At 55.5% G+C, this 115,648-nt stretch overlaps 4 protein-coding genes and 1 pseudogene across 14 annotated transcripts; 4 read left to right on the top strand and 1 right to left on the bottom strand.

The window, feature by feature from the left end:
• Nucleotides 1–22,472: 22,472 nt before the first annotated feature.
• On the bottom strand, nucleotides 22,473–23,314 carry LOC307106550 (annotated as a pseudogene). The gene has a single exon. The product of its transcript is annotated as an uncharacterized misc_RNA (transcript).
• Nucleotides 23,315–25,694: 2,380 nt separating this feature from the next.
• Nucleotides 25,695–34,002, top strand: DES (desmin). The gene is made up of 9 exons (XM_079783069.1): nucleotides 25,695–26,372; nucleotides 27,312–27,372; nucleotides 27,494–27,589; nucleotides 27,728–27,889; nucleotides 28,051–28,176; nucleotides 28,580–28,800; nucleotides 30,220–30,263; nucleotides 32,354–32,436; nucleotides 32,647–34,002. The coding sequence occupies exons 1-9, from the start codon at nucleotides 25,795–25,797 to the stop codon at nucleotides 32,686–32,688; spliced, it is 1,413 nt and encodes a 470-aa protein (XP_079639195.1). The 5' UTR covers nucleotides 25,695–25,794; the 3' UTR covers nucleotides 32,689–34,002.
• Nucleotides 34,003–47,064: 13,062 nt separating this feature from the next.
• SPEG (striated muscle enriched protein kinase) lies at nucleotides 47,065–96,991 on the top strand (the record flags this gene model as incomplete). 9 transcript variants are annotated; one of them, XM_079781950.1, is made up of 43 exons in its annotated part: nucleotides 47,065–47,097; nucleotides 48,174–48,216; nucleotides 49,010–49,039; nucleotides 49,612–49,701; nucleotides 49,787–50,123; nucleotides 52,857–54,160; nucleotides 55,993–56,136; nucleotides 56,426–56,608; nucleotides 67,203–67,378; nucleotides 67,597–67,685; nucleotides 68,581–68,756; nucleotides 71,213–71,473; nucleotides 72,515–72,673; nucleotides 72,774–72,963; nucleotides 73,071–73,294; nucleotides 75,628–75,747; nucleotides 75,972–76,076; nucleotides 76,673–76,879; nucleotides 77,267–77,390; nucleotides 77,505–77,680; nucleotides 80,082–80,194; nucleotides 80,515–80,683; nucleotides 80,921–81,017; nucleotides 81,143–81,343; nucleotides 82,425–82,482; nucleotides 83,059–83,136; nucleotides 83,242–83,420; nucleotides 84,000–84,026; nucleotides 84,671–84,823; nucleotides 85,008–85,050; nucleotides 86,062–86,130; nucleotides 86,400–88,386; nucleotides 88,769–88,900; nucleotides 91,562–91,678; nucleotides 91,821–91,988; nucleotides 92,113–92,235; nucleotides 92,409–92,576; nucleotides 92,712–93,327; nucleotides 93,789–94,028; nucleotides 94,112–94,335; nucleotides 95,148–95,223; nucleotides 95,404–95,553; nucleotides 95,890–96,991. In XM_079781950.1, the coding sequence occupies 43 exons, from the start codon at nucleotides 47,065–47,067 to the stop codon at nucleotides 96,080–96,082; spliced, it is 9,552 nt and encodes a 3,183-aa protein (XP_079638076.1). In that variant the 3' UTR covers nucleotides 96,083–96,991. The 9 variants fall into 9 exon arrangements, 7 of the variants coding, with proteins under 7 accessions (XP_079638076.1, XP_079638075.1, XP_079638080.1 ...); XM_079781949.1 differs by lacking the exons at nucleotides 47,065–47,097; nucleotides 48,174–48,216; nucleotides 49,010–49,039 and having other exon boundaries at nucleotides 49,411–49,701; XR_013814069.1 differs by lacking the exons at nucleotides 47,065–47,097; nucleotides 48,174–48,216; nucleotides 49,010–49,039; nucleotides 95,890–96,991 and having other exon boundaries at nucleotides 49,411–49,701; nucleotides 95,113–95,223; nucleotides 95,404–95,542.
• Nucleotides 96,992–99,318: 2,327 nt separating this feature from the next.
• SPEGNB (SPEG neighbor) lies at nucleotides 99,319–101,455 on the top strand (the record flags this gene model as incomplete). Its single annotated transcript, XM_079783144.1, has 4 exons — nucleotides 99,319–99,446; nucleotides 99,750–100,057; nucleotides 100,681–100,822; nucleotides 101,005–101,455. 4 exons carry the CDS (start codon nucleotides 99,319–99,321, stop codon nucleotides 101,141–101,143), a joined length of 717 nt encoding a protein of 238 aa, XP_079639270.1. The 3' UTR covers nucleotides 101,144–101,455.
• A 374-nt stretch (nucleotides 101,456–101,829) lies between these two features.
• Nucleotides 101,830–109,125, top strand: GMPPA (GDP-mannose pyrophosphorylase A). Of its 2 annotated transcripts, XM_079782261.1 has the most exons (13): nucleotides 101,830–102,015; nucleotides 102,748–102,802; nucleotides 102,908–103,005; nucleotides 103,955–104,058; nucleotides 104,316–104,502; nucleotides 104,851–104,910; nucleotides 106,321–106,451; nucleotides 107,468–107,602; nucleotides 107,707–107,804; nucleotides 107,984–108,030; nucleotides 108,225–108,317; nucleotides 108,408–108,576; nucleotides 108,863–109,125. In XM_079782261.1, the coding sequence occupies exons 1-13, from the start codon at nucleotides 101,980–101,982 to the stop codon at nucleotides 108,961–108,963; spliced, it is 1,314 nt and encodes a 437-aa protein (XP_079638387.1). In that variant the 5' UTR covers nucleotides 101,830–101,979; the 3' UTR covers nucleotides 108,964–109,125. The 2 variants fall into 2 exon arrangements, with proteins under 2 accessions (XP_079638387.1, XP_079638388.1); XM_079782262.1 differs by lacking the exons at nucleotides 101,830–102,015; nucleotides 102,748–102,802 and having other exon boundaries at nucleotides 103,937–104,058.
• Nucleotides 109,126–115,648: the final 6,523 nt, after the last annotated feature.

A 115,648-nucleotide genomic window follows, 5' to 3' on the forward strand; every position in this document is an offset into this window, starting at 1 on the left:
AGGGACAGAGAACTTGCCCAAGATCACACAGCTGTTTGGAGACATCTGGGATTCGACTCTAATATATGTACTCTTCCCACAGCTTAAGACAGAAAAAAAAAAACCAAACTAGATCCATATGTTCTTGGAGGTATTTCTCATATTCCTGTGTCAAGAATGGTGAGTAGCAATTTAATAAAACCATTCACCTGCCTAACCATAGGCTCTGATCAGGACTCTTGGAGGCCTCTAAGTCCTGCTACCAGGGAGTGTTGTGAGCATCCCAGGTTTGACTGGTGGATGGAGCAATCTTCATGTATGTACTGGGGTGGGAATGTCCAAGGCTGGAAAGGTCCTGCAGTCCAAAGGAGTAGATATTGCAGGGGAATGTTCAGGAATATACATACTTGCCCAGCTGGTGTGGCTCAATGGTTGAGTGACAACCTATAAATCAGGAGGTCACAGTTCAATTCCCGGTCAGGGCACATGCCTGGAATGGGGGCTCAAGGCTCTATCCTCAGTGTGGGGCATAAAGGAGGCAGCCAATCAATGACTCTTTCTCATCATTGATGTTTCTATCTCTCTCCCTCTCTCTTCCTCTGTGAAATAAAAAAAAAAATTTTTTAGATTATACACACTAGGCCCTGACTGGTTTGGCTCAGTGGATAGAGCATCGGCCTGCGGACTGAAGGGTCCCAGGTTCGATTCCAGTCAAGGGCATGTACCTTGGTTGTGGGCACATCCCCAGTAGCTGGTGTGCAGGAGGCAGCTGATTGATGTTCCTCTCTCATTGATGTTTCTAACTCTCTATCCCTCTCCCTTCCTCTCTGTAAAAAATCAAGAAAATATATTTTTTTAAAAAGATTATACACACTAGGTGATAGGTTAAATTCATGGCATTCTCCAACCATTTATGGAAATGCCATTATGTATAAAGGTTCAGTGTTGATGTGACATGTGCCCTTGGGGAAGGGACACATTCGAAGACAGTGAAAAGAGCTGAAACAAGGGTACAATGTGTAAGGGAAGGAGACTTAAAAGAAAAATCTTTAATGTTCTTCTGATCACAAAAAAGAGTACATGTAAATGTGAGAAATTCAAATATCACCAAAATGCATAGCTTAGAAAGTTAAAGATAAACTGAACATCTGTTCTTTCTTTAAAATATATTTTTATTTCAGAGAGGAAGAGAGAAATAGAGCATCAATGATGAGAGAAAATCATTGATCAGCACATCCTCTACTGTGAATCAAGCCCACAACCTGGGCATGTGCCTTGACAGGGAATTGAACCGTGACCTCCTGGTTCATAGGTCAACACTCAACCACTGAGCCACACTGGCCTGGCTGAGCATCCATCCTATCTAATAAAAGAGCAATATGCAAATTGACTGTACCTCCGCTATACCCACCAGCCACGCCCACCAGCCATGCCCACCAGCCGATCAGGAGCAAATATGCAAATAAACCCAACCAAGATGGCTGCGGCCACAGAGAGCAGGAGGGAGGCTTGGGTTTCCCTGGCAATGGAGGAAGCCAAGCTTTCTGCCTGCCCTTGCCGGCCTAGGCCTCCACTCAATGCTACAAAGTTTCAATTATAGAAGATAAATAAATTTAAACAGAACTGGCGGCAGCCACGGAGCTGGAAAGAGCAGGAGGCTAGGGTTGCCCCCAGCAATGGAGGAAGCCAAGCTTCTGAAACCCTGGCCTGGCTTGGCCTCCACTCCAGGCTACAAAGTTTCAATGATAAAAGATACATAAATCCCAACAGAAATGGTGGTAGCCATGGAGCTGGAAAGAGCAGGAGGCTAGGGTTGCCCCCGGCAATGGAGGAAGCCAAGCTTCTGAAGCCCTGGCCTGGCTTGGCCTCCACTCCAGGCTACAAAGTTTCAATGATAGAAGATGCATAAATCCCAACAGAAATGGTGGCAACCCTAGCCTCCTGCTCTTTCCAGAAATGGTGGAGCTGGAAAGAGCAGGAGGCTAGGGTTGCCCCCAGCGATGGAGGAAGCCAAGCTTCTGCAGCCCAGGCAGCCTAGGCCTCCACTCCAGGCTACAAAGTTTTAATTATAGAAGGTAAATAAATCCCAACAGAAATGGCTGTGGCCATGGAGCAAGCAGAAGGCTTGGCTCTGCTCCAGGCTACAAAGTTTCAATTGTAGAAGATAAATAAATTCCAGATACCAGGGCCTCCGTTTGGGTCGCTGGGCGGGGGGTGGGGGGGGGGGGGAGAACCCCACCCTGATCTGGGACACCCTTCAGGGCAAACCAGCCGGCCCCCACCCATGCACCAGGCCTCTATCCTATCTAACAAAAGAGTAATATGCAGATTGACCATCACTCCAACACACAAGATGGCTGCCCCCATGTGGTCAAAGATCCTGCCCCCATGTGGACACAAGATGGCCACCACAAGATGACCAGCAGGGGAGGGCAGTTGGGAGGGACCAGGCCTGAAAGGGAGGGCAGTTGGGGGCGATCAAACCTGCAGGGGAGGGCAGTTAGGGGTGACCAGGCTGGCAGAGGAGGGAAGTTGGGGGTGACTGGGCCTTCAGGGAAGGGCAGTTGGTGGGGGGGGACCAGGCCTGCAGGGAAGGGCAGTTATGGGTGACCAGGCCTGCAGGGGAGGACAGTTGGGGGTGACCAGGCCTGAAGGGGAGGGCAGTTAGGGGCAAACAAGCTGGCAGGGGAGCAGTTAGGTGTCAATCAGGCTGGCAGGGGAGTGGTTAGGGGGTGATCAGGCTGGCAGGCAGAAGAAGTTAGGGGCAATCAGGAAGGCGGGCAGGCGAGCAGTTGGGAGCCAGCAGTCTTGGATTGTGAGAGCGGGCCTAAATGGGCAGTCGGACATCCCTCGAGGGGTCCCAGATTGGAGAGGGTGCAGACTGGGCTGAGGGACATCCCCCCTCCACGTGCACGAATTTCGTGCACCGGGCCTCTAGTTCTTTATAAAAAACAAAACAAAACCCTCTTAAGAAACCACAAAGAGAAAGGATAAAGGCTATTTGCCAGAAATTCATAGCAGACATTAGTGGGGAAGTACAGAACTGCTCCTATTCAAATCAGAAGACACAGGTGAGCTGTTACCACTGGTAGCAAATGTGGGCCTGCAGTCAGAGCCAGCACCACAGAACAAAATAAACAATTATACATGGGAAAGTAAATTTGTCATTATTTGTAGATTATTTGATTACTTAGAACCTCCAAGAAAATAAACTGACAAACTTTTAGAACTGGTGGAAGGGATGGCCTGATGTTAAAAATTATCAGCTTTCTTGTGCAAGAATCAGCTAGAATATGTAATAGTAAAAAATGTCCTATTTACAAAAAAATACTATTAAATTCCTAGGAATGAACATATGAGAGACCCAATTGCACTGTAACTAAGGAAATGCAAGTTAAAAATGAGATACCATTTTTTTGATTTGTCAGATTAGCAAAAATGAAAAAGATTGGTAATATCAAGTGTTGGAGAAGGCTGGGAAATACATGCCTTTATGCCCCATTTCTGTGGTACAACCACTCCCTGGGGTGATTCCAAGTTGCCAATGTGAACTGAACGAGGAATGGGGAAGAGATTTGCAAAAGCACAGCATTGTATAGATTCCTCCCACCATCTAAACTAATAAAAGCCTAGGTGGTCCTTGCGCCCTCGTGCGACACCCTCACGTCATCACAAGATGGCTGCCATAAGATGGCCGCCCTCACATTGTCACAAGATGGCCGCCACAAGATGGCCACCACTAGATGGCCAGCAGGAGAGGGCAGTTGTGGGCGAACAGGCTGGCTGGGGAGCAGTTAGGCGTCAATCAGGTCGGCAGGGGAGCGGTTAGGGGGCGATCAGGCTGGTAGGCAGAAGCAGTTAGGGACAATCAGGCAGGCAGGCAGGCGAGCGGTTAGGAGCCAGCAGTCCCGGATTGTGAGAGGGATGTCCGAGGGGTCCCAGATTGGAGCGGGTGCAGACTGGGCTGAGGGACACTCCCCGCCCCGTGCACAAATTTCTTGCACCAGGCCTCTAGTAGAGATATAATAGACATTAACCCCAAAAGCATAGATTTACAGTTAGGAAAATGATGATTTCTGAGTATATATTATTTCTGTTTGTAATGTAATTATGTAATTGTAAATTTATGTAATTGAAATTTTAAGTGATTGCTGTCTTTAACAATGGGATCACAAGTTCCTGGAAATTTGACAGTTTCTATGAGCTGGTCCAAGTTGGCTCTAGCACACAACTTTACCCATACTCTATCTATATCTTTGATCCTCAAAGTGTGATTTTTTTTTTACCTGGACACTTTTTAGAAATGCAAGACAAGATCTCTAGTGGATTTGAATGCATGTTAAAGTGTGAGACACAGTGTTTGAATACCATGTGGTAGTAAAAAATAATGTGAGGCCAATCTTTATGTATTGTAGAAAAAAACTCCAAATATATTGTTGAGTGAAAAAAAATCAATTTGCAAAATAATGTTTACAGGGCATTTAGGTAAAACTCACACAATGAGCTAATTTCTAGATTTTATAAAAATATACATGAAAAGGTTTGGGAAAGTGGTCGTGTCTGGACTGGGGGATGATATTGGATATGAGGTGGGAGGACCAAGGGGGAACTTTAGCTATCTGAAAAGAGTTTCTGAGAATCATGCTTGCCTCCAGCATCCTGAGAAAATCTTGCATTTATTTACCTTTTTGGTTTAACAAATGCCTGTGAGTTAACATTGCAATCGGTTATACACACTTCAGTGTGAGTTGATTTGATATGCCTGTCTCTTCTGACCCATCAGTTTATGAGAGAACTTTCTAAGTAGTAGTTTGTCACATAATTATTAAGGGTGATTTGGGATGTAGGAGACCAAAGCAGTGCTGTAAGGAAGAGTGGTGTGGTGTGGTGTGTGTGTGTGTGTGTGTGTGTGTGTGTGTGTGTGTGTGTCCTGCCTGTCCCTGTCTACTAAAATGGGTGCAGAGTGGGGCTGAATCAGATGATCTTGATTTCCTGATGCCAAGACAGCCCTGGGTGTCTCATTGCTGGTAGATATCTTGGTGGTTTAATGAATAAATAATTTGCTTTTGGGTAAAAGGATAGGAACTTGCATAAACTGTACAATTTGTCCTCTGACAGTGTTGTTCGAAGGGCACTTTAGTTTCCAACGTGTATCTTCTGCTCAAGTTCTGTTTTCCAAGCAAGACTAAATTGATCAAGAACTACAACTCCCAGGATGCCTTGAGGTGAGAGGCTCAGGCAAGATTATAATTTCCAACCAATTATGTTCTAGGAGGGAGGTTTAAAAAGCACTTTATATAGTAGTTACAAAGAATGAAACACCTCTATAGATATTAATAAGGAACAAATTCCAAGATAGACTATTAAGTGAAAAGAACAAGATGCAGAATAGCAGTTATGATATGGGGCCATTGGTATGTGTGTGTGAACATAGAGGCACACATATATATTCTTATATGTTTAAAATATGCCACAAGAAAATAGTAACTGGCTCTGGGAAGGAGAAATGGAAGGGCTCAGGGTCTAAGGTGAAAGGCACACTTCTTTTTTCCTATAAATCCTTTTGCACTTTAAATATATATATCCTACCTAATAATAGACAAATATGCAAATTGACCGTACCTTCGCTATGCCCATGATTGGCCAGGAGGTGCAGGGGGCGGGACTCGGGGTGGCCGGGGTAGCTGATTGGGCCGGCGGGACGCTGAGCTGCGTCGCCAGCAGCGGCACGAGCTCAGCGTCTGCGCCATGGCCTCTGGGGCAGCGAGCTGACGTCCCGCCGCGCGGACCATCAAAAGCGGGGGAGCTGAGTGCCTGTCCGCTCAGGCAGCAGGCCTTTCAGAAGCCTCCGCCACGCCTGAGGCTTCTGAAAGGCCTGGTGCACCAGCGATCGAAAGCAAAAGTGTGGGAGCTGGATGCCTTTCCACTCAGGCACCAGGCCTTTCAGAAGCCTCCGGCACCTGGTGCACCAGCGGACAGGCACCCAGCTCCCCGTGATCGAAAGGGAAAGCGTGTAGGGGACCCTACACGTGCATGAGTCAATCATGCACTGGGCCTCTAGTATATATATATATATATATATATATATATATATATATATATATATATATTGATTTCAGAGAGAAAGGGTGAGGGAGAGAGATAGAAACATCAATGTTGAGAGAGAATCATTGATTGGCTGTCTTCTGCACGCCCCACACGGGGGATCGAGCCTGCAACCCAGGCATGTGCCCTTGACCGGAATCGAACCAGGAACCCTTCAGTCCACAGACTGATGCTCTATCCACCGAGCCAAACCAGCTAGGGCTCCTTTTGCACTTTTTGATTTTTTTCTACATACATATATAACTTACTTTAAAAAACTAAATAAGTAAATTTTATTTACTTTTTAAAAAATATACATTTTTATTGATTTCAAAGAGGGAGAGGGAGAGGGAGAGGGAGAGAGATATCGAAACATCAATAATGAGAGAGAATCACTGATCGGCTGCCTCTTGCACGCCCCACACTTGGGATGGAGCCCACAACCCAGACATATACGTGCTCTGACTGGGAATTAAATTGTGACCTCCTGGTTCATATGTGGATGCTCAACCACTGAGCCATGCCGGCCAGGCAGTGTCCTATATTTTTATTTGCTAAATCTGGCAATTCTAAAAAAAAATGACATGGACCTACCAGTATACACACACCACTGTCACTTGCCTGGTTGTGAGATTGTACTGTAGTTATGTAAAATGAAACCATTGAGGGAAACTGGGTGAAGGGTACACAGAACCTCTCTGTACTATTTTTGCAACCATCTGTGAATGTATAATTCTTTCAAAATAAAAAGGTTTTTGAAATGGCCCTCAAAAGAAAACCCACTGCTCCTCTTGGTGATAAAAACAAAGAGATACAGGGAAGTGCTGATTATTAAACCTTGGAAGTTTTATGGAGCATTGTAAATTGGCATTTTGCAAAGGTCTGAGATGTATCCCGCTTGAATGTCAATGATCTTGTATAGTCATTGACAGTAAAACCAAGTGGTTATATGGTGGGCTCAGGATCAGACAGTGCGGGTTCAAATCTGGACTCCTCCATTGATTAGCTGCAGGCCATATGTGCAGGGGTGCGCTGGAGTCAGCACATACTCCATACTTGGTGACATCAGGCAGAAGTTATACTACCAAGAATGGCAAACATGACAAATCAGGGTTATTTATTTATTTATTTATTTTATTCAAGAGAGCTAGTTGTTCAGCATTTACCACCACACTATAGACCAGTGGTCGGCAAACTCATTAGTCAACAAAGCCAAATATCAACAGTACAACGATTGAAATTTCTTTTGAGAGCCAAATTTTTTAAACTTTAACTTCTTCTAACGCCACTTCTTTAAAATAGACTCACCCAGGCCATGGTATTTTGTGGAAGAGCCATACTCAAGGGGCCAAAGAGCCGCATGTGGCTCGCGAGCCGCAGTTTGCCGACCACTGCATAGACTTTGAGCTTCAGTTTCCTCATCCATAAAATGGGGGAAGATAACAGTAATAACCTCATAACGTTTTGTTTTTTTAAATTAAAATACATTTTTATTGATTTCAGAGAGGAAGGGAGAGGGAGAGAGAGAGAAACATCAACGATGAGAGAGAATCACCATTCGGCTGCCTCCCGCACACCCCCGACTGGGGATCAGGCCTGCAACCCAGGCATGTGCCCTTGAGTGGAATCGAACCCAGGACCCTTCAGTCCTCAGGCTGACGTTCTATCCACTGAGCCAAACCAGCCAGGGCACCTCATAATATTTTGAGGATTAAATGAGACCATGCCTGGAGGGTGCTATCATGAAGTCTGTCAAATAGTAAGTGAGCAATAAATGTTGGCTATTCTTATCTCTCACATCAGTATCTCTCATATTAAACTGTGAACTACTTGAGGCCAAGTTCATGCCTTACTCATCTCGATAGCTTTAGTGACTGGCACAGGGCCTGAAAGACAGCAAGGGCTAAATGAATGCTCTCTAAATTAATGAATAAATGACAATAGTGCCTTGAGGTCTTCAACCTCCAGGAAATTTGCATTTTATTAGAGACCTATTAGGGCACACTTTGATCTTTCATCATGAGATTTTCAGGCCCTGTGGCAGGCTGCCAGGGAGGTCTGAGCAGCACTCGCACTCGCCCCAAGGTAATGCCCAATGCCTTGCAGGCCTGGCCCTGGCCTCCCTAGGTGGCACTCTTGGAGTGCACCCCTATCGTTGGGGACAGGCCCGCACATCTCCGTCCTCAGGGAGCCAAGATGGGGCATATCTGGCTCCGAGCCTGGAGCCTGTCTGACTAGAGGTCACTTAATCCTCGCTGGATTTGTCCTGTTTGTTTTAGTGAACAGGGCTGTTTACTTTCATTTCTTACTTCTAGGGGCGCTTGCTCATTTTGCTTCCCTTTTATTTACTCTTTGCAAGCACTTGGGTTTGAGTAAATATATCTATAAAGTTCCAGGCACTAGGTTATTCTGTGTCTGGTATTTTAATGGCCTTTAAACAGTGTCTGCTCAGGTAAGCATTTTATAGACAGGTCGAAAAGATAAAGATTTCTGTACTCAGTGGCTGCTGATTCCTTCCAAGCTGTCAGCTGTCTACCAGCAGCATGTGAATCATCAGTAATAAAAAGATGAAAAGCTCACATCCATCCCGGACAGAGAAACCGACCCACCTTGGTCAGCCAGACATGGGATGTGGGTACTGTGGTAGGTGTTTCAACTCTAGGGCAGTGCTTGGGGTAAGAATGACCGAGCGTGATTTTTAAAATGAAGGTTCGTGAGCCCCACACTTGAAAATTCTGATTTGGAAGGTTTGGGCTGAGGCCCAGGGATATGCAGTTTTAACCCATGCTGCAAATAATGCTGCTATCCTTAGATTACTCATCTGTTATTTTGAAAACACTGATGCCAGGGGTGGTCTGCTGCATTGTAGGGCAACGTGGAGAGAAGCTCCAGGACCCAGAGAGGGCTGGCTGGAGTGGTTCCATCGGCATTGAGCGTACTGCACTTAGCCGGTGATGAGTACTGCGCTGGTAAACCCCTTGCTCAGGCTCTAACTTGACAGTAAGTTGAGGGCAGGGACCATGTCTCATTCATCTTTTATTCCCTGCAATCCAATCCCTAAGAGAGTGCACGGCTCACAGGTTGGTGCCCTGCACTGGCGGGGACATTCCCACGGAAGACAGACCTAGGCACAGGCCGGGTCCCCTCAGGGTAGCCTGGGAGCCAGTTGCTGGGAACAGATGTGGCGGAGAGGCTGAGCCTCATGGTCACCTGCTTGCTTCTTCTGGAGCTGGGCTGGGTCTTTCAGAGGCTGATGGACAACGCCTGGACCTACTGCCTTTTTTTTTTTTTTTTTTTTTTTGCCGGCCTCTCCCTCTGTCTCGGCCTCTCGGCTTTAACTTGCAGAACCCATTATGACATCATCGGTGTGATCTGATACAGTAATGTCCTCACAGCACCCAGGCCTCAGGTTAGCCTATGGTGGCCAATGTGTAAATGATGACCCTGAGCTGGTTGTGTTCCAGGAGGCTACAGATGTAGACTTGCTTTATTTGAAGACCTCCGCCCTCATTTCCCAGCTCAGCCCCTTTGCTACCTTCCCCAGTCAGTGTGCTAATGATCTTCTTTGTGTGTTTTCTTGTGTATCGTCTGTTTCCCCCACCAGAGGATGAGCCCCAGGAGGGCACAACCCACAGCTGCCTTGTTTGCTGCTGAATCCCCCAGGCCTAGCACAAGGCCTGGCACAGAGTAAGAGCTCAGTAAAGATGTTGTGGTTGCACTAACACAAGAAGGACAGTCTTTGCGGGCTCCAGCCATCCATTCATTTATTCATTCGGCAAGCATGTTTTGCACATCTGTTGTGGGTCAGGCTCTCGTCAACCTGAGTAACTCCTTCTCTGCCCCAGGAGCTCCCAGGCTGGCGGTGGAACGCTGGAGACACATCCTTTGTGTAATACCCCCTGACAAGAGCTATATATCCAAGGTTTAACAGAGATGGGGTTGCAGGGAGGAGCACAGGGTGGCAATGACAGGCTCTTAAGCCAGAGAAATGGTCTGTGGTCTGGCAGGATTTCCACCCAGGGGGCCCCCTCTGCCCCAAGGCCTCTGTCTCTGCTGACAGCCACGGCTGCTTGTTCCTGCTAATATTGCAGCAGGGTGCATCTTTAGAAGCAATCTATAAAACGCCATTTACAGCCATAACTAAACCACAAAAATCAATCCCCAACGCTCACTCCCATCAACAAACATGTGTGGAGGGCCTCCCGAGTGTGGTGTACAGTGTTGTTTTTTTAGGTGTACAGTGTTAAGGGGCTGTGGGAGAGGCAGGGGTGAATGAAATGAGGACTCTGAGCCTGGGGGCTGCTAGGGAGACAGGACGTGGGGGGAGGGGGAGATGAGACCGTCAACCACAGAGTGTGTATGCCAAGGAGAGAATGAAGGCCCTGGAACCGTGCTGTCCAGTCCAGTAGCCAGAAGCCACAAGTGGCAACTGAACACTGAGAGGTGCTGGACATGTAAAATAATGTACAAAAATATGTTTAATATACCTCACGTGTAAAATATTGATTACATTCTTGAAGTGATAATATTTTGGATACAATGTGTTAAATAGACATTATTAAAATTAGTCTGTCTCTTTTACCTTTTTGAAATGTGGCTAATAGGACATTTAAAATGGCATAGGTGTACAATTCTATACTACATCATCTGTATATTGTATTGTGTGTCCATCACCATTTATTCCCCCTTTATCCTAACCAATGTCACCAAAAAGAACCCCGAAACACAGCAAAACAAAGAACTAGCTAAGACAGTGATACTTCTAACTTTCAGTTTGTCATTTTATTTAAAAATTATTTATATCTGAAACTAATATAAAACATTGACTGTCAACTGTAATTGAAAAATAAACTAAAACAATAAAATTAATTATTTATGAAAAGAAATAAAATGGCATACGTGGCTTCCATTGTATTTCTGTTGGACAGCATTGGTCTGGGAGTTGAGGGGACCGACCCCGTGAGGGACCTGGGCTCCTGCAGCTGCGAAGAATTCTAAGGAAATGGCGAATGGGGGCAGCAGGGGGTGCCAAGGAAGGGGTAGAAGACTTTTGAGAAGTGTGATCGTGAATGGAAGGAGGGAGGATGGCAGCACAAAGAGGCAACAGAGTCCCAGGGACAATGGGCATTTGTAACAGACACTCACCCAGCTCTTCCTGCCGCGCAGGCATCTTCCAAAAATGGAAGCACTTCCAGCCACTCTTCACCCAGTGACTCTAGAGTAAGCCTCCTTCTCAATCCTGGACAACAGGGAGTTGGCCAGTGAGCTGGGGTTAGGTGCTAAATATTGAGCAAGTTAATCCAGGCCATTCATTGCAAGGTGGGTTAAAAACACACCACCCCTCCCTGACTCCCAGCCCTGGACCCTGGGCGAAGGGCAGTGCTGGGAAAGGGAGGGGAGGTCAGGGGCCCCAGTGCGGGTGGAGCTGGGAGTCTGATCAATGTTTGAGATGGGGAACATTTCTCAGAGGAGCGGTGTGGCCCAGGAGGAGGAAGTCAGCCCCCACACCTGGCCAGACAAAGCTTCCAGTATGGACACATGTCATCAGGGGCCTCAGGCAGCCTGGATCTGAGGTTCCCGCCTCGGCCCTCTCACTCAGCCACACAGAGAAAGAAGCTGTAAACACTCAGATGCAAGGATTAACTCTGCATGTGGTGTCTGGGACATTGTGAACAACGCTTGGCAGCAGTATTTGTGTCTGTATTAGATTGATCTTTTTAACCCCCAGTACCTAGGATGTGAGGCTTGGTACACAGCCAGTGTTCAATAAAATGGATGGAGGAAGGAAGGAAGGAAGGAAGGGAGGGAAGGAGGGAAGGTTGAACAAATGTCCAGAAGCAGATTCGTGAAGTGGGCTATACTTGTTCTATGCTGGATATTTGGATGTGGGCAGCAAGAGGGGTCTCCCACCAGCCAGATCCCACAGTGTCCAGGTCAGAGGAGAACTAATGTCCAGCACACAGCACTCCACCATCCTACCTCCCTGCCGCAGGGCCCTCCGCCCACAGCTATGAGAGACAGTTTATGTCCAGGCTGTAGCCTTCCTGGGCCAAAGCTCTGCCCCTGGTGTCTTGTCCTATTAAGTACTTTAGAAAGCCCCTTAAGGCCTCTGTAAAAGGAAAGATAAAGTGAAGAATTCCAGTTGGGTGAGATAAGCCTGGCCTGGGGGTGGGGTAGCTGAGTTAGTTCCTGGACCAGCAAAAGGACTCCCCAAGTGAATCAGGAAGCCTGCAGTTTCACAGTATGGCCACTGGAGGGCACTTCGACCATGAAATACCAGATCTTCACCTCCCAACCCAGTCTTTGAGAGTCCAGGTTCAACTCAACAAACACTTAAAAAGCATCACAATATTGATAGCTCTCCTGTATAATGAATATCCGATACACGCTAAACGCCTTAACATACATGATCTCATTTAATATTCACTACAATTGCTGTGAGTTATCTTGGCTGTTTAGGTAAAACTGAGGCTTAAAAAAGCCAAAGAACTTGCCTGAGGTGGCTCAACTAAGTATGATTTGGGAGTAAGGACTTGAATCCAAAACCTTGGGTACCAGCCTTCAACAATGAATGCACAGCCCAGTTGGTGTGGCTCAGTGGTTGAACATCAACCCATGAACCAAGAGGTTGCTGGTTCGATTCCTGGTCAGGGCACATGCCCAGGTTGCAGGCTTGATCCTCAGTAGGGGGTGTGCAGGAGGCAGCTGATTGATGTTTCTATCTCTCTCTCTCAAATTCCTCTCTTTCTAAAAATCAATAAAACAAAACAAAACAATGAATGCACAGAAGCTGAAAAAGGACTCTCTGGGTAGAAGCGGAGACCTCGGAGAGATGAGTATGCTACACGAATTTTGTTACTGAACAAATTACACATAAGAAATTGGAAGATGGCTCACAGATACTTTGTACATTTTATATGGCAATGTTGCTCCCCTCCCCCTGAAATGATGTTATTAAATAAATGAAGTGTTTCACAATTCATGGTATCTTAACTTGGAGGAAATAAACTCATTGTAATACAAGACTGGGAAAGAGAATTTTTGTTTAACACTTAAAAAGCACTTAGTATGTATCTGGAGCTATTCTAAGCACTTTACATAAAGTAACTCAGTTAATCCTCACAGCCTTCTCTGAGGTATGTGCTAATATGGTCCCCATTTACAGAAGAGAAGCAGAGACAAGGAGAAGGAAGCAACCTGCCCCAGGTCACGTGGCTGGTCAGAGGCAGAGCTGGGACTAGGAAGCCAGGTAGTCTGATTCCAGATTTTGTCCTCTGGAATTTGGGGAACCTCTCCTTGAGCAAAGGTGGAAAAGCAGGAGGTGAGGAGTCAGGATTGGCTCAGGCCTGGGTTTCCTTGGGGTTTCCTTGGCATGGGGGAAAGAGGAGGGGGTATAGCAGAAGGGCCCAGGAAGGGGGGCGGGCAGTGCTCCAGTCTAGGGAAGAGCTGAGGCCACCCTGGCCCTGCCCCTCTCCAGGGACTGGCAGTTTGGAAGTGCAGTGTGTGGCCAGGAAACGGCCGGATTGGATTACAGGGAAGATTAAAGGAGCTAAATTGGGCCTGGGGCTGAGGGAGATTTCCCAGAAGGGAACTGCAGAGGGCCAGCCGCTGGATGGCCGGAGAGGCTGCCGGAGCTAAGGGTGGGGGCAGGGATCTCCCAGGAGGCAGGAAGCCCTTGTGAGCTCTGCAAGGCTGGAATGTGGGGGTCACCAAGCAAGGGCATCCTCTTAGAAAGAGCTGGGGGAGAGGGCAGAGACCCTGACCCCAGAGAAGGGGAGGGAAGGGGCAGGGACCAGACTCGGGGAGGGGTGGAGGCCAGAGACTGAGAGGGAGAAGAAGTTGGGGCGGAGACTCAGCCTGAGCCCTGAGCGGGGGGCGGGGGGGGGGGCGGGGGGGTCTGGAGCTCCAAGCTTGTCCTGGCTGTTGTTTGCAGGGTGTTGGTGGAGAGCTCTTTGCACTACACAGAGGAGCAGCTGGAAACAGCCTGGGTCCCAGGAACGCCCTCCCACAATCCCAGCCTCCGCGCTCCTCTCTTCCCAACCCCACTCCCAGCCTGAGTGGCAGCACCGGCTGTGGTCCCTCCCAGTCCCAGGGCAGGTGGTCAGTGGTCTATTCTGGTGCGCAGGGTGGCCGGGAGCCTGGGACAGAAGAGGAAGAGAGCCTTGCCCCTCCCCTTGAGGCTGGATGGGGAGGGGCACCAGGGGGCTCTGTGGGACAGGAGGGATGAAAAAGCTTCAGGGCTCCATTTTCAACAAACTGTATCTCCGGGTCCTTAACATTGGGAAGGGGAATGCATCTGGGACTTTCTAGGTGGCTTTGGGGCCTGGTTGCTGGGCAGTGGAAATCCCCGGCAGCTGACAGTGGATTCCCCAGTGGCTTTTGAGCCCCGAGGCTGCAGGAGCAAGCCTCGCCCCCAGTGCCAGTCCTCCAGGCAGCCTCTCCAGGACGGGATTGTGCCTGCTGCTGCCCAGGCCCTCTCCCAGGCCGGTTGGGGGCAGTCTGGGGCCAGGGCACACTCAGGGGAGCCTCTCCAGCTTGCAGGGGAGCCCCAGTGGCCTCTTTATTCCCCACACAGGAGATGTCAGTGTCCCCGCCCGCCCCCCCCTCCCCCGCGGACTTGTGGGATAAAGGCCAGCCTCCTCCGCTGATGGGACCTGACCCCCTAACAACCCGCCCTCTCCAAGCCGGGGCCCTTTTCTGGAGAGCAGTGGGATTGGGGAGAAGAGCAGGGCAGAATGTTGGGAGGGGCTTGCCTTCTACTGGACAATGGGCTTTCCAGTGGAGGTCCCCCAATAAGGCCGTTAAAAAGAAGTACCTAGAAAGGAAACTGCTTGAGCCTGCCAAGTCAGTCTGTGGCGAGGCCTGAGAGACCACGCAGAGAAATGAGCCTGGCTTCCAAGAGCCATTATCTAAGATACAAATCCAGACGGTGTGTGTACTTGCTGTGCAACCTTAAAGAACTTACCTAACCTCTCTGAGCCGAGAATTTGTGATTGTAAAATGAGGATAATAGTTATTTCCCAGCATTGTGAGGATTGAAGATACAGTGATTTTTTTTTACATGACAGGTGTCCAGTATACAGTAGGTACTTAATACGTGGTATAACTGTTATTCTTAGAGGTAGCATAGCCTCTGATAGAGAGCTTTGGAGTTAGGCAGTCAGTCTTGGCTATTAGTCTTGGTCCTACACCTGCTGACCTGAAGCAAGGATTCAAACCCGTCCCTGGGTATCCGAGAACCAGCTCTTTATCAGTCAAAGGAGGCAAAATTCTAGCGGTAGTTGATACTTTTTGAATACTTACTGTGTGCCAGGTGTGCTTTGCAGACAATTTCCCATTTAATATTCCCAGAAAACCTAGGCTGTTATTATCGTTTTACCGATGAAGAAACTGAGGCTCCAAGAGGTAGTAACTTACCCAAGAGTGGTAGAGGAGTTAAGCCCAGGTGGCGATCCAGTGGCTGCTCCCCAAACCTCTCTCCTTGCTCACACCTCTGTGGAGTCAAATGGGATTTAGGCCATGGCTGGCTATCTGGCCAGGTATGAGAAGATAGAGGGATGAAGGACTGAGGCTATAAAAACACCGAGGGCCCAAGAAGGTCTTCTGGACCCAAGACTCACTTTCATTGCATACTTGGATGGTTTGGGGAATAAAAAACAGCTCAGGGTGTTGTGGTGGGCTGTGGTCTGGAGTGGCAGAGAAGGTCCTGGGGTCTGAGTGGACCCCAAGCTGACTGTGACTCAGCTGGTTGGAGGAAGAGGAGGATGATCCTATAAGGCTATATATAGCAACTGTGCATAGTGGCCCTGTGAGGTCATTGCCAGCCTGCTCAGGCCCTGTTTAAAGAACCCCACAGCCTCTAAGGGCGGTAGGAAACCTGGAAAGCGTCCAGGACAGCAGGGATCTGACCAAACTGGAGGGGCTGAAACCAAAAAAAGCCTATGAGGGAAGATGAAAGGAATGAATGAATCAGGCCGAAGAGAAGGCTGAATGACGGCACTAAGAACCTGACAGAATTCCAGGGGGGAAAGGAAACTGCTTTTCTCTATCTGGGTTAATGTCTGAAGAAAGAAGGGGCTCACAGTTCAGCAGAGAGCATAGGGTTCGAGTCCCAGCATAGGTGAACGAGACTGTGAAGTCTCCTTGGAGTGGGGCTGAGTACCATCCTGCACACCTCACCTGCCTCCGACTCACCCTGATCCCCACACCTCAGTTCTCACCCCCTTACCCTCTTCCGCCTACTCTGTTCAAAGAGCATTTGCTCCTGTTCTGCTAGGGGGTTTCAATGTGTGTGTGTGTGTGTGTGTGGGGGGGGGTGCATGTCTGTGTTGGGGCTCCTCTGCCTCCAGTCTCTGCTGCTTCAGGAAATGGTTCAGGCGGGGTGGATTTGGAGAAGGTCAAGGGTGGACTTCTGGGAATTGTGAGGAGGTGGCCAGATACGGTGAGGGGACAACGGAGAGGCCGAGAGCCCTAAGGGGGGCTGCCTTTGTTGTGCTGGGCGGGACCAGGTGCTCACACAGGGAAGATGGAAGCCTGGGGAGAGGGAGCAGAGGAGGAGGGTGAAGGAGGGAGGAACCTGGAAACAGGGAGAACATGTGCCTGAGGAAGCTGATTCCATTTCTGCTGGCAGGTGTAGCCACGCCCATCACCCTGCGGTGGGATTCGGGCTGTTCTGGGGACCTGCCAGTGATCTCGGTCCCACTTGGTGGATTCTGAAGAAAGGGACCTCTGTCACTCCTCTCCTTGGGGTCAGAATAGAGAGGGATATTTCACTTCAAGCAAGAGAAACTGAGCCCTGGCCGGTTTAGCTCAGTGGATAGAGCATCGGCCTGCGGATTGAAGGGTCCCAGGTTCCATTCCGGTGGAGGGCATGTGCCTTGGTTGCAGGCACATCCCCAGTGGGAGGTGTGCAGGGGGCAGCTGATCGATGTTTCTCTCTCATCGATGTTTCTAGCTCTCTATCCCTCTCCCTTCCTCTTTGTAAAAAATCAATAAAATATATTTAAAAAAGAAAAAGAAAAAAGAGAAACTGAGATCCAGAGAGGGCACGCAGCCAGTCCAATGTCACACAGCCTATCCCGACTCCCAGCCACAAGCTGCTCCCAACACATCAGAGTGCCTTCCAGGGGATCTTCCCTTAATGCTACCTGAGTCTCCTCCCCTTTCCTCGACTGGACCTCCGACCCCGTTCTCACCATCCTCCCATCCCCCCATCTCTGACTGATGCACATAACACCTGGAATTTATGGGGTGCTTTCACCTCCACCCTTCTCATTAGCTCCTCCCCTTGAGGCTCAGCTTCACCCCGCGCCCTCTCTTCTTCCCTCCACCTCCGCCTTCCCGCAGCCTGCCAGACGTCCTATTTGGTAGGATAGGTTGGGGGCTGGGAGGAGGTGAGATTAGCTCCAGACTTCTCCTACTTTGGCAGAAAACCCGCAGCGCTCCATGTCTGTAAAAGGAGCGCGGGGCAGGAGGGGGTTGGAGCCCGGAGAAGGAGCTGGGGTGTGGGGTGATGAGGGGGAGGCGGAGGAGGGGTTTGTGAGAACTGGGGTGGGTGTGCGGCGAAGGAAGGGGCTTAGGGAAGGGTCTAGGGTCAGGTGGAGAAAGCTGGGAGAGGAGGCTACCGCCTGAAGGTCTGAAACTAATGAGATGCGGAGGGTCACGGAGGAGAGGGGGTGGATCGCTGCCTGCGCCTGGGGAAGAGGGGCCAGTGCAGGAGGGAGAGATGCGTTTCAGCGAGAATCCTGCCTCCGCCACTGTCTGGCTGGGCCCCCCAACTCAACCTCCCCGCAGTGATATCAGGGAGAAACAATTGCCTCTGGACATTCCTTCCCTTTTACAGTCACTCGGGCTCCTCCGCAGCCTGTGGAGGTTAAGCAGCATCACAGCTGAGGGAAGGTGGATGGAGGGGGCAGCGTGAGGGAGGCTGCTGGGGGAGGGGCTCTGGGAGCAAGGAGGCAGGGAGGCTTCTGGGAGCAAGGGCTCTGCTGGGGACCTGTCCCACCCAGAGACTGGGCCCAGAGACTCAGGATGGGAGACACTAAGGGACTTCAGAGATGACCTTGCCTGGTCCCCTTTCACACCTGGGCCTGATTGGGGGGTGGAGGGGGGCGGGGGGGGGGGGGGAGGCAGGACTTACCCAGGTGGCACAGATGTTTAGTTGGTGAAACCCCAGGATGAGTGCTGTCTCTGTCTTAGCCTCTGGATCGTGGGCCACCCCCACAGCCCCAGGCTTGGGCCTCCTACCAAGTGCTAAAGCTGAGCCCAGAGCCAGGCTCCCCAAGTTCACACCAGCCACACTGTCCCCAATCCAGGCTAAGGATGGAAGCATGAGGTCCTCAGTTGGGAAACAAAAAGAAGAGGAGGAGGATAAGCCCTGGAGAAAGGGGCAAAGGACCCCCCCCCCCCCCCAGGTGGGTGTGAATCCTGGAGAGAGGTGTCAGCCCCCAGGGATTCTGGGGTGGACCTGGGGTAAAGTGAGGTGCTTTCAGACAGGGCACAGTGGAAGAGTCACTTCTATTTCTCTCCTTCTGGACCTCCTTCAGTTTTTCTCAATCTAAATGCTCTGTGCTGTCCTGGTCAGTGTCCCCATCACAGCCATCCACTCACATCAGCCACCTGCTCCCTATTCGTGCCATCCGCGGGGTCTGGGAGGTCCTATGGGTAGGCAGGGCCCTTGTCTGCCAGGGAGCCCTCTGTGAGGTTCGGAGACCTGCCTAGGCATCCATACGCCCTCCGGACACTCCGCAGAGGGGAAGGCAGGGAACAGGAAATGCAAAGAAGCCCGGAGGCTGGAAAGAGCTCCGCACTATGATTCAACAGGAAAGAGGGCCGTGTGCCCGAGGTGAGGTGGGCACCAAGGAGAGGTGAGTGAATTGAGAGGGCAAGGTGGGCAGGGCCAGTCCTGTGGGCACTTGGGGGCCATGATGAGCTTGGGTTTTGCTGGTGCAGTAGATCAGGGAAGGGAGAGAAAGTGGTGATGGTGAAACAGGCTGTCCCCAAAAGGTCTGAGCACTCCCCAGAAGTGACTGAGGAGCAGGTCTGTGAAAGGGGGTTCTTCGTGCTCTGTTTGGCTCTGAGGTTACAATAAGCGGCATAGCAGAGACACAGCACCTGGGTTCAAACACAAAGACGTATTTTCTAACAGCAGACCTGTCCTCTGTCCCGTGCCGGACATGGGTTAGGTACCCAATGACTCTGTATGGAATGGGCTGGGCTGCCTGGGGACGCCAAGTTCCCAGGCAGTGGAGGGATTCGAGCTGGAGCAGGCTTGCTGGAGTCACAATGAAGAAGATTTAAGCCTTAACTGAGAAGTGGGGCCATGAGACTGGTCAACCTCGTGATTTATAAAGTTACCTTCAACCTGAAGTTTCCAAGACTCTCCAAGGTCCGAGTAACTTGGGAAGATCTCAAGCAAAACTTCAGGACTGACTTGCTTTTTTGTTTGAGTCAACAAAATATATGGATAGCACCCACTGTACAAGGCACCGTATCACATACACAAATTTGTGAATTTCCCGCCCCCGCCCCCCCTCCCCCTGTCCCCCGCCCCTCTCTGTCTTCTCTGCACTGGGAGCAGCTCCCCTCATCCCCTGCAAATGTATACCTGCATCAAGTTTGTCTCCCCGCCCCGCCCCCCCCCCCCCCCTTTGGCCAGGAGCACCTCTCAGCTGAGCCGATCACTGTCTGCAGTGGTGCTGAAACCATCAGAGACACTGACAGATGAGAGCCTCAGCAGCTGGGCGGCCCCACGTCCCCTGACCTTGCTTATTTCCAGCCTTCTGGGCTTTGCCCTCTCAGAGGCCTTGGAGCTCTTCTGCCTGATGGTGGCCTTTCTCATCCCCTTCGCCATGTGAAGGAGCTGTCTCCACCTCCCATAGTTCTTTTTCCCGAGTCTTGTCTTCCCTGTATGTTCCTTTTCCTATACCTCCCCAGGCAGCCTGGGGAAAGTGGTTGGCTCAGGGTTTGACAGAAGGAAGACAAATAAATACTGTATTAATAAGAAAAAAAATATTTGTGAATTTTCTTTTTCTGATAAGTGCTGAATGAACTGGTCTGTCTTGGTGGAGCTTCCCATTTCCAATATCAATTAGCTTAAGAGGTGTGACCATAAAATATTGTAACTGCTAAATTTATATATTTAAAGCCGAAACCGGTTTGGCTCGGTGGATGGAGCGTCAGCCTGCGGACTGGAGGGTCCCGGGTTCGATTCCGGTCAAGGGCATGTGCCTTGGTTGCGGGCACATCCCCGGTGGGGGGTGTGCAGGAGGCAGCTGATTGATGTTTCTATCTCTCTCCCTTTCTCTCTGTAAAAAATCAATAAAATATTTTTTAAAAATTTATATATTTAAAGTGTGTCCCCCCCCCCAAAAAAAAAGTGTTCCGAGGATGTTCATAGCTGCATTGTTTATAATAGCAAAATACTAAAAATAATATAAATGTCTATCAATAAAAAACTGGCCAAATAAACTATTGCAAATTTATACAGTGAAATACAAACGAGGATAGTAAGAGGAATGACTGAAAACCTCCCATCAAAGAAAAAAGCTGGAACAGATGGCTTCACTGGTGAATTCTACCAAACATTTCAGAATTTACACCAATCTCTTCCAATAATTTGAAAATAAGGGACTTCTTTCCAGCTCATTCTGTCATCCCATCGTTACCCTGATATCAAAGCCAGACAAAGATACACAATAAAACTATAAGCCTTATGAATATTGCTATAAAAATTCTCAACAAAGTACTAGAAACCAAATTCAGCAGCATATTAAAGAAATTATATATGGAACCATCCTTCCATTCCAGGAATAAATCCCACTTGATAAAATCAGGAGGATTCATTCTTCCTGATTTTATCAAGTGGGATTTATTCCTGGAATGGAAGGATGGTTCAAGATATGAAAAATCAATTAGGATAATACACCACAATAACAGAATGCAGGAAAGCCCCCAAATGATCAATTTCATTTACAGTAGCATCAAAAATAATAAAATACTTTGGAATAAATTTAACCAAGCAGATATAAGACTTATACATTAAAAACTACAAACCATTGCTGAAATAAATTAAAAAAGACAGAAATAAATGGAAAGGAATTCCATGTTTACTAAAGGAAGATTTAATATTGTTAAACTATCAACACTACTCAAAGTGATCTACAGATTCAGTATAATCCCTGTCAAAAGCCCACCAATGTTTTTTGAAGAAATAGGAAAATGCATCCTAAAACTCATATGGAGTTTCAAGGGACCCTGAGTAGCCAAAGCATCTTGCAAAAGAAGAACAAAGTTGTAGGATTCATACTTCCTGATTTCAAAACTCACTGGAAACACACAGTAATCAAAACAATATGGTACTGTCATAAGGACAGGTATATAGATAGACCAATGGAATAGAATAGAGAGCCCTGAAATAAATCCTCACATATATGGCTAAATGATTTTCAACAGGGGTGTCCAGACCATTCAATGGGGAAAGACTGTCTTTTCAACAAATGCTGGAAAAATTGGATATTCATTTGTGAAAGAATGAAGTTGGACCCTTACCTTTACACGGCATACAAAAATGAACTCAAAATGGGTCAAAGATATAAAACTGTAAAGCTCTTAGAAGAAAGTACAGGGGGTAAAAGTCATGACATTGGATTTAGCAATGATTTCTTGAATATGAAACCAAAAGCACAGGCGATAAAAGAAAAAATAGATAAATTGGACTTCATAAAAATTGAAAACTTTCGTTCATCAAAGGATACTACCAACAGAATGAAAAAGCAACCCACAGAATGGGCCTCTTGCATTTTGTGATGAGTACATTAACCCTCCAAATAAGTTTTTATTTTTTTTAGTGTGTTCACTTCTAAGTGGTCCCTGGGGAGGCTACTAGTAAACCCAACCCAGCGGTACTGCTGCTTAAACAGAGCGCTCCTTTTTCACCTGTCGTCCAAGCCTCGGAGTGTTGTTTTGCTGCCCTCCATGGTAGCAAATCCTCAGGGGTGAAACTTAACTTTGGAAACAGACCCAAGTGGTTCAGAGCCAAGTCTGGTAGAGATGTTGATTTTTACTAGAGAATAGGTGGGTTTATTTATTTACTTATTTGCTTCCTGCCTCATTTCACAATTACACTGAGCTATTAGACTAGTCAGAAGGGCAATTTCATGTGTGTGTGTAAACTTTTTCCTTTATTGTTTTACAAAGTGCCATGAACATCTCTTCCATGCATATGGGTGAAAATCCCCTACTGATATAGAGCACTGTATAGTTGGATAAAAAGGCTGCTGGTAACAAGAATGACAGACACCTGAAGCAAACTATCAGCTTAAGGTGAAAACATATCTGGCAAATGCCCACCAGAGAAAACAGGGTTGGAATATTCTTATCAGAGAAATCAGAATTAAAGTCCAAGGGCTTTAAAGATATGGGATATCATGTAAGTCCCTTTGGCCCCTATCTCCACCCCATTAGCCCCTAGGTAGGAATGGATCCTGTACATCTCTTTGCATCCAATGAAAACATCTGTTTTCTTTTTATCCCTACTTAGCTCTTCCTGAGCCCTTGAGGTGTCTCCACATTTCCTCATCATCTCCTCACTGCCCAAATGCCTTTCCTGTAAGTCCTACTGATAGTCGTTGGGGGAATCATCTGTCCCCCTGTCCGTTTTTGGTTTTATTTTTCTGTGGCACACAATCTTCAGCTGGGCGCTCCTCAGCAGCCCCTGGCCTGGGTTCTGACTTGTCCTCACCTTGTGCTTTTCCCTCACCTTCCGACTTGCTCTGCTTTTTTTTGTTTCCCCTCATCATCGGGCTGTCCCTCGTACTGGTGCTCTTCCTCATGCTCTGGCTTCCCCTCCATTTCTGGCTTTTCTTCCTCATAGACTTTCCTTCACCTCGTGTATCTATATCATCTTCAGTCTTTCCCTCACTTTCCAGCTTTCCATCGTTTTCACTGTAGAGTTTTTCCTGCTGAGACAACCCTTCCTTTTCCTGTCCTGCAGGGATTCTGGATGGGTTCTTTCTCCTTTTCTAGCCTTGCAGAGGGCTGGGGACAGACATGCAGACCTGTGGACTGGGCCAGCCTGCACCTCCTCATACACATGAAGCTGGCTTGCCCCGCGCCTGCTGGGGCAGCTCAGGGGGTTGGTAGCACATGGGCAACAGGAGTGGACAGTGCGGGGTAGAAGGGCAATTTCCTTATGTGAACTGGAAACTGTTTTCAGAGAGGAGCCCCACAAATGTTTTGTCATCTCCAGCATGGTGGAAATAGGTGCGCAGTTTCCTACAGTAGATTAGTCAAGATTGTCTGACTACAAGTGACAGAAGCCAACACCAAGTTCCTTAACTGAAAAATAGGAAAAGTTTATTGGCCTCAAAGCAAGGAAGAACACTGAGAGAGCTCATGAAATTGAGTGAGAGCTGCAGAACCAGGGCCTAGAATTTGGGATTGCCTGCCTGGCAGTTCTCCTCCTCTCCAGGTGTCTTTGCCTCTCCTTGCGTGTTGACCTCTCTTTCCTCCAGAAAGACCTTTCCAGCAGGTAGGAAACATGGTTGCCCCAGGCTCCAATTTAGTAATCCCAGTTCCATCTATAAATCCCAGGGAAGGTCTCTGATTGGCCCTGCTCAGACCCAGCACCACCCTTTGAGCCAATCACTACAGTAAGAGGGATGCAGTTCTAAGACTGGCTGGGAGCTGAGTCACTTATCCACTCCTGATGTGTGTGTGTGTGTGTGTGTGAGAGAGAGAGAGAGAGAGAGAGAGAGAGAGAGAGAGAGAGAGAGAGAGAGAGATTTGTTACCAAAATAAGGAAATGAGAAAGGAAGCTCACAGGCTACTTTGAACTACAACAAGGACAGTGCTGCCTGCAATGTACTAAGAACCCACATGATCTCCAAAATTCTCCAGGAGTCTAGAATCTAGTTTGGGAGATGAGACACAAAAATAACCAGAACGCAACAGCTTGCAGTGACTCCAAGAGTGGATAAGAATAGCTGGAACTCCCCACCGACCTCATAAGCTTGTCTCTTGGGTGAAAATTAGACACATAATGTGAAAGGGCTTTGAAAAGACAGCAGTAACAAAGCTCTTTAAGATCACCTGGCACATTGACACCCACCCTGGGGACAAAGCATGAGCTCTGGAGTCAGACTGCTTCAGCAGAGTGGCATAGAGTAGGTGCTTCGTACATGTAAGGCGTTATTATTATTATTATTTTTGCATATTGTTACCTGAGGCTCTTCAAACATGTATAGGGTAAACATGGCAAGGCTAGTATTCTCTCTTTATAATGAGGACACCGAGAAGGAAAGGACTTGTCTGCCAGTAATTAGTTCTGCTGGTGATGGCAGAGCTAGGGAAGGACCAGAACTCTATTTCCGGGATTTGCATTCCCAAAGGGTCAGGCCTAAGAGAGGCCTGTGGAGTGCCAGGTGGAGGTGTGGAGAGACAGCAGTGTTCATGGAGAAGGTGGGCATGTCCTGTGGGGTCAGCCCGTGCCTTGCAGATGGGCAAGACCTCTGCAGGGCTCCATTCCTGCTGGGGGCTTAGAACATTATGGGGGTGGGAAGTGAGTGGGCCTTAGCACCCCAAGCCTTCCTCCACCATCTGACACTCATGCCTCCTCCTCAGGTATCTGGGCCCCACCCCCAGAGCTTCTCTTCTGTGCGCTTGTTTACCGGACCCATGCATTCTCCTCTATAAATACCGGCTCTGGTATTTCGGGTTGGCAGCTGTTGCTGTCAGGGAGACGGCTGGGTTGACATGCGGCTCGTGACAAAACACAAACCCCTGGTGTGTGTGGGCGTGGGTGATGTGGGTATGGGGTTGAGTCAGAGAGGGGTGGAGTGGACACAAGGGGGCAGAAGCCAGGTGAAGTTGGTGGTGTGGGGGTGAGAGTGCACGTAGCCATTGGAAACTGAAAGTACACCGGACCATTCTGGGAAGTCACTCTGTTGCTTACAAACTTGAGGCCATGTCCTCATCAGTAGGTGGGGAGGAAAAGGCCTACACTAGTCTAGGGGGAAACTGAGGCTCAGAGCTAGAACCCAGGTGCCAGTGGACAGCTCTGGCCATGATTGCTCTCTGACCCTAGGGCACGCTCACACGCTCGGGCTGCCTAGAGACCCTCCTCCTCTAGGTCTGGCTGGTGGACTCCTGGTCTTTGCCTGAGCCCTCCCAAACCTCTGCCACTTCCCGAGAATCTTTGGAAAAATGGTGACTGGGAGCCTTTCTTGAGAACAGGCCTTGTCCCTTCAGGAAATGACCCAAAGTCTCTTGGAGCAATGACCTTGGAGCAAAAAAGGAGACCCTCAAACTAAATGGAAGCCTCTCCCGGGCTCTCTCCCCTGACTACCGCCAGGATGAGGCCAGCACCCAAAGGCTGAAGGGGCCTGCCTGGGGGTTCCGGCGCGCCTGCTGCCCTGCTGAAGCTGTTGGCAGGCCGGCCGGCCGTTCTTCTGCCCTCCTAGGTGGATCAGCCTCTCTCACACCCCTTACAAGCCCCCCACAGGCCTCTTGCGGGGGAGCTGGGTTCCCCGCCCCCTCACCAGTGGCCGCCCTTTCCTGGCAGGACAGCCGGATCCTGCAGCTGTCAGGGGAGGGGCGGCGGGGGCTGATGTCAGGAGGGATACAAATAGTGCTGGCTGCTGGGGGCCCGGTGTCCCCTGCCGAATCCACTCTCCAGCCGGCCGCCTGCCCGCCGCCTCCTCTTCGCCTCCCAGCCTCGCCCGCGCCGCCACGATGAGCCAGGCCTACTCCTCCAGCCAGCGCGTGTCCTCCTACCGCCGCACCTTCGGCGGGGCCCCGGCCTTCTCGCTCGGCTCCCCGCTGAGCTCGCCCGTGTTCCCGCGCGCTGGCTTCGGCACCAAGGGCTCCTCGAGCTCGATGACATCCCGCGTGTACCAGATGTCGCGCACGGCGGGCGGGGCGGGGGGCCTGGGCGGGCTGCGGGCCAGCCGGCTGGGGACGGCCCGCGCGCCCTCCTCCTACGGCGCGGGCGAGCTGCTGGACTTCTCGCTGGCCGACGCCGTGAACCAGGAGTTCCTGACCACGCGCACCAACGAGAAGGTGGAGCTGCAGGAGCTCAACGACCGCTTCGCCAACTACATCGAGAAGGTGCGCTTCCTGGAGCAGCAGAACGCAGCGCTCGCCGCCGAGGTGAACCGGCTCAAGGGCCGCGAGCCCACGCGGGTCGCCGAGATCTACGAGGAGGAGCTGCGCGAGCTGCGGCGCCAGGTGGAGGTGCTCACCAACCAGCGCTCCCGCGTCGACCTGGAGCGCGACAACCTGCTGGACGACCTACAGCGGCTCAAGGCCAAGTGAGAACCCTGTGCTCCCAGGAACCCCTTCCCACGGGCTGGGCGCCTTGCAGGGAGAAGGTCATCTGCCTGTGTCCCCTGAGCGGGAGGGACTCCAGGTCTCTCTCCTGCGCTCCACGCTTGCAAAAGAGTTTTCTTGGAGACATCATGGGGCGGAAATGGGAAACCTCGGAAGGCCCTATAGACAGCCCCCTTAAAAAGCATCTTAAGATGATGGGGTGATGTGGCTGGCAGTCAGGCAGGCAGATGGGTGGAGGGAGGAGGGGCCCAGGTTCAGTCAGAGGGAAAGGGGGGTTGATAGGAGAGGAGGAAACTGGGGCCAGCTGGGAAGGGCAGGGGGGGGGGGTGGTGGGGAATCCAAGCAGTAGCTCTCAGCTCCTCTGTGATGAGACCCTGGGGAGGGGGGTAGAGTGGGGAGGTGGGCCCTGGGCCTAGCTGAGGCTGTGCCATTTCACAGGGGAACAGATAATCTAGAGGAAAGGGGAGAGTGGGTGGGGGCCCTCGAGGCAGCTGGGAGGCCCGGATGGTGGGCTCCACTGGGCTCCCGGTAGGAAAGGGCAACAAGTCCGAGCCAGTGCTCATGGGTCCTGCTTCTGACAGCTCAAGTGAGCAGAGTCACCACCCTGCCACCCAGGTCATAAACATTAATCGCACCCCTACACGGGCCAAGCTGGGGCTAGGAACCAGGGACATAGAGGTGGATAAAATAGACAGGCTTCCTAATCTCAGCGAGGTCACAATCTGATGGGGACATAGACTTCCAGGGTGTGGCTCTAGGGCAGAGATTGGGCCACACTTCCTGTCCCCTCCCCCATTGGGTGGGGCCTCTCCTGTTTCTACCCAGCAGCCAGGCCTCCTTTTCTGTTCTCAGCCCACTCTCTGGGCAGTTTTATCCCCACCAATTATCTATCTTTCTGTCTGTCTGTCTGTCCCCACCAGGCTGCAAGAGGAAATTCAACTGAAAGAAGAAGCAGAGAACAACTTGGCTGCCTTCCGATCGGTGAGCCCTCATTGGTCACCCGGGATCCGTACCTCTCTGTCCCCCCCTGTGTGGCCCCTGGTTTCCCTCGGCCCTGCCTGGGTGATCAGTGACCCTGTCCCTCTTGCTTGACCTCTCCCAGGATGTGGATGCCGCCACTCTAGCTCGAATTGACCTGGAGCGCAGGATCGAATCTCTCAACGAGGAAATCGCATTCCTTAAGAAAGTGCACGAAGAGGTATGCTCTGGGCCCTCCTCCTCAGGGTCCTTAGACACTGGTGAAAGCAGGTGGAAAGGGGGGACCGTGGTGCTGGGCTCTGGGAATTGGGGTGTGAGGGTGCCTGGTAGGGGACTGACGCCCAGATGCTCCCTGCAGGAGATCCGAGAGCTACAGGCCCAGCTTCAAGAACAGCAGGTCCATGTGGAGATGGACATGACCAAGCCGGACCTCACTGCTGCCCTCAGGGACATCCGGGCCCAGTATGAGACCATTGCAGCTAAGAACATCTCTGAAGCTGAGGAGTGGTACAAGTCGAAGGTAGGCAGCCTGACCCCTATGTCGCCCTCAAGTCCAGTTGGGAAGTGTTTCCTGTGGCTCCATCCATGGGGAGGAGGGTGAGCCAGGGCCTCTATGCTCCCTTGCCCACCCCCACCTGCATCCTGCATCCTCCTCATGTCAGGGCCCCTCTCTGCCCTTAGGTGTCCGACCTGACCCAGGCAGCCAACAAGAACAATGATGCACTGCGCCAGGCCAAGCAGGAGATGATGGAATACCGGCACCAGATCCAGTCCTATACCTGCGAGATCGATGCTCTCAAAGGCACTGTGAGTCCCTGCCCACCTTGCCTGGCCAGGCCCTTTCTACCTATAGCTCCCACCTTCACTCTGTGACTTTAGGCCCATCACAGGCCCTCTCTGGGCCTCTGTCCCCTCAAATCTACCACAGGGGTAAGAACAGGTGGATTGCCAGTTGGGCTCTCAGGAAATCATGAGGCTCCTGAGACGGGGTGCAGAGGCTGAACATCGATGCTGCCCTTTGTCAGTTCTATTGTCTGAGTTTCCACATAATTTGAGTTCAGGGTTCCCTGGCTCAGAAGAGTTTGACAACTCCTGGGCTTGACTATCTGGAGTGTCTCCCAGCCCCGAGGCTGTCTTTCCCCCATCCTGGACCCAAGGGTCCCCCCACTTAAAACAACCTGACCTTGACTTGGGCATCCCTCCCCTGCAGAATGATTCCCTGATGAGGCAGATGCGGGAGCTGGAGGATCGCTTTGCTAGTGAGGCCAGCGGCTACCAGGACAACATCGCTCGCTTAGAGGAAGAGATCCGTCACCTCAAGGATGAGATGGCCCGCCACCTCCGTGAATACCAAGACCTGCTCAATGTCAAGATGGCCCTGGATGTGGAGATCGCCACCTACCGGAAGCTGCTGGAGGGCGAGGAGAGCCGGTAAGGGGCAAGGCAGGGCTGGCAGTGGGGTCCTGGGGGATGCTAGGGCCCCCATTCCTGCCATGATGGGGGCTCAGGATCACCTCAACAAGACCTGGAAACAATTTTATACAAGAGGCCACCACTCCACTAATAGCAGAGAATTAACCAAGGCCACCTGAGTAAAAGTGATTTAATTAATAGCTTTGATAAAAAGAGAAATGTAACTATTCCCTCTTCTACCTTCAGAATTAAGAACCAGCAGCATAAAACCATGTTCAGCAAATGGTAATAAAATATTACTGCCAGTCAAGGGAGAGATGAGAGCAAAGTGGGGAATGATGAGGTAGGAAAGGGAGGGGCAGATAAAGGAGAGACAAGCTAGAAGAGAGGGTGCAGACTTGTACACTGAGGGCGCACATGTGCACACACACACACATACATACATACATGTGCTCATAGGAAAAGACCAGAATGACAAGCTCGGACATGTCAATTCACCTCTAGACACAGAAAACAGCACACAATTGGAAGGGAACATGAGGTCACCTGCTGGGGTGGAGGAAATGTTCTATATCTGTATTTAGACTTGCAGTTAAACACTGATCAAAACTCACTGGATTGCACACTAAAGATCTGCGCATTTCACTGTATGTAAACTTAACTTCAATTTAAAACAGGTCATTAACTCAAAAAAATGATGTCCATTGATACTCATAAAAACTATAATATTGGCAGTTTTTAGAAATCAGCAGACATGTTTAGATGGAGACTTACACATTTCAGGTTTCATAGAGTATCACCTATATATAATGACTTAAAAAATATATATAATTATTATTGGTTTCAGAGAGGAAGGGAGAGGGAGAGAGAGATAGAAACATCAATGATGAGAGAGAATCATTGATTGGCTGCCTCTTGCATGCCACTCACCGGAATTGAACCCGGGACCCGTCAGCCTGCAGGCCGACGTCCTATCCACTATGCCAAACGGGCTAGGGGCTATAATGACCTTTTAAGGTAGCTAAAAGGCATTTCCTGGAACTTGGCCTCACATGTGCATAGGCCAGAGGTTCCCACCCTGGCTGGAGGGCACACACAATGGATGTCCCCCAGAGCCGCTATCCATACTTCCTGCCGCGTCAGGAGCAAGAAGGGAATCCTGGTGAACTGGACAGTGCAGCAGGATTGGGGGTGTTGGTGTCATGCCAGCAGGTCAGAGATGGAATGGGTGATCCCTCCTAAAGGGACAGTTCCTGGGACAGCTAAAGTTGGCCTTTGCCCCTATGCCCTGAGCAGTATGGCAGTGGGAGTGCTGGGGTCCCTGGGACTGGGCCAGCTGAGGATGGTGTTTAGAGAGGACCAGGGCAAACTTCATAGGTGGTCACAGGGAGAGAGCGAGGGTCCTAACCCTTTGGGATTTGATCTTTCTCCTTCCAGGATCAACCTCCCTATCCAGACCTTCTCTGCCCTCAACTTTCGAGGTGAGTGTATGTTAGCAAGTGGAGGCCTGGGTGGTGGAGGGCAGGAATCCAGCATGGGCAGTGCTCAAGGCCAGCCAGGAGGGGAGGATGGAACTGTGGGGACAGGACTGGGGTTTGGAGAAGAGAAAGGGGGCTGCTGCCAGGGAGTAGAGGAGTGGGGGGGGGGCGGGGGGTTAGGTAGAGGAACTTCTGACAAAGAGATCGTTCTATTTTATTATCTCACTAGAGGCCCAGTGCACAGGATTCATGCACTAGTGGGGGGTGTGGCCTGCGGGAATCAGCCCACGGTGGGAGCACTGCTGCTCCTCCCGGTCAGTGGAGTGGCTGTGGACCCGCCCTCTGAGCGGCTGCTCCCTGGTCCAGCATCTTCCGTGGAGCCGGAGCACTTGCCTCTCCAGGGGACTCGGTCGGGGCGGGCCCGGGGACAATAGCACTGAGAGGCAGCAGAGTAGGCCTTAGTCCTGCAGCGGCCACGAACCTGCCTCCCAGCCTCCAGGGTCAGCTCTGAGAGGCCCGTGGACTGTGGGCATCTGGAGGAGGCGGCAGGGAGCGAGGAGGAGGCGATGATCACAGCCCGGGTTCCTGCCTGTGGGCCTGGGGTTCGCAAGTGGGAGCAGCAGCTCATCCTGGTCAGCCAAGTGGCGCTCCCATTGTGGTAGTGTACTGACCACCAGGGGTCAGCTCCGGCATTGAGCGTCTGCCCCCTGGTTGTCAGTGCGCGTTATAGCGACTGCTTGACCGGTCGGTCGTTTTAGTCGTTCCACCATTCGGTGGCTGGGCTTTTATTATATAGGATGATATTGTATTGACCATATCCCCTGAACCTTCTGGAAATATTGAGCATCAGCAAACAGCTTCTTTTTCCTGATATACCCAAACTCTGAAGGAACCAGGGGTGTCCTTAGGGGCCTGGCAGCAGAAGCATCTAGGACCATACTCCCTGGCTATAAGGCACCAACCACCCATTGTCTGGCAAATTGCCAAGTGCCACCTCTCCCACCCCACCCTCTCCGCTGCTTGTTGAACACCTCCAGTTTGCTGGAACAAGATGTTGGATTAGGTTTATAACAATGAAGCCAAACCGTAGCGAAGCCAAACAATGAGAAGAAGTAGCTGCTAGGGCATTGTGCCATTCTGCCATTAGTAATATGCAGATCACACGGCTTTCCAACCCTGGAGAACAGAAAAACACACTATAATGATACATTAGGAAAGGAAGTCAGAGTCCTTGGCAGCTTTGCCTTTCCTAGATCAAACCTTTTATATCTTCGATGTTCATTTCCATCAGGGAAAAATACATGCTGGCTCCACGGAGTTACAACGTTCATCACAGGCTGATTGCTTGCTAAGGAGATTCATGAACACCAGACTCTTAGTACCAAGGACCTAAACTTGACCCTTACTATGAAACTCAGAACCTCTCATTTTAGTTAGTCGTTTATACAGATACCAAGTGTGAGCCTTACATTTAAAACTGCTTCATGCTTTTTAAAATTAATAGTCCTGTGGCCATGATAGGGCAAGAATCATTGTTACCATTTCACAATGAGGAAACTGAGGCACAGAGAGCAAATCACTGGCCACCAACACCATGAATCAGTGACCGACTCCTGTCCGTTTCTCTTTCATTAAGACATCAAGTTACTCATCCGGAGCCTTAAAGGGGACTGGGTACCATGAGGTCCTCCAAGAGAATATCTTGGGACTGGGTTTTGGGTTCTAACTGTCAGGGTACAAATTCATGCAGGGCTCTCCTGCGGCCCAAGGGTAGAGAGGGAGCAAGATGTATGGGGGATGGAAGTGCTGGGTGGCCTGGGCCTCAGGGGTCCTGCCCTCCTGAACCAGTCCACATCTGGAGCAGATCTGTTGGTTCCCGATCTCATCTCAACCATGGAACTAACCCTGGGGTCCACAGAGCCACTCACTGGGCTCAAGGACAAGTGATAAAAGTCCTGCTGAAAAAGTACCAGGTCCATATAGAAGGGGTGGGAGTCTTCTCTCTGCCGCGTGGGACCAGGGGTGGACTCCCAGCCCCTGGAACAGCCTGGTCTGGACTCGGTCAGGCTGAGCATGTGGATGGTCTGTTACAGAAACAAGCCCTGAACAAAGGGGTTCCGAAGTCCATACCAAGAAGACAGTGATGATCAAGACCATTGAGACCCGGGACGGGGAGGTGAGCAGTCTGCCCGGTCCCTTTACTGGTGGGGGCCATGGGGTGTGTCTGGGAATCTGTCAGCCAGGCGCTTTCTGCCAGCTGTGCTTGTTTGAGTCCCTGTCTGAGGGGAGAGGGGGTCCTGCTGTTCTGGAATGGGGGCTGGGCGGCTTGCCGTGGCTCCATTCTCCTGCCAACACTGGATTGGACTGTCTTTCTCTTCCTCCCCAGGTCGTCAGCGAGGCCACACAGCAGCAGCACGAGGTGCTCTAAAGCCAGAGACCCCTCTGCCACCAGAGACCGTCCTCGCCCCTGTCCTCACTGCCTCCTGAAGCCAGCCGCCTTCCATCGAAGGGCACCACACCCAGCCACAGTCTCCCCTCACAGCCTCTGACCCTCGCTCACCTCCCCCCTCATGGTCCCCACAGGGGACATGGCCCATCCCTGCCCGGCACAGGGAGCCCCCAGCTGTGTGAGTCCTGGATGTTGGAAGTGAGCGAGCCTGGCTCTTGGCCGCCCATGAGTGTGCTGGGCAGGGCCTGAATGGAGCCAAGGCAGAGCGGTGACCCTGCCCCTCCCACCTCCATGACCTCAGGCTCTAGCCTCTGGCTTTGGAGAGGGCCCCTCACCCCAGCAGGGTGTTGGGACCCATGGGGTGGACCTCTCCACTCCCCAGCCCAGGTCAGAGAAAGAAAGGGCCTCCTCAGTAAGCCAGGCAGGCAACTGGGGGACTAGTCCCTGTGGAGACTGGGGGGCACTAAATTAGCCCCATAGTCCCTTATGTTCCCAGGGTAGGCTTAGCAAGCAGGGGCTGCAAGAGGGAACCCCCGAAGGTGCCAGATGTGGGAGCAGGAGACTCAGAAGGAGTGAGGGTGGGCGAGATGCTGAGAGGAAAGGAGAGGACAGAGGCAGAGCGGTCTCAGGCAAGGTGGCAGGGCGCCCACCTCCCGTGCCTGCCCCTCCCCCACTGCAGGGGCCGGACAGAAACAATAAAAAGAGAAGCACAAGCCTAGCACGTCCCCTGTTGTTTTGACTGCCAGGTCTCCTCTAGCAGCCCCCGGGCCCTGTCAAACTGCTTCTCCTGATGGACTGTGCTGCCTTCCTGCCCAGCCAGACTGTCCCCCGGGGCCTGGCAGCTCTTCTGCTCCCAGAGCCTCCCTGCCTTGTTGTTTGTGTGTAGCATATGGGGGCGGGAGCTGAGCGGGGCATTTGTTGGGGAACCACAAATACCTCCTATTAGGGCCCAATTCTGGGCCTCCTACCCGCTTCAGATCATCAGGGCCCAGGCACACCATGGCTGCTCTTTTTGAAGGTCACCATGGTTCCCCACAGACTGGCTCTGAAGTAGGGCTCCTCCCCAGTTCCTTCCCCAAAGAAACTCACATCTTTCCATGACACCTGCCTGAGCACCTTTATGCGCAAGGGCCAATTCAGGAAAAACAACCACGTTAAGGAAAATGAAAAGCTTGTTCTTGTTCTTGGAGAAGAAGACCCAATACTCTAAAGCTATCCATTCATCCTCCATTAACTTACCATTTTAGTGCCGTGCTATCTCAATTAAACACTAAAGGGAAATTTGGGGAGAATTTGGGAAGATGGGAGAGGAACGTAGGACATATAAAAAGAAAATTAGGAAATTGTGGAATAAAACATTTACACTGATGGGTAGCGCAGGGGCAATTGGGTAGCGGCAGAGGACAGGATGAAGGCTCTAACTCCGTTCATTCCTTCCAAAAAATAAACTCCAGGTGGATCAATGATTTAGGAAGCTTGATGGATCCATGTGGGTCTCAGCCTTCCTGACACTCCTCGCAGATTGAGAGATTAGCCTTTAGAGATGGGAAGAGGACAGCGATCACAAACAATAAACTCAGATGGTCTGTAGGGGAAATAAGCCTAATGGGGTTTTAGTCTTAAGGTGCCCAGTCTGATGTTCCTAAGTGGCGTTTCTCCCCGCTGCCCCCACCCCGAAACTTCCAAAAGCCTTTCTGGTGTCTTTCTCCCCTCTTACAAGGGGAGCACTCCTCCCTTACAAGTTGCTCCTTCCCCTCTAGGCTGTAGTCCCTCTCTCTATGAAGGTCCCCTTCCCCCCCCCCCCTTTTTAAATGTATTTTTATTGATTTCATAGAGGCAGGGAGAGGGAGAGAGACAGAAACATCAATGATGAGAGAGAATCATTGATCGCTGTCTCCTGCACACTCCCTCCTGGGGATCGAGCCTGCAACCCAGGCATGTGCCCTTGATGGGAATCGAACCCGGGAACCTTCAGTCTGCAGGCGGACGCTCTATTTACTAAGCCAAACCGGCTAGGGCTTTCTTTTCTTTTTTTTTTTTAACCTTCACCTGAGGACATGCTTAGAAAGAGGAAGGGAGAGAGAGGGAGAGAGATAAACATTGACATGAGAGAGAAACATTGATCGTCTGCCTTTCATATTCTCCCCAACCAGGGATGGAACTCAAAAGCTGGGTATGTGCCCTGATTGGCATCGGAACCGACTACCTTTCAGTGCACAGGGCTTCTTGGTGTTTCTTCACCTTTGCGCTAGGAACATCTGGGGCTGCACCCTGGCCACCACCCTCAGCCACTGTCCACTATCAACTCATGGTCACTGCTTTCCCTCAGTGCTCCAATGGGGCGAACCCTGCAGGCCCCAGAATTACCCCTATCAACCTGTAGCAGAGCTCCAAGTAAAATTAGAAATGGCATTTCTAGGGTCTTCACACTGGAATAAGGGAGGAGGGATCGGTGAGGGGTTTCTTATCCTTGAGCCTGCTGGGGACCCTGTACTCTAAGCTAGTCTCTGTGAGAGAAACACCTGGGGAGACTGGGCCCCGGTGGATAAGAGGTGATGTATGTATCTGTGAGTACTTTCTGCAGCCTCTAGGTGCCTTCTTTCCCTTGAATGAGTTATGTGCGTTCATCTACCCCTCAAAGCACAAAGGACCACACAGGTCAGGTCTGAGAGGCAGCCTCATCCTCCAAAGAAAAGCTTAGATGTGGACTAGTCACCATGGTGGACGGAGAGTAGGAATCCTAGACTCAGAGTCAGACCTCAAAGGCAATGATCCCCATTCTGATGAAATCCCTCCCCAGCCTTGCTCCGATGCCTTGATGAGCAATCATCCAGCTCTGCTTGGAAGTCTCTGTGTCAGAGAACTCCCTGCCTCCATGGTGGCCCTTCCAGCTGGGACGGCTCTGCACACATCCTTCTCAGCTCACATCTGTGTCCTGTGATGACCACACACTTGTCTTCAGAGAAGAAAGGAGACCCAGACCCACCCTGTGTCTCACAGTAGGGACGCATTCTCTGAGCAGAGCCCTCCTGGGACTAGTAGTTCCGGTTCTGAGTCCTTGGGAGCTGGACACTGACACAAGGAAGTTAGGGGTTGGGGAGACAGGTGCGGTGCTCCTAGAGAGTGGACAAAAGTAAACCAAAGAAGATCTGTGTCTCATGCTGGGGGCACTTAGCATCTTCTCCTTTAAGACTCTGAACACTGAGAAATAGGCTCTCACAGAAGACTGACAGCTTCCCACTAGAGACATGGGACCAGTTCCAGACCAACTGGAGGAGTAGGAAGGACTGTGGAGGCAAATATATCCCTAAGCCAGAAACTGAGGCCTCAGTGGGCACTCTCTGACCCTGTCTGTCCACTCTGGCTACCCTCCCAGCCCCTTGAGACAATGCATCACACCCATTCACCGCTTTCTCATCCTCCTCTCACCACAAGCTTGCTCAGGACACATATGCAAATACATCAGTGACCTTTGGTTCAATACCTAAAATGTCAGCTACCCAAGAGCAAGGTTTTTATTCACTAACTATATCCTTGGTGCCCATAAGAGTGCTTGGTCCATAGAAGGTGCTCATTAAATATTTAAGTACTTGTTGAATGAATACCCACTGGGCACTTTTATTTGCTTTTCTCTAAATTAAATATTTATCAGAAAGGCCCATGGCCCCCACTTCATTCACTGATTCAACCAACATTTACTGAGCTTTTACCATGTTCCGGGTACGTGGTGTATCATTATGAGTAAGAGGAAGCTCCCCACGGCCCAGAGAGGTGGGGTGAACTGCCCATATCCGTAGCAGAGGAGGACCGGGCCCCAGGTTCCTTGGCCTCCGGAGCCCAGATCTCTTTCCATGACACCATAGGCTTGTGATTGCTAGTCAGGGCAGACTGGCAGCACACACCCAGCCCGGCGCCAGGCCGCGGGGCACTGTGGGGCCCATTCTGAGGGACAGATGAGCACCTTGCAGACAGCTGCCCTGGGTGGCAGGCCTGGCCAGTATGATGGCTTCTTGCTGTCACAGCTAGTGCAGACTCCTCCAGGAGAGGGCGCCAGTGACTGGAACAGGTCAGTGCCTTCCCTACCCAGGCCCACACACTCCAGGTCCACACACCTCTGCCTGCGCATCAATGCATGCCCATATTGTGAATATTCGGCCAGGAGACACACAAGCCATGTGCCAGGCCCTTTTTAAATAGTTAATATTCATGTTAATATTTAATATAATAATGTAAAGCCATCACGACAACCTAAGTCAGATCATGTAATTCCTCAGCTCAAAATTCTCTGAGCTGACTTTCTGGTTCACTAGGAATAAAAGTGCCATGGCCTACAAGATGCTAGGCTGTCTGACCTCATGTCTCTGTCCAGCCCCACTGGTCTCCTGGCTCCTCTTGGAGGCCACCTCTGCAGGGAGCAGTCCTACCTGGACATCTGTGCCATTTGCTTCCTCACCCAGTGAAGCTCTAACCACCCTACCACATTCCTATCTCCATACCCTGTTCCATTTTTTCCACAGCACTTATCTTCTTCTAATAATAATAAAATATAATAATAATAAAAGCATAATATGCTAATTAGACCGGACAATGCCGGGGCTGCGAGGAAAGCCCAGGTCTGGGGTGCCAGAGGGAAGCCGGTGCCGGCAGCCGGGGGAAGGAAGGCTTACTCTTGTATGAATTTTGTGCATCAGGCCTCTAGTTTCTTTATAAAGAAGAAATAAGCAACAAATATAAGCAACACAGGGGCAGGAATCCTTGTCTGCTTTGTTCACTGCTATACTCCTAGTGCCTAGAACTGTGCCAGGCACATAGTAGGAACTCAAGAATTAGGTGAATGAATGAATAAACCCTGAGTTGGATCACCCCCATTTTATAGATGAGGGAACTGGGGCTTAGAAATGTCAAGACCACACAGTTCATAATTCAACCAACTAACCAACCAACCAACCAGCCAACATTTACAGACCATCTACTGCATTCTACACAAATCATTGAGGCACAGTGCTAGGTGGCTTTGGGTTATTGGTTTTAAAAAACAGTCTCTAGTCCTTTGTTCTTGATGTTCCATCTGCTTGCAATGGCTTGCCTCTACATTTTAACAATTCAATTTACAGCTAAAAATTCAGTTTATCATCAGTGGTTGCCAGGGGCTGGTGCAGAGGGCATGTTTGACTACAAAGGGGATGCTCAGGCAAATATTTAGGATGATCACTGTTTTGTAAGGTCCTGGCGTAGTGGATACATGATTCTCTGCGTTTTTCAAAACCTGAGAACTGCACAGTACCAAGAGTAAGCTTTAATGTATGCAAACAACAAAATTTTCATTCCTCAAGGCTTTTAATCTCTATGGACAAAATTCACTATTTAAATTGTTTCTTCTTTTCTCTCTCCATGAACACACACACGAGCACACTTTGACTTTGGTCTCCCGGAATGAAGAAGTGGGATAAGGGGGTGACATTGAGAGTACTTTTCTCTATTTGCAAATGACTCAGCGCTCCTCCTGTCGCTCCTCTCTGCCTTCCCAGGCTTATCCCTGGGCCTCCCACCTGGACTTTAAAAAAATTTTCATTTTGAGATAATTGTAAACTCACGTGTGGTTACAACACAGAAAAACAATACAGAGATAACCTGTATGCCCTTCATCTGGTTTCCCCCAATGGTACCATCTTGCATAACTATAATACATTATCAGAACCAGGAAATTGCCATTGATATAGTTCACCCACCTTCTTCAGATTTTGCCAGGTTTATATATATATGATTTGTGTGTATGTGTGTGTGTGTGTGTGCATGCACACAGGTGCATGCATTTAGTTCTATGCAATTTTATCATGTGTAGACCCATGTGACCACCACCACAGTCAAGATATAAAACTGTTCCAGCACAAAAGTCCCAGTTGGACTTTTAAAAGCAGTTATATCCCTCCCTGGCCAGTGTGGCTTAGTTTGAAGGGCATCATCCAGTGCACCAAGAGGTTGCAGGTTCGATTCCTGGTCAGGGGGCGTGTGGATTTTGGGCTAGATCTCAGGTAGGGGGTGTGTAGGAGTCAGACGATAGAACTCTCTCTTTCTCTTTCCTTCTCCCTTCCTCTCTCTCTCTCTAAAAAGAAATAATAAATATTTTAAAAAGAATTTGCCAGCAGGCATTTTAAAATAATAAATAAATAAATAAATAAATAAATAAATAAATAAATAAAAGTGGTTATGTCCTATCTTGATGTTTCTCAAAGTGCAACCCTTAGGTGCATCAGTCACCTGGGACACTAGTTAAATGCAGACTCCCAGACCTTCCTAGCACTGCCTACTGAACCCGCATCTCTGGGGGTGCAGCTTGATTCTCTACTTTTTACAGATGCCTATTTTGAGAACCACTGCTCTAACTGGCCTCCAACTCTCCCACCTCCAATCCACCCTCCACACTGTGGCTGCCAGAGGGATTCTTCTACAACACAGCTCTGACCATGCTATCCTGCTGTTTAGCACCCTGCAGTGGCACCAACTGTCATCAGGAGACTGACTTTAGCAAGCAAAGCTCCCTGGGTCAGGCCCCACTTCCCACCTCCACTCACCCTCCCCACTGCAGTTCAATCCTTCCAAACTCATCTGATTCCTAGAACACATCATCTGCTTTCATCATGTTCTGATTTCGGCCATGCCGTTCCTTCCACCTAGAATGTCCTTCCCTCTCTTCTCTGCCTATCACAAACATATTCATTAGGCTTGATGTCACCCAGCAAGCACAGGCAGGACCCGCTGGGAGCCAGAATCCACCCCACTCCCTGCTCCTGGTCTTGCTGTTTACCACACTGTCATGGAGGCTGCGGAGGCCTCTGGTCCCTCTTCTCTGGCTGTCTGCTCCCCTTCGCCCGGCCTCCCTTCCCATCTGCCGCTCAGACACTTCACCCAAGACCTCCTGTCCCTCTCCCAGCTGGGAATCAGGGGCCTGCGAGGAGGGAGGAAGGGAAATGGGATCGAGCCCAAGGGTAACCCGACTCCTCAGGAGTGGGCTTGCTCGCAGACACACCATGGGGGAAGGGGCTGGAACTCGGTTAAACTTGGTGGGGGTCTGGGGCCACCTGGAGCGAGGGAAGGAGCGGAGTGGAGCCCAAGTCCCCTCCTCTGCTGCCCCCTCCCTCCACAGCTCCCTCGAAACTGGAGCCGGGGGCCCTAAAAATAGCCCCCGAGGAGCAATTGCCAGCAGGCCGCCCTGGTGACCTTCTGGGTAGCGCAGGCTGAAGGCGGGCGGGCAGCAGAAAGGCAGGGCGCCGGCCCCCCAGGACTCATCTTCCAGGCACCATCCCCCGGGCGCCCCCCGTGGCCGACGGTTCCAGCACCCCCCAGCCCAGCTCGCAGAGGCCATGCAGAAATCGCGGGGCCTGCGAGGCGAGGAGGCGGGCACCAGGGCACCCCCCAGCCCCGGGGTGCCTCCGAAGAGGGCCAAGGTGGGGGCCGGCGGAGGGGCCGGGGCCGGCGGAGGGCCTGCGGCCGGGGCGCCAGTCTTCCTTCGGCCCCTGAAGGACGCCGCAGTGTTTGTGGGCTGCGACGTGCGGCTGCGGGTGGTGGTGAGCGGAGCGCCCCAGCCCAGCCTCAGCTGGTTCCGAGATGGGCAGCTCCTGCCTCCGCCAGCCCCGGAGCCCAGCTGCTTGTGGCTGCGGAACTGCGGGGCGCAGGACGCCGGCAAGTACAGCTGCAGGGCCCAGAACGAGCGGGGCCAGGCCTGCTGCGAGGCCCTGGTCACAGTGCTGGAGGTCGGAGGTAATGGGGAGGCAGGGGCTGGGTGGGTGACCAGAGGTAGAGGACGGCCAGGGCCACGTGGATTCATCCAGACTCCTTCCCCGGTGCTTTGGCGTCTCAGCTGCACTGACCCAGAAGTGCCCACCAAGAGGAAGGTGCAGGGAAAGGGGTGTCAAGGTAGAGAAGCTCCCCACAGGAAGGTCAGAGGTCATGGGTCAGCAGTGGGTAAACAAAGCCTGAGCCCCACTCAGGCCTCTCTGGGAATTCCATAGTGGACACCCTCTTAGTTTCCCGGTAGCGAGAGGCCACCTGCAGAAAATCATCTTCATCAGCTCCAGTAACTTAGACTGGAGACTCCTGATCAGCTCCTGACAGGTGTGTGCACCCCTGGTCCGACTGCAATGTTGAGGGGGTGGGTCAGAGCTCCTTGCAGCCTGTTGCTGGGGAGGTTGGTATGCTCAGCTCCAGGCTGGTCGGAAGAGGCCATTGGGTGGATGAGTATGAATAAGTGGGGTCCAGGGCAACAGGAGATAGGTCTGGGGGCTCCCAGGCATGTATGGAGGTGTGTGCCTGAGAACCTACATGTCAGCGTGTGCTTGTGTGCTTATGTGTGGGGGTTGTGGGCTGTGGAGGGGTCTGGTGGTACAAGCAGATGAGGGACAGAGGTTTGTGGAGTTGGGGTAGAAAGCCCATGGGCTGGACATATCTAGCGGAGGTTTGGAGAGCATGGAAAGGGAATGCTTAGGCGGGTGCCCGGGGCCCTGCCCATCTTGTGTAGAGTGCTAGTCTTGTGTGTGAAGGACCAATGATGGTTCCAGGCAGGAGAGTGTCTGAGGCTGGGCTTGGTGCTCAGGGTCCTGTGGGTGTGTGTGCCTGACCAGGGCCCATTCTCCTTAGGTCCTTCTTGGGACTTCCTTTTTGACCTTCTCTAGGCCAAAGGCAGAGCCTTAGGCTAGCTGAGCCTTAAGAAACAGAATTCTGAGGAAATAGGCTGCAGTTAGGGGAGATGGCAACGAGCTTGGGGGCGGGGGTCACTGAGTGTGTCTGGGCAGTTTCAAGAGGGAATTCTCACTCCAGCTGGCTGGTGTCATGTAGGGGTACATCCTTGGGGGCTGAGGAGGAGGCATAGGGATGAAGTGCCTTTGTAGCTGGAGGGGAAAGAAGGTGCTAGGGTGCAGCCATGGCAGGTGATGGAGCAGGGGCTCACCCTCCCTCTGTCAGCATCTTCTCTTTCCGTAGCGCCACCCTGCCCACCCTCGTACAGTCTTCAGTGACTGGTTCCTTGGAGTTTCCTGTGGCCAAGCGTGAGGCAGAGAGGACCAAGGCTGGCTTCTCTTGATTGGCCTTGTACTTGGCCAGGTACAAGCTTTCCCAGTCTGGAGTTAGAGAATGGGGCTCATCCTAGTGAACGAGCTGGGGAAGGAGCAGACTCCTTGGGGATCTTAGCTCTGGTCCCCTAAGGGGATTGGAAACAGAACATAAACCGAAGGGCACGGTAGATAGAGTGATGAGACTGCAGCTCAGGGAAAGGAAGTGCTGAGGAGCTTGGTGGTCACAAAGTTTGTTTAGAGCCGGAAAGAACCACAAGGAACTGAAGCTCCAGACGCCTCCTTTTACAGGTGAGGACACTGTGGTCCAGAGCGGAGGGAGATCTGCCCAAAGACATACAGCTAATTATGGCCGCCCTGAATTAAGAACCCAGGTTTTCTCTCTGGAAGCTTTTTACTGCTCCAGGAGTTCTAGAGGAGGGAGAGAGTAAGCGAAGGGGAGCTGTCCATTGTATAGAGAGTAGCTCAGGCCTGGTCTGGAAGACGAGAGCCTCCTAGCGTGCCCTGGTCCCCCAAAGTAGACAGAGTGATAGGGTACTAGAGCCCCTTTCCTTGAGGCAGGGTTGTATTCTCAACCCCTCTGTCATCTGGGTGGCATGGCCAGCAGAGTGAGCCCTGGCTGGCATATCTAGACGGAGGCCAGGGGGATGGTCTCCAGGCTGTTCTGTTGGAAGAGCATGTGGGAGAGAAAAGGACCCTGGGGGCAGTGGCACTGGCCTTGGGGCCTTTTGACAGTCATGTTAAACAGGAAGAGGGTTGGGCTGCAGCAAGTCACATTTGAGAACTTTTCCCAACTGTGAAAACTTTAGCCCAAGAGCAGCTTTATAATTAGTACTAATTTGTAATAATTCTTAGTAGTGACTTATAATAGTATGAATAGCTACTATGCTACTGTGTGGCAGGCAATATGCTGTCATATCCTTTGACATATCACTTAAATCCTATGTAGCCCTGGGGAAACTGAGGCACAGAGGGATTAAGTGGCATGTACTGCTGTACAGATAGCAGGTGGCAGAGCAGGGATGAAAGCCTTGGTTTGTTCCACTGAGAAGAAGAACCATGTGCTTAACTACTACACCCCTCCCACATGATTTGGGGGAGGGAGGGGCTTTGCTTTGGTGATGTTGAGGGCTGACTAGGTGAGTCTGGCTTCTTTCTCTTCCTATTGCCTGCCTCACCCCCACCAGTCCCTGCCCAATGGCAAGTTCTAGTCAGGGGTAGCTGGGCAAGCAGCTCAGCATTGTTCAGACTTACTCATGGAAAACGTTCTTGGTTAGGATCAATAGTGGGAGGACTTCAGGGATCTCGAGGAAGCCCAGCCAGGACCTGGATGCAGAGGGAAGGAGGCAGTTTCCTGGCTGGAACTGTTGTCTGGCTCAGCAAGATGGGGTTGATGCTGAGGTTCCTGGCACTCCTGAAGCCTGAGCTGTTAGCTCAAGAATGGAAGGACATTGCATGGCTTGGGGAGGCTGGGCCCTTGAGAAGACAAGTGAGCTGAAGGATGGAAAGTTTGAAAGATGAGAAACAGAAGGCTGGGATTTAGGGCATAGAAATGAGGAAAGAATAGGAACAGTGAAGATGGTAGAAATATAGACTCCTTAACATGTGTAAAACACCTTATCTCATTTCATTTTTTAATTCCTTAGCCTAGGTTACTGTTGTTATTACACATATAAGAAAATGGATTTTTATAGGGAATTTACCCAAGCTCACATGGCTAGTAAGGTGGCAGAGCCAGATCTGAAAGCCAGGTCTCTGGCTCTAGGTCCACATTTCCTGTCCTCAGAAAGAGAAGCATGGGAAGACTAAAGCAAGGATCTGTCATCATAACCATCCTTCTGTCAATATCCCAAAGTCATCTCCTGGCCCATCTCCAAGATAGGCAGGCAGTCTTCTCCTACAAAACATCAGGTTCCCACCTGCATGTGCAAATCAAGTGACCAGAGTAAGTGCCACCCTCAAAGCTTGGGGCATGTGGCTGGAAGGGAAGGCCTTCACTAAAGGGCAGCGGGTAAGGAGGATCTGGTGATGCTCACTGTCCAGCTGGAAGTTTCATAGCCAAGAAGCCAGTGTCAATCAGAAGGGCCAAAGGTCAACAGATGGTAGTAAACCATGCAAGAGGTGGGGGATTTGAAAGCATGGAAAGAGAGGTGAGGGACAGGGAGAAAGGGCCAGTTTACTTATTTTATTTTTTAAATATGATTTTTAAAAATTGAATTCAGAGAGAGGAAGGAGAGGGATAGAGAGCTAGAAACATCAATGATGAGAGATAATCATTGATTGGTTGCCTCCTGTACACCCCCCACTGCAGATTGAGCCCACAACCTGAGCATGTGCTCATAAAGATTTCAAGCTCATAGGGTTGTCGTGAATGAGGTAGCATGTATAAAGTGCCTGGCACTTAGTAGATGGTTAAGAAAGTTACAGTAATTGGGTGGAAAGTGGAGTTTTGTGTGGGCAAAGTGTGCATAATGCTATGGGAGAACAAAGAAAGTTTGGTGAGTATGCTCACCTGTGAGTGCAGTTGTCATCTTTTTCACCTGGAATTTGGAATGTCTGGATAAAAAGCCAGGAGGGAACTAGTATGGAGTTGGGGATAGGTATGGAGAGTGTCTCCATCCATTCATGCCAGGTCCTAATCAGGAGAGGAGGAGGGGCCAGAGAGGAGCTCCAGGAGAAGAAAGAGAAGAGCAGAGAGACCTGGAAACCAGCCTGAAGCAAGGCAGGTCCTCCCAAGCAGAACCTGAGTGGAATGTGAGATGGTAACTTCTCCAGCCATTTCTTGCAAAAGGCCTGGGTCAGGACAGAGAAGGGAGGAAGGCTGGATGAATGAGCTGCTGCAGGAAGATTTACTACCCCCGTCCCCACCACCTCTTGTCCTCTCCACCTCCATCCAGCTCTGCCATCCGCTCCCATGTTTATCCGGTGGCTACTGTGTGTCAGTTCCTGTTCTCAGGATACATGAGTGTGGGGAGGGGGTCAAGCCCCAAACTCCTGTCCTCCTAGAGATTAATAAGCAGTCAATACACATAACAAATCAGCAAAAATTATATAGTATGCTAGAAGTACAGAGCTCCTAAAGATTTCAAGCTCAGGGTAAGTGAAAGAAGGGAAAGGAGAAACTGAAGCTAGGCATGAAAGAGAGGAGGCAAAGAGGAGGGGAGTGAAGCAGGACAAGATGACAGGGGTTTTCTCTGGTAGGGGAAAAGCTGGCAGTGCAGAAATTAGAAGTCTGGGTTTGGGAAATGACAGGGGGAGGGGGGCACAGCAGTACAGCCATGGAGGAAAAATGGGGCAATATTGGATCTACCCTGCAAGCATGCCCCAGGTCAACCTTGTGGGGGTGAGCAGAGCAGGCCCAGAGCAGGAACACAGAATCCCACAGGCCTCTCTGCTCAGCCCAGCTGTCCCGTCACTCACGCCCGTTGCCCATTGGTTATTTTTGCTATGGAATGTGCCAGCCCCTCGGATTCTCCTGGAGAACAGGGGCTCAAGTTACTCCCTCTCCTCACTCAGCTCCCCCATCTGTAAGTGGGTGTGTTTGGGGGTGGCAGGGAAAGCGCCTGTGGGCGGTCAGGGACCTCTGGCTGGAAATGATATAGACACACATGTGTACCCTCTCAGCACATGTCCCTGTGCATGTGTCTGCATGTGCAACATTTGCCTCTGGGCATCTGGGGAACTGGACCACTTGCATGTACCCAGAATGTACCAGACATGACTTTAAAGCAAAGGGGCCACAAATAGCTTCAGGGGCCAAGTGGAAACTGATCATGAGCAAGGTCCTGTTGTCAGCGGCTGAACTTGAGCATGCTTGCCCCCCACCCCCCTAAAATATGTACTGTGCAGGCTGAACAAAACTCATCAGTTGGCTCTGGATTTATTTTGGACCCATGCTTTCAAGAAATAAAGTTAGGGAACCTACTGACCATTCATGTGTGAGTCTTTATGGCAGAGTGGTCACTAATTGCACCACAGTGTCTGGATTAGAATCCTGATTCTACCAATTATTGGCTGTGTGACTTTGGGCAGGTAACCAACCTCCCTGTGCCTCAGTCTTCCCCTTGTTGTGAGGATTTCATAAATTTATTCATAGAAAGTGCTTAACATGCTAAGGTGCATACTAAGCATACAATAAGTGTTGATGATAATGACTCTGTAGTCACATCTCAGAAACCAGGACTGGCACTACTTGTGTATGCTGGGATGGAAATTTGGGTCTGGGGGACACGTGGAGACACACAACCTGTGTGGCTTTGGCTAAGTGACAGGATTTTTCTGGGCCTTAGTCTTGTAGGTTAAATGAAGCCAGTTAATGCTCATAAAGATTTCCAGCTCATAGGGTTGTCGTGAATGAGGTAGCATGTATAAAGTGCCTGGCACTTAGTAGATGGTTAAGAAAGTTACAGTAATTGGGTGGAAAGTGGAGTTTTGTGTGGGCAAAGTGTGCATAATGCTATGGGAGAACAAAGAAAGTTTGGTGAGTATGTTCACCTGTGAGTGCGAAGATGGGTCTTATTTGTGAATAACAGGAGAGCCTCTTGGCACCTGAGCTTGTGTGTGTGTGTGTGTGTGTGTGTGTGTGTGTGTGTGTTCAGGGATAGAGTACCTACCATCTAGAAAATCAAGAGACCTCTCTGGGCTTTCCTGAGAAGCCTGGGGGTGTTTATAGTCTGGGGCCATGTCAGCACGTAGCCCCCAGCCACGAAGAGCCTCGTCCTGTGTACGACCCAGGCGCCCTCACCCAGCGCTGTGGCCTGCAGCACACTCAGCCACAAGCGAGTTGGGTACCGCCTGGCACAGGTCCGTGTGCGCATGTTTGTAGAGTGAGCAAGTCGAGATGCGCTGACCTTCCGGAGCCGTCCCGCGGGAAGCGGAAGGAGGTGGCGTGGAGGTTGCGTAGGGCTGCCAATGAGAGCGTGGCCCGATCTCTCGTGGGGGCCACTGCACCCCTTTCTGTGCCTCAGTTTCCCCATGTGTCCAGGGCCCGGGAGGCAGATTCGGGATGGGGGTGCGGGGACGCAGGTGATAGCCGTCCCAGGGGACGCAGGGGTGCAGGCCAGGGAAGGGGCGCCAGGTGGGGTGCGGGCCGGCGGGGGAGGGGCGGGCTCTGGGCGCGGCCGCCGCCTTCCCCGCGCCCGGGCTCCCGCGCCCCCGAGGCTGCTTCCGCCACCGGCGCTGGCTCCAGTCCGCTCCCCGGCCGCCCCCGGCCCCGCCTCCGACTCCGACTCCGCCTCGCCCCCGCCCGTCCCCTCCTCGCCCGGCCGCCCGCCCGGCCCCCTCCCCCGCCATGAAGAAGCTGTGGGTGAAGAAGCGTTTCCAGGTGAGGGCTCCGGGGGCGGGCGGCGCCGGGAGGGGGTAGGAAGGGCTGGGCACCCGGAGGGAGGGAGGGCGGGTCACCGCGGCTGGGCCCGGGGAAGGGGCGCTGGAGTCGCGCCTGTCCCACCCTGGCCGCTGAGGCCGCGAGGCCGGGCGCCCAGGGGGCTCCCGGATCTGCTGTCTGAGCGCACAGCCCCCCGCCCCTCCCCGCGCGGAGGCCCCCCATCCCCATCGCCTGCATTCCCCGCGACCACCCGGGGAGATCTCTGCGCCGCCTTTGGTGTGGAGCGCCCACTGGCTTCTTGGCCACCTTGTTCTCTTCTAGCCTCTGGCCAATCTGGGCCCGGGCCCTGCCCGCTCCCCCCAGCCCCCCACTCTGGAGCCTTCTTCCATCTTCCCGAGCTCCTGGAAGCCGGGTACAGGGATCCGGGCTGAGCTCTATAGATTCCCCAAGCCTGCCTTGTCCTCGCATACCCGGGCCTCCTGCCTGCATTCCTGAGAACCCCGGCCCTTTGGGGTACCTTGACTTCTGGCCCCCATCACCCTCCCTGCCCTCTTGACACCTATCCTTGGGATCTGTCTTCCTCCCGGCGGGAATTTGTGTCCTTATCTCTCCATCTCCCAATCATCCAAGCAGTACCCCCCACCCCCCACCGCAATCTCTTCCTTTATTTCATCTCCGAGTCATCCAAACAAACCCTGCCCTCCTCCCCACCCAATCTCTTCACCTCAGCCAGCCCCCTATCCTGTCTCCTAGCCTCTGTCTCTGGGGGTATCGCTCAGGTCCCCAGTGCTGAGAGATTATGAATTATGAGTCCCAGCATTTGACCCACAGCCTTGCTATCCTCTCTCTCCTTCCTCCCCTGCTCCTCCCCAGAGCCAAGCTGACCTCCCGCCGGGAGAGCTGACAGGCAAGGAAGAGTGGAGACACTCTCTGTGGGGGAAGTTGGCCACCTTGAGTCTCTGTCCACCTCCCCCGACCCCCCTGCCCCCTGGCCCCTGGAATGTTTGGACGGGAGGTACAGGGATGTCAGAGGCGAGCCTTCCCCTCAACAACTCATTCTGGCTTTTCTCTTTCAGAAAACCGGCCACTCCCGCCGGGCCTTTAGCCGCCTCACCCATGGTGTGTGGACTGTGGGCTTCCTGCTCTACCCCGTGCCCACTCCTTCTCTTGGTCCCAAGTCCCGAAGACAGCTCATGAGATGTGGGACCCCCCCCCCACACACACACATGCACCCATACTCACCCACCCACCACCCAAGAAGGCCCCTGTGCCCTGCTTCTGAGAGAGGACCTAGCAAAGCGGGGCGGGGGAGTCATACACATTCCGCCATAGGTTCACTGTTCTTCATCCATGGGGCAAAGTGAGGATGAGCTCATTGCCATACTTTGCCTACCGGTACATGGCTCCTGCTTCTCGTGGCGCTCATAGAGAAACTGAGGCTCAGAACTTGATCGAGTCTGGGGAAGTGAAACATGATGCAGAACAGATGAGGGGGTGGTTCTCAAGGAGGGGTCAAAGCACAGTACAAATATTGTAATAGCAGGTGAGCCTGACCCCTAATGCGGGGTGGCTGGGCTGAGCACCAGCAGGCGTGTGTGTGTATGTACGTGCGTGTGTGACCAGTGCGTGCACCAGTAAAAGTGCCAAAGATACAGGAATAACCAGCCAAAGCTCGTGGGCTTCCCAGCGCTGGGCACACTGGGAGCTTGCAGGCAGTCAAGAACTAGAGATGCTTTGCCCGCCCCAGGGGTCTCCCTTCCCGGCCCCGGCCCCGGCCCCGGCCCCACAGGGCATCTCTGGGCACTGGGTACCCTTGTGCCCTCTCTGCTGCCTGCCCACCATGCCCTACCCCACAAACGCTCTGATAACAGTCTGTCCATGTCTCTCTTCTGCTGCTCCTATGGAAGCGAAGTTTTCCGCTCCTGCAGAAAGCAAAGTTACGGTAGGAAACTGGCTCCTGCCCTAGCCCTCCACTCCCCCTCTTCCCTGCCCAACCCGCCTCTCCTCACCCTGCCTCAGCTGCACCCCGATGTGTTCCGGCTGGCTTGGGGTAGAGGACAGGCTGGTCCTGCGATTGGTCGAGTGCCTTGACAATACGACTCTGAGGTGACTCCCCTTTATTCCTGGGGTACTGGAACCCAGCATTGAGAGCCTTGGAACCTAGGACCTTGTGATTTGGGGGGCTGCATGGGAACTTAAGCTACCACTGGCAGGGGAGGAGGGACAGGGGCTGAGGCCCTGGTAATTCATTAGGTAGTTGAGGGGACTACAAGGAAGCAAGGGTGAGTACCCAGGGGCCCAGAGTTGGAGCCAGGGAATTGGCAGGGGCGGGGTTACCCTGAGCAGCCCAGGATGGGCAGGGGAATATGGGGAGTGGAAGCGAGGAGAAGATAGGTACCAGACGCCCTACAGTGGTAAGATGGAGCCTGCTGTGGGGGAGGGAGGAGGTGACACAGGGAAGAGTTGGAGTGAGAGCGAAGAGGGCCCTGCCCACACAGGCCCCTGTTTCTTCAGACTTGGAGACAGGTGAGGATGACATCAGCGATGTGCAAGGGACCCAGCGCCTGGAGCTTCGGGGTGACAGGACCTTCAGCACCCCCACAGGTGAGCTGTCTGGGGTGCTCCAAAAGCAGGTGTGGGTGGGCCTCCCACGAGAGGCATTTGGGCTTCACCACGCTCCTTTCTCCAGGGGGCTCCGGCACACTGGTGGGCACCTCCCTGGACACTCCCCCGACCTCCATGACAGGCACCTCCGAAGAGCAAGTGAGCTGGTGGGGCAGCGGGCAGACGGTCCTGGAGCAGGAAGTGGGCAGCAGGGCTGGCACCCGCCGCCTCCCGGGCAGCCCAAGGCAAGCACAGGCGGCCGGGGCCGGGCCACGGCACCTGGGGGTGGAGCCGCTGGTACGGGCATCTCGAGCTAATCTGGTGGGCGCAAGCTGGGGGTCAGAGGATAGCCTTTCGGTGGCCAGTGACCCGTATGGCAGCGCATTCAGTCTGTACAGAGGACGGGCGCTCTCGATCCACGTGTAAGTAATGCTTCACAGGGGCCTGCACTGTCCCACGTTACCATGCTGCCCTGCACTGCCCCTCCACCTCCATCTCCCGGGCACCATCCACCCCTCTGCGCACTTCTCCACCTTCCATTGCTTCCACTCCCGGCCCCAGCTATTCACTCATCTTCCCACACTGCTCCATCCGTCTCCTGTGCCATCACCACCCACATCCTCCCACACCTACTGTTTGGATCACCATGCCATCTCCATGGGCTCTGGACCCCTCTGTCCCTTCCTTGTCTCCTCCAAAATCTCCACTTTCCCTGGGGCCCTCTCTTGCCTCACCCATTCAGGCTCCAGTTGTCCCCAGGGTCCCCCCCCCCCTTGGGGCCCCCTCCGTGCCTGCTGTCTCTGCAGCTGCTGCCTTTTCATTCTCTGCACATTCCTGTTCCCTGTGGGCCTTTCTCTGGGAGGAACGGAACCACGGCAGCTCCCGGGAGAGCAGGAGAGAGCAAGGAAGCAAGAGCACACCAGGAGAGAGAAGAGAGCGAGGTGGTCAGGGGGCAGATGGGGTCAGGGGCCTGGGGAAGCAGGAGTGTGTGGAGGGTGGGGGAAGTAGGGACCAGGGCAGGGGGTGATGGAGACAGGAGGCTGGGGTAGAGGCAGAGGGGTTGGAATGCTGGAGGGGGGTGCCTGTGATGATCTTGTGGGAAACGCCCGAGGGTGGGGTTGAAGGTTGTCCTGGTAGGGGGTGTTGAAGTGAGACATTGGAGCCATTTTTGGAGATTTGGGGGTTGGCTGATACAGAAGAGAGTGCTATGGTAGAAGAGGGGAGTGGCTGGTGAAAGATGTATTGGGGGCATTTGGGGAGCTGACAGGGGGCCTGATTTGTGATGGGTGTGGGTGTGGAGGGGAGGGATCATCATGGAAGAGAAGGAAGGGGCCTGTTGTGGGTAAGGAGGTTGGAATGGCTAGTGGTGGGTAGGGGAGAGGTCGGGGCAGGGGCAGGGGCAGGAGAGGCTCCCTTGCTTTATCTGATTGGCATTAGCCAGGTGCTCCTGTGCCCTGGACTTGCCTTTTCCTTCCCTGCCTGTCTTTGCCAGGCTCCAGCCAGAGCCTGGAGTTGCTATGGCAACTTCGAGGAACCCATTTCCTTAGTGATGTCTGTGGTACAGAGGCTGGCCTGGAGCTAGAATCTGCCGGCAAGAGGCCTCCTCTGCTGTCCCAATTTCTCTCTTTGCCTCACCCAGTTCCCATGGGCCATTCCTCAGGGACTCTGCTGTTCCTCCCCTAGAGTAGATTCTGCTTCCCGTCAGGTGGCTGGCTGAGGTTCCACGCCCTCAGGGAACTATGTGTTGCCATCCCCATGTTCCCCATGCCCCCCCCCCCCCCACACACCCCTGTCTGAGGTGAGGTCTGCAGTGGAGGTTGCTGACCCAGGTAGTCTAAAACATCCTTAGAATTTATGCTTGTGGCTGGTACCCTATTTCTCCTCCCTTCTGTGCCCCCAGAATCCCAGACATTTTGAAGGGAGCAAGGGCTCAGAAGTCAGACTTCGCTGGCTTTCAATCCTAGCACCATTTCCTAGCAGTCTCACCCTGCTAAGGCACTTTTACCTCTATAAGCCTCAGTTTCTTCATCTGTAAGTGGACCTAACAGTTCCCATCTGAAAGGATTGTTGTGAGGATTAAATGACTCAGTGCATTTAAAGCATGTAGTACATGCCTGGCACACAATAAGTACTCAGTGAGTCATTTCATACTTTTTTATTAAGCGCTCTAATGTGTCAGGTATGATGCTAACATCTCAGATTCCTTTTCTTATTAATCTTTATGTTTAGCAAGGATCCAGATGGGGGAAACTGAGGCCCAGCTCTTGGACCTCAAAGCTCTGTAGGTGAGAGGTGTACTCTGGGCTGACCAGCTCCTTTCCGTCTCCTCTTCTCCCGCACTCCCAGCTCAGGCCCACGCAGTAGTTATTTCTGAACTGAGTTATTTCTGAGCATACCCCTTTGGGGAGCCTCTGTGCTTCTCCGGGGAGTTCCAAGGACTCAGGTAACTTTCCCAGGGGCAGGACAAAGTCAAAGGCCTGCACTGGGGGCAGATTGATGAAATGGAATGGGAACCTGGGTATCCTAGTCTCCTACCCTAGGGAACCCCAGCTACCACCTGCTGTGTCCTCTCAGTACTGGACTCAGGTCAGAGTTGGTGTTAGGTAACCCCAGGGATGGAGCTTTGCTCCTTCTCCTGGAAGGAAGGCTGAAAGGCTGGTGCCTGCACTTCTGGGGCTGCTGTGAAGGGCCCATGTCCTGCTGAGGATGGGCAAGACTGTGGGGGGCCAGCTGGGGGCAGGAATGGGTGGGAGGCTGCATTCCTGAGAGGGCCCCTCCCTGTGCACCCCTTCTGCCTTCCCTCACCACCTCATCCTTTGGGTCCTAAACCTCCTTCCTTTCTCTCCCACCGCTCCGTTTTGTTTCCGCTGTTCCCCAGCTTCCAGGGCTGGGGGGAGGGGCTGGTCCGAGCGCCTGGGGCTGAGTCCTACCTGGACCCCGTCACTAGCCCCATCTCCCGGTGCCAGAGCTGCCGCCTCTCCCCAGCACCGCACCTGCCCTGGCTGTGCCTTCCTCTTTGCGGGGAGGGGGTGGTGGTCTGGCCCTTGTCACCCCAAGCCTTCCCAGCATGCCCCACCGCCAACCCCTGTCCCGAGCTCAGGGTCTAGGAGGGGAGGCCGCCTGAATCCTCTACCCTCTTGGTCTCGGTTCCGCAGCAGCGTCCCTCAGAGCGGCCTGCACAGGGAGGAGCCCGACCTTCAGCCTCAGCCGGCCAGCGAAGCCCCTCGTCGCCCGGCCCTGCCGCCTCCCTCCAAATCGGCGCTGCTGCCCCCACCGTCCCCTCGGGTGGGTAAGCGGCCCCCGCCGGGGCCCAGCGCCCAGCCCCCGGCCACCCCCACGGCGCCCCACCGGCGCACTCAGGATCCTGTGCTGCTCGAAGACGCCACCGCCGAGGAGAAGCGAGGGAAGAAGGCCAAGTCGTCGGGGCCCTCGCTGGCGGGCACGGCCGAGTCCCGGCCTCAGACGCCCCTGAGCGAGGCCTCGGGCCGCCTGTCGGCGCTGGGCCGCTCGCCGCGGCTGGTGCGCGCCGGCTCCCGCATCCTGGACAAGTTGCAGTTCTTCGAGGAGCGACGGCGCAGCCTGGAGCGCAGCGACTCGCCGCCGGCACCCCTGCGGCCCTGGGTGCCCCTGCGCAAGGCCCGCTCGCTGGAGCACCCCAAGTCCCACGGCGATGCCTCGTGGGGTTCGCCCGGGGCCTCTCAGGAGGAACTGCGGGCGCCGGCGGGCAGCGTGGCCGAGCGGCGCCGCCTGTTCCAGCAGAAGGCCGCCTCGCTGGACGAGCGCACGCGGCAGCGCAGCCCGGCCTCCGACCTCGAGCTGCGCTTCGCCCAGGAGCTGGGCCGCATCCGCCGCTCCACTTCGCGGGAGGAGCTGGTGCGCTCGCACGAGTCCCTGCGCGCCACGCTGCAGCGCGCGCCGTCCCCCCGGGAGCCCGGCGAGCCCCCGCTCTTTTCGCAGCCCTCCACCCCCAAGACCTCGCGCGCCGTGAGCCCTGCCGCCGCCCAGCCTCCCCCTCCGAGCGTCGCGGGGAGGTCCGGGGATGAGCCGGGGAGGCCGCAGAGCCGCGGGCCGGCAGGCAGGACAGAGCTGGGGGAGGGCCCGCAGCAGGAGGTCCGGCGCCGGGACCAGTTCCCGCTGACCCGGGGCAGAACCATCCAGGAGAGCCGGAGCCCCGTGCCGCCCCCCGCCCCGGGGGATGCCCCCGAGGCCAGGACAAAAGCCCCTCCGGGTCGGAAGCGGGAGCCCCCGGCACAAGCCGTGCGCTTCCTGCCTTGGGCCACGCCGGGCCCTGAGGGCGCTGCTGTGCCCCAGACGCTGGAGAAGAGCAGGGCGGGGCCTGAGGCCGAGAAGAGGCCGCGCCGAGGGCCGGAGGAGGATGGTCCCTGGGGGGCCTGGGACCGCAGAGGCACTCGCAGCCAGGGCAGAGGTCGCAGGGCCCGGCCCACCTCGCCTGAGCTTGGTAAGCCCTCCGGAAGCACCGAGAAGGTGCTGGGACTTGGGTGGGAGGCCGTTTGGGGAGAGGGAGGCTGCTAGGGTATGGTTTCCCGGGGAAGGTATGGACTCAAGCGCAAGTTTGAGTGAAAGTTGTGAAGGTTGATGTGCTAAAACCTGCCTGCTGGTGAGATAGAGTGTGTGTGTTTTTTTTTGTGTTGTGTTTTTTAGAGTGTGTGTGTGTTTATGGAGGCGAGGCTGAGGTGTGAGCAAAAACCCAGTGCCCAGATGCCTGCCATAGGCCCTCTGGGTCTAGGGGCCTGCTAGTCTGTTGGGCTAAGGACCTAACTGATGGAAGGCCCTGGTGGAAATCCAAGGAGCTCCCACACACACCACCCTTCCGTGCAGGACGAGATGGAAGCCTGTCTCAATATACCAGTATAATTGGTTAGGTCCCCGTTACAGGAAAGCTCTGGATCAGCCAACTCTCACTCTGCCCTCCCCATCCTGGCACCATCCCCTGACCCATCTGTGGCCACTAAGGTCTAAGCCAGCCTCTCCTGCTGGCCTCTTTGCTCCCATTCTTGAGTCCCCGCATCGCTGAGCTGACTGTGGTCACCTGCCAGCCTGTGCGTGGTCTCCCAATCTTCCTGTGGGTGATGGCCATAGCCAGACTGCCCTTGCCCCTAACTCTGCTCATCCCGAACACCAACTTGGGGCCCACTCCTGGGCTGAAGCAGAGGAAACCATCCTTCACTCGCTCCCACCCGCTGCTGCTTCCCCAGGCCAGAGGCCCCTACACACCGCGCCCAGGAGACCCTGTATGTCTTTTTCATTGCGCTTACCACCCTGTATTTTTCTTCAGCAGAGTCACTTTATTTTTCATTTAGGTATTACCGCCCCAGAATTTCTAGAGATGATTAGGCCCCTGTCCATTGTTCTACTAGCCATCATTATTGCATATGCACAGCCATGTCCCAGGCATTGTTAACTGGGTGCCTAGGGGGTGTTATTTTAACTTAATCTGTATGCCAGCTTTGCAAGATATTGGGTATTATTTATCAGCTCCATCATACAGATGACAAAACTGAGGCACAGAGAGATGATCTAATTTGCCGGTTTATGTCGCTAGGAGACAGCGTAATTGGGATTCTCACTGCTCTTTTGGCACTGTGCTTTATCTAGCTTATGGAATGTCAGAGTTAGAAAATACCCAGAGAGATCTCTTTGTGTGTACAAGCGTCCTGTAAGTAGGGACCACATCTTATTTCTTGTTATCTCCCTGGTGCCAAGCAGAGCTTAGTATGCAGTCACTGCAGTGTTACTGTTTGATGGTTGGACAAAATCAAAAGCTGATTTCCATGGGGCCTCTCAGACTATAGGGCAGCATCACTAATATGACAGTACATCCCATGTTGCCCTGTGACATCACTATTATTACTTCCGTGTCGGGGTGCTGTTAGCTTGTCTTCTGTCTGTATGGAAACCTGTAGTATCTTGTGCCCCTCAGCGTGCCTTGCACAGGGATGATCTACCATCCCTGACCACTGATTTATGTAAAGATGTGGCAGGATTTCTGCCTTCCTCCAGAAACAACACTGTGGCTGAGGATGAAGAGCAGACAAACTAATGTAGAGTCCTGGATGCCCTGTCCTGCTTGAGAACCCCCTTTCTGTCTTCCTTTCTTCCCTGTCTCAGGATGTTCAGGAGAGAGACCTTTTGCTCCCCAACCCCCACCTTCTAGAAGCCCCTCTCTCTGGGTTTGGATTTCTAAGATGCGAGGCTCCCATCACACCCTCTACCCCCGAGTCATCTCCACAGGACCATATCCCTTTACCCTGTCACCCGTGTCTCTGGCAGAGTCTTCGGACGACTCTTATGTGTCTGCTGGAGAAGAGCCCCTGGAGGCCCCTGTGTTTGAGATCCCCCTGCAGGACGCGGTGGTGGCCCCAGGGGCGGATGTGCTGCTCAAGTGTATCATCACCGCCAACCCCTCTCCCCAAGGTGAGCTCCAGAGTCGGGGCCTGGCTAAGGTTGAGACGGGGAGGGGTGGGTGAAGAGGGAAGCTCATCTGCTCCCCGGGCTGGGCTGGCCTGACTCCTGCATGTGTTAGAGCTTTCCCAGAATCCCCTGAGAGAGGGGAGGGCAGGCCTGGGCTTCTGGGAGTGAGGGGAGTCCTCTGAATTCCCTAGGGTGGGGAGAGGAGTGGCTTGGGCTCTGTGTGGGGTCTGGGGTGGGGGGAGATTTGTCCCAGCGGGCCATGGTGACTGGGCACCCTGCTGCTTCCCCCCAGTGTCCTGGCAGAAGGATGGGTCCACGCTGCGCAGTGATGGCCACCTTCTCATCCGGGCGGAGGGTGAGCGGCACACCCTGCTGCTTCGGGAGGCCCGGACGGCGGATGCTGGGAACTACACGGCCACCGCTACCAATGAGCTGGGCCAGGCCAGCTGCGCTGCCACGCTGGCCGTGAGACCTGGTAGGGAGCCTGTGGGCCCCAGGGCCGGGTGGGGTGAGCAGTGACCCCTCCCTGTAGGCCCAGGTCCCCTTCCCCTCCCAGCCTAGAGCTCAACTTTCAACCAGTGTGCAGTTTGTTCTTGTGTCCATTGCTCTGGGGGAAGCATTTGAAATGGCCTTGGCCTCAGGGCAGAGGCCAAATTCCCAAGGCACACAGCAGGCTGGCCAATTCATGAAGTCACTGAAATTTGTCTTTAGACATCCTCTAAATGCCATCCTTTCATGGCATTTCCCTGAACAGGGTCCTAAGGGGAAAGCAAATTATCCTTGAGTCTCAGAGAAAAAGCATCTCCCTGCTCAAAGGGCTTAAAAACCATCAGGAACCTTCTGAGGTAATTTCCTCTCCAGAACAGCCCCCCCCCCCCCCCCCCCCGCTCCCTTAAGAGAGATGCTTTTAAGTGCTTTCCTCCTTCCCTTGTTCCTTCTGTTGAACCCAAAGCTCTAAAGAGGATCCAGCTGAGACCACTTCTTGGGAGGTGGCAGTGGCTGAGGCTGCCCTGTTTTCTATTTTTATGAAAGTCCTCACTTGGTGTCAGACTACTTCCTTTGGGTTTAAGCCCAGTTGCTTTCAGGTTCAGGGTAGGGCTGGACTGGTGTCCATGCCCATGGCCATGGCCTGTTCAACTCGTTCAGGTCACTGGGCCTGACAATGTGTTGACCCTGGGCAGTGGGGGTGGGAGGAACTGAGCCTGGGAAAGGGGCATTCCAGAAGCAAAAGATGCAGACTCAACCCTCAAGGAGATGACGCTGGGTGATGACCCTCCACCAGAGGACTTAGGTTGGAGGAAAGTGCAGGGCAGATCAACCCTGTCCCCAGGAGAGTCGAGCAGTTGGTCAGTGTTGTGGGATGCTGGATTGAGAGACATGAGGGCCCCGAAGGAGGCTGGGATTTAGACCGGCAGCGGGAGGGGTGGGCATGCCAGGAGCGGGGAGAGAACACGCTGTTCTCTCCCTTCTTTCACTCAGCCCTGCTGGTGACAAGATTATAGAGCCTGTCTTGCGGTGGGTCAGGGCCTCAGCACCTTCACGATCAGGGAGTTCTTGGTGGTATCTGACCTGAGTCCAAGTCCTGCTTTACATCCTTATGGCTGTACCTCTCTCGCTTTGCAGAAGGGCGGGTCTTAGCTTACAGACCACTCCCAGAAGCTCAGATTTAAGGCTCTCTCCTTCCCCTTGCCCCTCCCACCTCAAGGAATCACACTGTCCCTCCTCTGTGTGCTTCCCTCCTTCCATCACCTCTGGGATCTGCTTCTGACTCAGCTCCCAGCTCCGCTTAGGGGGCCCAGGCATGGGTCCAGGACTCTGGTCAATACCTGGCTTGGACTATTTGGCAAGGAGTGGGGGGCGGGGGGTGTTCCCCAATACTGGCTCGGCGCCATTTGGGAGCCTTTTATGGTTGGGAAGGAGGCTTGGGGCAAGGCAGCTGTCTGCACTTGTCTTTGCCTGCTGAACCTCCCTGCAGTTTCGGTTTCCTCATTTGTAAACCAGAGATAATTATACTATTCGCAAGAAAGAAAGCAAACGTGTGAACGAGCTTTGTGAACTGTAAAGCTATAGGCGAATGTTAGTTGTTAGCATTATTAAGTGGTGCTGTTGTGCACAGGAGCTCAGGTTCCCACGAAGCTTCGGGAAGCTGTCTTTCCCTCTCCTTTCCTTTCTTCGTACTGTTTATGCCTTGGAGTCTCCTCCCTGCCCTTGCCAAGCCCGCGGCCCCCAATCCCCCATATTTCCCAGATGTCACAGCATCTCTGTGCCTCTCCACCCCAGGAGCTAGGGTGTGCACCCAGAGAATAGCTCCTGAAAGTCAGACTGGCTCCAGGCTCCAAGGCTTGAGGGGCAGGCACGTGGGTCCAGACTCGGCTCTTGCGGAGGAAGCAGACTTTCTTACCCTACAAGGCTCTGTTTGGTCCAGAGCAACTGGATGGAGGCCAGTGGACCGGGAGAGCAGCAGGGATGGGCGGAACCGGTGGGTGGCACAGACATTTGGCAAAGGCCGGGGTCCCAGGCCTGGAGTTTGTAGGGAGTGGGAGGGGGGCTAGGGAAGGGTGTTCCGCAGTGTGGCTGTGGGTGGGGTAGGAGTAGGGTGAGGGAGGGAGTGTCTAGTGTATTTTGGGAAGAGGCCTTGTGGAACCACCTTCTTTTCTTGCTCCTCACCAACCTCTTCGGTAACCAGGACTGGCTGCCCAGTGCCCTCTTGGGGTTCCCACCTCCACAGGACCTGCTTTTGAGGGCTCACAGATCTCAGTTCCTGGTTGGGAACCACTGGGACAGGGAATCGGTAACTAGAGAATGTAGTTACCCTGGTGCTGTGGTTTGGGGGGGGGGGCACAGTGTCCTCACCAGCTCTGGCAGCCCCACCCAGCCCTGGATCCCTCTCATCCTGCCCCACCTCACTGAATAACTGCTGAGGCCATAGTTGAGCTCCCAAAGGGTGTGTGTATCAGGACAGTGGGTTGGAGGGTGTGAGAAGTGCTTAACTGAAGCTAAGCATTTCACAGCTGCCTGCATCCATCACACAGGCATTTATTGAGTCCCAACTGGGTGCCAAGTGCTACATCTCCCTAAATAGTTTCATGTGTTTGGAGAGTGCCATATGCTTTTTTCCAAACCCTTTCACATCTCTTCCCCTTACTTGAGCTACATCACTCATGTACAGTTGACCCTTGAACAATTCGGGGGTTAGGGGCACTTACTGCCATTGTAGTAGAAAATCCTCATGTAACTTTAGTTGGGCCTCCAGGTGGGCAGATTCCCAACTGCCAGGTGACCCTTGAACAATGGGGGTTTGAACTGCTCAGATCAATTAGAAACTATCGTGTATAAGGAACCATTGCAGTTCAAACCCCTGTTATTCAGGGTCAACTGTGTATTTCTTGGAGGGATGTGACGGGTGGTGACATTCCCAGTTTATAGATGGGAAGGTGAAAATGTGGAGAGTAAAGCGACACAGAGATAGCACGAGGCCAGCATCTCTACTTAGCATCTGTAATCTGCCTGGGGTGCTGTAAGCAAGAGGTGATTGAAATACTCACCCATGAAAAAATAAACTTAGTGTGATGGCAGATGAAAATAACATGACTAGTTAGCATCTCCTGAGCACTTTGTATGTACCAGGCCCTGTGTTGATTGGGTTCTCACATTTAATCCACCCTGTGAGGTAGGGTCTATTATTATGCCCATGTTACAGATGAGAAAACTGAGACTTGGAAAGCTTTAACAAAGTGCTCTAGAGTAGTGTTGATCAATAGAAATTTCTGTGATAGAACTACTATATATGTGCACAGTCCAATATGGTAGCCACTAGCCACATGTGGGTATTGAGCATTTGAAATGTGGTTAGTGTGACTGAAGGGCTGAATTTTTTATTTCATTTTCATTAATGTACATTTAAATCATCTCAGTGGCTAGTGGTCGCCCTATTTGCTCAGCTATAGGAGCATAGGGTCAGTGGGAAGCTGGGTGGTGATTTGAAGCCCTGCCCTCGGGTCTCCCAAGTCTGCACTCCTAACCACTGCACCACACTGTCTCCTTTCCTCTACTCAAGAGGTTCAGGGTTCAGGTAGAATTGTGCTCATGAGCTCATGGGGTGGGGGTGGGAGCAGAGACTGCCAATGCCCTTGGGTTTATTTCCTTTCTTGACCTCCCCCCACCCCTGTGACTGTGGTCCTGCTTTGTTTCCCTGCATGCCCAGTGGGCACACAGTTGGCTCACCCCACCAAGGGCTCTGGTCAGGAGGAAGGGGGCCATGGGTGGCTTCATGTACCCAGGCCTCTGTCCTGCTGCTGTCAGTCCTCCCCTCAAGCACAGGTCTCATATATTTGAGTCTAAGGCTCTAGCATTTTCCAGCAGAGACCTTGGCCTCTTCACTTCGCTTTAGCTGGCCACCATGTCCTCATCTGAGCAGCAAGGATCATAACCCCTGGGCTGCTTTCTCAGTCAGATTTGTGAGGCTCTGCAGAACTGAAGATTCAGCTAAGGGCCTTTGGCCAGAGGAAATGGCTTATCAAAGCTCATTTGGTCCCATCTGTATGATGACACTATCACAACAGAAAAGAGGTGGTTTGGGGAGGTCATGAACATGAAAGGAAGGAAATTATGGCACTCCTGTCTGCCCCTTTTTCTCCTGGCCTGGCCCTGGCCCCGGCAGATTCTTCCTTATGAAGTCAGTGGCTGCCTGTGGAGGGGACCTTAGAATGCCACATGGCCCCATGGCCCATCCTTGATGGGGTCTGGACAGCATCGAAAGAAAGCAGTGTGGTCTCTTGACTAGACTCAGCCCTCCCTCCCCTTTTCTGTCTCCCAGAAGCAGGTCTGCCCCAACAGGTGTCCCCCCAGGGCTGCTACCTCAGAATGGGGGTCATCACACACAGCCTATCAGAGGAATGGGGACCTAATTTACTGTGGGTTCCGATGCTTATCTAACATGGGGCAATCTTAAATAGCAATCCTAAATAACCATATGTTAGAACTGAACCACTTCCATGCCTAGGTCAGGCTGACCATGTGAAATGCTCTCTGCTTCCTTGTCTATTTTTAAACCAAATATTGAAACATTCTCAGCACAACTCCTCCTTTTCCCTCCCTTTCATGGTGGGATTAGCACAGCGGGCACTTAAACAGATCGCCCCTGGAGAAACCCACTGGGACGGTGCTGGTGGACAGTCGCCTGTGAGCGGCCAGGCCACGCACAAGATGGTGAACCTCTAGCACATACTCCCTTCCGCAGACACCTCAAAGAGCTCCCTTAGCCCTCAGAGGGAAGGCACACTCCAGAAGCTGGCCTCCACCTTCCGCACCTGAAGATGATCTGAGGGTGGCTGGAGGCAGCTGAGGCAGCGGGAGGGACCTGCTCTAACATGGTCACGTCCCATTTCTTTCTTCTTTACCTAGTTCTGTAGCCGGAGGGGTTGAGCTACAGTTCTCTGCACACGCTTCCTGCCTCGGAACATTTGCTCGCGTGGTTTCCTCTTCCAGGATTGCTTTTTTTTCTGCTTAAACTGAACTAACGCTTCATTCTAATACACCCCTTCCCTCAGTCCCCTCTTCTTCCCTGGGCCCAAAGTAACGTCCTACTCGCTTCACTCCTGCGGCCTTCTCTGCCCCTCTCTTGCCACCCTCCTTGTTCCTGTTTGCTCTTATAGTCCTGTGTGTACCATCAGCCAGAAGGCTCCTCAGGTTATGGCTGTGCTTTGGCTACTCTTAGCCCATGCAGCCATACCTGGTGGTCCTCCTGGACAGTCAAGGTCTGTGTGTGAGCTGACAGTGGCGGGTAGAGATCCCCAGGACTTTCCAAGTCCCCGGAACAACCTGGATAACACACAGAGGCTGGGTGAGACACACATCTGCAAAGGGTAATGAGGACCTGCCTAAGAGTGGAGGCTGGGGGACAGAGGAGACCATAGAGCAGTGGTCCTCAAAGTGTCGTCTCCAGACCAGGAGTATCAGCATCACCTAGGGAATGTGTTAGAGATGCACATCATCGGCTCCAGCCCTGACCTAGTGAATCAGAGACTCAGGGCGGGTCCCAGCAATCTGTGTCTTAAGGAGCTTTATGGGTAATTCCGGTGAATGGTGAATTTGAGAACCACTGCCCTAGAGTTAGGGACCTTGTGCAGGTGGGAGGCCAGATGGTATAGTGCAGTGGTCGGCAAACTGCAGCTCGCGAGCCACATGCAGCTCTTTGGGCCCTTGAGTGTGGCTCTTCCACAAAATACTACGGCCTGGGCGAGTTTATTTTGAAGAAGTGGCATTAGAAGAAGTTTAAGTTTAAAAAATTTGGCTCTCAAAAGAAATTTCAATCGTTGTACTGTTGCTATTTGGCTCTGTTGACTAATGAGTTTGCCGACCACTGGCTATAGTGGGAGCACGTTGGCCATGGAGCCAGACCTCTGAGGTTCAGAGCCCTGCGCTGAAATTTGGTGGCTGAGCGAGATGGGACTGAGTAATACCACCTTTCAGGGTTATCGTCCTTCTCTCATGGGGATTGTGTAGGTCCCTAAACTTTCATGCGCATAAGAATCAACTAGGTGCTTTTGAAAATGCAATTTCCTGACCTCTGTTTCAAGAAATCTAAATTTGGGGGGTCAGAGTGAGGCCCAGGAATTTATTTTTTTTTCATTTTTTTTTTTTTTCCGTTGCGTAGGCCTCTGCTTTATTTATTTATTTATTTTTTAAAATTTCTTTATTGATTAAGGTGTCACATATTTGTTCTCATCCCCCCATTCCCATCCCACACCCCTCCCCTTGGATGCCCCAACCCTCTGTTGAACTTAAGCATTGGTTAGGCTCATATGCATGCACACAAGACCTTTGGTTGATCTCTCCCCCCTTCCCCCACCCTCCCCTATCCTCCCTCTGAGGCCCGATAGTCCGATCGATGCCTCCTTGTTTCTGGTTCTGTTCTTGTTCATCAGTCTATGTTGTTCATCATTTCCCCTAGATGAGCGAAATCATGTGTCACTATAGATATACTTATAAGAATTGAATGTGCGACGAGCAATAATAGTTATGCTGACAGGCAAATGAATCAGTCTGTAGTGAGTTTCTTTCTGGACCAACAGTTCTTTTGAGACCCAATATCAATGTCCACCGGTTCCCTATGAGTACATGTCGGCACTGACCCCTCAGCTCTGGATGGTGGACAAATGGTGGTAATGCAGGTCCGACTCCCTCTGGTTTGGTCTCGGCTGGACCCAGGGGCACTGCTTCACCCGGATCCAGGGGCCCACGGCCTCACCTGGACCCGGGGCCAGGCTCACCCGGATCCAGGGGCCCGCGGCCTCGCCCGGACCCGGGGCCCAGGGCTCACCCGGATCCAGGGGCCCGCGGCCTCGCCCGGACCCGGGGCCCAGGGCTCACCCGGCTCCAGGGGCCCGCGGCCTCGCCCGGACCCGGGGCCCAGGGCTCACCCGGATCCAGGGGCCCGCGGCCTCGCCCGGACCCGGGGCCCAGGGCTCACCCGGCTCCAGGGGCCCGCGGCCTCGCCCGGACCCGGGGCCCAGGGCTCACCCGGCTCCAGGGGCCCGCGGCCTCGCCCGGACCCGGGGCCCAGGGCTCACCCGGCTCCAGGGGCCCGCGGCCTCGCCCGGACCCGGGGCCCAGGGCTCACCAGGCTCCAGGGGCCCGCGGCCTCGCCCGGACCCGGGGCCCAGGGCTCACCCGGCTCCAGGGGCCCGCGGCCTCGCCCGGACCCGGGGCCCAGGGCTCACCCGGCTCCAGGGGCCCGCGGCCTCGCCCGGACCCGGGGCCCAGGGCACACCCGGCTCCAGGGGCCCGCGGCCTCGCCCGGACCCGGGGCCCAGGGCTCACCCGGCTCCAGGGGCCCGCGGCCTCGCCCGGACCCGGGGCCCAGGGCTCACCCGGATCCAGGGGCCCGCGGCCTCGCCCGGACCCGGGGCCCAGGGCTCACCCGGATCCAGGGGCCCGCGGCCTCGCCCGGACCCGGGGCCCAGGGCTCACCCGGCTCCAGGGGCCCGCGGCCTCGCCCGGACCCGGGGCCCAGGGCTCACCCGGATCCAGGGGCCCGCGGCCTCGCCCGGACCCGGGGCCCAGGGCTCACCCGGCTCCAGGGGCCCGCGGCCTCGCCCGGACCCGGGGCCCAGGGAGGCCCAGGAATTTATAGTTTAAACAGGCTCCCAGGTGGTCCTTCTGTGGGTGGTTCAAGGACCATTCTGAGAAGCCCTGAGGTAGAGGGCCTTACGCGACGCCTATCACGTAGGTGACCCTGACTTGTGGGCTCCCCAGTGCCAGTACTTTGACTGACCTGGGAGCAGTGTTGACAGGCCAGACATATGCAGAGTCAGTGTGTTTTGCAGTGGTGGGGTGTGCAGGGGCAGCACCTACATGGTGGGCGTTTGTGCTTCTTGGGTTTGGGGGGACCTGCTTCCCATTCCCTGGCTGGGGTAATTGTTTCCCCCAGTGAGAGCGGGCCCTGTGGGTGGAGCACAGCTGGGATGTAGGGACTGGCTACAAAGGTGGTTTTGGTGGAGGGGCCAATGAAAAGGGGCGGTACCAGAGCCGGGTGTGGAACCGTAGCGGCTCTGGGACCTGGAGACAGAGATCCCTGATCAGCCTCCTTGGCCACACAGTTTTGGGAGTACCGAGGGGTGGGGGCCATGGCCTTGTTTCAGAGAGGCCCCGTTCTGGCCCCTCTGTAGCCTGAGCCTCCTGCCTAGGCTGCTCTGACAGCCCCCTCTCTGAGGGGCTTGAAGGACTCTCTCTGGTTAGCTTGGCCACTGAATTCCCCAACGTGCTGTTCCCCTAGCCACCACTGGAGGGCTCTGAGGATCCCTGCAAACTTGACCCATCTGCTTTAATCTCTCCTCTCCCTCCCTGGGCCAGTGGCCTCAGCGCTGTCCAACCTGGAGGTGACTCAAGAGGTCACCAGGATCCACAGAGGGGAGGGGTGCCTGCCTTCAGGGGCCATGCCTGTGATCTCAGCATAAGCTAATGGCAAGCCCCGAGCAGATACTCACCAAGTGACCATTCTGACTTCCTTCCCCACCCCCACCTCAAGACAGCCAGCCTGAATGGTGAGCCCCCTCTTCTGCCAGTCCCTCCCCCCCCCTCTCTTCACTGGCAATGATGGGAAACACAGGTCATAGCTTGGGAATGTGGCCCTGGGCAGGGGTGATAGGAGGAGGGAGAAGGACATGTGACCTCTCAACAGCTCCCCTACTCTCCTGCTCTGTCTCCAAGCCCCTTCCTCACCCCACATACAGATGGGTGCTGGTAGTGAGGGGCTGTTGGGGGAAGCAGCCCCTGTCTGCTGACCGTTGGCCCTGGTGGGGCTGATGAGGGGAGGGACAACTGCCAACTGGTAGCGCCCGTAGGAAGAGTGTTGGGCGCAGGCCCAGTGTCCTGTGGCGGCTGCTGGGCCAAACCTGCCATGGCAGGATGGGGAGACAGAGATGGGATTCTGGGCCCACTCAGACAGAGAGGGGCTTCTCTGGGAGCCGAGTTCCCCTGATTCTCAGCACCAGAGAAAACAGGCTGTGGCCTGGCTCGTGGTATTTGAGGCTTGTTGGGAATCTCGTTGGTTTGGTCAGAGCAAGGGGCCTCATAGCGGCTGTTTGCCTTCAGTACCTCCTCTGGTGGAACTCGTTGAAATGAGTGGGTCAGGGCAAGCGTCTTGGATGCTGCATGCAGTGCCACCCCCATCTTCCCCCGGGGACCAAGGCCTTGGCGCTTTGAATCGAGGCGCCACTGAGGGGGCTTTGTGCTTGTCAGGGTCCAGAAGCTGTAAGGAGAGAAAAGGCAGATCCTGCTGCTTGGGAATGAGCAGGGTGGCTAAATACAGCCGCTGCACTCTGCCCCTCCCCTCTCCTCCCCCTCCACTCCAGGCCCAGGCTGCCTGTGGTCTCAGCAGGCACCACCTCTCCAGCCAGCTGCCTGCCTGCCACCCAGCCTGTCCCCACCAGGCCAGCCCCCACCTCCCCCTTCCCCTCCCCCAGGACCTCGTGCAGAGCCTCAGCAGGGTCAGCGAGTGAGTGGGGCTGGGCAGGCTGGGCTCTTGCTCTCTGGGGAACCTGGCGGGGTGGGTAGTGGGCAGGCAGCGGAAAGGCCTGGTGCCAGGGCAGAGCCTCTGGGACAGGCTCAGGCTGGGGTCTGTGTGGCAGAGTCTCCAGGTGAGTTGGGGTGCAGCCCTGTGGGGGGCCGGGCCACAGGGACTTGGGGTGGGGGAACCAGGAGGAGGGGCCAGGGGGCTGTGGCAGATTCATGTCTGTATTTGGCAGTCGGCGTGGAGCCAGCTCAGTGAAGCTGGGCCCCTGGCCAGTAGCAGGGGAGGGCGTCAGGGCCCTGGAGACACCCCTCCCCCAAAAGACACACTGGTGCCCCCTCCTCTTCCCCAGCTGCCTTTCTTTGTGGATGACTCAAACTCTGCTCTCCCATCTCCTGAGAGTTTTGGGGCCCATGCTTTAGGTCTGGGGCCAACAGGTGCTCCTGGGGTATCTGGGGCAGGAAGCTGAGAACGGAGAGGGGGAAGGGCGGGCTGGACAGTGCCACCTCATTGGCCCTGGCACTGAGGTCAGGATGGGGTTTGTCTGAGGTGTGTGTTCCTCTGCACTAGGCCCAGCTCACCCAAGATACGGGTGTCCTAGTTGTGCCACCCCGGGGTCCAGAGACGTGAACCACCTGCATTAGGAGCCTGCGATTCTGTGCCAGGAATGTGTGGGTTCCGGGCTCCAGTGGAATTCCACGTCTCCCACGAGGCCCAGGAGCGGCCCCTCTGCTGCCTGAATCCTTGGCCCCAGGCCATTCCCTCTGGTTCCCCTGCTCAGGAGGATCAGCAGGGTCAGTATTAGGAGAGTCTGTGGCAGGATTCAGGGACTCAGGGAAGGAAATACCTGGCAAGGTCATATAGCAAGCAAGCCCCGGGAAGTGAGGTCAGGGCTGGGCCAGCCTGCGGGAACCGTCTCACCTCCTGGGCTCCCATTCCAGACGTTATCGGGTCCTTGATCTCAGGCTGATCCGTGTAGCTCTCTCAGTCTCTCTGCCCTCCTTCCTCTCCTGGCATCCCTCTGTGTGCCACCGTCTCTCCTCCGTCTCTCCTCCAGGTGGGTCCACATCCCCTTTCAGCAGCCCCATCACCTCTGACGAGGAGTACCTGAGCCCCCCAGAGGAGTTCCCGGAGCCTGGGGAGACCTGGCCCCAACCCCCCACCATGAAGCTCAGTCCCAGCCAGAACCGCCGCTCCTCAGATGCTGGCTCCAAGGCGCCCCCCACCTTCAAGGTCAGATCACGGAGCCCAGCCTCAGCCTCCTGAGTACCTCCATTCCTTTGCGTGGCCTCTTGTTCTTGGGGCCACTCCAGGTTCCAGCACAGCCTGGAGCTCGACCCCATTAACTGAGAGCCAGCCTAGGTCAGACTGGGGTGGAAGAGGCTTCTGTCCCAGATCCCCCAGTCCGCAGGAGCTGAAGCTGGGCCCTGACACTTCGGGGTTCCCTGCAGGTCTCCCTTATGGACCAGTCCGTAAGAGAAGGCCAAGATGTTACCATGAGCATCCGTGTGCAGGGGGAGCCCAAGCCAGTGGTCTCCTGGTGAGTAGCAGCTAACGACCACCTGCCAGCTGCCCCCTCCCAGGCCTGGCCCTGCGAGACCTGGCTCTGGGCAGAGGGGGCTGGGCCCTTTGTGGACTTCCCCTGGATCTGTAGGGGGCCACACCCCAGGTACAGTGGCACCACTCCCCCAACCTGCCCCTGCCTCTGTCCCTGCCTGGGTTCAGGGCTCACTGGGGGCTTCCTCCTGGAGGAGGAGTTTGTTCACTCGGGCTGAACAGCCTGCAGCCATCTCACTCCCTGAGGAGGCTGCCCGCCCCCAGTCCGTTGACCACAGGCTGATTTTTGAGGCCTTCTCTGCGCCCAGCCCTGTGCCGAGCCCAGGTGGAACCATTTGTTTCTGAGCTGCCAGAGCCCAGAGTTAAATTCGGGCCTCATCTGTGGTGCTACATCCCAGGTGCCTGGAGCTTGGATTAGTTCGCTCAGGTTATTGTTTTTATTGGTTTGGGTTCTACTTTCATTTTTAATTGATTGTCTCGTCCCCAGTGTGATTTCTTAACATTGTAAGTTATTTCATAATCCTTTTGGGGAGTGGGAAAGCTACCTGTTCATTATAAAGAAATGAAAATAAGACATGAGGAAATTTAAGAGCTATTACGAGCCGAATAGCATGGCGCCACTCTAAGTGCAGTTAAGTTCCTAGAAAGGAGAGATCCAGGTGGGCAGACGTGATCTGGAAGTTCCTGGTGGAGGTGGGATGCGGAGTCAGGGTGAAAACCTGTCTGTAACCCAGGGGGGCCCGTGGTCAGTGGGACAGATCTGGGGAGGGGACAAATGACGAAGAGGGAGGAGAGGCCAGCTTGGCTCTGTGCCCCCACTTCCTCGTGTGCAGGTGAGGACCCTGGGCCCTGGGACTGAGCTCTTGCCCCTCTGACAGGCTGAGAAACCGCCAGCCCGTGCGCCCAGACCAGCGGCGCTTCGCGGAGGAGGCCGAGGGTGGGCTGTGCCGGCTGCGGATCCTGGCCGCTGAGCGGGGTGACGCTGGCTTCTACACTTGCAAAGCAGTTAACGAGTATGGCGCTCGGCAGTGCGAGGCCCGCCTGGAGGTCCGAGGTGAGTCCATCCCACTCCCCATGAACCCCCTCCCCCCCCACCTGGCCCCGGCCTCGTTCCTGCCCAATTGCCAATGCTCACGTAGCCTCAGTTATGGGATGCCAGAACTGAAAGGGCCTCTGAGAGCCCCAAGTTTAGCTGCTCACATTGTGGCTGAGGAAACTGAGGTCCAAAGAGGGGAAGTGACTTGCCCAGGCCACATGGCAACTTGCCCAGCGGTCAGCTTACTACCCAGTACTGCCTTCCCCGTGCTCAGGCATACCTGCCCCTGATGCCGGCCAGAGACCTTGCTTCCTGCGACCAGCCATCCTCTCCTTACACGCTTCTACGTCTTTGTCACCTTGCCCTTCCCAGGCTCGCCCCCACACACACCCACTCCCCTCTCTCCTATTACCCATCTCATTGCTGTGCAGAATCTGTTGTGGCTGGGGGTGGCAGTGGGGAATGTCTGATAATTGGACCCGTTCGGAGGGGCCCTTGGGGTGATTGGGCATGGAGCATCGCCGGGACCCGGGGTGAGCAGAGCTGTGAAATGTGGAGAGGGCTGGGTCTCGGAGTCGGGCCTAAGGGTAGGAGGCCTTTCAGGCATCGGGGATGGCAGGCCCTAGCCAGCCGGCCTGGGGGGCTGTGCTTTTCTTCCCAAGGACTGGCCATTTGCCTCTCCTTTCACCTCCCCTTTCCCTGTGGCCAACTCAGGGCTGGGAACCCCTCCTCAGCTCTGCACTCAGCCACCGTCCCCCCTTTCTGGCAGAGGCCAGCTCTGAGAGCTTCCAGGATCTCCAGACCCTGCAGGAGCCCAGACCCTCACAGTCATGGTTGCCCCAATGGACCCTGCCTGCCTCAGTTACCGGACCCTGTGCCTCCTGTTCCTGGGGTCGCCTCCTCCTCAGACTCTGAATTCTTCCATATCCACCCCCGACCCCCATCCCACAGCCTGGCCCCATTCCCTGGCCTGCGCCTGCCCCTTCAGGGTCTGGTCTGCCCTGCTTCTCTGTGCTAACCCATGTCTCAGTGCTTCTCTCTCTCTGGAATTCTACCCAACATCTCTCAGGTTTTGGGGTGCTCCTGGTAACTGTGAATGCCTCTCCCCTGGTTGCCCAGGGCCTCTACCTGCCCAGATAACCCAGGGCCCCGGCCTCTGGCTGGCTGCCTGCCCCCCACCCCAGGGCTGCGCTTGGGAGAGCTGACCGTGGCAGTGCTGCCTGGCAGTTGGAGAGGCAGCTGTCTGTGCTGGGGGCCTAGCCAGGCTGCGTGCGTGCTCGTGTGTGCGTGTGCGTGTGCGTGTACTGCACTAACCTGCCGCTTGCTGACTGAGGTTTTTGTCTGTACACAGGCGAGTGAGCTCAGGGGGCCGACTGCACTCCCCCCGCTACCCTCCGAGCTGCGCCCTGTCTCAGGCACCTCTCGGACCTCGCTGTGTTTCACTGCCTCCTGCCCACAGACCCTGCCGGCCTGGACCCTGTTCCAGCCTCCCCTCCCCTCCCTTCCCCGTGCAGCATCCTGGGGTAGTCCTGGGCCCCAGTGGACCCCTCCCTCCCCAAGTGGACATATGACTGGGCTGGCTGGGAGCCCCCACATGGACTGAGTGCCAGGAAGGGGGTGGCCATGAGGACTATCAAGACCCCTTCCCAGTCTCTCCCTGCAGGGGAGCACCCAGTGAGTGCATGTGCTGCCACTGCTACAGGCCCCGTCTGTCTATCCGTTTGTCTGTCTGTGTGTCTGTGACAGTCAGGAAAGGATGCCTCCAAGCTGGCATGGGATAAAGCGGAGGGGAGAGACAGGGCATAGCACCTGCCAGGTGGAGGGCCCAGAGGGGTCAGGGCTGTGGACAAGGAGCTCATGAAGTGGGGGCAGAGCACTGACCGTTCCAGAAACGGGTTTTCAGTGGTACAACACTATTCACAGGAGGCCAAAAGCCAGAGGCCCCGGCCCTGCGCTGATGAGGAGGCCTGGCTGAGTCCTGGCTGTGGGCAGGTGTAGGGCCCACTTGGGGCTCCCCCTTTCACTGTCAGAGTCCGGGAGGCTCTGCCCGGGAGTGAGGGAGTTAGCCAGACTTGACACAGGAGTAGGGGCCTCCTGTAGAGGGTGTGGAGATATTCAGAAGTACCTGTTTCTTAGTTCAAATAAAGTCCAGTTTGTACCCAGCTGGTGTGCTGTGTGGTATTTTTTTCCGCCGCCGTCTCTGCCCATACATGGCCCTCAGTTTCGCTGTCCTTGATTCCTGCTGCTTCCCGAGTCCCCCCTCCCTGGCCCAGCTGGGGTCGCTGTCCTGAAGCCAGGCCTGAGACCTCCTCACGGTCCCGGCCAGCCAGGAGGGTGGGCTTTCCCTCTGTCTCCAAAGGAACAAAATGCATCTCTCTCTCTGTGTCTGTCTGTCTCTCTCTGTGTGCGTGTGTGTCTCCCTCACCCCGTGTCTCCGCTCCCTGTGTGCCTACTCCCCGTGGCCGCTCCCCCAGCACACCCTGAGAGCCGGTCCCTGGCCGTGCTGGCCCCCCTGCAGGACGTGGACGTGGGGGCCGGGGAAATGGCGCTGTTTGAGTGCCTGGTGGCGGGTCCTGCGGACGTGGAGGTGGACTGGCTGTGCCGTGGCCGCCTGCTGCAGCCCGCGCTGCTCAAATGCAAGATGCATTTCGATGGTCGGAAATGCAAGCTGCTGCTCACCTCCGTGCATGAGGACGACAGTGGCGTCTACACCTGCAAGCTGAGCACGGCCAAAGGTAACTGCCCGCTTGGGCCCCGGGGCTGCCTTGGACCCCCAAGAGCTGGAGGGAGGGGCCTGGAGGGGAAGGAGTTGGGTGCAGAATGAGATGGATTCTGTCTTCTGGGGGAAGAGTGGTGGGTGGGAGAGGGTGCGATACACCTGCCTCAGTGAACGCACTTGGAGTAGCACCTAGAGCAGCACCTGGCCGGAAGGGCCTCCCGTGTCAGTGCCGGCTGCAGTTCCTGTAGGAGCCCATCTGCTGAGGTGTGGCAGACAAACCTGGATGTGGGTTCCAGTTCCTGCCCTGTCGCATAGCAGCCACCTGACTTTGGACAAGTCACTTCATCTCTCTGAGCTCAGACTGTTCATCTGTAAAAAAAGGGATCATGATAATGCCTAGCTCGGGGATCGGTAGGATTAATGAGATAATGAATGTAAAGAACAAAGCACAGCGCCTGGCGAAGGGTGCCACCTAATAAATGTCAGCCATTAGTATTATGAATGACTTCTCTGACCTGGTCCCCATCCTCGTCTGAGGAGTGGAGACAATGCCTCGCCCGGTTGTGGTAATGAGCACCTAAGGTGACACTGGAGGGACCTTGGTCTGCGTCAGGTGCTGTCGCTTCCCCCAGAAGATTGTCTGTGGGGGCAGTGGAGTGGGGCAAAGGGGCATGTGCTTTATGTCTGGGCTGGTGGGAGGAAGTATGGGCACAACCCAGGTGCAGAGGAGAATTCCAAGGGGAGGGAAAGGGGGTGCAGGGGAGGAAACGGGCTTGCCTTCTAGGCCTCATTGCTGAGCTGAGCATCACCCTGGGTGGGCAAGTTGAGCTGAGGATGGGAGAGCCGGGCTGGGGCCCTGGACACCCATCGTATCCCTAGCCACCATAGCAGCCTCTGCCACCCTTGCCGGCCTCCACCTTCCTGAGAAGGCCCAGTGCCTCTTCCGGTGCCTACGGACCTTGCTGGGTTCCAGCTCCTGGCCCAGGCAGGGGGCCTGTGGGTCGGGGTGCCTGGGGTTCCGTGGCCTTTGTTGCCCCAGTGCCCATCCCTCCTGCAGATGAGCTGACCTGCAGCGCCCGGCTGACGGTGCGGCCCTCACTGGCGCCCTTGTTCACGCGGCTGCTGGAGGATTTGGAGGTGCTGGAAGGCCGCACGGCCCGCTTCGACTGCAAGATCAGTGGCACCCCATCCCCCTCCGTGACCTGGACTCATTTCGGTATGGCCCTCCACCCTGCAGATGTTGGGGGGATCCCCCAAGGGCCAGAGAGCAGGACCCCTCTCTGAGTCTGCTGTGCATTCCGCCTCCCTCCCCCCAGGCCGCGCCGTGGAGGAGAGTGAGAACTTGCGTCTGCGGCAGGATGGGGGGCTGCACTCGCTGCACATTGCCCATGTGGGCAGCGAGGACGAGGGGCTCTACGCAGTCAGTGCCACCAACACCCACGGCCAGGCCCACTGCTCAGCCCAGCTCTACGTGGAGGAGCCTCGGACCGCTGCCTCGGGCCCCAGGTACTGCCTGGCGCCGGAGCTGCCAGGGCTGCCGCTGTGGGGCCCCGGCCCCGCCTGTGACAGGAGGCGAAGCTCTGGGACCCTGGGCAGCTTTGTGATTTTTGCAGCTCGAAGCTGGAGAAGATGCCATCCATCCCTGAGGAGCCGGAGCACGGCGAGCTGGAGCGGCTGTCCATGCCCGACTTCCTGCGGCCACTGCAGGACCTGGAAGTGGGACTGGCCAAGGAGGCCATGCTGGAGTGCCAGGTGACCGGCCTGCCCTACCCCACCATCAGCTGGTTCCACAATGGCCACCGTATCCAGAGCAGTGATGACCGGCGCATGATGCAGTGTACGTGCCCAGGGGAGGGGCCCTGGGGAGTGTCCCCTCCAGCATCCTCTCTGCTTGCGGTGCCCTCCGCCGTGTTCACCCTCGGGCCTTCCTTTTCGAGCCTAGCCAGGGATGAGGCGTCTAGTGGTATGAGGTCGCCTCCTTCCTTGAGCCCACACAGCACCCATCTTGCTGAGTCACTACTTTGGGCCTCAGTAGCTCCCTAGGAGCTTACTAGACAGCCTGCGACTGATCGTGGGCAGGTTACAGAACCACTCTGTGCCTCAGTTTCCTCATCTGTAATCGGTTTGTTAGAGAATTAGATCGGCAAGTCCATATAGAACACTTAGAGCAGGGCCTGGCAAATAGCAAGTGGTCAGCACGTGTCATGTCTTATGATTATTGCTGCTGGTTTTGCCACCATTGTCATTCTCATTAGCAAAGCAGAGAAATTTCAGTGAAAAGGCCCACGTGGCCAGTGTCTGGCACCGAGAGGATGCTTGGCCAAGGCTATTGATGAATCGCAAGTAAAGAAGGAACTGGAGGAAAACAGAGGGGTGTGTTTGGGACCGTGTCCTCGCAGCCTGGGGTGTTTCCCATGGGACTATCTCAGTTCCACCCTCGAAGGAATCAGAGTCTCCAGTGGCAAGGGCCACCTGCCTCCATCCGATAGTGCCACCCTGTGCCACGCGATGGCCTCCCCTTCACAGCGGCAGAGTGGCAAAACTCAGCGCCTCACGTGTGCCGGGCTCTGAGTGCTAAAGGCCTGGCATGGGTGATCTCACCACGGGCCTGTGAGGCAGGTACTATTATTCCTGTTTAAAGATGGGGAAACTGGGGCTTATGGAGGGTCAAGGACTTGCTCAGAGGCAGGCAAGGACCATCTGACTCTGGCTCCCAGCTCCTAACCAGGATGCTCCCTGTCGGCCGTGTCCATTTCCAGTGCCACCACCGAGGTCCTTCCCCTCTGCCCCCCCCCCCCCCCCCCCCGCCACAGCAGTTGTCTGCTCAGCCCACAGGCTTCCTATCTCTCCGTCTGCTTGAGGCCCTGAGTGGGTGTCTGTCTCAGGATCTGAGCTGGCGTCTCTTCTGTTTGTATCTGGGGTCAGTGGCGGCCCTTGGTTTCTCTTCCTTTATAAATAGTCTCAGTAGAGATAAATGGGTGACTGCTCCAGGGGAGATAACCACTAAGAGGAGGGAGGGGTATTTGGGGATAGCCCTTATATGAATGAGGATAGTGTAGGCCTCTTCCTCTTCCTGTCCCTGCTGGAGACAGCTCCCTTATCATCACTCCGGGAACATGGTGTAGGCACAGAGCTTTGAATTCAGAGGGAACCAAGTTCAAGCCATTGCTCCATCATTTATTAGCTGTGTGACCTTGGACAAGTCCATTAATGTCTCTGACCTCATTGGCAAAATGAGGATAATTTTGCAGGGTTGTTGAAAGGATTATGGGGGTAGAAAATGTATGTCAAATAGCTGGCATAGCAGAACACTCTTATTGGAGTTTATAATATAATACATATATTTGGCACTTACTGCATGCAAGGTAGTGGGTTCTGCTGGAGGTCCTGGGGAGGGGAGAAGGGATGGGGGTGCAGAGTGGGGCCCCCAGTCATGGCACAGGAGGTTTCCCAGGCGGGCACTCACTTGAACTATGTCTTGAAGGAGACGGAGGCCTTAGTAAGAGAAGAATGTTCCAGAAGGGGGGAATTTTGTGAGCAAAGACCTGAAGATGGAGCCCCTATGGCTTGTTCAGGGACCTGCTGGCTGGTCAGGGTCAGATGGTGGAGGACTAGCAGGGGACGTGGCCAGGTGGGAGTTTAGTCTGAGTGCTTTGGCTGCTGTCAGTAGGTACCTGTGCAGTAGGTGCCTTTAAGGTTTCCAGGTTGAGACGCAACACGCAGTGCTGTAGGTGGAGTGTGGGCTGCACTAGTGGGGTGCTCTCAGGGGCTCTGTGCTGGCCCTGGGGCCACCAGCGGCCATGGGAAGGGCCCTTGGAACAAAGCCTTGATAGAACTTTGACACAGAGGTGTGACACCCTCCCCAGCGGTGCGAAGAAGAGGGGCAGTCAACCGTTGGTGGATGGTGTGGGAGGAAGGTGAGAAGCTGCGGGGCCGGAAGTGTGGAGGGACAGACAAGACGGGCCAGGGCTGCAGGTGTTGACTTGGCAGTCTGGACCTAGGGTTTGCCACACGATGGACACACTTCTTGCTTGTCTGCCTATTCCTTCTCTCTCCTCTCCTCCCTGAGTGGGTGGGGGTTAAGGGCCAGGTCTAGGGTGGCATGGGCACACCCCTCCAAGTATTCTCCTCGCTCAGGCCCAGTGTCACTGTCCCTCCCTGCCCCCCCAGACAGGGATGTCCATCGATTGGTGTTCCCCGCTGTGGGACCTCAGCATGCTGGTGTCTACAAGAGTGTCATCGCCAACAAGCTGGGCAAAGCTGCCTGCTATGCCCACCTCTATGTCACAGGTGAGACAGGCACCCTCCCGGCCAGCTACATGCACAGCCTAGCCTCTGGCCTACCCAGGGGGCTGGTGAAGCGGGGGGGCTTTTGCACCTGCTCTCTTCCTTCAATCCCTTGGGGAACTGTCTGGCCTCGTCCCTGCCCCCAGCCCACTCCCCTGAGGCCTGGTGATCCTGTGGAGCCACTGGGACCTAAAGGCCCCAGCGGATGCTTGACCTTTGGCTTTCAGATGTGGTTCCAGGCCCCCCAGATGGTGCCCCACAAGTGGTGGCTGTGACTGGGAGGATGATCACCCTCACATGGAACCCCCCCAGGAGTTTGGACATGGCCATCGGTGGGTCAGAGCCACACAGGCCTGAGTGGTGGGGATGGGGCATGGCAGGGCAGGCTCGGGCAAGAATGCCAAGAGAGCCAGGACGGGAGGGCAAGGCCCAGGGAAGCATACGGGGTGGGGAGTGGACGGAGTGCTGGGAGCACGGCTAGGAGCAACCTTGACTGCCTCCTCTGCATGGTGGATGGAGCTCCGGGTCAGGAGGGGACAAAGGGAGCCACCATATTCCCGTCTCTTTCTCAGAGGGATTGGGTGCGTGGGTCATGCTCCCGGGAATATGCTCTTCTTCCCTGTCCGTGACCTCTTCCTACTCTCTGCCTCAGTTTCCCCACCTCAGATAGTAACAAGGAATTGGGATACAAGGCAAGCTCTCTCCATGCCTGTAACTGGACCCCATGCCTGGCACTTTGTTGGCTCTTAGCCTGGCTAGGCCAGTGGTTGGGCAAGAGCAGATGGAGAGCAGTTAGAAGCAACAGGAGACACTGAGGCAGGTCCTCAGAGCAGAGTAATGATGAGTTCCTGGGTCCTGAAGAACTGAGTGGGGGTGGAGTGGGGGATGCCCCAGCCATGCCCGTCTCTGACAGCTGCCTCCCCATCAGACCCGGACGCCCTGACCTACACCGTGCAGCACCAGGTGCTGGGCTCAGGCCAGTGGACAGCGCTGGCCACGGGCCTGCGGGAGCCTGGATGGTCAGCCACAGGGCTGCGTAAGGGGGTTCAGCACATTTTCCGGGTCCTCAGTGCCACCATCAAGAGCAGCAGCAAACCATCACCCCCTTCTGAGCCTGTGCAGCTGCTGGAGCGAGGTGAGCCTGGGTGTGCTTATGGAGCGGGGGTGGGTACTGTTGGGCTGGGGAACTGGGTCCCCACAGTGGGAGCTCAAGGGCTGGTCTGGACATTAGAGCTCTGACAGGAACAGTGTGGCTGGGTGCAACCTTGACCGTCAAAGTGCTTCCTTCTCACTCCTGAAAGCAGCACTCACTGTGGGCGAGGCTGAGGCTCTAGAGTCAGACAAGCTGGGAGTGCAGTCCCAGTTCTGCGGGTCCTAGACAAAGTGCTAACCCTCTCCGAGCCTCAGCTTCCTCATCTGTAAAAATGGAGCTCACAGGGCGATGGGGAGGGTTAGAGCTCACAGGGCGATGGGGAGGGTTAGGGTTAGCTCACAGTGGGCCCTAAGGATCTCCTCCTCCCAGGCCCGCCCCTGGAGGAGGCCCCCGCTGTGCTGGACAAGCCAGACATCGTGTATGTGGTGGAGGGACAGCCTGCCAGTGTCACCGTCACCTTCAACCACGTGGAGGCCCAGGTCGTCTGGAGGAGGTGGGGCCCTGCCTTGCATGCCCCATTCCCACAAGTGGCAGTCCAGTTCCGGCCATCCTAGCCTGACCTCCTGTGGCGGGATCCTGGGTGATCTCCCTCTCACGTGTCCCTCAGCTGCCGAGGGGCCCTCCTAGAGGCGCGGGCAGGTGTGTACGAGTTGAGTCAGCCAGATGACGACCAGTACTGTCTTCGGATCTGCCGGGTTAGCCGCCGGGACATGGGGCCCATCACCTGCACTGCCCGCAACCGTCATGGCACACAGGCCTGTTCGGTCACACTGGAACTGGCAGGTAGGTGATAGCAGACCCCCTTCCCTCTCCTCCCTCTGAGGCCCATAGCCCTCTCCTCCAACCCCCAGGTGCACACACCCATTGGCCAGTCCTAGGTCTTCCCTCTCAGCCTGCCCATCTGATGGCCATACTAATACCAGTACTACTACCACTAATAGTAATAGTACTAATAAGATATTTGTTAAGCACCTAGAATGTATCAGGCTTAGTGCTAAGCATCTCACATGTAACTCCTCATTTAATATTTACATCAACCCTGTGAGATGGGGGGGTTGGTTGTTATCCCTATTTTACAGATGGGGAAACTGAGGCTCAGAGAGTGTTAAATAACAGGCTCAAAGTCACACAACCTAATAAGACCGGGAACTAGGATTCAAGTTCTAATACCCAATTCCAAAGCCAGAGGGTGCTCCTAGTTCCTGTGTTAAACACAGCAGGAAATAATACCTCAAGTGTAACAAGCATAGGGAGACAAAATCAATTTAAAAAAAGAAAAAAACAAGGGAGTGCATCTTATCACGAGACTCTCAGCTCCCGGATCCTGGCTGCCCTTTGCTCAACTTGTCGGACAGAGCCTCCCAGTCTTTGCTGTGAGGACTTTTTTTTTTTTTTTTTGTAATTTCTCCATCAAAGACGTTGTCTCTCAACCCCCAGCATGCATTAAGTAGTAATTGCCTTGTGTTCCAGTTTGTTAATTAACTCTAGACATATGTAACTGCCACTCAGGATTTCGGACCAGCGCCAGCTAAATAGTGTTACCTGCTGAGTAGATACAATTCCAACCAAATGCAAAGAAAGTGACATTGTAGTTAGCACAGGCAAGCTTATTGTGGGGAAATGTGCATTTTCTGGTGCTTTTAAAAAATTGTTCAAGTTCATTTGATGCACCTAGTGCTGCTTTGACCTTCATAGAGCCTACCCTCTCACCCCCACATCCTCCCCTCCCACTAGAAGCCAGATTCCTAGAGGGGAGGGAGAGCATCTTTAAAGTGGAAGAGAAGTGGCAGGAGCGAGTGTGAGAAGATGGGGAAGCCCCATTGCCCCCCTGTGGACGGTGGATGGGGTGAGGCCACAGATCATCTGGGCTCCAGATCTCTCTTTTACATGTCTTTTCCTTGCCCAGTTTCCCCCACCCCATCCCCTGACAATTTCTCCTCAATCACCGCTTTGCTCCTTGATAGTACCATCTGCAGGGCTCATCTTTCTTTCCAGATATAGGGAGAGGCCCTGGCCACCCACCCCTCAGCCTGGCCTGGCTGGGACAGTGACACGGAGACTGTGTTCCAGCCAACCAGGGCTAGAACAGGCCTGGGGCTTGGATCTACACGCTCTCCCACTGTGCCCCACCCCCCGCCCTAGGCAGGGCAAGTGGAATGGCCCCTGTCCTCCCCTTTCCTCCACATCCGCCTCACTCTAGATCTTCCCCACTCCCAGGATGCCCTTCCCTTTTATCTATATAAAACCAAGCAGTGTGCTGTGATGGTGGGGGTCCCTGCCCAGTGGCCCTGCTCTTCCCCAGGGCCTGACCACTCCACTCTCCTTACAGCGTAGCTCCTCAACCATGCTCAGGAAGAGGCACCAGGAAGTTACAGGCTCCTCTGCAAAGCACACTGGAATATGTATTTAATTCCATCACGAGAATTAGAAGCCACTTCATAAGGAAATAACACGATCACATGATATGTGTAGAGAATAAAACCACGGTCACATGTGAGAGAGCTAAGCTGAGATTCGGCTCCAGTTTGTTCTTACCATCTCCAAGATGGCAGAGGGCCCCTTAAGCACTTAAACAAGATTCAGAGAGAGAAAGCGTCAAGGCAGAGGCAATGCCATCGTGAACTTGATTCAGGGTCACAGGCTCAGCGGACTTCAGAGCTCAGAACAATAAAGTCTGAGAACCTCAATGGGACTGTGCACAGGGCGATCGCCCACAGGGGGCAGCATTGAGCCACTCCACGCCAGCCCATTAATGCAGGGAAGGAAGAGGCTCAGGATGGCCAGCCCTGATTTGTCAAGAGAGACAGGAAATCCAGATTTCTTTTGTGTGTGAAAATCTCATTTCAAAGCTGGCAGATGAACACTGAGGGTCAAACAAAGCAAGCCTGCCCCCTCTGGCTTAGGTTTTCTGAGATTTGAGGGACATCACGTATGGATTTACAGGGAGAGCAGTTGGTCCAAGCTGGGAGTTTGAGAGCCCCAGTGGTGAGGTGCTGGGGTCTGGGGAAGTGTGTGTGTATGGGGGGAGAAAAAGGGGGAGGTGGGAGGAGGGGGGAGCTCTGGGTGGCCAGGGCCTCTTCCTCAGTTGCTGAGGAAGGGCTTGGAGAGGAGCTGAGGAGGCAGGCCCATGTGACCCCAACATTCTGTCCCTCTCCCTTTTCCACTCCCACCTCCTGTGTTTCAGAGGCCCCTCGGTTTGAGTCCATCATGGAGGACGTGGAGGTGGGGGCTGGGGAAACCGCTCGCTTCGCTGTGGTGGTTGAGGGGAAACCACTGCCGGACATCATGTGGTACAAGGTCAGAGGGTGACGCGGTGGCCTCAGGGGAGGCCTAGCCTGGGGCTGGCCAGGAGCCTGGGAGGAAGAAGGAGGGGTTTCCTGGGAGTGTGGGAGGGGTCCAGGCAGCCTTAGGAGGAGGGGTACGTTTTAGAAGGAAGTGGGACCCAGAGGTGCTGAGTGATGCTGGTGGGCGTGTGAGGAACTGGGGTACTAATTGGGGTAGAAGGGGTTCCTGGCCCTGAGATAGGGGTGAGACTGGGTCTGTGGCATGGAGGTAAAGCTGGGTCCCAGGTGGAGGTGAAGCCAGGCCCAGGCTGGAGGTGACGGCCAACTCTGCAGGATGAGGTGCTGCTGACTGAGAGCAGCCACGTGAGCTTCGTGTACGAGGAGAACGAGTGCTCCCTGGTGGTGCTCAGCACGGGCGCCCAGGACGGAGGTGTCTACACCTGCACTGCCCGGAACCTGGCTGGAGAAGTCTTCTGCAAAGCAGAGTTGGCTGTGCGTTCAGGTGGGCTGGAGCTCAGGGCAAAGTGCTCACCCCCAGGGATCCATATGAGCCCCTGTCCAGGAGTCACTCATCCGGCCTTGCGCTCCTTGGCTCCCACATCTTCCAGCCCCGGCACCCCACTCGGGCTTCCAACATTCTTGCTCCTCTTCTGTCTTCTCCATCTACCCTGCCTGTCTCAGTCTCTGCCCTCATTCCTCTCTTGCCCTTCCCATCTAACACCAGGCCTCTCTTCTCCAGCTCAGACAGCTATGGAGGTAGATGGGGCCCGGGAAGACGAGGAACAGCGAGGAAAGAGACTCAGCGACTTTTATGACATCCACCAGGAGATCGGCAGGTGTGGGCGAGCTGTGGGGTGTGGTGTCTGGGGGCGAAGAAAGGCTGGGTCTGTGGCCGGGAGGTGTGGAGAGTCGGTGTTGCAGCAATGCCTGAATCCCATCCTCTCCGTCTGTCATCACCCAGGGGTGCCTTCTCCTACCTGCGGCGTGTGGTGGAGCGTAGCTCTGGCCTGGAGTTTGCAGCCAAGTTCATCCCCAGCCAGGCCAAGCCAAAGGCATCAGCATGGCGGGAGGCTCGGCTACTAGCCCGGCTCCAGCACGACTGTGTCCTCTACTTCCATGAGGCCTTCGAGAGGCGTCGGGGGCTGGTCATTGTCACCGAGCTGTATCCTGGGACAGGCTGGGTGCCTAGGGGATACCTGGCCTGAATGACCGGTCCTTGTAACAACCAATTAGTAACATGTTTCACACTTAACAAAGTGGCCCCATTGACAGTTGGGAGGGGCTGACTACCTTTACAAAACTTGCCCGTTGACAATTGGGAGTTCTGAAGGCATCTTATAAATACTTCATAGAGTGGAAGTATTTAAAAACCAACATTTTCTGCCCCCCCCCCCCTTTTTGGCTTAAATGTACATAGGACTTAATGTGTGCCACAGTGGTCTAAGAGTTTTATTTAATCTTCATATATACCTACTTATTTCGTGGAATTTTATTATCCCCATTTTACAGATGATGAAACTGAGGTAAGGAGAGGTTAACTCACTAGAAGTCACACAGCTAGGAAAAGGCATGTGATTTTTATCACGAAATGCAGTACAGTACATCTGAACATTTGAAGTGACCCCATTTCAGATGAGCACCAATCCTTGGCTTTATTAGGAGGCCGTTACCATAAAGAATGGGTTTTAGCTTTGTAAGAGAGTTTGTTAAACAAAGGCACACTATGGTAAGGATGCTGGGTGGTTGGCTTATCACTCTCACAAGCAGGGTGACCATGTCCTTCACACCAGGCTGTCAGTCTGCACTGTTAGAACCCAAACCTCGGCAAAATGGCTGATTATTATGTGTCATGGACCTTCTAGGTCATTCTCTAATAGTCAAGAAGTCTCATCTACAGTCAACAAAATTCTGCTCCAACTTGATCCCTACAAATACCTCACAGGGTGGGCAGGAGGAGGTGTTATCCTCATTTTACTCCTGAGGGAGTGTAGGCTCAGAGAGGTTAGGTGACTTGCCTGAGATCCCACAGCAAGTGAGAGTTCAAGCAGGGTTGTCCCATCTGTGCACCCAGGTGACAGGCGGAAGAGTGAAGACGCAGTGGCTAACGGTACCAGATGTGCTTTAAGGGAAAGGAGAAGCCTGCGCTGAGCTGGGATCTGACTTGAGCTCTGGGAGTGGGGGCACTGCCCAGGGAGGGCTGGGCAGTTGGCATTGGTCACTGTTCTCCTTGATCCAGGACACAGCTGCACGGAGGAGCTGCTGGAGCGAATGGCTAGGAAGCCCACCGTGTGTGAGTCTGAGGTGAGGGCAGTGGGTGGCAGGGGTCAGGTTGGGCACTAGCGTTCACCCACCTGAACTCTGAGAGCTGAGGGGTGGGTCCTGGACATGCCATCTGTGCCCATGAAGAGGCCGGGGGTGGTCCTGGAGAGCACTGGCAGGCGGGCAGCAGACCCCTTTTCCTGCATCAGACCAGGCCCCCACCCGGGACTTGCAAATCTCAGCAGACCCACCCTGTCCCTACTGTGTTTCCCAGTCTTCCTCCCGTCAACATTCCTCAGACACTCCTCCCAGCACGAGCTCCACCTGGACTCCATGCAGCCTCACTCTGTCCTGGCATGGGGCGCGTGCAAGTTGTGCACTGCACAATTCTATTTGTCATCATGTAAACGACTTCCTTCTGTAATTGTGGTGTGCCTGACTGTGTAGCTGTACATGGAGGCCCTGGGTCTCAGCAACCCAACCTATGTTCCAGTCCCCTCCACCAGCCACCTGAAGACCACCTAGCAGGCACGCCTGACCTCTGGCCACAGCCCTGGTGGTGATCAAACATGATGCCCCACCCTTTCCCCACGGACTCTGGGTCACCTGTCTCCACAGATCCGGGCCTACATGCTACAGGTGCTCGAGGGAATATGCTATCTGCACCAGAACCATGTGCTGCACCTGGATGTCAAGGTGAGGTGCAGGTGGGGGTGGGGAGCAGGCAGCCCCGTGGGAGCCAGGCAGCGGGGTGTCCTCCCCTTTTCACTCAGCTCTCACACCTTGCCCCGTGTCCTGCAGCCTGAGAACCTGCTGGTGTGGGATGGTGCAGAGGGTGAAGAGCAGGTGAGGATCTGTGACTTTGGGAACGCCCAGGAGGTGACTCCGGGAGAGCCCCAGTACTGCCAATACGGCACTCCTGAGTTCGTGGCGCCCGAGATTGTCAACCAGACCCCTGTATCTGGAGTCACTGACATCTGGTAACATTGGCATCCTGAGCGGCTGGGGTGGGCCAGGGCAGCTGCCCTCAGGTCTGGGGAGGTGCTCACTGGCAGAGAGGAGCTTTACTAAGCCCAGGTTCCTTCTCTGACAGTCGATGGTGGCATTGCTCACAGGTCCCTTGCCCACATAGCTACCTACCCCTCATCAATTAGGGCACATAGCTACCTACCCCTCATCAATCAGGGTTGACCCAGGCACTCAAGGCCTCGGGCCTGTCTGTCCTTGGTTCCTTATCTCCCCTGGGTGGTCAGCCACCCCGTCTACAGCCACCTTGCCTCCCCCCACTCCACCCCTCCAGTGAGGCAGGCACCATCCCTTGGTTCCCAGACTTCTCATGGCTTCCTGGGCTGGCCCTGCCATGACCCTTCACTCCTCCAGGGATGTCTGGACCTTTGAGTGCAGAGTCTTCCCTGAAGGAGGCATCCTTGCATTATCCATTTGTCCAAACAGTGTTCACAGGGAGGACGCTTCTGGCTAGATTCTTGGTAGCCGAGAACGGCTCGCTTCTGTTGGGAGGTGGGCTGTCCTCTCACCGACCCTCTCTCCTTCCCCCACAGGCCCGTGGGCGTCGTTGCCTTCCTCTGGTAAGGACCTCTCTGCACTCAGAACCCCAGTCTCCAATGGTGTCTTAGCACCCGCCCCCCGCCCCAACATGTATAGGGTCTGGGGCTAGCAAGCAGTTGGGGGTGTGTAGCCCACCCCTTCTCTTCCACATCCCCTGCTGCTTCCTGCACAGCAAGGGGCCGCATAGCAGGAATGTGGACGTCCCAGCCTGTGTGTCTGTCTCCCACCGCCATGCCCCTCCATAAGGGGTGGGCACACAAGCTGGATGGAGAGGCCAGAGCAGGCTCGGTGCCATTTAGGCAGGGGCTGCAAGGTCCTGACTGTCCAGCAGGGACTGGAAGGAGTAGGCTCAGGCTCAGGGAGGCATATCCCCCTGAGCACAGACTCCTTACCTCAAGGACAGGACATGGCTGGAGGAGGCACAGAACAGGTCCTCTAAGCACGGGCCCAGGGCAGGGGCCTGGTGGCCGCCTGTCTGGGGTAGTGGTGGGAGCAGGACAGGCAAGAGTCCGAAAGACTGTCCAGATTCACCCAGACTCTCTCTGCCCCACAGCCCTGAGGCATCCACCTCTCCCTGGCCCTGTGTCCCCACTGGCATCCTGTCATCTCTTGCTTAGCCCTAGGGCCCTGCCTACCTCTCACTCAGCTCTCTCCACCCCTGCAGTCTGACGGGAATCTCCCCGTTTGTTGGGGAAAACGATCGGACAACATTAATGAACATCCGGAACTACAATGTGGCCTTTGAGGAGAACACGTTCCTGAGCCTGAGCAGGGAGGCCCGGGGCTTCCTCATCAAAGTGCTGGTGCAGGACCGGCTGTGAGTACGAGGCCCCGAGGAGCCCTGACCTGCAGAGTCCCCTCATGCCACCCCTACTGCTGCCCAAGCCTCTGCCCTTAGACATCCAATCCTCCAAGTCCTTAGAGGCCCCATTTTCCCAAACATTTATTGACTGACTGATTTAATGAATGATGAATCCTTTCTTAATCCTCATTCCTTACAGGAGGCCTACCGCAGAGGAGACCCTAGAACATCCTTGGTTCAAAGTGAGTCTAGTACTGCAAAGTCATGGTAGAAGAGGTGGAGAGAGAGAGAGCATGTGAACAGCTTCATTTATTGAGTACCTACTGTGTGCAGTTACCATGATAGGTGTTTTAAATACTTGTGATCTGTCCGCCTCAAATAGCTCTGTAAAGGAAAATATAAACTCCCATTTTGTCCATAAGGAAACAGAGGCTCGAGTTGGGGTCTCATGGATTCCAAGGCACAGATCTGGACTTCCCATCCCGGGGGTCCTCAGCAGGGTTTTTTTCTGGCTCTTGAAATCAACTGTGTGTCCACCTCTGTCCTGTGCTGGTCCCACGCTGTGGTTGGTATGTGGCCTGGCCTCTTGGCTTTGAGCTCTGTGTGGGCAGAGTTCTCATTCATCTTCAAACCCCAGCACTTCAGGGCACGGCGCCAAGTGGGGGGTGAGATTCAGCAAATGACCCAGAAAGAGCGACTAAATAAACCATCCATTGAGAATTGTGCTGGGTCAACTGAAGGCTGAGGTAATTCTGGTATCTGTCCTTGGAGAGCTAGCCTTGTCTCCCAGATCAGAAATGAGCCCCAAAGAGGACAGCCTGGGTGGGTCGCTGAGGGAGGCCTCTGTCATGGCCTGGCCCACCAAGGCTCCAGACATCTGGGCCTGCTAGCTCCACATGGGTATGGGTGGTGAGCTGGGCAGTAGGGCCAAGCCCAGGGGCCTAAGCACAGGCCTCCCAGGCAGCCACTGTACTAGGACAGGGCCTTGAGCCCTGGTGTAAGCTCTGAAGCCCACCCCAGAAGCCACCAATTTCTGGCCTCTCCTCTTAGGTTCAGGAAATTTGTCTACATGTGGGCACCTTGGCTGCTAGAGTTGTTGTGACAGATCCAAGGGGAAGGGGACCCCCAGGACCCGGACTCAATGCTGTTTGGTCCATTGTCCCCTCCTGTGGACTTTGTCTCTCCACTGCCAAACCTTGAGGGTCTAGGTTGACAGAAAACTTCCTCTAAGTCCCTCTTTCCCGGGTTTGCAGACACAGGCAAAGGGCGCAGAGGTGAGCACGGATCACCTAAAGCTATTCCTCTCCCGGCGGAGGTGGCAGGTGAGTTTGGCTGGGTCCTGCTTCTGTGCCTTCCACCTTCTCATTTCTGCAGCCTTCTCTCTCTAACCTTGCCTTTTCTCTATCATGTGCCCTCACCTCCTGCTCATCTCTCTTCATCTGCTTTTTATTCTCTCAACTCCCAGTTTCCCTCATGCCCCCTACCCCTCTCTCTGTCTGCCTTGGGCCTTCTCCGGGGGCGGAGGTGAGCCTGAGCGGTTCAGTCTAGCCCCCGGGGGACCGTAGGTCTGACTCCAGCACTCTGTCTTCAGCGCTCCCAGATCAGCTACAAGTGCCACCTGGTACTGCGCCCCATCCCTGAGCTGCTGCGGGCACCCCCCGAGCGGGTGTGGGTGGCCGTGCCCAGAAGACCACCACCCAGTGGGGGGCTCTCGTCCTCCTCTGACTCCGAAGAGGAGGAGCTGGAGGAGCTACCCTCAGTGCCCCGACCACTGCAGCCTGAGTTCTCGGGCTCTCGGGTGTCCCTCACCGACATTCCCACGGAGGATGAGGCCCTGGGGACCCCGGAGGCTGGGGCTGCCGCCCCTATGGAGTGGCAGGAGCAGGGAAGGGCCACCTCTCAGGACCAGCAGGCCCCGAGCCCTCCTGCCCTCCCCTCCCCAGGCCAGGAGCCCCCAGCTGGGCCCAGCCCCCGGCGGGGAGAGCTCCGCAGGGGCAGCTCAGCTGAGAGCGCCCTGCCCCGGGCCGGGCAGCGGGAGCCGGGCCGGGACCTGCAAAAGGCAGCGTCTGTGGAGCTGCCACAGCGCCGGAGCCCCAGCCCGGGCACCGCCCGCCTGACCCGGGGAGGCCTGGGCGAGGGTGAGTATGCCCAGAGGCTTCAGGCCCTGCGCCAGCGGCTGCTGCGGGGAGGCCCTGAGGATGGCAAGGTCAGTGGCCTCAGGGGTCCCTTGCTAGAGAGCCTGGGGGGGCGTGCCCGGGACCCCCGGCTGGCACGGGCTGCCTCCAGCGAAGCAGCACCCCACCACCAGCCTCCACCAGAGACTCGGGGCCTGCAGAAGAGCAGTAGCTTCTCGCAGGGTGAGGCAGAACCCCGGGGCCGGCACCGCCGAGCCGGGGCGCCCCTTGAGATCCCCGTGGCCCGACTTGGGGCCCGTAAACTACAGGAGTCTCCCTCCTTGTCTGCCCTCAGCGAGACCCAGCCACCCAGCCCTGTAAGGCCCAGTGCCCCGAAAGCCAGTGCCCGCCAACCCAGTGCCCCCAAGTCTTCAGAACCTCCCGCCACCAAACCCAGTGATGCTTCTCAGCCCTTGGCACCCCAGCCTGCCCAAGAGAAGGCTCCGAAGTTCAAGGCAGAACCAGTCCCAGCCCCTAAACCTGCACAGCCTCCCGTGGCCCCGCAAACCCCCGCGCCCCCCCTCACACCCTATGCCCAGATCATTCAGTCGTTGCAGCTGGCGGGCCACACGCAAGGCCCTCCCCAGGGCCCTGCCACACCTCCGACGGAGCCCAAGTCCCACCCCGCGGTGTTCGCCAGGGTGGCCTCCCCACCCCCTGGAGCCTCTACCAAGCTCGGGCCTGCAGCCTCGGCTCCCCCAGCGCCGGCCGAGAAAGCCCGGGTTCCCACGGTGCCCCGCAGGCCGGGCAGCAGTCTCAGCAGCAGCATCGAGAACCTGGAGTCCGAGGCCGTGTTCGAGGCCAAGTTCAAGCGCAGCCGTGAGTCGCCCCTGGCACGGGGGCTGCGAATGCTCAGCCGCTCGCGCTCAGAGGAGCGCGGCCCCTTCCGCGGGGCCGAGGAGGACGGCATGTACCGGCCCAGCCCGGCGGGCACACCGCTGGAGATGGTGCGACGGCCCGAGCGCTCGCGCTCCGTGCAGGACCTCAGGGCGACCGGGGAGCCGGGCCTGGTCCGCCGCCTCTCGCTGTCGCTGTCCCAGCGGCTGCGGCGCACCCCGCCCGCGCAGCGCCACGCGGCCTCGGAGGCGCGCGGCGGGGACGGGGAGAGCTCGGAGGGCGGCAGCTCGGCGCGGGGCTCCCCGGTGCTCGCGGTGCGCAGGCGGCTCAGCTCCACGCTGGAGCGGCTGTCCAGTCGGTTGCAGCGCAGCGGCAGCAGCGAGGACTCCGGGGGCGCGTCCGGCAGGAGCACGCCGCTGTTCGGACGGCTACGCAGGGCCACTTCCGAGGGCGAGAGTCTGCGGCGCCTCGGTCTCCCACACAACCAGCTGGCCGCCCAGGCCGGCGCCACCACACCTTCCGAGGAGTCCCTGGGCTCCGAGGCCAGCGCCACATCGGGCAGCTCAGGTGAGGAGGGGCAGGGCGCAGGGAGAATGTGTGGACAAGTATGGGTGGGTTGGGGGTGTGGTGGGGCTGGGATGGCAGGTGCAGAGTTCAGAAGAGGGTGGAGCTTGCTGGACGAGAAGCTCTGGGAGGAGGAGAGGGCGGGGACACCCACCAGAAAGAGGCTGAGGAGGGGCTGGAGGCGCCCCCCCCCCCCCCCCCCCCCGCCCATCCCCACCGAGGATTGAATTGGCATGGCTGGAGCGCAGGAGGTGAGGGGCAGAGGCTGGTGAGGGAGAAGGCCAGGCGGGGCTGGTGTTCTCTACTTCTCTGGGCTGAGGCCTGCAGCGGGTGGGAGCTGCCTGGCCCTGGCCGGGCAGGTACTAAGGCGCCTGGGTCTTCACAGCTCCTGGGGAAAGCCGGAGCCGGCTGCGCTGGGGCCTCTCTCGGCTGCGGAAAGACAAGGGCTCATCACAGCCAAACCTCTCTGCCAGCGTTCAGGAGGATTTGGGTCAGCAGTATGTGCCCAGTGAATCAGGTAGGAGGTGCCTGCTGGGTAAGTAGCTGGGTGGGAGATGGGCCACTTTGAGGAGCCCCTGCAGTGATGCAAGGGACCTGGGATCAGGAAAACAATAACAACAACAATAATAGCAGCAGTTGTCATTCGTTAGCAATGCCCAGTGTCCTATCAAGCGCTTTCCAAGGGCTGCCTCACTCAACCCTCCCACACTGTTGAACTATTGTTTGTGTCAGGTCCGTATGGCACAGGTGAGGAAACAGGCTCAGCCGTGCTAAGTGGCTGGTGGGAGGCACAGAGGTGGTCGTAAGCGCAACAGCCAGAATTGGACTGTCTGCCCCTGTGCCCCAGACCCCGGAAGCGGCTTCGGGACACCATACTAATGCTTTTCTTTGGCTGGCCTCCTCCCTCATGGGAGAGCCTAGAAGGTCCCCGTAACTCCGTGTAGTTCTGAAGGTCAGGGTAAGGCTCCCTTGCCCCCACAGCCCCCGTACCGATGTGTGTATGCAAAGACACTATTTCTCTACCAGTCTAGAGGCCCGCAATCTGGACTGTGCCCCCAATTCTCCATTTCTCTGCAGCCTGAACACCCGACTGCCCCTCCCTGCCCCCTGTCCTGCCCCTGCAGGGTCTCCCGCACTTTCAGCACCTTCAGGGCTCTTTGCGGGAGGGAGAGGAACATGGGGTTTGCTCTGGTCTGTTTCTCTGCCTAGTGTCCTGGGCTGCAAGGAGGCAGATATTTCCCACCCGGGGTCACCCCATCCCTCACCTAAAAAAGGGGCATTACTCAAGGACTATACACAAAGGCTCGGGAGGCCAGGTTTCCCCGGCTGGCATGCAGAAGGAGCAGGCCCACCAGGGCAGGCTGTGTGCAGGCTCTTCAGCAGTCAGCAGTCTGTTCTTCCCCAGTTTCCCGATAAAACGCCTCCAAACGGGTCCAGCTGTGCCTCCACTAGGCTTGAGGTGACTATGTCTGGCCTTGGCCAGGGGAGCTGGGGCACCTTCTCCTCGAGGCAGTGGGCTTTGGGGGGGGGGGGGCTGTAGTGAAGGAAGAGGGAGGGAGGCAGTTGGTGGGGGCAGGGGTGGAGAAGGAGAGGGACTGAGACAGAGAGAGAGAAGTCAACACAGAGGCCTGGGGACAGCTGATCCCTTCCCACCAGGGGCCTCCCTCCCAGGTCCATTTTGCTTGTGCAGCTGATTTCCTGCTGAGGCAGTGTCCCCTTACCTCCTCCCCCCCCCTCCCTGCAGAGTAAGGCTGCCCCGTGTCCACTTGACCAGCTAGGGCTAGCCTCTGGGGGGTGGAGGTAGAACTGGCAGAGCTGGGCCAGGATCACCTTTCACCTTGCCTCCTGGCCTCCCTCTCTCGCCCCTACCCAGCACCCTCACTTGGTCTGATGGAACTATATTCACTTTGTTATTGGAGCCTGAGTGTGGGACCCCTCCTTAGAGAAATGGGTACAGTGGGAAGCGCGGGCATGCTGCTATACTGACCCTCCAGTCCTGCTGAGCATTCCTCTCCTGCCCAGCTCACCCCACCCCCACTCCCTCCTGGTTCTTTAGACAGGCAGCAGCTGGGGCTCCTTGGGGCATCTATCCCTCAGCCTTCTCTGCCCACGTGAAAAAAATCCACCCACCCACCCCCACCCCCAGTGGCCAGGACCAGATTGGGATATTTCTAAAGACACATGCCGGGGAGCAGGAATACAAGTGCTCACGGCACTAAGGCGCCACGGGCGACTGCACTGAGCAGAGAACTTGGCCCATCTGCACCCAGGCCATGACCGGTTCACCAGCCAGCTGTGAAGCCAGCTTTGCCGAAACCGCCTCTTTCTCTGAGGGTCTGTGCCTGGCTCGCTACTGAGCATATTCATGAGCTAATAATCATAACAGTAATAAGAGCTAAGGCTTATGAGCACTTATGGTTATATCTTAGACACGTGCTAAGCACTGTATATGCTCCTTGTAATTCTCACAACAACCCCATGAGCTTGGTGTTTTTTTCTTTTCCTCAATTTACACAAGACATGGTCCAAGGTCATGCAGATACTGTCTCTCACCCCTTCAAAGGCTCTCACCACTCAGCTGACCTGAAGGAGTATTAGAAGTCTAGAACTGAACCCTTGGGCCCCAGGGGCAATGAGGGGTGGGGAGGCTGACACACTTTCTGGCTCTGCCCCCCGTTTTGCCTTGACTTCAGAGCTTTAGAGACTTCATTTTTTTGATTGAACATTGTGTTCAGCCCCAGGATTCTCAGCTCAGGTCACCAGCTCCTCTCACTTCCCTGTGGTGTCCCAGAGGGAGTGAGTATTGCCAGCTTAACCATTGCGGTCTTTCAATATTTACTTGTTTTTATTTTATTTAACAAATGTGTATAGAGCACTTGACGTAGTGCCAGGCGCTGCTCTGAGTGATTTGCAAACATATGAATGAGGTCACTACCATGCATCTTCAATAGTCAGCGAAAGGAAGAGATCGCTCTACACACAGCGAGTGCCTGGAGAGAGTGATGCTCACCCCAAAGAAAATTATCGAAAGTGTGGCCTGGGGTGGCACTTTCCACATCTGACGGGGGAGAGAGAAGCTTTTACTCTGCTCTCCACCTCTCACGTGTACCCTCCCTCCCCTCCCTCAGCAGTGTGAGCTGAGGTCCTTGCAACCCATGGCCATCTGCTCTCCCTGCAGACTTCCCCCCAGTCTTCCACATCAAACTCAAGGACCAGGTGCTGCTGGAGGGAGAGGCAGCTACCCTGCTCTGCCTGCCGGCAGCCTGCCCTGCACCCCGCATCTCCTGGATGAAAGGTGAGATCACTTCTCCCCAGAGAGGGGCATGGCATGTGATCCCAATGCCCAGCGATGCTTGGGGGAGTGGCGGCCGAGGGGTCCTGGAGGACCATACGTGCTGCCCCACTCAGCAGCCCCTCCTGCTCCTCTCTGTCCCCAGACAAGCAGTCCCTGCGGTCAGAGCCCTCAGTGGTCATCGTGTCCTGCAAAGATGGACGGCAGCTGCTGAGCATCCCCCGGGCGAGCAAGCGGCACGCGGGGCTCTATGAGTGCTCAGCCACCAATGTCCTGGGCAGTGTCACCAGCTCCTGTACCGTGGCTGTGGCCCGTGAGCCTGGGGCAGGGACCAGGGGCGGGGGTGGGGAGGGCAGTGATGGAGGGTGTTGGGGCAAGGCTAGATGGACTCTAAGCTGGAGCATAGGGGCTCACTGAGGCTCCCTTTCTCTTGCCAGGTGTCCCAGGGAAGCTAGCCCCTCCCGAGGTGCCCCAGACCTACCAAGACACAGCGCTGGTGCTCTGGAAGCCAGGAGACAGCCGGGCGCCCTGCACGTACACGCTGGAGCGGCGGGTGGACGGTGAGGGACCGCACAGGCTGGCTGGGGGAAGGGGTGGCAGGTGGAAGGCGAAGAAGCCAGGGAGGCAAGCGTCCTCCCCGGGCAGAGTTCCGCTCCCTAGACTCCTTGCCGATAGCACCGGGAGCTTGGGCCACCCCTCTGTGACCTCAGCCCTTCCCCGATGGTGCCCGCAGGGGAGTCTACCTGGCACCCAGTGGGCTCAGGCATCCTCGACTGTTACTACAATGTGACCCACCTACCAATTGGCGTGACTGTGAGGTTCCGTGTGGCCTGTGCCAACCGTGCGGGACAAGGGCCTTTCAGCAACCCTTCTGAGAAGGTCCTCGTCAGGGGCACGCAAGGTCAGTGCGATGGCGGGGTGGGGGGGTGTACAGGAAAAGAAGGGGACCCTAAGCCCAGGATCCACCCCCTTCTCAGAGCACCACGGTTTTGCTGCTAAGGGCACCTTGGTGATGATTTTCCTTGTCTTTCCTCAGATTCCTCAGCTCTGCTACCTGCTGCTCACCGAGACACCCTTGTTACCTCAGGGCCAGCCAGGGCCCCGCCTCCGGACTCTCCTACCTCACTGGCCCCATCCCCGACCACTGCTGCAGCTCCTGGTCCCCCAGGCCCCCAGTCAGCTGCTCTCAGCCCTTCATCTCCCCCAACACCCCCCAGCCAGGCCTTGTCCTCACTCAAGGCTGTGGGTCCACCACCCCAAACCCCCCCACGAAAGCACAGAGGCCTGCAGGCCGCCCGGCAGGCAGAGCCCTCCCCACCCAGTGCCCAGGTCACCCTAAGTGAGCCCAAGTCTTCCGTCCCTAACACTGGGACCCCGACCCCAGCCTCCACTCCTCTAGGGGTTAAACCAGCGTCTTCCTCTACTCCCCTGTATATGGTGACGTCCTTTGTGTCTGCACCACCAGCCCCCGAGCCCCCAGCCCCCGAACCCCCTCCTGAGTCCAGCAAAGTAACTGTTCAGACCCTCAGTTCAGCCAAGGAGATGACCAGCTCCCCTGGCGGCGGTCCCCGCAGCTCTCCGGGGCCGGAGGGCACCGCTCTTCGACAGGGCCCCCCTCAGAAACCCTACACCTTCCTGGAGGAGAAGGCCAGGCAAGCAGAGTGGGGAAGGGATGGAGGACAGAGAGGGGAGTGGGTGGAGCGTAGGGGACACGGGAATTCAGAGAAAAAACTGGGCTGCCCACCCAGCATGGGGAAGGTGCTGAGATCTGGGTCATCAGCACTATTGAGCTCAGATTTTCTCTGGGCCACACACTGTGCTAAGCTCTGTGGCCATATGATCACAATTAATCTTCATCACTTGGAGAGGAAGCCACTGCATTATTATCATCACCCATTTCACAGATGGGAAAACTGAGGTTAGAGAGGTTATGGGATTTGCCTAAGGTACAGAGTCACTGAAGGGCAGAACTGGGACTCGAACCCAGATTTCTAAGATTAAACCCCAGAGCCCACACTTGGGTCCCTGCTCTCCAAACCCCAGCCCCCTTAGCCTTCACAATGGTGGTGTCCCCCTCTTTCCTCTAAGCCTGTGGTGTCCCCTTAACACATAGGGGGCGCTTTGGTGTAGTGCGTGCGTGCCGGGAGAATGCCACTGGGCGGACGTTTGTGGCCAAGATCGTGCCCTATGCAGCTGAGGGCAAGCGGCGAGTCCTGCAGGAGTATGAAGTGTTGCGAACGCTGCACCACGAGCGGCTCATGTCCCTGCATGAGGCCTACATCACCCCACGTTACCTCGTGCTCATCGCTGAGAGCTGTGGCAACCGGGAGCTCCTCTGTGGGCTCAGTGACAGGTAGCTGGGCATTCTGGGGGAGCAGGGAACGAGAGTAGGGGGAGCTGGGCTGGGATATCGCCTGCCTTCCCTGGACCCTCCAGGTTCCGCTATTCAGAGGACGATGTGGCCACCTACGTGGTGCAGCTGCTACAAGGCCTGGACTACCTCCACGGCCGGCACGTGCTGCACCTGGACATCAAGCCAGACAACCTGCTGCTGGCCTCTGACAACGCCCTCAAGATCGTGGACTTCGGCAGCGCCCAGCCCTACAACCCCCAGGCCCTGCGGCCCCTTGGCCACCGCACGGGCACACTGGAGTTCATGGGTGAGGGCACCACGCCAGCCAGGGGAGGGGGTTGGGGTACTGCCATTGGGGCAGCAGCCATAGCTTCTCCCACTTCACCCACATATATGCCATTTATTGAGTGCTTACTGTATGCAAGAAAGGAACAAAGTCCTTTTCATGTTTGCTTGTTTTTCCCAGTTTATCTTCACAATAGTCCTGGAGATTGGCGTAACATTACTTCCATTTTACAGATGAGGAAACAGAAGTATAGTGAGGCTATTTGTCCCATATAAGACAGTTTTAAAAGGTTGAGCCGGGATTTGATAAAGCTGAAAAGATAGGAGAACCAATATTAATTTATATAAGTAAGGAAAACCAGCTACCATTTAGCTACCTGCTAAATACGTTATGTTCATTATCTGTATCCTTTAGATTTATTCTGAAAGCCACACTTCACAAATGAGGAAATTGGAGTGCCAGACAGGTTTAGTACATTGCCCAGGGTCCTATAGCTAGAAGGGGCAGGCTGGGATTGTAGCCGGCCAGGCCGATTTCAAAGGCTCTTTGTCTTTGTGCTGGCCACATTCATTGTGATGGGCTCTCCACCTGGGAGCTGACCTGAGGGAGCCAGTGACCCTGGTTCTCAGCAACTCTGCGGTTCTGGTGACCCCACCATTCAGAGCCTGGGCTGATTCCTCAGGTGCCCACTGCTCCCCTGGAGGCCACCCCCACTTCCACCCTGCCTGCTGCTCGGGTCAGACCCACGGTGGTGACCTCAGGGGCCTCCCCAGCCTTTTCCTGCTTCCCTGCCACCAGGAAACTGGTTCAACTTGGCCTCTGTCTCCTGTCAGCTCCTGAGATGGTGAAGGGAGACCCCATCGGCTCCGCCACAGACATCTGGGGTGCGGGTGTGCTCACTTACATCATGTGAGTGCCCCGGACCCACCTTCTGCCCACGCTTTTCCCCCTCCCCAGCACGTGTGTACCCAGGTGCCAGTAGCCCTGTCCCTGAGTGCTGTGCCCCTTAGGACCCCCATACTAATGTCTCCCTGGACCTGTGAGTTGACCCTCTGTTCATATGTCTCAACTGAACTTTCTCCACCACAGGCTCAGTGGACACTCTCCGTTCTATGAGCCAGACCCCCAGGAAACGGAGGCTCGAATTGTGGGGGGGCGCTTTGATGCCTTCCAGTTGTACCCCAACACCTCCCAGAGCGCCACCCTCTTCTTGCGAAAGGTCCTCTCAGTACACCCCTGGTGAGTGGGCCCTACACCTGCCAACCCCCCAGTATTACCTTCTTGGCCTCGGACTGCCCTAGTCTAGCCCATGCCTAGGATCCCCCGACTCCTCCCCTGCCCTCAATAATACACTGTTGCTACTACTACTACTAAGTGGTTGTCCTACCCACCATTTAAGACCTATGACACAAGCAGAATCACTGTCCCCGTTCCAGAGCCTGGGAAACTGAGAGTTGCCCAGAGTCACTCACTAGGGGTGAATCCGGGTGCGGGACTCAGCTATTTGGGAGGACAGAGCCCAGCCCTGCTCTAGGCCGTCCCTCCGGGCTCACCATTCCTGTCTGGGCCTGGCAGGAGCCGGCCCTCCCTGCAGGACTGCCTGGCCCACCCGTGGCTGCAGGACGCTTACCTGATGAAGCTGCGCCGCCAGACGCTCACCTTCACCACCAGCCGGCTCAAGGAGTTCCTGGGTGAGCAGCGGCGTCGCCGGGCCGAGGCCGCCACCCGTCACAAGGTGCTGCTCCGCTCCTACCCAGGCAGCTCCTAGTGGCTCGGACCACAGCCTGGCCCCGGGATTCCACTCGGGGCTCCCGCTGATGCTGCGGGACATTCCAGGGCCCACGCTGAACTGGATGGACTCAGGGCTTCGGACACCACCAGCAGAAAAATCCAGCCGGGCTGTTACCTCATGGACCTGCAGGGACAGAGGCCCCCGTTTCGGGCGCTTCGGCCAATGCCACCAGGCCAGAGCCAGAGCTGGAGACTCGTTGGCCAGGCTGGGTGGAGTCGGAAGCAGGAAGAGGGGCAAGAACAGAATGGGAAAGTGAGGGGGAAGGGGTGGGAGACTCTAGGAAGGTTCTGGGATTGGGGGACAGTGCATCCAGGGGAAAGGAACCCAGGAGGTGTGAGTGGCTGGAGATGTGGAAGAGGAAGGAGCCCAGGGTGTACAGGCCATGGGCTGCGAGTGTCAGTGAAGCAGGGACAGGCCATGGGACAGTGGCAGGGTGCCAGAGGCAGCATGTGAGAGAGGGCAGCAAGATAGGGGAGGGAGAGGAGAGAGGACTCAGGTGGGGATGGGACGGGCCAGCCGCCAGCATCCCATAGAAAAACTGTGGAGGGCTGGAGGCAGGAGGCAGTGGCCACTCAACCCAGTGCTCGCCTGTTGCCTCAGTGGGTGCAGCTCTGGGCTCTGTGCTGGCCCAAGGATGTCCCCACTGGCCCTCCGTGGTCTTCGCCCTTCTTCCCATTCATATTTATTTATTTATTGACTTTTATGAAGTTTTCCTTCCACCCAATCCTAATTGCTCATGTTTTCCTGACCACCCCCTTCCACCCAAGCCATCCAGCTGTCTGTGCAGCTGTCTGTCTGTCTGTCACAAGGGAAATAAAAATAGCAAGCAGCAGGACCTATGTGTGATCTCTGGGGAGAGATGGCTGGGGAGCAAGGTGCTGCGACAGGAGTATTCCACCTTCTCTGGGCCAGTGAGAGCCCAGGTCCTCCTCCCTCCCTGACCCTCCTGCCCCCTTACCTCTCCCTTATTCCTAGAGGTAAGAGAGACTTCAGTCTGCTTTTTCCTCTGAAGTTTCTGGAATCCTGGCAGGACCCTGAATCCTCACCACAATGCTCTAACCACACTCTGGTGGTCCCCACCTTTTCTCACATGTTCCATCGTCACACCTTGGAAGATGCCAGGCTCGGAAATGGACCGGCCCACACCCCAATGCTGGCTCAGCCTTCTTTCTCCAATGCTTCCCAGCTCTGGTCCTGGTGCCCCAAGCAGAGGGGGTTTATCATGATGAGAGCAGGTGGTGTGAAGAGCTGCCCAGGAGCCCAGGACAGGCCCACCCCCCCTTGCGCTCAGCGTCAGAGCACCAACCAGGCACCAGCTGTCCGGGGCAGCTGTGAGTTCTCTGGGCAGTGTGTCTGCTGTTGATGATGCTACAGACGAGCATTTTCCTAGACCCCCAGGGACACCCAGCCTGGACCTTCTGATCCCCATGGCAAGCTGCTGTGAAGTGTGCTCGGGGTAAAGGCACCTTGGCTCTGGCTGCAGTGCCACAGAATGGTTAGTGGGTTCTAGAACCGAGGTGGGGAGAGAAGGGAGCCAGTTCTCCTTGGGTCCAAAGGGACTGTCCTCCCCCCCCCTTCACCCCTTGAAAACGCTGTTCTTGACAAAGTGACAGGAATAAAGTTGCCACCACGAGCAGAGAGAGCTGGTGCTGGTGTGTTGCTGATCTAGGTTGAGGGCCCCTTGGCTGGAGCCCAAACAGCGTCATCCCAGCCCAGCCTCTGGCTTCTCGGGACCTGAGGGAAAAGGCAATACCTATCATCATAAAACAGCAGTTAAAGCAGCTGGAAGGGACCAGAGAGAGATCTTTTAGCTCACCTGTCATTTTAGCGATGAAGATATACAGTTTGCCTGTGAGAATCTGTAATCCCCTACTCACTGCAAGTGTTTTCATATAAAAATGAGGTGCCTGAACTCATATCTTGATAAATGGTAAAATTCCTCTCCCGTCCCCCTTCTGATCTTGAACTCCCTTCCCATCTCCATTGGAAATGGCATATGAACTGCTTGTTCCAAACTCGGAGGAGCAAAGGTAATTTATATCAGCAGAGCTGTGTCAAAATTGCTCTGATCAAAAGGTGACAGTGCTCCATACCCAGGCGGGCAGTTGCAGTAAATGGAAGCAATGCGCTCTGCCTGGCAGACTGGACCCCAGGCATGTCCCATCACCTCTGATGCCCCTATACATCAGCTTTGCCCCATAATGGGCCTGGGCCGACCCCAAAGTTGCTGAGTCAGTATTAGTGCCAATCTCCAGGGACAGTGCAGCCCATACCACATCACATGGAGGACAGTGAGTGGAGATGGGGGTGGCAGGAAGGGATGCTGTTCTTAAAAATCTTTACCGTCCTCTCTAGGTTTATCTCAGTTTACCGCCAGGGGGCACAGTGCGGACATGACAACCTAGACTCTGGGGTGGGGTGGGGGTGGGGGTAAGGCGCTTTCGGATTGGTCCCGACAGCCACGTGGCCTTCTTATAATTGGTTGGATGGACAGTTAAGTCCGCCACTTCTCTGGCTTCATTCAAGGAAACCCTCCCCACCCCCACCCCCACCCCCAAACACTTGCACTCCTCAATTTACAGTATCTCCGGGACGGCATATTGTCCCACTGTCCAGGGACCGACTGAGTGTAAAGTTGCCCCCGAAAGGAGTTGAATCTCCTGTCGGCGTGGGGCCCGTCTGGTCCTCCCGGAGTGGGATGGTACCCCTTGCCTTGGGAGGAGATGGGGCCTTGTCCAGCTGTCCAGCTGTCCAGCTGTCCAGGCGCTGACGCCCGGTGCACCCCAGAGCCGCTCGAGTTTCCCCCCACCCCACCCCCTAGGCCTATTCTAGCGACTGAGCCAGCATCCCAGGCATCCTCGAGCTAAATAAGGAGCCTGCTTGGGTCAAGGGGCGGGAGCTGGGGTCCCGGGGGGCTTGGGGCAACCACGCCAAACAAGGCAAGGAGGGGAGCGATGTATAAAACCAGGGCCCAGGGCTGAGCACCTGCCCGCGCCCCTACTGTGCCATCGGAAGGGCTTCGCACCGCCTGCTCCCCACCTAGTTCACTCAAGTCCGAAGTCGACGCCCCCCAACCCCCCACGGTGAGTCCGATCCTCAGACCAGCTCCAGGCACTTCCATCCCGGGGATGTTTTGAATCCGAAGGGCAAAGGCTGAAGGTCGCAGCCTCTGTGTCCGCCTAGACCCCTCGTGTTTGTTTTCCGCTGCCCAGATGTCCAAAGCAGCTCCCGCCAAAAAGCCGGCGGCTACGGCCCCGCCTCCGGGATGTACCCTGGATATCAACGACCCCCAGGTCCAGAAAGCGGCCATTCGTATCCAGGCCTCTTACCGAGGCCACAGGTGAGGGGGTAGCCCTAGAGCCTCTGAAGGAAGGGAACTGGAACTGCAGAATCCGCACTCCCGCACTGAGGAAGGGCGGTCCTGAGCGCAGGGCCAGGGACGGCTAAGGTCGCTGGATTTAGGGGAGAGCAGGTCATTTTGTCAGGGTAATGCTTCAGGAACGGCCCCTCCCCCGCACCTCCCCGACTTTACGGGTCTAGTCGGCCGAGGGGGCGGGCAGGGCACTGGGGGCGGGCGGACAGGGCTGCGGGAGGGTGCGAACGGTGTCTCGGAGCTCTGGGCCCTGACCCTGCTCGCGAGCAGGTCCCGGAAGGAGATGCGGGAGACCGGGCCGCCGCGCGTGCTGGAGCCGCTGAAGGACGTGGTGCTGATCGAGGGCAGCGCGGCCAAGCTGACTTGCCGCATTTCGGCTTTCCCGGACCCATTCATCCGCTGGAGCAAGGACGGCAAGGAGCTGCGCGACGGGCCCAAGTACCGCTACATCTTCGAGGACCCTGACGTAGTCGCGCTGGTGGTGCGCGATGGCGAGCTGGCGGACCTGGGCCAGTACAGCATCAACGTAACCAATCCCTTCGGCCAGTGCTCCGACTCGGCGCGCATCCTCGTGGAAGGTACGCGCGCCCCGCGTGCAATGCCGCCGAGCAGAGCGGCATCGCCCCCGCGGCGTCCGCAGCCGATTCAGCCGCGCGTTTATCCCTGGGCCTAGCTGAGTCCGGATGGGCATGTGGCCAGCCCAGCCCCTGGCACAGCCTGAGGCACAGAGTAGGGCGCCGAGCCGCACGGCCTGTGCAGTCCTGTCTACCTCGGGATCCCATCCCACCCAGGCTAAGAAGTCCGGTATGGGTTTCAACCACGACTTCAGAGCGCCAAGGTCACAGCGATCCAGAGGCAGAGCTAGGGTTAGAGAGAGCCCTGATCTTCTGGCTCCCAACCCAGGGCAATTTCCACTATCCAGAGCTGTCTCCAAGGCACCCCGAGGTGTGAGCATTCCTGGGCTTTCACCCGTAGTATCGCTTCTCATCCTCCATTCAACCCTAAGGAAGTAGGAGGGGCAGGGATTAGTCTCGTTCAACAGCTGAGTTGCTGAAGCCCCAGAGAGGCTAAAGACTTGCCCAAGGTCACGCTGAGAGTTCAAATCCATACCGTAGTTAGGGTCGGGTCATAGTTGGGAGGGTGATGTCCCGCCTCACCTTTAGGTCCCTCACTGGGTCGCATTCCCTTCCCCTTTCTCTAGTCCCGGCGAAAATTCAAAAGGGACCGGATAACACGAAGGCGCGCAAAGGCGCCACGGTGACGCTGACTGCGGAGATCATGGGCGAGCCTGCGCCCGACGTGGGCTGGACCAAGGACGGGAAGGACATCGAGGAGGATGACAGGCGAGGGCGGGGACCTGCTGCAAGGGCAGGGCCTGGCGCTGGAGCCTGGGCCGGATGGGGCCCGGAAAACCCGCGGGAATGGGACGAGGGAGGGGAACTGGGAGGCCAAGAGCGGAGCTGGCTCAGTCGCCCGGCCGGGGAGCCCGTAAACTGACACGCGGCTCCGCCCCCTTCCCCTGCAGGGTTTACTTCGAGATCGGCAGCACCAACACAACGCTGACCATCCGCCGGGCCACACCTCAGGACAGCGGCAAGTACGAGGTGTTCGTGGAGAACAGCCTGGGCATGGACCAGAGCTTCGCTCGCGTGGACGTGGCCTGAAAGGGACCCTCGGAACTTTCGCTCTGTTTCCAAGCCTTGGGGTGGGTGGGACGAACAACCCCCTTCTTTTTGCTTAATAAAGCTGCTCTCTCTGACCCTCCGCTTCTGTTCTCTTCTTATGAGTCGCCATTTCCACTCCCCGGTACCCACACACCAGAGGCACAGTGTTGGGGGCAGAGGGAAGTTTGGAGAGTGCCCAGTCCAGTGCCTTTATTTACAGACAGTAAATCTGAGTGAGATAGGCTTCTCTCACGGTCGGAGGCTGCTCCACTTCCCAGCAGGAGGGCAGAGGCGTCTACGACTCCTCCTCTTCTTTTGTAACCCTCAAACACCCCCCCCCGCTTTCGTGGGGGATTTGCGCGCTGCCCACGTCCGTTTCAAGGGTGACCACACCCCACTCTCGTCTCCAGGCTCGCTTCCCCTGTGACCTACTTTCTCTCCTTGAACTACTACCCCCGGGCCCGTCCCCAGACAGCTTGTGATCCCAATCCAGGTTCCGGCCTCGGCTTCTCAGGCTGAACCCTTCTTCTTATTTCGACCCTCCCCTTCAATCCCTTGGCCACGCCTCCATGTTCTTCCAAAAGTTCCACCTCTTTCTCAGTGGGAACAAGGGAGGAACTTAAGAACTACAATTCCCGGCAGACTCTGCGAAATTCTCGCGAGTTGCGAGAAGACACGTGCGCGGAAGGAGCTAGCAGTAGCGGGCGGCAGAGCTGGCAGAAAGGGGACTAGTGGTAAAAAGATCGGGTGGAGGGGTGGCGAAAGGGGAAAAGGGCAGGGCACGGCCCCTAAACGAAGGGCGGTCCGGAGGTCCCGGCTGGCTCTCTGCACGTCGGATGCAGTACTGGTCCCACAAATCCTGGATACGCGAGGTTAGGGTTTATTAGTCAGTTGTGAGGTTCAGAGGGTCAGCAATCAGTCAGTCCTCTGAACCCAAAGATTCAGCACTTGTCAGTCTTGGGACACAGGGAATTGGCATATTGTGTTTGGGATGCTAAGGGAACCTGTCTTTTTGATTCAGGGATCATCACCTAGAGGTTAATTTTAGGATTTAGGTTCAGCATAAAAAGGGTTTTTGCCAGGGTTTGGAGTTGTCAAATGTAGATCAGTGTTACTTAAAGTGGACTCTTAGGACTGTAGTGAAATATTTGGGGCTCACTTGGGATTTGAGGTCCAATATCAGGATTCACTATTGGGATTCAGGGCTTAATATCTAGAGTGAGGATGGACCAATTGGGTAATCAGTGGTTTGGGGGTTTGGTTTTTGAAGGTTTGGGGTGTGAGAAGGAGGTCTATTGCTGAGTTTTGGAGTTTGCTGAGTTTTCAGCCAGAAGGAAGTCTGTTAGGGATCAAATTGCGGGGTGTGGATTTCAGAATTTGGGAGGAATCACTGTGAGGTTTGAAGGCTGACTGGATTGGGGTTGGGATCTGAGATGTGTGAGATTTGTGAGATGGTGTGCCCAGGGAGGGACTAGATTGAATTTATATCCTGGGAGGGCTTGGTGTTGCTATTTTGGGTTTAGGGTTTAGTTGGGGTATGAGTGGGGTTCCAGGATTGGGGTGTGAGACCTGAGCCTAACTTTTCTTTGCTATTTGAGGTTTAGGTAGCAATTGCCGTCATGCTTAAAGCTGTGATCCTGATTGGAGGCCCTCAAAAGGGTGAGGGGCCAGGGGAATGTCGGGAGGCGGTTGGGCTGGAGTGGTTGGTGGAGTGGGGGTAGAGGGAAGCAGAAAACAAAAATATGCTTCTCTCTCCTCTTTCAGGGACTCGCTTCAGGCCTTTGTCTTTTGAGGTGCCCAAACCCCTGTTTCCAGTGGCAGGGGTCCCTATGATTCAGCACCACATTGAGGCCTGTGCCCAGGTAATCCCGTAGGCTCCCTTTTCCCACCTCCATTCATCTCCTTCATGCTATATTTATTTCCCCCTTTAGCAACCATGACCTCTTCCCACCAGGCATAACTCCAGGGACCACCATTTACAAATGACACTATGCATCATCTCCCTCCACCATCACCACCAGTTGTGCAATGCAGTTGTCATGCGTCTTCTCCTAATCTAGCCTCTTGTCTGGCTGCTTCTTGCTCATATTTCACTCCTATGGAATATGAGATTAGGCAGGAATCTTAGAGACAATTTAAAGCCATAGCATGAGAAACCTTAATGATAACAAAGCACAGAATCATGCTACTCTTGCTCACTATGGAGCTAATTCCTTTATTGCTTTTGGTATTGGGACTGGCAAGGTTGATTTGAGTCCAGTCTCTGCCTGCTAAAAGGAATTGAGCAAATTTCTCACCCTTTCTCAGCCTTAGCTTCCTTATTTATAAAGTGGGGGTGATTAGACCTACTTTGTGGGGTTGCGAAGCTTAGAGATGATGTTTATAAAGTAATTAGTACAATGTAGACACTTGATAAATGGTATCCTTAACCTCATGGTGATCTTAAGCTCAGATTGACAGATAATAAATATGGGGAAAATGAATGGATTATCCTGTAATGTAGCTTAATAGGCAAAATCTTTCCTAGGGTGAACTCCACTTCAGATTGGGCCGGGGGGGGGGGGAAATAATAGAATAATAAAAGATGAAAAGACTCTAACTTTGAGAGTCTTTTAATTAAGGGAAATAGACTCTAACTTGGTCATTGTCCAGAGGAGAAATCGGACCACCATGGTAAAATGAATGCCCAAGGCCATAGTTGAGACTAAACGTGTGGTTTCTGGATTTTGGGCCAGTACCCTGGATTTCTCCCTCCCATAATTCCCTCCTATCAGATGCTGTTTTTCTCTCAAGCTCTTCCCTTGACCTCAGGTCCCAGGGATGCAGGAGATTCTGCTCATTGGCTTCTACCAACCTGATGAGGCACTTACCCGGTTCCTAGAAGCTGCACAGCAAGAGTTTAACCTTCCGGTCAGGTCAGGTGTTTGTGTGCACGTGCTGTGTAGGGGTGGGGGAGCAGTGCCCTAGGCATCTGAGTTCTCAGGAGTGGGTTGAGCCAGCATTGCCAGAAGTCACCCTCACACACTGGGAGGTTTCTGAATTCCTGTGTATATTGAGTTTCTCTGTGGGCCTTGGGCAGGCATGTCCTGGGAACAGGAGGGGTCAGTGCCCAGATTCATGGTATCTGACTCCTCTGATCTCACTGAGCTGGCTCTGGGGTCTCTGGGGACAGGTACCTGCAGGAATTTGCCCCTCTGGGCACAGGAGGTGGTCTCTACCACTTCCGGGATCAGATCCTGGCTGGGGGCCCTGAGGCCTTCTTCGTGCTCAACGCTGATGTTTGCTCCGACTTCCCCTTGAGCGCTATGTTGGCTGCCCACAGACACCAGCCTCACCCTTTCTTGCTCCTGGGCACCACGGTGAGGGGGGCTGGAGGGTGTCGAGGGGGTGATCCAGAGAGGTTCCTGGGAGGCAGGGTGTTCGGGAGGCAGGGCCAGAACAGGGAGTTGGAGTGGGAATGCATGTCAGGAGGGGTAGGTGCTAGAAACCCCTGCAGTAATGGAGGTGGCGGTGGAGAGAGACCTTGAGCTCTTTAGCTGCTCAGAAGTAGAGCGGGGAGGGCAGCTGTCAGTACTCACCCCATCTGAAGGCTTGTCAGTGGCGGAGCTACGTGCCAGGTGCTATAGGAGAGGGAAAGCAAGAAAGAGAAAACAGACCTTGCTGCCCTGGAGCAGGCAGGTCACTGCCTCGGCGTGTCTGTCTTTCAGGCTAACAGGACACAGTCCCTCAACTATGGCTGCATCGTAGAGAATCCACAGACACATGAGGTAAGAGCAGAGAGGAGGCTGGCTGGGTGCCTGTTCTGTGTATCATCATTTTCCCACTCCTCAGCATCTGGAAAATGCTGGAACGCTATGGGGTGGGCCCCAATCTTGTCAAACAGGTGTGGCACACCCTCAGTTGTTCCCTTCTGTCCCTTTAAGAAAGATTAGGAAGAGGTAATAGATAAATGCCATGAGTGTGGTGCTCCAATAGATATATGCACAGGGTGCTATGACAACACAAAGAGGGCCCCTACCCAGCCTACCTGGTGGAGGTAGGGAGGGCTCCCTGGAGGAGGTGAGGTCTGAACTGAGTTAAATTTGTCAGCATGAAGGAGACAGGAAGGCATTGCAGGTAGAGGGAACGATATATGCAAAGATATGGAGGCAGGAAACAGCATAGTGCCTCCAGAATTATGGAGGTGGGAGCATAATTAGCAAGGCGGGGGTGGGGCTGGGGATCTCTGTCCCTATCTGAAACTCCCTGCTTTGGAGCCTCACTGACTTTCATACACCCCTTTAGTCTGTTCAGGTTTTAGTATTAAAAATTCATGTGTGAATACATTATATATACTAGAGGCCCAGTGCACAAAATTTATGCACTCAGGGGGGTGGGGGGTGGGGTCTCTCAGCCTGGCCTGCACCCTCTTGCAGTCCGGGAGCCCTCAGGAGATGTCCAGCTGACGGCTTAAGCAGTTATCTCCAACCATGAGCCCAGCCTCTGGCTGAGTAGTGCTCCCCCTGTGGGAGCGCACTGACCACCAGGGGGCAGCTCCTGCGTTAAGTGTCTGCCCCCTGGTGGTCAGTGCGTGTCATAGCGACGGTCATTCTGCCGTTCAGTTGATTTGCATATTAGCCTTTTATTATATAGGATATTCACACACACAAGAGTTTTGTGTTAGGCACTAACTAGGTGTGAAAGAAACAGCTGGAAAGACACAACCCTGCCTCTCAGGAGCCCTCAGTCTGGGGGAGAGACATCAAAAACTGACCATTGCAGATGACACAAGTGCCACTATGGGTGGGTGAGGTGTGGCCAGAGAACAGGAGTGCCCAGAGCTGAGAAGCTGACTTTGGGGCAGACAAGAGTGTACTTAGAGGGGGAGTGACGATGTCAACTGGGTTTTTGAAAGCAAAGTTTTCCAGACGAAGAGTTGGTTAAGGGCATCCTGAAAGGCACCGGCATGCCGTGGCATGGAGTTGTGTTCTGGAACTGCTGGGAGGTGGGGAGGATCGGGAGGAAGAAGGCGGACAGTTCAGACTTATCTTGAAGGTGAAGTTGAAGGACAGTGACAAGGTATGCTCTGCATTTTAGGAAGACTCGCGTGGCAACAGGAGGACCTGGAGATTTGGAGGGTCTTAGGGGATGGTGGCCGTGGCCCCTCCTCTGCTGACCCCAGCCCGCTCTGTCCTCAGGTCCTGCACTATGTGGAGAAACCCAGCACGTTTGTCAGTGACATCATCAACTGCGGCATCTACCTCTTTTCCCCGGAAGCTCTGAAGCCCCTTCGGGACGTCTTCCAGCGTAACCAGCAGAATGGGCAACTGTGAGGCAGACCCCATGGCCCTGTAACTCCAAGTACCCTGAGTCACCGCCCCCCTGCCCCCGTCTCTGCTGGCTCCATCTCAGCCAGCTCATCTTCCTCCTCCCTTCCCCCTTCTACTTGTCATCTCCAGCCAAGCCTCTCCAGTTCCTCCCCTTCTAACCTCATTCTGTCCCTCTTCCTTATCCATCCCAGTTCCTCCTCTGTCACCACCTGCCCACTCCCCTTCTGGTCCATTTCTCTCAAGCCCTGAGTGTCCCAGAGATGTCTTTCAGAACAGACGGTAACACACACACTTGGGTGCACATATGTTTGGGTGCAGGCATGCGTGTGTGCACGTGCGCGCGCGCACACACTCTCAGGCTGAGGAGGCTCCCTTTGGAGTATAGTGCCCTAAAGGGAGCTATGCTCACCACAGACCACAATCCCAGGGTGGTCCTCCTAAGCCTGGGAACGGTTCCCTTCTCTGGCTCCCCTGCCTTCATCACCTCCCATGCCTCATTCCCTCATCGCCATCTTTTCACTCCCACTCTTATCTCTGCTTCTCTCTCCATCTCTCCTGGCCTCTTTGTTTCTGCTGAACTGGCATCTGTACCATCTCTCTCTCCTTCTTTTTCTGTGACTGTCTCTGCCCTCACCAGCTGCCTTCCTCTGGGGTGAGTCTGTCTGTGTTTCATTCCATCCAGTGAGAGGGAGGGGCCGGAGGTGGGGCTTAGAGGGGTGGATGGGAGGAGAATGGGGTAATTGGGGGAAGCCATGTCTGGTCGAACTCCTTCTGGACACGGGGCAGGATGGGCAGCAGATCTATGCCTGGGGCTCCCCTGGGATAATCCCCAGCTGGGAGAGTGAGGGGCTGAGTGGTGGGTGAGCCTCCTGGGAGGTGAGCATCCTTGGGAGAGGATCTGACCAGGCCTTGCAAGTTAGTGGGGTTCCCTCTGATTCCCCTTCCTGAGAGACTGTCGGCCACCCAGTTGGGTTCAGTTGGGGAACTGATGTCAGCATCCTGTCCCCTCTACCAGGGAGGACTCTTCAGGCCTGTGGCGGGGGGCAGGCACCATCCGCCTGGAGCAGGACGTGTTCTCAGCCCTGGCTGGGCAGGGCCAGATCTACGTGCACCTTAATGACGGTATCTGGAGCCAGATCAAGTCTGCAGGGTATGGGGGAGACCTCTGATGGGGTGTCTGGGGGTTGAGACTTCAGGACGGTGGGCACGGGCCCTGCTGGCCCCTGAGCCCCTGCTCTACTTTGTGGCTCCCAGCTCAGCCCTCTATGCCTCCCGCCTCTATCTGGGTCAGTACCAGCTCACTCACCCCGAACGCCTGGCCAAGCACAGCCCAGGGGGGCCGCGGATCCGAGGTACCCATCCTGCCACAATTCCTAAGCTCTGCCCCCCCCCGCCCCCGCCCCGCAGTCTCCTCTGCCCTCAGAGCTTTGACTCTGGACCTCAGACCCAGAGGTGAAATCTGGATCCCTGCCCTCCCTGAACCAGATATGGTTTGGGGCATTTGTCTCCAGGTCCTCTCTTCTGCTTCTAGGAAACGTTTACATCCACCCCACGGCTAAGGTGGCCTCATCAGCTGTGGTAAGCAGTGGCCCAGCCCAGGGAGGAACGTGGGTGGGGTGGGGCGGGTATCTCCAGAGCTTGGAGTACAGGTCTCTTATGTTTGTCACATCCTGTCATATGGCCTCAAGTAGGTTCCTTCCCCCTTATGAGCGGGTTGAATTTGGGGTCCTCCAAGCCCCCCCAGGGCTTATGGTATATGTTCCTCTCCACAGCTGGGCCCCAACGTCTCCATTGGGGAGGGGGTGACTGTGGGCGAGGGTGTGCGGCTCCGAGAGAGCATTGTCCTCCATGGAGCCACGCTGCAGGTAGGCACCCCAGCATGTGCCCCAAGAAGCTAGGGAGAGGGGGAACCCCATGGGCTCTGCCCCCTCACTTCACACTGTCCTGTTTGGCAGGAGCATACGTGTGTGCTGCACAGCATTGTGGGCTGGGGGAGCACTGTGGGGCGCTGGGCCCGCGTGGAGGGTACCCCCAATGACCCCAATCCCAACGACCCCCGGGCCCACATGGACAGTGAGAGCCTCTTCAAGGATGGGAAGCTGCTGCCTGCCATCACCATCCTGGGTATGGCTTCCCAGGGGACTCAGGGCTGTGAGAAACCACCGCAGGTGATGGGTGGGCTCTACGGGGAGAATTTATGCTTGTGTGAGGGTGTGTGTGTGTATTTTCCTTTAGCAAACATTTACCAAGTGCCTGCTGTGTGCCAGGCCCTGTGTGCGTCACTGGGGGCATGGGGCCAGGGCACAGATGGGCAGGGAGGGATCCCCCCTAATGGCAGTGGCTCCCCAGCTTCTTGCCCCTGGTTTCCTCTCCCCATGGCCTCCTCCTGGCGCCCTCGTCCACGCTGCAGGCTGCCGCGTCCGGATCCCTGCTGAGGTGCTCATCCTGAACTCGATTGTTCTACCACACAAGGAGCTGAGCCGAAGCTTTACCAACCAGATCATCCTCTGAAGGGGGCCGCCAGAAGGCCCCCCAACTCCTACCCCTCCAGCCTCTGTCCAGATTGGACCTGGGGAAGCCAGGCAGAATCCTCACACACTGGGAGCAACGTGGGTGGGTGGAGGACTCGGCCTCCCTCTCCGTTGCTCCCTAATAAACCCCATGAACCTTGGAGCCAGTGAGGACTCAGCTTGTGCCTGGACTGGTGTGGGGGTGGAAGGGGGGCAGCTGAGTCAGGCCCCCCCACATTAGCATTTAAATTGGAGTCATTGCTGCGGGCTCATGAATAATGAATCTGGAGCCCTGGTAAATCTCCCCCTCCCACTGCCTCAGCCTCAGCGCTGCTGCTCAGAGAAAGGCCCTCAAGGCTCCCAGCCTGCCGGCCCCGCCTTCACCCCTACCCTGATGCTGCCTGCCTGCCCGCCTCCCTGTTCCTCTTCACTGGGTTTGGCTCAGACCTGGGAGTGGAGGACTTTCCACGGGAAGGGTAAAGGATTTCAGTTGGGCAGTGGGGTAGGGGCGGCGGACACGGGGACTGGGAGCCCCAAGTCGGAGATTGGATCACAGACATCCCCCGTCTTCAGTTTCTGCCTCGGCCCAGCCTGTTTTCTGCTTTGCCAGCTCCATCCGCTCCTGGCCCAGCTTTTTTGGCAGAGTGGTGGTTTCCCCCTCGCCCACCAGAGCTTGGTGTCTGTCTTCTCCCCTGGCAGGCACGGTGGGCCTAGCTGGTGCCTTTCCCTCCGTAACCACCGTAGGCGGCGCTGTTTGGGGGAAGAGGACACCTGCCACCTCCCACCATCCTGGCTTTGTCTCTGGAAGGTCCCAGCCCTCCACTCCACATTCCTGAAACCCCAGAGAAACCCAGCAGCGCTCCTGTTTGCCGGTGACCCCCGCGTGCCCCTCTTGGTGCCCCCCCTTTCCCCAGCTGTGGGTGCGGAGCTTAGTTGCCAGATGAGCTGGTAATGATCGTAATCTGCTAATTGAGAGGAATCTAATTACCCGAAGAGAATGGGGGGGCAGGGCGTGGGTGGGAGGGAGGAGGGGGTCCTGGCAGCAGGCTGCAGGGTGCTGAGCCTTGTTATCAGCACCAGGGCCTGGGACAGAGCCCAGGATTTCATAGCCAGGCGGTTAGGAAGATGAGCTGTTCAGCAGCTGGGCTGAGGGTGACATGGGGATTGGGCTAGAAGTGACCTCCCAGGCCCTCAGGTCCTGCAGGCTGGGTGAGCGCCTGGGAAATGACCCAGGGTTCTAGCAGGCGTGGCTTCTAACCTGCCTTGACTCAGCCCCTTCCTGTTTCCTGCAGCCCAGACCTTCCATCACCTCTGCTGGGCTTGGGGGGAGGCTGCAGGTGCCTCCTCTGGGCCTGGGGTCAACTCCCTGAGGAAGGGACTGGGTCCCTTCTCTTTCCTCCCCCCAGTCCTGACCCTTCTGTTCTGAATGGTTGGCAGAGGCCATGGCAGCTCCATCATAAATATGATAATTTAATTATTTTCTCAGCAAAACACCGTGAAATCCAATAAGTCTGTGTCAGGCCCTGGCCCCCAGGACCCCCCTCCTATGCCCAGTGGGGGTGGGGACTTGGTGGGGAGGCACTGGAAGGGGAAAGGGTCAGTGTTCAAAGTGGGAGGGGGCTAGTGAAGCTGTAACATGCCCCCCAGGCTGATGGAGCCACTGTTGTGTGTTTGTGCTCAGGTGGAGGGGGGACTAAGAAAGAGGGGGCCTAGAGCCCCATCCAGCTCTGAGGGCAGCCCTCAGGGCCCAGGATGTGGGAGCCCCCTGCCTCTGGAGGGGAGAGAGCAGGGAGCCCCCTTCTCAATCACCTCTGGGACCTCACTGTAAGGGTGCTGGCCCCCTGGAGGGGTTGAGAAGGGAGCACTGAGGGAACTGGGGTGGGAAGTAGGGGATGAGGAGGGGAGGGATGCGGGGGAGGGGTGCGCTCCTGCCATTAGTGCTTTTCTCCGTTTCCATAAAAAGATTATTCTGTAAAATCAGCGAGGGGGAGCGAGCTGGGGGCCGGGGAGAGGGGTGGGTCCCTGGCACCAAGCTGGATGGGGCGCCTGGAGAGGAGAGCTGGGACGGGGAGGTTTGGATGGGCTTCCAGAACAAACCAGGGGAGAGGCCAAGCCAAGAACACAGTTTGCCAGGAGGTTGGCCAGGACAGGGTGGGCGGGGACCAGCCCTCATCCCTCCCTGCCCCTTTGGTGGGATTGCCCTGGGCCCCAGTCCCACCCCCCTCTCCACCTCCTCCCCCAGCACTTAGCAGCCATTATCGGGGGAGCAGATTGCATCCCCCTCCTCCTCTCCGGGAAACAGACACAGCTGGGGCCCGCCACATCTGCCGCATCAGCACGGAGCACAGCTGGGTGTGCCCAGAGCCACCTTCCCCAAAACACAAAGGGGGGCGGAGGCCAAGGAGAGCCCAGACCCCCGAGACAGACACACTGACACCTCTGCCAACAGACACACTCCTAGTGGCAAAGCTCTACCCACCACCACACACGCTCCCTCGAGTGCAGACAGAACTGACAAACACGCAATTACTCTGCCCCACCCACCACCCCCGCTCCCCTCCCCCTGCCCCCTCTGCTCCTCCTCTTCCTTCCCTCCAGGCCCCCCTCCGTCACCTCCGCCACCTCTGAGCTGCTGCAGACACTCTCCTGGAAGGAGCAGGGGTCTCACCCTCCCCTTGGGGAACAGGAGGGCTGGAGATGGTAAGGGGCTTCCCATCCAGGGCGCCAGCCCGGGGAAGCTACCTGCCCTCCCTCCGAGCCCACACCTCTCCCCACAAAGAACCCCCCTTGAAATGCGGGTCCTTGCCACCCTGGGCATGATGAGGTCTCCATCCAAGGACAGGCTGGCTGGGTACCCTACGGACGTTCCCCGTGACCAGGGGTTTCACTGGCCACCTCTAGGAGGCGCTGCGTGCCCTCACTCTTACCAGGAGCTCAGCAGCTCCCAGGGCGGGCCTCTGCCACTTACTCCCACCCAACAATCTACCAGCACCCTACCCTCAGCAATGCCCCCTCTGCTTAGCTCTGCTGCCTCTGACATGTGCAGGGTATGGGGCTCGCCAGCGGTTGAAAAGACCACCCCCCGCAGGAGATGCGCTGGGGTCCCTTCTAACCCCCCTCGTTCCTGGGTGATCACCTCTCGGTTCCTGATTAAATCCTGCCCTTTTGGCAGCCCTCGTTTCTCCCATCATCTCCTTGGTCCTGATGTCTTGCCCTCAACCCTCTCCTCCCAGCCTCGCCCCCGCCCCCGCCCCCACCCCTCAGCGCTTTAATCCCTCCTGCTGCTGTGCCGCCTTATCTGTTCCCAGCAGCTTTCACTACTGCAAAGCCCTCTCCCCCTCCTCCTCTGGATCTTCTCCCCGCTCCTTCCCTGGCTCTCTCTTCGCTCTGACCTGCACTGCCCCCCCCCCGCCCCCCGCCTCTCAGGCCGGGAGATGGCTCCTAGCTGACACCAGATCTGCACCCCAATGCCCTCTCTCCAGCCTCAGCTCCGACATTGCCAGCTGCCAACCCACTGCTACACTGGCCTCCTCTCCCCCCCCCCCACCCCTACCCCAAAGGCCCCACAGACTTGGTCAGTTTCTGTCCAGTCAAGATTTATCTTTCTTCTTTCCCAGCCCCCCCTTTCCTGGCCCCCTCCCCAGTTCCTCCAGCCGCCCTTCAGTCCTGGACCTGGTCTCCCTCAGTCCCTAGTGACCCACTGTCTCAGTGTGGGCATCCCAAAGGGGGTTGGGGGTGCCACAGGAGTGGGGTCTGGGCTGGCCCTAGGATGGGGTCTGGGGTGCAGAGTGCAGGGGGCAGTGGGGGAAGGGCCTGGTGGTGGGACACTAACCCTCCTAAGTCGCCTCAGATCACGTCCGGGCCTCCCCACCCCCCTTCTCCGGGACTCTCATTAACCGTTTCTCCTGCCTCGTCCGCAGCATAAATAACCCAGATAAATCAGCCGCGGTCCACCCCCCGCCCCTCAGCCCCCGCACAGCCCGTTTGTCACCGCTGCTTGCTCACCAGCCAGGCCTGGCCCAGTCCCGGCCTCCACCCCCCAGCGTGGTCCCTGCCCACCCACACTGGCTCATCCCTTGGTCCGCACCAGAGCCGGGGCGGGAACAGGTGTCCGGGCTGTGGAGGATGGCAAGGGGGTGTCCTTTGGGACCAGGAGGGAGGCTGGGGGGGGGACTCTCTCCAGGGGAATGCTTTCTAGGAGTTTGGGGGTCATGTCATCTAGAATGGGGCCACCAAGACAAGGAGATGGGGCCACATGTGGTGGGAAAGGGCGAATGCAGCTCAGCGTGGGGGTCCCTGTGCTGGGAGAAGAGACAGAGCCCAGCAGCCCTGATGCAGGAAGACCTGGAGGGGTCCTTGGAGCCCCACAAGCTGCATTCTGGGAGGTTTTGTTTTGCCCGAATAACACCTCCTGCCCCCTCCCAGGCGCTCTGAGTCAGAACCCTTCTGCCCTCCCTGTCACCTCCGTCACTCTGCCCCCATTCCCATGCCCTGCCTCGGCAGGCTGTACAAATGCCGCTCTAATCTCACCTCGCAGTCCATCCACCGTTCTCTTTCTTGGTCTGGAAGCCTAGTTCATCCCGGAAGGGGGGGCGGGGGGGGGGGGGGAGAATTGAACTGGAAACAAATCTGGGGAATGGGGACAACAGGGGACAGAGGACACCTGGCTAAGGCTTCACAGCCAGACCCTGTAATCACCCCACCACCATGGCCCCGCTCTGTACGGGGCACTCGCACTCCCAGCTGGAATCCCTCACAGCCCTTCCCATTTTGATCACACCCAGTTCAGGTTCTGGCCAGCTACACTTGGCCCGGATGCTCACTGCAGGGGGCAGCCTGTCCCCTGGGAGCGGGGCGGGGGGGGGGGGCAGGGAGGGGATGGGAGAGCTTGGGCGCTGGGCTGGGGGTGGGGGTGGGGAAGAAGCTGGGCCGGGCCCCAGGGACCAGCTGGGCAATGAGCCGGGGAAGCAGCCAGGAGGCTAAATGAGGGAGATTATCACCCAACTGCAGCCGGGCAGAGAGGGAGGCGGGCAGGGAAGCAGGGAGAGGGAGGGGAGAAAGAACGGGGGCCAGAGGGAGAGCGGGTGTAGGGGGCCAGGGGGGAAACAGGAGACACTGGAGAAGGGGGGGGGGGAGACCAAAGGGTGGGCTGAAAGGATGGGGCGGGGGGCTCCCACTGCGCATAGCCTGATTCCTGGGAGTCTGTATGATGGGGACGTGGGACAGCTGGAGACAGCTGTCTGTGGGGCAATGGTGGGGGCGCATGCCCTTCCACTTCCCAGTGCCCCGGCGCTCCCGCTCCTCCCCCCACACCAGTTACCACCCAACTTCGTTCCCTCTAGAGGCTGAAGGCTCCCTGCCAGGCCCTCGGGAGGAAAGAGGATGTGCTTTTGGCTCCTGATGGAGGCCAGTGTGTTGTGGGGAGTATGACTATGATCTCAATGGATGGCAGGGCAACTTAGGGATGTGCACTGAGTCCAGGGCAGCAACGAGTCCTGGGGAAAGCTTGGGGAGTAGCTCCCCGCTTTCTTGGCTGAGCCCCAGACTGAAATAACCTTAAAAAAGCAATTAAATCACCTTAAAAAAAAGCAAAGAAAAATCAATACTAGGAGAAAGGGGAAGAGAGAGGCTGGGGGAGGACAAGGAGTGGGGGAGGAAGGGTCTAGACTTAAAAGTCCAGCAGGGAGGGGAAAGCATGGGAGGGGCTGCGGGACAGGGGGGCAGAGAGAGGGGGACTATCAGCAGCTGCTCCCAGTGCTAACCCCACTTTTCTTTGGGGGACCCTGCCAGATGCAGCCCCTGGCCCCAGGGGTCTTATCTTCCCAGCTGGGGGTGCTGGCTTGTGGGAAAGCTCAGCCCTGGGGCCCCTGAGGATGCTACTTTGATGAGAGGTTGGGGACAATCCCAGCAAAGTGCCACACACGGCCAGGGTGTGTGTGGGGGGCTGAGATCCATGCGGGGGTGACCTGTGGTGACTGAAGGGGCTGACCTGGTCTTGAGGCCAAGGGTGGCTCCCTGCACACCCCACCCCCATGGGGTTATCTCCGGGCCCCTCCTCCAGGGCCAGGCAGGGGCTGCGCCCCGAGGGGCAGGCTTGACGCCTGACACGCGGGAGGGGTGGCGACCGGGCAGCGGGGGGACCTCGGGCTCTAATCCCCAGCAGCTGCAGTTTCCCTCAGATCGATTCCCTTCTCACTTTTTTTTTCAGCTGCTGGTTCCACGGCTCTCGGATCGATGGAGCCGCCTCCCCCGCCCCTCTGAGCTTCCTCTCCCTGCTGCTCATTAGCGCCCCGATTAATCAGCCCCCCCCCATTTCCTCTAGGGGACCAGTGCTTCCTCCTCCTTGAGGACTCGCGCTTTCACAGGGCACCCCAGATCACAAGCTGCTCACTGTGACCACCCCCCACCCGCCCTGGGGAACCGAGACATCTCCCCCCGGCTGCCAACAGGGTCTGTCCCTGCCAGTGATAATAGCCCCACATGCCTGCCTCCCCGCCCTCTGCAGGACGGCAGCCCCCTGGGCTCCCTGCCCCACTCTGCCAGGGGACACCCCCGGTCTGTTTTTTTTGGGTTGCACACCCTGCCATTCAAGCCCTGCACACATCCGCTCCCTCCAATACCCCCATTTGGCCTCTCTGCTCCCTGGCCTGTTCACTCAACAGCATCCTCCCACCCCCAGCCTGGCT

The sequence above is a fragment of the Cnephaeus nilssonii genome (assembly GCF_951640355.1).
Source record: "Cnephaeus nilssonii genome assembly, chromosome: 10".
Lineage (NCBI taxonomy): Eukaryota > Metazoa > Chordata > Mammalia > Chiroptera > Vespertilionidae > Cnephaeus > Cnephaeus nilssonii.

Bases quoted from the DNA above. Each gene is read 5' to 3' on its own strand.
- DES (XM_079783069.1), top strand. From the start codon at position 25,795: ATGAGCCAGGCCTACTCCTCCAGCCAGCGCGTGTCCTCCTACCGCCGC. The intron at 27,590-27,727 runs GTATGCTCTGGG...TGCTCCCTGCAG, and splicing joins TTAAGAAAGTGCACGAAGAG to GAGATCCGAGAGCTACAGGC. The intron at 30,264-32,353 runs GTGAGTGTATGT...GGTCTGTTACAG, and splicing joins CTCTGCCCTCAACTTTCGAG to AAACAAGCCCTGAACAAAGG.
- GMPPA (XM_079782261.1), top strand. From the start codon at position 101,980: ATGCAGTACTGGTCCCACAAATCCTGGATACGCGAG. The intron at 104,911-106,320 runs GTAAGAGCAGAG...CTCTGTCCTCAG, and splicing joins AGAATCCACAGACACATGAG to GTCCTGCACTATGTGGAGAA. The intron at 108,577-108,862 runs GTATGGCTTCCC...TCCACGCTGCAG, and splicing joins GCCTGCCATCACCATCCTGG to GCTGCCGCGTCCGGATCCCT.